The sequence below is a fragment of the Sparus aurata genome, chromosome 12 (assembly GCF_900880675.1).
Source record: "Sparus aurata chromosome 12, fSpaAur1.1, whole genome shotgun sequence".
NCBI lineage: Eukaryota > Metazoa > Chordata > Actinopteri > Spariformes > Sparidae > Sparus > Sparus aurata.
The window spans coordinates 13,908,344-14,052,522 of record NC_044198.1 but is presented as its reverse complement, the minus strand read 5'-3'; the positions used below and the strand labels follow the sequence as shown (position 1 = coordinate 14,052,522).

Below are 144,179 nucleotides of genomic sequence, written 5' to 3'. Positions count from 1 at the left end.
TTTGTTATATTTGTAGAAAAAGATCTTTACATCCCGACAGCAATCAATCAATCAAATGCTCTGACAAAATATTTGCAGGCTTCTAATGAAATGATTGGACAGCCCACGTGCCTGTCTGCCCACATGCCTGTCTGCCCACATGCCTGTCTGCCCACATGCCTGTCTGCCCACATGCCTGTCTGCCCACATGCCTGTCCGTCCACATGCCTGTCCGTCCACATGCCTGTCCACACGCGCTCATTTTGAATGACCACATGGAGTCTTCCGCAAGGCTCTTCCAGCTCAGCGTGGATATATTGCTAAAGCTCTTAGCGAGCTAGAGGCACAGGAATGCCAGAGAAATTTCACCGGGGATTTCTCAGTACTAACATGCTCGCTTGATAGCAGAGAACACTTATAATATAATTAGGTGTTTTCATACATGTGAGTGAGACATGAGGTAGCTGGATATAGTTGGTGCTGACTAAGAATTATTGAGCCACAGTGTGAGCAAAGCAGTTGTTAAGCAGCTAACCAGGTTAGCACAAAGCACACAGCGGTAGCAAATTGCAGTTACTGCTGGGTTGGATAGCCTTTTTGGACTGAGGCCTGTTAATGACAACTTTTATGCTTGTGTTTATATGATTATGGTATTAAACAGGGTTGTTTATTTAAACAGACTAATAAAGCTAAGAGCGCTTGTTGAACGAAGCACATTAGCCACTCACACACATCTTTTAGCTGGCTAGTGAGAGCTTCTGGGAAAACGGTGTGATCATTCAGTGCGTCTTGGTTGTAAATCTTTCATATTTAGCTTGCTCTTGTCGGCTTCCACAATATTACCAACCCCAGCTTTAACAGGTCTGGTGGTTTGCCCTACTCAAGCTCAAAAATGTGGTTATGAACAGCTTTGGAACATTTACTATTACACTCAATAGAGTAAATTGTTGAGAGTATTAACCATAGCATACTGGTAAAATTGTGTGAACCAGAACTACGTGTGGTTGATGGTGGGGTTGTATAATATCGTGTTAGTCTGTGATGTTCAACGATGTTTCATCTGAGGGGGACAGAAGGTCGATGTATATGAGCATACATACACACACGGACGTCTACTCAGAACCGCTGCGGCAGCCTCCCGTGAAGAGCAAAATCAACGCTCGTAACTGTCTGTCTCTGTGTGACCCACTTAATGACCTGTCTGCCTGCCTCCCTGTCTACCTGTCTGTCTTTATAATCATTCGTATTTGTGTCTGCCTGACTAACTTCTACCTCGACCTGTTTGTGCTCCTGTCACCTTGAGTGTCTTCTTGCCTCTCTCTGTCTTGCCTGCTCATTTGTGTTTTATCACACTGTCTGCTCGCCTCTTTCTCACTCCTCTGCCGCTGTCGCATCGGCCTAATCTTTCTGCTTCTTTATTTTTTGGCACAACTGTACGTTTTCCTGTCTCTCTGTTCCATAGGTTAGTGTGTGCATTGCTGTTCTGACTTCTGCTGGGCAGAATTGAAATTACTTTACTTTGAAGCCAGTTTTTCTCTTAAAATTATACACAATGAATGCCGGAAGGTTCAGACGGTCATATGGATGATTTCTGTAGTCATTTTTGCAGTTGAACAGGTTTATTTATTTCTGTAGAGTCTTGTGTTGTTGTTCTACAATAAAACATTTGTATCTGTCTGTGACTAATGTAACACATCACCACCTTGCCTGATAATGTACTGCTATTGTAAGCTCCAGGCTCTTTGTCAAGAGATAACCATGATAAATTACCTGACATAGAAGATAGTGTCTCAGCTATCCAGTTCTTGGGTTTTTAAAATTTCTTTTCCATTCCCAGCAGGCATTTGTCTGATTAATAAAAACCTTCAGATAGGACATCAGCTGATGAGTTCTTTTTATGTTTTTGTTCTATCACCTTGAGAAAATAAGTTAATAAGCAGGCACAGTGTGACTGCCTCGTTTTGTATTTATATAAGAACAGTAGAGAATTATCAGGATTATGAGCCACCAGCTGGATGATGATGGGTGGTGGGTATTTATAGTAATCATTTGGAGTTGGCCAGGATGGTGGTTGCAATTAGCAATCTAATTCTTTTAATAGTCATGAGCTGAGTTTATCAACAGAATGTCTGTTTTAGCTTTGGTGATTTAATTAATTGTTGTTTTTTTGAGTGTAAATAGTCAACCTTTCAACTCCCCCCTCCATCCTAGCCTTTTCCTGTGATATTACTGGTGGCACTGCTGTTGCAAAGACGGCATTAGCAGAAGCTACCAGCCTGGCTCCTGTCCCAGGGCAAAAACAACTGTAAAAAAATTAATTTGAAGAATTTGAAAATAATTTCCTTCTCTGTTTTTGATGCGCAATGGCAGCACACTCTCTTTGTGAATTAATCCATTATTGAAAAAAAAAAAAAAAAAGAATAGCATTGTGAAAGTGAGGTTTATAGGGAACCAATCTATACATGGGTGGTGTCGTTTTTGTACAGCCATTACACTTTGCAATTAATATTTAATACAGAATGAGTCAGAGCAAAAAAGTTGTTTATTGCCTGTTTAAGTAAAAAAACAAACCAAAAAAATTGCTTGGGTCTTGAAGATGAAGCATCTTTGATATTAAGCATTATTGTATTCCACCCATAGGTCGATTATTTCAGTCGGCGTTCTCCTCCCCTTCCGCAGTCAAAAACCCTGTTTATGTGGAAGCAACCTACAAGCTGAAAATAAAAAGTTACCTAAACCTGTTCACTACCGGTAAAAATGTACCTGTCCCTGTGCAGTGATTTAGCTATTTTAATACAGGTCTTGCCTCCCCACAAGCATATATTCCAACAAAACATGTTCCTCCTGACACAATTTTGTAGGGGCACCGTTGCTGCATCCTGGGCTTCCTGCAGTCCAGGACAATTGTCACTGGTTTAGAGAAATGGAAGCAAACCTGAGTGTTTTTTCCTTCTAAGGCAGAATGATAGTGGCTGCAGCAAGTCTCAAGTCTCTGGCTATGCAAGACTAATTCCACCCTAACAATAACAGCTTTGTTAGTCAAGAGCTATCATAATGTCAACCAGTTATTCATTAGTTTGATTTTGATGTGATAATTACTGTAATCATTAGCTTTACAGACAGTGTTGTCAGGCGTTTAGGCCCATTGTGTTGTTTCCTGGTGAGTGTCAGCAACTTCAGAGGCTGACAAGCTGTGACAAAGCACAAGTTAAAGAGCTAACAGGACTAAGTTGTGCTCAGTTTGGCAAGGGGGTGACAGAACATCACGCTTTTGCTTCTCCCGCCTTTCTCCCAGCTCCATTTTCTTGTAGTTGTTTTTTGTTCTCGCCATATCACATTTCTTTCTCTCCTCCACCTCTTCCTCCTCTCCTCTTTGATGAGCTCTGTCCCTCCTTTGAATCCCTTCTTCCTCCTTTTCTCCTATTCCTCTCCTTCTTCCAACCTCTTTCGTCGTACTGTCATCTATTTTTAGCTCCTCGTGTGGTGGGCAGAGGAGGTGCGTGAAAGCATGGGAGTGTGTCTGGATTGCGGGGGAGAAAGGTGCAGGCTGGTGTGTGTGTGGTGTGTGTGTGTGCGTGAGTGTGTGTGTGTGTGTGCGGCTGTGTGGGTATGTTTGGGTCTCCATCACGCCACACCAAATTTCCCTGCACGAGACAAACTCTGCAGTCTTCAGAAAGTCATTAGGAAGAAGATGTAAACCATGCAGCACTGAACCTGACAGCGATTACATCCCACTGATGTTTCTAATATTAGCGCAGCCTTCTGGGTAATTAAATGCAATCATCACATCATATGAATCTAAAAATAACTCGGTTGGTAATTATTCTAGCACAGACTGTTTGCAGGAGGGATTGAAGGGGGATTTGCTAGAGCTAACCTGCTAAAGAATATAAAATAAAATGTGTTAAACTGAGCCATAACCAGTCCTTGTAGAGCTTTGCAATGTTAAGCTGGCTGTTAATGATTGCCCTGAGGGATTTAAAAAAAAAATGTCTAGTGAGGTCATGCTACATGATAGAGCTGAGTGTGTCAAATCAACTTTAAGTGGAGGCATTGCATCTGCTGATACATGCAAAATCAGGTGCAGGTGCATATCTGTTCAGGGCTCTCAGGCCAGATAGACAGAAGGACACACACATGGACAAAGTTATTGTTCAAAAGCAAACATTCGGCAACAGGAAATGATTAAAAAAACAAGCTGAAAATTGTGATGTACTGTGCATACAGATAGTACTGGCACAAACATGAGAATTATAACAAATGAATTCTCTCTCTTGGTCTTTCAGTGACTCATGCACATATTAAGTTTTAAAGTTCAGCAGAAAACAAAAAAACAACACATTTATGTCTGAAAAGTCCCGAGAGGTAGCCCATTTGTGTAATTATACATTACATAAGTACCATTGTTATGTGAGGTTTACATTGTAAAACTAACAAGTACTGTGTTTGTGTTTAAGCATGTGTGCAGTACGTATGTTGTAAGAATGGTATTATTATTGTTAACATTGTTACTGTGACTCTGCTGCTATAATTAGAAGACTTAGGAAGAGGTTTCATGTAATGTTGTTGATTATGACACTTCCACATTACACAGCCTTTATCCACAAGTTTAGTAACAAATACCTCAAGGATCTAGTTATTTATTGGACAAGAATAGCACAGTTGGATCTAGCTGTTTCCTACGGCATCTATCAACTGTATGGGCCATATGTGATTCTTTCCAAGAATTGATGTGATTGATGTGTTGTGACCTCATAAAACCTGAACTAGATTATTTCCACTCTTCCTTTTTCTTAAAGTTCTCTGTGTTACGTTAGCTTTACAGACATTTCTAACTAAAAAATAAATTATTTCTCAGTTGAAGTGGCCTCAGAAAATGTTACTTTGAGCATCAATATTTTTTTCTTTCTTATCTGAACTTGCTGAACTTCTACCGTTGCATTGCACCTTTCAAGCTCTCCTTCACTTGCACTTTGTAACCTAGAAGGCAGACCCAGTTGCTAATTGCGTAATTACTTGCTGTCTCAGTGAATCAGCTGCTAATTACACACAGCTGTGAACGCAAATTAAATTATTTGCGCTTTGCTTTCATGTATTTAATTCTGTCTCTCAGTCTGGTAAGCTTTTATGCTGCTGTAGTTTGTTATTAGTAGATTGTAAGTCTAAAAAATGACTAAAAATAGATTTTTCGAATAAGGTTATATTCAGTGCCTGCTGAAGAAACCAGCCAGTGAGAATGCAGTTAAGGCTTCCTGAAGACAAGATGTATCACGTCCAAAAAGACTGTTGATAATCTTTGACCCAGTCTATCATTATTCAGCTCTGCCTCTGTGCTTTTGATGTATAGCACCAGAACATTGAGTGCATACTGAGTGCACAGTAGTTTCAACATGCTAGGATGCACAGAGCCATAGGGGGACCCATCGGCCTATACTGCTCAGATTAATAATAGGAAACAATGACTGCACCCAGGCATGCAGTCATTGTTTCACCACGAACAATAACTTCCCGGCACTGTAGAATGACAGCATTCAGATTCTTACAGCTTCATGTGAGAAGCTTCATAGATGTTAACATTCAGGTGTCAAATCTTACAAGAGCTGGCTTAACACACTGAATGTGACTAATGTTAACAGTGTAAAACAGTATTTTTGAATCTCTGGGTGATTATGAGAAAATTGGGGAGGGGTGAGAGGGCGGGGGAATGAGGCAGCCTCGTGCCCTTGCAGTTGATCATTGGTTGGAGCCACGGGGAAGGGGAGGGGCGTCAGTGCCACTGTTTCTGTAGAGAGAGGCAGAGTGTGAGAGAGAGAGAGAGAGAGAGAGAGAGAGAGACAGCAAAGAGGAATAAATGAACGCAGGGGGGGTTTCTCCCAGCATCGGTATGCCTGCCTACCTCATTTCCAGGCCAGACATCGTTGCTGCTACCTCTGGGTAGAAATTACAGCTGAGGTGTGTTCTGTAGGTGTGTGTGTGTGTTTAAGTATCAGTCACCCTGCGCACTGCCTTCATCCTCTCAGCTCACGGCAGTCTGCTGTGATCTTACCGCGAAGGACCAGACAGGAGCTGAGACAAGAGCAAGCGGACTTGGAAGAGTGCTGAAGGAGAGGTGAGAACCAAGAGGCAAAAAGAAAAGAAGGAAGAGGAGCAGGAGGAACAGCAATAAACAAGAAGGGTCTCCTTCCCTCGATTTTCTACGCAGCAAGTTACACAATAATTTGTGTAATGTAGTGACTCTGGACTTGAGACAGATCAGAGAGAAAGCTTCAGTCTGTGCTCTCTGCAGCTGCAGCAGATGTTGAAGACATCTCTGACTTTATAGGGAGCAGAGGCACTTCAAGCAAAGGTTGGATTGGAATTCCTTTAAACAAAGTCACATTTCTTTTCATTTTTTCCTTTTTTGTGCCTTCAGCTGGGAAGTTTGCTTTACTGGAACGAAAGGAAGAAGAAAAGGAATACACACATTTATTTCTTGTGTGTTAATCCGTTTTTACCTTGGTGGTTTTTATATCTTTCTGTAAAAACCACAGCTGCCTGAACCGAGGACGAACCAGGGGGGCTTCCTCACCATTCGCTGTCCTTTCCATCCCTCCTGTGTTTGAAATGACAGATGGTGGCAGTATCATCACAGAACCGCAGCATGGAGCTTTTTTGTTTGGACTGAAACCACCCAGCTACTTTCACAACCAGCCAGCTACCTGTCAAAATAGTGGGTTCTTTGGTTCATTGTACCCTTGAAGGGCCCCTCAGACACGTCTTCCTGCCCAAGATGATGAATTCCTCTCTGGATCCACTGAACCAGAGCTCTGCTGACCTGTCAAACTTATCCGCTCCCTTCTGCCTGCTTGAGATAGGCTATTCGCAGATTTTCACCACCTGCCTCCTTGAAGTCTCTATCATACTCCTTCTCACTATTCTCATTATTTCTGGCAACCTGGTGGTAATTTTTGTGTTTCACTGTGCCCCCTTGCTTAGTCAGCACTCCACCAGCGCTTTCATCCAGACGATGGCGTATGCTGATCTGCTGGTGGGGGTTAGCTGCCTGTTCCCCTCCCTGTCCCTCCTCCATAACCTACAGGGCCTCGATCCCAAACTCACCTGCCAGGTGTTCGGGTACATGGTGTCTGTTTTGAAATCAGTTTCAATGGTGTCGTTGGCGTGTGTTAGCGTTGACCGCTACATTGCCATCACACGACCTCTTACTTATGCGTCCCTGGTGACACCTTGTCGAGTGCGCTGCTGCATCGTTCTCATATGGTTGTACTCTGCTCTGGTATTCCTGCCATCTTTTCTCGGGTGGGGGAAACCCGGTTACCACGGCGATGTGGTGGAGTGGTGCGCAGTCGAATGGAGGACTCGTCCGGCTTTCACAACCTTTATTGTTGCGCTGCTCTACGCCCCGGCTGCTCTCACTGTCTGTTTCACCTATGCGAACATCTTCAAGATCTGCCGGCAGCATACCCGAGAGATCAGCGAGCGCCATGCGCGTTACAGACCCCAACAGCTGCAGGGCCCGGGGTCAACTGTGGGATCTGTGGTCAAGGACAGCAGTGCAGTAGAGCAAGGGCAGTTCCCCCACTTGTCCCAACCACAAAAATCCCAACCCCAGTATCAGCAGCCCACATCAACATACCCAGACAGGCGATATGCTATGGTACTGTTCCGCATCACAAGCGTGTTTTATATCCTCTGGCTGCCCTACATCCTCTACTTTCTGTTGGAGAGCGGTGGGGTCTACCACCACCCTGCAGCCTCATTCCTAACCACATGGCTGGCCATCAGCAACAGCTTCTGTAACTGTCTCATCTACAGCCTCTCCAACTCTGCCTTCAGGAAGGGCCTCAAACGCCTCTGCTCCTTCTGTTTACAGCGCAGTGGCAGTGGCTTCGGGGTTGGGAACACCAAAAAGGCTTTCGTTGGGTCTGTTGAAAAAGGATGCGCAGGGCCGGGCTATGGATATGGTCACAGGGACATAGGAATTGGCACAACATGTCATGTGTAAGGCACACTCAGAGGATGAAAGCTGTGCAAAATTGGCATTTGAACTTTTTTAAAGATGCCTGATGTGATTGCTGTAAAATGTCTCCTCCTTTTAAGCTGAAATGTCCTGGAAAGAGGCGTTAATTTGCCACTGCTGCTTCTGTCGCATTTGGAGGTTACACAGGCGTCCTCTCTGCACACACCACAGCTGGCAAAGACAGAGAAAGGGAGTCAAAAGCAAAGCGCTGAAGGATAACAAGGCCTAAATAGCCCTGCGAGGTGTTTTTAAAATGGCCGAGGGAACGCAGCATACTGTTATGTGCATGGACAGCGGTTCAGGGGACTAAAACCCTCTGGAGTGAGGTGAAATTTGACTGAAAAACATTTTAATCTATTCATGGGGAGTGAATTGTTAACTTATTTTGCCAAAATAATGTTCCAAGAAATGTGTTCTGTTTGTGAAATAATGTGACCTTTTCTCATCAGATTATTAGCACAGTGAGTTTAATGCAAAAAAAGAAGAAATTAATGCAAACTGAACAACAGCTGAACACTGAAGTGAACCATCAGTTCTTAGCTCTTTAGATATGTTATTACGTGCTTTTACCCCTTCAGTATTTGAATACTACAAGTGATGCAACAGTGTGTTTGTGTATTTGTTGTCTCTTTTGTGGTCGATTGCTTTAGCTTAGCCAGTCATAAAGAAATGGAAAGAACTGATGTAGGTCTGGAGCCACTACACACTATCATCTTATGGATGTTTGCATTGACTGAACCAATTATAGTTTGTCAGCGTCAAGATGTCAATTCAGAAAATTTGAAAAGATTATTTATTGTTGTTGTATAAGACAAAACACAATGTCTTTAACTAGATTGTGGGTTCACACATCAAGCCTGCTGTTTGTGTATTATATAAGATTCTGCCCAGCTTTGGTGTACGACTGTTAACCTGAGGAAGAGCAAAAGTAATTTTCAGTGAATTTGACCTTCATGAGTTTTTAAAATCTTTGTCTAATTGCACCTTTTGTTGTTTTGATGATAACTAAACTTGTTTCATAAACATGTCCAAGGCAAAGCGAGACCAAGAAAGGATGTATATTTACACTTATTGTACATTGATTGTTGGTACATGATTGGGCTGTTTTTTATAAAAGGCTTATTTAATCTAAGGTAATAACATTAAGCATTTAGATGGCCGACCCTTGAACTGTGATCCTTTCCTCTCGTCTTTGATTGGCTGGGTTGAATAGTCAAATGAGAGGTTGTAAGCGGGTGATTGAAAAAAGTTCCACATTACATTATTTCTGCAAATAATTTACCTCAGTTCAAACCTTGTGGGTATGCTGAACTGTGAGTGAATAATTGCCTGCATTCGGGGACTAGTGCATGCACACAAACACACACATAAACACACACCAACATAGGAGATTCACATATAAACAGAACAAACAAATAGCCCATTCACTCTGCCAGCAGGCTAACCTCTGCGTGGCACCATGAGGAAAGAACAACCCCTTGGATCCCTGGGAACAACATGCAATTGCACGTGTGTATTTGTGTATGTGTGCGTGTGTGTGAGTGTGTCTTTTTCCATCATCTTGTCCCCATGTGTTGTTTTGTGGTTTCTTTTCAGTCTAAACTCGATATTTAATTTGAACTACCCAAGACCAACAATAAGCCGTAAAATAATCCAGTTGTACATAAACTCAGTAGTTGTAAAAGATTATTGAACCATGAAAACTCACAGAAAATCTAGCTTTATAAACTTAAATCTAACCTACCAAAGAAAGTTCAACAGATATTCTTAGATTCTATTTTTTCTAAATATCTAATATATAAAGATTGAGTAAAATGCGAGTGGATGTGAGTCCACTGCACTGTGTTGGCTCAGTGATGCCTTATGTCCATGAATATGACTGTTTCTCAGTATATAGTGATATATTGTTGCCTTGACAAACAAATGAAAATGAACTGCTGGGGATGTATTATCCTCTTATGTTTAGGGAGGGCTCAATTTATGGACTGTTTTCAGAGGACACGGACACGGACATGGACTGGAAATTGTGCGCATGTGAAGAGATGAAATGTTGATAAGCCAGCCTCGATTTAGTAGAGAATAACCTGAATTTGTTATGTTAAGTAATTAAAAAATGTGACTGTTAATTCAGTCTTCTCCTCAAAAAGTTGCGGTGAACTTTGTTCCTCTCTTATGTAAAACTGAAAATATCTCAAACCTTGTGTTTTTGGGGTTTGTTTTTTTGCATGTATTTGTTTGTGTGTGTGTATGAATGTGAGTGCAGGTATGTTGGGATGCGACCATTGGCTGAACTGGACTGTTTACAGTGTTTTAGCACAGGTGCTAACGGAGTTAACACCCCCCATTGCTTTATTAGCTGCACATCACTTCCCTTGAGTATACTGTATTTTGTGAGTGTATGTGAGTATGATGTACAATGGTGGTAGATAGAGTCACATGTTGTCTTTAAATATTTTGGCTGTGAAGCATTGCCAAATATTGTAATCTTTCCTATCTGTATCTTCATTTGTTCAGAAATGGCGTATTGAATGTCTTATTGTCAAACTACAGAAATTTATTTTTGTAATAATTTCAAGTTTCTTGTCACATGTGAAGTGATAAATGATGCAGACTGCATGGTTACCCATTGAAATGATTTAAGCTGTGTCTTAATGATGATGCAGTTTGTTTTACTTGGAAGTCTCACCACTTAAAAGACGTTGTTTCCCACAGCAGTTAATGGTACAATTATTGAGAAATTGGTAAGATTTAGGGCAAAGTTTCTTGGGAAGTTTTTATGCCAAAACATGCTCATATTGACGTTCGCACACACACACACATTCCCCTCTTCCTGTGGGAAAACAGTTGGCTCCTATGCTCTCAAGGGACCGACTGGCTATGGCTGTGTGGATGTACACGTCCATGTTGGGTCAAACTAGAGAGAACAAGAAAGAGTATGGACACTAGGGATAGTTCAGGAGGCCATTTGTAGGTAAAATGCAGTCCTCTGTTGTGTAAGAGGAAATTAATTGTATATGGGGTGTACTACTAAGCAAGTATATACTACAAAAAAAACATTTATCATTAATCAATAAAAAAAAAGGAACTGGATGGCCATCTGCAGATAAAGTGATGTTCAGAAAAGAAAGTGTGAAAATATAAGCAATAGGTGCAAAGAAGGAAGATTAAAATAATTGCCATCTGCCATATCTCAGTTTTACATCTTTACAAGTTATCCAGAAACATTAGAGGATGTCTGCTGCTGCTTTTTCTTCCAATTGGCATGTTATGCAAACAGCTTTAAATGAATCCCCCCCTTTTTGTCTTATGAACTGACGGGGTCCTAATGAGTAGCTAATTAAGTTACATCTTGTATAAAGTATGTGACTCATTGTAAATCCAGATATCATTTTTACAGTTTTATTTACAAAGGCATAAAAAATCTAATGTTTGAATTAATTGGGGCCTTATATAAAACAATCTAGAAAAGCAACTGGCACAAGTAGTTATCTTGAACATGTCGTTCTTACACTTCAGAAAACAAAAACACTTTTACAACTACTGAATACTGGTTGAGTATTATATCTGTACAAGTAACGACTGTACAATACCTGAACAGGAAGTACAGCCTCACTGTTATATTGCACTTTAACACACACACTCACACACACACATATGCCCACGTAATGGTATTTTCTTATCTCTCTTTTAATATCTGTCTTGGATTTTCTTCTTTGTGTTTTTGTAAGACTCTCAATGAGCCACACCAGACCTCTTCTAATGGCTGACTTATGAACCAGCTGTTCGGAGGAACAGATTATTATCACATTAGGACGACACTGACCCGACCACTGTAACAACTTGGTCTGGAAACCTACCAAAAGACATTTGCGCACAATTGCTCACAGTAAACCATGATGCATTTTTAAATGTCAGATTGAGAAAATGAAGCCCTGACTGTTTTACCCTTTACCGTTCATGACAAACCATGTCATATTTCACGTGTCAGGCGTGTCGACTTTGTGATGAGGGTTTTTTTTTTATGCTGTACAGATTGCTTTTATAGATGGAGAATGATTGGATAATGCAAATGGTCAAACATGTTTAATTTGTTGTCTTTGTGACAAAAATAAGATATTTTTCATTACATGATGCTTTGTAGGTGACAAGCCTATATGGTATTGTATGATGTACATGTTGTATCTGTGCCAAGCAAATAAATGCAATGTTATCTCAGTGTATTCAAACTTCCTTGTATTAATTACTTTACAGGGACATATGTTAAGTGTGTGTGTTGTATGCTGCATGCTGCGTTACATTTAGTGAGGCAGAAGACTTGGCTCAATACTGCTGGCTGAACATCAAGAAGTGTAGTTGATAAGCAAAGTATAATAGCTTTACATTTACACAGAATTTTCCATCATTTGACCAAATTGCAAAGGCTTCAGTGTAGATGATTAACAGATAACAATAATTTGTTGCCGTATTAACATGCTGTAAATTGACTGTACTACAGCAGCACCATATTTGTGCAAGCCGTTGGTCTGCTGAATTTGCAATGCTGGCAAAGCAGCAGTGAGAAATGTCAGTGCACTCAATTGAAAAATAACACCACAAGAAAATGCAGCCATTGTAGTCTAAGCAGTGCATATGAAGTATGTGGTATTGTCATGTTGATTTACATTGAGTCTTTTTGTCTGTCTTCTCTGTTCCGATCAGACACATTTTTGATGCTCTGCTCGTCCTGAAGCTGAGTACCAGTGCACAAATGGCACAAAAAGTAGGGCATGAGACAGGCGATTAAGATTTAATGATAGTTGACGCTTAGGTAAGGGCTGCGGATAGCTTGAGCATTTGCTCTGTTAAACACAGATTGTTAAGAAGAGACTGATGGATTGAATATAACTATTGTTTACTCTCTTAAAAAAAAGGTATTAAAATAACAGCTGTGTGCGTCTGTTTTTGTAATGAAAGCATCTGTCAAGGCTCTACTAATTATTAACAAAGCAATAAAGTTGCTGTCACATACGCAGTTTCCTCTGGTGGAATAATCAACGTGTAGCTCAGCGATTTGTTTAGGTTGGGGAGGTTTTGTATCAAGCTTGATAAATAACACCTCATGGTCTCTTGGCATCTCAGCAGGGTCCTTTAGGAGCAGAGAAAGAATAACAGAATGACATGTCAGCTATTGTGTTGAGTCAGAGAAAATCAGGGACATAAACAATAGCGGGCTAGCTACTCAGCCTTCCCACGGGAGCCCTACTCCGGTACTTTATTCCTAGCTTTAGACACACAAATGCTTACACGCACACACATTGTAGCGCTGCCATTTTTGGCTTACCCCCATTGAGGAGTTTTTGCTGTATGTTGGTAAGAAGAAAATGCTTTGTCCCTCAACTTCCGTTCACTTTATAGATGTTATTTGATTTCCCTGCAGTACTACTCTGGCAGTTACTTGTCATTAGCAGTACTTTATGTGCTTTGACTTACCCGTGATATTCCTTAAGCAGAAACTGAGCACTCATACCATACTTGTACCAGTGACCTCATTTTCTGTTCATTGTAATTAGAACTAATGGTGGGAATCGCAGAGAAACTCACAATACGATACTATTACAAATCATTACTTTGCCATTTGAGACAATCATCTACAATACATCACAATCCATCATTCTGTGCAACATAAACAGGCTAAACGGTTCTTGGGATAAAAAGTTTAAAGATAGAAGTATACCTCATTCAAACCTTTTCAGTGTGCACAAACGACCCCTGCCCAGCGTGTGTTTATATAAATAAAGTAACCATTGTATGTGGCTTCCATGTTGTCTGTGCCTTGTCAGCTGCCTGATCGCTAACTGTGCATGTGCATCTCATCAGAGATCAGAAAGGAGCGAGACATCTCACATTTCGCATTTCCATCTTGTATCTTTGACCTTTTGGACAGAGCAGCACTGATTTCCCTGCTTTCAGTCTTTATGCTAAGCTAGCTCATTACTTTTCCTACATGAGGGTAGTATTGATCTCCTCTAACTCATGGCAAGAAAGCAATTAAGAGTAATTTTCCAAAATGCCTATTTCAGTGTTGAAGTATCACTGGTCATACAATAATGTAGAGATGCAGTATCATGAGCATTCATTTCCTCTTCTGTCTCTTTCTGTATGGCTCTCACACATTTCCGTCCAATGGCACGAGACACTGGATATGTTTTCTCTCCCCTCTCACGCTAGCCTGATTCCGAACTTCACTTTAACTGAACAGACAGACAGAAAGGAAGCTAATTGGCCATTAAGTCAGAGGTCTTTGTACATGCTCTCAACACTTCAGATAAGTATAGCTAAGTGGTGCTTGTATAAACATGGATCCTTATCATTCAGTGAGAGACTGTAGCCAGTGTAATGGGCCGTCCTTTCTGGATACAGCAGCTCTAAAAACCCCTGCGCTCTAAAAGTCACCAATACCAATGGCTTTTGGCTGAGAATTAACATAGTTTTCTGCCTGTGTGCAGCTTGTTAGTGTGCTTCTGGGTCAAGTTCAGTCCGGTTGAACTTAACAGGTGTGCTTTATGGAGAAGCCCTTTCATGTCTCTTTAAGAGTGAAGCCATATGTGAGCGACTTCCCCGACCGCCTGGTGCGTCACATTAATGAAATGTCAAAAATAGTCTTAAAATGCTAATCTCAAATTTCTCAAGCCCAGTGTGACATCTTAAAATGTCTTGTTTCATCTGTCCAAAAGTCCAAAAACCACTGGTACTTTAGTTTACGAACTTATATGATGAAGAGAGGCAATCGTTTCTCCAATTTTAGGAGCTGAACATTTCGGCTCCACTGAATTAGAAGTGTATGTAGTCTGTGTTTGAAGAACTCAAAGTGGACAGATTTGGGGACAGCTCCTACTCAGACCAAAATTACTCAAACAATCAGTATTACTCAAACTTCCCTAAGCACCTAGACGAGTTGGCTACGCACGCACGCACGCACGCACGCACGCACGCACGCACGCACGCACGCACGCACGCACGCACGCACGCACGCACGCACGCACGCACAGACATACTGTAACTATGTTTTACAGGGTGTGGTGGAAGTTTTGGAATTGACTTTAAAAAAAGCTGTCTGCTGTTGGTCTCTGATCACCATTAGCTCACTTTGTTGTAGTGTCCCTTTCTTCCTGCATTTCTTCTCATACTTACATTATTTTTGTTTCGCTCTCTTCCTCTGTGGGGGCTGGAACAGAAACCTTGGTAAAGGGAGAGAGGGAGGGACTTGGTGGGCACAGTAACAGAGAGACCTAGAAGGTATAATTAGCTACAAAGAGAACAAGAGAGGTTTAAAAAAGAAGTGGTGATTAAAATGAAGGGATTTCTGAGGTACAGTATATGGCTTTCATTTACATCACCTGTGAGCATTGGGTTGCAAGGGGTTTTTCTTGTAAGGATTTTAAGCCTCTGCCGGGATTTATCTTAAGTTTCAGTCCTGTAAAAGTGCCTTTGAGCACTGATGCTTTCTGACATCTCAATGAGTTATGAAAACATTATCCCACATGGATCAATGATGTGATTTGATCATTTAGCATGAATTTGTTAAGGTGTTATCGTTACCTACTGCTGAATAAATGCAAACCCTTTATGCTACTCCCGACTCCCTCATTATCAACTGCTTGAAGGCAGCTCCAGACTACAGGGAATGGCATAACTAATTTCTGACTACTGAGTTAAATGAATGCTCCCATTTCATATCATGTCACCCAAAATATGGTCCAAAACTCAGAGCTGCTTCACATCCTAATACTCTATGAAGATATCTTCAAATGTGTACTTGATTTGTCATGTAATGGCCAGGGTGTCTGAGAGTCACATTACTTATTCAGAGGTTGTTTGTTCCAAATACACTGATCATCAATAATGAAATGAAGGACGATTAATCTTGGCTAGTTTACACTCTTGATTACAGTAGCTACTGATCTGTGTGTGTTTGTGTGTGGTGTTCTGTCCTCACAGTCGAGGGATATCCCAGAGATGTATATGTACTGCATGCAGTTTGGGTTGTGGTCATGTGTCCATACTTGTATCAATGTATCCTGACCTCGAACAATCTTTTCTGATCTAGTTTTCTCACAGACTTTGTGTCTTGCCATGCTTTCAGCTCAGCACAGTGGAAAGCTATGTTGGTTTGTCTGTAGCATCCCATATCCAACAAATTAACTCTGGTTCTTGGACTGGGTCCATCCAAGAGTCTTAGTGTTGGTGCAATCTAGTAAACCAGGCCACATTTCCATCTGTTTTTAAGGATGTGTCATCATCATTTAGTGCTAAAACGCTAACTAAAATGGCGAACATAATAAACATTGTAACAGCTTAGCACCAGCATGTTAGCATTGTCATTGTGAGCATAAGGGATGCACGATATACTGGCCTGGTAATGGGAAATGTATATTATTGGCTATTTGCTGGTAATGAAAATATATTCAAATTACTTTCATTGACTCAACATGCACATCATCTACACACTCCAACGCAGTAGGTAGGGAGAAGATGGAGAAGGAGAAGAAGTAGAAGGAGTGCAGCTGTTGTGCTCATGACGTCAAACTGCTGCGCCGGAGTAGAGCCACACAGTGTTGATTTGAGAGCCAAACATGCCGTCACCGGCGTAGCGATTGTTACAGTTGTCAGAGGAAGACGACGTGATTGCAATTTGCAATAAATGTTGAGCAAGGATTCTGAGAGGAAGGAAAACATCTTTGAATGTTATCATAACCACTCCAGCTGTGGAGTATTAAATCGTCCGTCTTTGCTCACTTTATTTTAGCTTTTCTTACCCTCAAGTGTACCTAAACTAAACAACAACTGATATTTTCACATATTTTGATTTTTTAAAAAAGAGTATGAACTCTTTTTTAAAAAATCAAAATATGTGAAAATATCAGTTGTTGTTTTGGTATCAGCCATGAGAAGTGGGTAATTCTGATTTCAGTAATTGGTTTTGGCTGATAAAAATCATATCATGCATCCTTAGTGAAAATGTTACAGCAGCATGCTGATGTTAGCACTGAGCGTAAACCATCGCTGTGTCTAAAAACAGTCTCACAAGGCTGTAGACCTGGCTGTAGACTCTTTTTCATCTTGCCTGTGGCACCATTAAGTATCAGTTTTTACTGGGAAAAAAAGCATACACATGCACAGCTGAACATCACCCTCCGGTTATTATGCTGATCGCTCTGTTCCTCTTCAGAAACACATTTTCTTCCCAGTGCATACATTTTTATTCACACCTCCACACTTCTCCCGCTCTCTGTCCTAGTCATCCATCTATCCCACTCTCCAGATAAAAAGTCCTTAGAGTTGATTTACTCTGTTACAGCTCAGATTGTTGATGGTGAAATGTGTGATGATGAAAGCTAAACACCCTCTTATCAGCTTGCTGTCATAGATTACAAGCAACATCTCTGTGCTGCATGATGTATTTGGTAGGTTTTCCTTGAATGTTATTATTTACATATTATCAGAGTTGTGTAGTTCTTGTTTGGTTGATTAATCTAAGCTTTGGGAACATAGGGCTAGCTTGCCATGTTCAAAATTTATTGAAATTAGACTGAATGGGCAGAGACAGGGAGATGCGTACAGCTTGTACTGTAGAAGAGAACACTCTGTGCCACCACAAACTCGTCCTGCCTCATACTGTAAATCACAGCCGTGTGTAGTGCAGATACGGTCTGATAAACACTGACCACTACTGGGCCTCTGTGGAATTTCTGCCTAGTAGTGGTGTAATAAAACTTCTCGTGGATTCTTAAGTGACTCAGCCTTCCGCTCTGTGACAAACAGTCACCGCTGCATTTCACCTACCCTGAAATGTTTGTCTGTCTCATTCTCAGGAGTCCCCTCAGGACAGTGCCATCACCAGGGACATCAACAGGACATTCCCAGCTCATGACTACTTCAAAGACACTGGAGGAGATGGACAAGACTCCCTCTACAAGATCTGCAAGGTGGGACACACACACATGCAAGAGGATGTTTTGGAATACATGTTTAAAGTTGACGCTGGGCATTCTTGGGCCAGTCGGAGATAAAAAAAAAAAAAAATGTATCAAAAAAAGGATCAGCACGGTGAACAAAGCTTCAAAAACAGCTACAAAAACAAATCTGCAGTATGTACTCCACCCATCTAGGCTCCACTCTGTTCCACACTGTCTGCATTAATGATTAATTTAAGTGGAGACACTACAGGTGAAAGAATCTGTTTTTAGATTTTGGTGTATTTTTTTCAGACTAGTTGAGAGAAAAAAAAATACACAAAACAAAAATACACATTCGGGTGTTTAAATCAGCACATATTTAATTAGATGGCCTCATTTCCAGATTTAAACATAAAATAGAAAACAAAACTTGTAATTAGAGTGCAACTGTAACTAGATTTTGGGGACTGATGCCAATACTGATATTAGGGAGTAAAGACTTCTGATATCGATACATTGGCCAGTATAAACGCATTCTATGCAGTGGTCCCTCAAGCGTTGTTATCAAACACTTGTGATAAAGATACGTAATGGTGGCAGGGTATTTTACACTACTCTTCATATCCATCTGTATTGAAACTTGTTACAGTGAATGATGTGCGTCATTAACCTGCTTTGAAACCTTTTGAAAGGGAATTCTTCAGTGGAATTGGCATTACATTAAATTCAAGACAATCCAACCAAATGCAACTCAAGATACATCTGTAAAATATCTGAAAAAATAGGAAGGAATTTCTACAACCCAACCGCTACTTTTTTTGGGGGGTGGATTTATTGTAAACAATGTGACCCTGGTGTACATTTATAACCTCATGATTACTGAGGATAATACTGTGATTGGGAAAACTGTAATTGGAGATGTGTTCCCCTCCTCCTGTTATACTGGTGAGACATAAACATTTTGTTCATCGCCAGCACCCTTTGAAAATAACAGAAATCTGCATGTGAAGTGGAGTCACGTTTCCCCATAATACAGTGTAATTACTGTGTAAATGACTTGCTTTACAGTAGGTCTGATGACAAAGTTTGTAGAGCAGTGGTGGGAGTTGTCAGAGCTGATCATTAATTAACTGAGCAGCCGCTCTGTTTCTGGGTGGTTCGGCGAGTTCACTGCCTGTCTAGCAAAGCAACATAAGTTCTTTAATCGAACACAGGCACACACAAACCTGGCAACTTGTCACAAAATACGTATCGATCGCAAACTGCCACTGCTTTATTTCTCATGAGAAAGAACACGTGCGCACACAGCTGAGACATGCACACATCTCACCTATAGCTCCACAGTCCCACGTGAATAGCCTGGCTGCAGTTTGTACACACATATTTTTTAAAATTCCATTCATTATGTATAACTCAGGTGAGGGCATCCATCTCCTCTCAGACAAGCACCTCCTCAGGTGCATTTGAATAATTCAGTGGGCGCTCCCTTTGCCTCCATGTGTGGATTGATCCACACTTTGTCCGTTTGGACTCATTATTTGTGTTTGTAGCTCAGTAGGCCACATTTCCAAACTCTCTCCCTCGCTCCCTTTCCTCACATGCACTCCATTTTCTCAATATCTGCGTCGCTCTCCATTCCTTACTTCCTTTTCCTACCTTCTTGTCTCTGGTTCCTTCTCTTATCAGTGTCCTTTTGGGCATTTCACGATGCTAGTGTTAACAGCCCAAAGTGCAAAAGATTCAACAACTTTATACTTCTAAAAAAGGAATGAAAGTGACTAGGTATTACCCTCAAGAGCTCAAGTTCTCTGTAGTCAAGTCTGCTGTGGGCTCAAAATCTTAATATTTATACACATTTTATTGGACCGATATGATGGTGAATAGAAAGGTTGTTTTTTGGTGTTTTCCAACATCTTTGTCTTTGAATTCTCTTCCAGTGTAGTTTAATTTACATGGACCTCTCTCACACTATCTGTCAAATATAATATCAACATTCACAGACACCTAACTTGTCATGGGCTGGTTTGCCAACACCTCAGGCAAAAAAATATTTTGGTACTTTTTGTTCAAATAGCCCACAACTTTTATTTACGTCAGCCCCATCGTTCTTCTCTTCTTCCCTCGCTTCTCTTTCACGTTACATCATTTGTTTCTTTGTTGAAATCGTAAATATTTTTTAATGTGGCCTCCAATACATTGGTGTGAATCAGTCACGGGCTTCTTCTGCAAGGTGACAGCAACGTTTGCAACATTTACTACACAATAAATAATTTTATCATCATTTCTTTCTCCTCATTAATTTTTGAATTCGCTGTGAAACTCATTTACTAACTGCGTGCCCGTTTGCCTTTGTCCTCTCCTTCAGGCTTACTCTGTTTACGACGAGGAGATTGGTTACTGCCAGGGACAATCCTTCTTGGCTGCTGTGCTGCTGCTGCATGTGAGTATCACATATCAGCAGGGTCCAGCAAAAAATCCTTTGCCTTTCAAATAATTTCAAGAGCCGAGAGGGGCTGTTTTGTTTTTATTTGACATTGGTATCTTTTTGACATTCTGCAATGTCGGAGGATTGGCCCGGGCTTACCTCGAATGTCATGGAGCTTTGTCTGTGATATACCCAGTGTAGGATCTGATGTGCATGGTGAACTGTTACTGCCCTTAACAGATTGAGAAATATTTCATGATACTGACATTTTAGTTTTATAAATAATGTATGTTATGTTCGTGTTCATCTGACACCCCTAGGGTAGAGTGCTTTTCAGCATCCCCTCAGTTCAGGAACACAACAACAGTGACACCTAGTGGACAACCAGTGTCATCATAGAAGTTGTTGAGGGGAGATGTGTGCAAAAGTATAACACCATTTTAGAGACATATTTAACAAGTTCAGGTAGTTAATTAATCAACAGACATTTATATGGGAATGTTGTTAAGTAAATTATTATGTTTATTAGTCTCATATGAAAAATGTATCATTAAAATATGAACTGGCACAATTTTAATTTTCTTTTTCATCAGATGCCAGAGGAGCAAGCTTTCAGTGTTCTGGTCAAGATCATGTTTGATTACGGGCTCAGGGACCTTTTCAAGCAGAACTTTGAAGATCTGCACTGCAAGTTCTTCCAGCTTGAGAGACTCATGCAGGTACGTGCGCTGCATTTGAAAAACTAAAGGGCTTTACCGGCATTATCTTTGTCCTCCTCGCTAAGACTGGGAGAGGGAGTCGAGATGGCGTCCATGTAATACATGTGTTGAGGCGTCTTCAAGAAATTCAACTCCAAACTATGGACTTAATTTCAACTTGGATGACAACCTTTATGCATTTCTAAATGCTGCAAACCTGTAAAACTGTAAAACCAGCTCATTTGACCAGCTAACTTTTTAAGGCACAAGCATACACCATGGCTGGCAAAGAAGCCCAGCTTAAAAGGTAAACTCAACGCACATATTTACATCTGTTACATTTCACCATCCCATTCTTTGGAATGTATCGTCTGGTCTTAAATTGTTAAAAGCGATCAAAATGTTGAGAATTATTGGCTTTTCTGCATCATGGCACGATCTTCAGAGAGAGATTTTTGATGCATACCCCCACCCGTACTTTTTTTAACTGTGCACCATAGCAGTGGTCATCTGCTGGCATACAATTGTTGTATTTACTGACTATTAAATCTCGTTGTTCTCTCTATAAACTTTCTACCATATTTTCCTTCTGTGTCTGAAACAGGAGTATATACCAGACCTATACAACCACTTCCTGAATGTGGGTCTGGAGGCTCATATGTACGCTTCTCAGTGGTTCCTCACCCTCTTCACAGCCAAGTTCCCTCTTTACATGGTCTTCCATATCATCGATCTGCTACTGTGTGAGGTTGGTAATAAAAGACACACACTGGGTCAAACATCATTTTTAAGACAGGTTTTATTTTTGTTATTTATCTACACACAGTATCTCATACTGACAAAAATATTTTTAGACATGCAAACATTGACAAGTTATGAAACACAGAAAATCTCTAAGGGACCATTTGCTTGACATTCCAGACTGAGCTCACGAGTCCTGTTTATTTTGATAACTTATGTGATGTCTCTTGGTTGGCTGGCTGATATTTTGACTGTGCCAAATTCAAGCCCCCAGGAGTCTCAATAAAAATAAAGTTTGTAAAAAGCATGAAGTACACAGACTTGTTGAACAATGGACAGGCCTCCATGAGCTGTCTCCACTTGATGGGAAAAGAATTTCTTGTCGGAGATAAAAATAGTTTTTTTGGCCTGAATGTCCAGCTCTAGTGAAAACCATGCCCCGTACATCACCTGAATAATATCATTGCTATGGTGATGCATGGCAGCATGATGCTGTAATGATACATTACAGCTGCACGAACTAGGACACTGTTCCAAAATGTAGGAACTGATGGACAGACCCAAGTACAGAGAGAGAAACCTGCTTTTAATCACAGTCGGCCTCAGACGATGTATTTCTGTTTAAGTTTGTAGTTTTTCAAAAACTCCTCCGTGAAGTTTGACAAATAATCCACAGAGAATACTCGGTAGACACAGGAAATTCAGGGAGAGAAGGGGTGTTCAATTGTTTACACTCTGCAACCTCATTGCTAGATACCATTAAATCCTGACCTTTAAACCCAACGTTTATGTTAACTTCTTACAGTAACCTAGTTCCTCTGTACACCGTGAATCTGAAAATGTGTCTTTTTTTCTTCTTTTTTCTTTTTTTTTTAGGGCATCAGTGTGATCTTCAATGTAGCCTTGGCACTTTTGAAGGTAAGGTAGCCCAAACAAATATGAATACACAAACACACACACACACACACACACACACACCTCACACAAATGCTCACACATGCATACACACTGACAATCGTTGCTCTGAGAAGAAATAGGAGGGCACAGCAAGCGCCAAAATAAAATCAAACCATGGAAAGATTTAACACATGTGCACATGGTGCAGACACATGCTTAGAATAACCTCCACTGTTGCTGTGCTGAAAACGGTGCACATGCTGCTTTGTTGAGGTTGGACCAGGTTTCTCACATCCAGTTTATTTTTACAATTTGGAAAATTGTTACAATCAGTGAGGATTATGCTGCAAAAAAGTAAGTAAACATCTATTTTAGTAGCGTAAAAGTGTGGCCTCTGTGTTCCCGCCCTTCTTTTCCCCAGACATCAAAAGACGATCTGATCCAAACAGACTTCGAGGGTGCGCTCAAATTCTTCCGTGTTCCTGTTCCGAAGAGGTACCGTTCTGAGGAAAATGCAAAGAAACTGATGGAGCTGGCCTGTAGCATGAAGGTGAGTTTTGAGTGGAAAAAAAGAAACATTAGGGCTGCACAATTAATCAAACTATTAATGCAATATGGCCGAGAGCAAAATCCAAATCACAGAAGCTGCAATATTTTGGATTAAGGTGACAAAACAGCATTTTGATGAAGTGCAGTAGTGCTGCAGAGCCCTGGCCTACAAATCTTGTTCTCCAGATGTAAGAAAACATGTTTGTTGGTACAGATCCCAAGTAGTCCTTTTAGTGAAAATGGAACTTGTGGCGCAAAAAATTTCCACTGATGTAAATGTAATTAATTGATTGTATGGATAAAACCTGCACTACTACTTAAACACCACTAGGTGCCACTTTTGAACCTTAAATCGAGTTGAACAGAGACAGTGAACACAGGCGCCTCTCTCTCCGTCCATCTCTGTCTCTTTAACACACATACACACACACTTACACCTGTGTCCTGACCTGTTTTGAACAGCCTGGCCTAGTTTAGTTTGGAGGGGACAGACTTGGAAGGTAACTTTGGGCAGAGATATTTTTTATCACAAACTGTAGAGGAGCCAGCGTGGGGGGGGGGGAGATTAGAGCTTTTTGGTTCTTAGTTAGACAGGTGGGCAGCAGAGAGACACACAAAGAGCAGAGGATCACCAGCAGAGTAAAAATCTAGGCAACTGGAGGATGTCTTAGTGCTCATCTTAAAGGCACCAGTTCTGAATACCAATCAGGAGTTTCAAGGAGATTCAAATCCAATATAAAGGCAATTTTTTTGTGTGTCCTTATTTGGACATATTCTTTGTGTAATTATTAAACTCAGCCAAGGAATTATTTTTACCCGTTTAATAAAATACATCATGTAGTAACTAAGGAGTATTTTTGATTCACTGTGTTTAAGAAGTTCATCCAGCACATTATTTGGACAGAGACAATATTTCCAAGAACGCATTTGTCCTCAGTGTACCTGCAGCGTTTCAAGCTGGAAATTAAATCTGAGTCCAGGTAGGCTAATCTGAAGCTTGGATGTCTCTGTAGGAGGATTATCTGACCAGATTACTGGTGCCCTCATTGACTGATGATACTGCCCTCTGATTGGAGCATAAATCTGTCTGGGTTGCCAGGTACTCTAACTGTATTTGACATTTTAGCTCAGATTTGCCAGGTACAGTACCTCATATATCACACAGTGCTGTATCAAGTGTGATTAAACATTTTGATTATTGCATTTGAATTACCTACCAGGAGAAGTATCAATGTGCTTAAAATTAGAATTGAGAGTTAACGCAGGCCAGAGGTTAAGGTCATGTATCGTGGTCTTTTACCTTTTGAACTGTTCACTCAGTCCTCCCAGCACAAAACGCTTTAAAGCAGACTCAGGATTACAGTAAACCTATCTTAAGAAGGGGGAAGGTTGCTCTCGGTCAGTCTACCATTTATATACCAGCTCATTTAACTGCTTTGCTTTATACTTGTCGTCAAATGCCATTTTAATTTAAGAATATGTGACAAAGGCTGTCAAAAATGACAGTTAGCTAGCAAAATGTATTCAGGCGACAATCTCAGGGTCAAACTGGGGGTTATTTATTTTGTCCCGGTGTGTAGTTGTTACACCTACTTTCTCTTGTCTGCCAAACTTTTGAATCCTCAAGCTAATATATGCAAATTGCCCAGAGAATTTCCTTGAAAAACATGAATGCAAGCTTATGTTTGTTTACCTGTGTGTTTTAGTTAACATCTCTGCACACTCTCTATCTAGTACACGTGAGCATGTATGTGTACGTATGTTTGTGCAGTTACAGTTTTTCCTGCAGCTGCTGTTGTGCTGAACTTATGTAAGACTTTCTAGCATTTTCAGAAACAGAGCAGCAGCAATAGAGAGAGCTTGTGATAGATTTTGTGGTTTAAAGCAGGTGGTCTCACAAGAAACCTCTTTCAGCTGCTAGTGTGCTGATCGTGCTGCACAGGTGATTTGCCAATTCATAATTGATCCAGGACTTGTAAGATGAGAAATATTTCATGTAGCTGTACTTTGAGAGAGCCGTGGTTGCTGTGTGTTCCTAATTGCCTCGCTAAGTAGAAGCTTCTGGAGACCCAGCTGTCGGTCGAGGCTGTGAGAAAAAGCAGGGAAGACGAAGAATGAGAAAAGGTGATCGATGAGGAGACTCCTGCCTCTGAATCACCTCTTGTACTTATTCTTCCTGTTGTCTGTCCCCCATTCACAGAGCAGAATGTGCGATCAAACACACCCCGAGATCACACACACACCCACACTCACACAACATATGGGCCAAGCTGTCCCAGTTCTGCCATCATCATTAGGTGATGAGTGCTGGGAGAATTTGGATCATCTCATATACCGTCGTACAACGCTAAAGCTGCGACTGCATCACCTGTGGGCATACTCGCGGAGACAACGACGCATTGATGCTGCAGCCATCCACATAATGGACAAGCAAGTCTTGTACGCAGTGTTGGCTTTCTTTTTTTAACGCTGAAAAGCAGGCACATAGTGTTCATTGTATGGTAGCTTTCTCTTTTAAAAAGCCCAATGTAAGGCAGCAGCAGGGCACTGAAAGGCCTGTTGATGAGATTGCCTAAATGCAGTGTGTGTGCAAACTGCAACTGTTGGCAATAATGTGACTGCAAGTGTGTGTGTGTGTGTGTGTGTGTGTGTGTGTGTGTGTGTGTTTGTTTAAATGGGGCAGTGTTTGGGGTGATCAGAGGTGTACCGCCAAGCCTGAACTCTGTATACTGACCTTCATCAACAAGGCGATAAAGAGTGTGAACTTCCAAAATTTAGCCTTCAGTTTCAGATGTTTATTCAGGATGACAGAAACATGACACAAAATCTAAAAAACTCTGTAATCGATTATAGAACGTTATGCACATCAGCCATTAATAGAGCAGAAACAATTAATCTATTAACTGTTAATTGATAAACAATTAGATTAATCAGCAACTATTTGATAATTGATTATTATCAAGTTATTTATTTTTTTAAATGATCTGATTCCAGCTCAGTAATCTAAATATCTTTGGTTTTTGGACCAAACAAGACATCTAAGAATGTCATTGTGAGCTTTGTGAAACACTGACACAACACTTTTCTACAGAAAATAACTGACAAATTGCTAATCGTTAGTTGCACCTACCGGTAAAGTACATATCAAATTGCTGTAATCTTTGCTTCTGTGTATTGTAGTAGTTAAACATTTTGGATTATTGTGTAAACCTAAGAACCTTTTAAAACTCAACAAACAGCGGGACAACACACGTCACTTTGTACTGTGTGGACGAGGATATCCTGACAAACCAGCTTGTCAGACAGTAGCAAACCAGGCCTGTAATCTCTGCGTATGTTCCATTACATCTTAACAAAGAACTGGACTGGACTGAAGAACGCCACGGTCCAGCAAAGATTAAAAAAAACTTGTGTCCTTGTTTACAAAAGATTAGAAAGACTCTTCTCTGGCAGCCACCTTTAGCACACGAGCCAAAGACTAATGTGCTGATTTATATTGATATCTTTCATCATGTGTATCGCCGCAACTCTTCATATGTGTGTTACAGTGGAGGAGTTATAAACATTTGTGTTTTTTCTGCTCTCGCTGCTCAACAGATCAGCCAGAAAAAGTTGAAGAAATTTGAGAAGGAGTACCACACCATAAGGGAGCAGCAGGAGCAGCAGGAGGCCCCCATCGAGAGATACGAGGTAGACATGGGCACTGAATATTCAATACAAAAAGAAAAATGACATCCTGTTTCTTGTTGCAGTATGACAGCTTTAAAATGCTGCACTAATGCAGCGTGTTGACAGAAAGATAAAGGCAACAACTATTTGTGGTCTATTTTAGTATCCCAACTATTACATTTGATCTCATTACTCTTCAGCTGTTTGATGTAGATAATAGATCGTGTTACTGCTACATTACTTCTACATGGTGTTAAAACCGACACCAGATTCTGACAAATTTTCCGCTGAAGAGAATAAATCTTCCTTTTTTTTTTTTTTTTACTGTGTAGACCTTGACAGTCCTTGTTCGAGAAAGAAAAACTACATGGCGGCAAAAAAGCCATTAATTGTACCCGCCATAAGTCATCTCAAGGGTAACGGGTCGGTTGGATGCAGTACAAGATCATCAATTACCGTGACTGAACTTCTGCTTTGTTTGCTCTTAAAAACTGCTCCTAAAAAGGCAATACCATTATTTATATGTCAGAAGAGGTATCTTGGGACAGTTCTGTTATCATTAAAGGTGCACTATGTAGTTTTGCAGAGGAAATTCTAATCAGAGGAGAAAGATCTTCATTGCTTTTTATGCCTAAAGAAACTAATTAACAAACTCTCTTTGTTTCCATGACCGAATAAACTAGTCAGTAATACATCATAATAAACTAGACAACATGAGTTCATACTGTTTCGCTGAGTAGACTGAAAGGTGCCAGGGTGCAACAACTATGAACTATTATCCTCTGAGAATGGCTTGTTTTTTCACTTTTGGAAAAAATAAATATTTCTGAGCTTGTATTCAACTACAACTTGATAAAATTGACGACAGTTAATTGTTGTTACAGTCAAGTTATAATCGTTTAATGAATCATTTTAAGATTTGAAAGCACATGTCAGATTATTGCTACTGCGATTCTCTATCAAGGTATTAAAATCTTTTTCAACGATTCCGCTTTTTAACATAATCCTAGTTTTGAAATTGAAAAGCATTACATTTGATATGCCTGAGAAAAGATGAGCAGGGATATTTCAACAAAAAGCAGCTACTTGGAAATGAGAATGTGTGTTGGTAAGACAAAGAAAGAAACAACTTAAAAACTTTTCTTAGAAGAAAAGCTTAAGATTTTGTATCTCTCTGTATACATTTCATTAAAGTCCCTTCAACTCTTCTGCTTATCAAGTCTGGAATAATATTTGACATGTATATCTGTTTTAAATACAGCTGTCCTTTGCTGTCAATGATAAACAAACAGGTTATGCCCCGTTAAACATTAAGTTCTCAGCTGACTGGACTTATGTATATTGTTGCATTACTCTAGAAACTACCAGCCAGGAGAAGATTCTTACACATTTACTCACAACTCTTCCTGGTCAACCCCTTCTCCCTGCCCTCTTCGTTTTCCTTCCTCTTTTATGTTCCCACATTTCTCTCTGTTCATATGCTCTTCTGTTTTTCTCGGTCTCTAATCTGTCTCCCTATGTGTATATTTGTTGTCTCTCTCACTCTCTTTCTCCTTTTGTCCTTCCCTCTTTGAATCACTCTCTCTGTCTCTCCAGCGGGAGAATCGCCGTCTGCAAGAGGCTAACATGCGCTTGGAGCAGGAGAACGACGACCTGGCACATGAACTAGTCAGCAGCAAGATAGCCCTGCGCAAAGACCTCGACAATGTGAGCCAAACAGAGCTTATGCTGTATATTTGTGTATGTAAAGGTCTTCTGTTCTCTGAGGACACTTGCAAATGTGTTAAAAGTACGTGTTAATATGTGGCAACAGTTGTGCAAGAACTGAAACACCATGAGAGAGAGTGAAAGTGTGAGTGTGTTTGCGCAACTTACCTTGAAAAGAGAGACGGTGGAGGTAAAACTGAGAATAAAGTAGGGCAAGCTTCACTTTCAATGACCTTCGTGTGTGTGTTTGTGCGTGTGTCAGGCTGAGGAGAAGGCAGACGCCCTGAATAAAGAGCTGCTGCTGACCAAACAGAAGCTGGTGGACTCCGAGGACGAGAAGAGACGACTGGAGGAAGAGTCGGCACAGGTTAGAGCCAAAGAAGGGACACTTTTCAGCCTGATGCATATAGTTAAGACATCAGTCCAGCCTTTTCTTTAAATCTCTTCTGCCACACTGGGTTAAAGATAGTGTAAAAAAGGTCAGCACCACTGCAACACAAATCCTCTGGTGAAGGCATTATCAGAATTATTGAGAAGAAGAGGCTGCTTAAATCTCCTGTGTGGGGGGTCAAGGAGGAGAGGAGCCGTCAGTATTCAATATTAATGTGACAGACTGTGACTGAGCAGTTTCTTATCGACTGAGCCAAGAGTCTGCAGGTTTTTATTCAAGCCAAACAGCAGTCGATTTTACTGATAAGGTCTCTTTCTGTGGATGGTGTGTTCATTTCATCCACCTGTTGTTGTTTTTTTTTAAAACAGCAGGTGGAATAAAACCCTGTGGACCAGCGGCATGTTGATTTATCTTTGTTTATCAAACTGTTCTTTAAAAACAAAGCGTGTCATTTATGTTTTTATCTGAGGTAACAGTTCTGGTCATACAGCAACTTCACCCAGAGGTAGAGAACCTGGATTTATACTAATATACTATTTTACTAAACATCTTGTGTGTAGGATTTAGTGGCATCTAGCCACGATGCCCACTACAAAATGCAAAACATAATCATGAAAATTATATTCAGTTTCTTCCAAGAGATCCTCCGTGCCGTACCTACGCCTCAATAATGTAACAACGCGCACTGTGATTGATCGCCATTGACTGCTTGCATTTTCTTCCACGACTTTATGATGCTGGTGGAGGGAACATAAAGGAAGCTAAAGGAAGACAGTCAGTAGTCTTCCTTTTCTGTAACAAACATCTAGCAAAGCCCTCATATTACAAATATTAGCTTCTTTTACCCCAAGTGATTGGTTGGTCATAATCTCCTATTCAGTAGTAAGACTTTCTGAAAATTCATTATATATTACTGGTTGTGACTTCAGCTCTGCCACCATCGGCCAGTATCACAGAGAAAATAAAAAAGTACAATTTTAGCCCAGTATGTTATGTACTAATATAAACAAATAACAAATATTAACAAAACCGACGATGTACAGCGGGAGTCCTGTTAACCCCTTTCATTGACTTTAACACCAGCAGACGAGGAGGCCAAAAAATCAGTCAGGGGGAATCAAATGTAAACAAAACAGCCGTTATTGGATTCATTTAGACCAGTGAAGCATCAAGCCATTCGCCTTTGGACATACAGCAAATGTCAAGCTGAAGCATTTATTTGTCTCTCTGCCCAATTTTCCTTCACAGCTTTATCTTTTTACTTGTCCATGCCATTTTCTCCCTTTCTGTTTGGCTAAAAAAAACAAAGAAACAGTTTAACATATTTGTCTCCATTCATGCAACACAAAAAAAAATATACTCCAAACATTTTCAGGGCTTCCTCCATCATCTGCATCATTCCTATAAAGACACATACCCTCCACAGTCAGAGGACAGACGACTTGATCTTCGATGATTCGCTTTGTGAAGAATCTCTCTGACGTGGAGGACAGACCTGCTTGTCCTCTGTTCCCATGTGTGTTCAGTGCTGTCCTCCAAATGTCTCCTGTCGTCTTTAATGTGTAGGTGTACCTGTGAGTGATTTATGTGCTTGTGTGGAGGTGGTGTGTCGGGTTGTGTGAGACTTTGCCCTGAGCTTCGAGCCTGCCAATACTTACTCTGTCTTCTTTATATGTCATGGCATTCACACGGTCTCAGGGGCCTCTGACTGTGCGTCTGTCCTTGGTCTCTGCCCTGTAACGGCTCTAACAGTAATCTGTGGATGTGTGTGTATTTCCACAGCTGAAGGAGATGTGCAGACGAGAGCTTGATAAGTCTGAATCAGAGATCAAGAAGAACGGCTCCATTATTGGAGAATATAAGCAGGTATGTAAAAACGTCTTGTATCTAATAACATGTTGATTCCCACCAGTTTGCTTGTGCAGAACTATTGGATCATGAATCATTTTACTGTAAGTATGCCTCTTTCCTCCCAAATTTTTTAGGAAGTGAAACTGTGAACCGTGACAGATCCACCCCAGTTTACACTTTTTTATTTTAGACCAAACATTATAACCCCTTCTACTGTGTTACCTCCCCCTCCCGCTGGCTCTAGACTCTTTAAAATCTAAGAAAAAAAAACAGATAAAATAAAAAATATATAATCCTGCATATGACAATAACCAAGCTAACCTCATGTAATAAGCTGTCTCTCTTAGTTTTACACATGGACTCTTGAATGTTTCAAGCTGCAGAGGTCTGTAATAGAGCTAAAAGGTCTGAAATATAGCAAGATGCCAGGCCATTAAGAGCCTTAAAGGTAATCAATAAAATCTTTAAATCGATCTTAAACCTACTGGGAACCGGTGCAAGGAGACAAAAATAGGTGTTGACCAGTAGAGCAGTTCTGTACAGCTGCTGTTGTTTTTCTAGCAGCAGGAACTTGAGTGGGCACCAATTATTTCAAGATTTTTAGAGTTTATTCTAATCCTTGGTTTAGATTAAATTTTATGAGGTGCTTTAAAATGTAAAGTACTTGAACAGAAAGCAGCTCATTGATCTGGAAGGAGCACAGAAGAAGAAGGCATCTTTAAGTGGCGAAGCTGCTCTTGGTAATTACAGAAGCAAGTGCACACAGAAAAAGAAAAGAATAGAGTAGTTCTAGTAGCTTGTAATCAACGATCAGATACATAGTGTTAGTGTAACATTCATGTTTGGATGTGGCCAGATACATGTTAAAAATATTAAGATTTAGTCCTGGGAAATCTACCAATATGTTATCATTATCAGGATATAGACTATATATTATTTTATTTTGGATATCGTCATATCAAGATATGGCAAGATATGGAGTGTAGTCTTTTTCCTGCCTTTAATGGATGTGTTGAATGTTGAATGTGACTCAGCATTTATGAAGCGCTTTTTAAAAGATTTCAAAATGTAGGAATATAAGAAATCAGATATTTTGCTGATATGATATAGCTGATACATTTCACATTGCCCAGACCTAATGTATTGACATTTTAAGGGTTGCTTGAAAGGAACAACTCTATAATAATCCCCTGCCAAAGCTGCCAGCAGTTGGCGATCTCTGCACAGCAGCGAGTCTCAGCCTGAAGCTGTGTTACTTCATTAGTCCATAGTGTGATAAAGCACAAAATAAATGAAGAAGAGAACAGTTTTTGACAAATCCGCAATTTGAATCTCTTGTTCTGATCCTTTCATATGTTAAGTAGGCCAAGTATTCATTATCATTAAGCCGCCCCCTCATACTCAAGTGTCTGCTCAAGACTTATTGTGAATTTCAGTTTTTTTTTGTAGTTTAATTTTGTGTTCTGTTACTTCTGGGATAGTTTTGTCTGTTTTGGTTCAGTCCATGCATCTCATCCTGAACTGATCCTGAGTCTTCAAGCACTTCGTCTCCAATTATCTCTCCTTATTTGGCTTGTCTTTTCAGATCTGAGCTTTGATCAAGCCATTACCGTGGCAAGACTATCCATAAATATTTAAAAATAATATAAGAGCAATCTGTTTTCATTCACTCATCTACTTCATGAAGCAGAAATGTCTAATTTTACGAACTGTCCCTAAGCTGAACCCACAGCCTTTGATTGTTGAGTCTCTGAGCATATTTTGAGTTCCTGCCTCTCTAAATTCCCCTTACGGTGATTTTCATCCCTTCAGATCTCATCCTGTCACTTAATGCTTAAATATAAACCAAACCCAGATCAAGTACTGTTATCATCAGCACAGAGACATTATGCAACAATCCTGTCGCTCCCTGTGAGGGCAGACAGAAATAGCAGGATGACTAATTTAGAAACAGACCTTAACTTCACCTGAGTCTAAAAATATTTGCAGCCAATTGGAATTGACAGCAGATCTGAAAACCGATGACAGGAGCTGTCGAAGAGGAGAAGGGGATATGATGCTGGCGTGTATGTACTGTGGGCAAAAAGCAGCCTACAGATTTCCAGCATGCAGCAGAGCTAAGTGTGAAAATGGGGCTTCGACAAAAATAGTTCTTTTTGTGACAGCATGGAAGGGGGTGATGGATGGAGAGAGGCAGAAAATGAACACAAGTCTGTGGCGGAGAGAGGGAGGACAGCAGCATTCAATCCATTTGGGATTGACAAGTTGAGGAATGCCCCAAAATAGCCGTCGTTGTTTTCCAACCCAGATAACTCAAGTTATTCTTCAAATTGCAATTTTGCAATTTCAGAGGCTACAAATGACGAGTCTCTTTTTGTGGGATTATAGCCAAAAGAGCTTTGTGTGCTAATTGCCCCTTCTAGCCCATGAGGACGGAGAAGCGCCTGTTAATGGTGAAACTAAAAGCAGCGTCGAGTGGCGTATTGTAATCCCTGTTGTAGGAGCCGAGCCAGTGGAGTTGCACTCAAGGCTAGCGGGGTACTTGCCAGGTACAGCGACACGTGCCAGTGCTCGTGTCTCTGATGTCCTGTTAGCATCATATTTATTTTTATTTCAAACCTTTTCCCACTAGACATAAAAATGTTCAGAACATTTCATGATTGAGCTTCGCATCCAAATTCTCTACTTTTAGTCTTCAGGTTTATGCAAAAAGTGTGATAAAGCAATTACAATTGCATGCGCTTACAGTATGCTGATGATAAGCATACTGTATACCAGCTTTATTGACGACGAAAACAAAAATGGCCCCTTGCAGTGAAGTTACAGTGGGACAAGATGAATTATTGAATAAAAAACATTCAAAATAGATAAGACTGAGATGTTTGTGGCAAAAAATAGAATATATAAACAGTACAACAAAAAAATGGGAAAGAAGCGAGCACAAAAGCGAGTAAAAAAAGAAGAACTTCTCTGTTCATCCCAAATTTAAATAGGCTAAAACAAATCCTCGACAGAGCTTGAAATCCCAGCAGGTCACGCCGTCCTCTTCGCCATGTCCCTCTTGGTCCTTCTACTAATGATAGAAATCATTAAAAAAAAGCCTACTTTCCATGTGGGCGACAGAACTGACTGAAGACAGCGTGGTCTTTACAGCTCAAGTTAAAGATGTAGATCATACCATTGAGTAGCACTACTTAGAGAAAAGGAAGCAGGGGGGGAGTGAAAGAGCAAACGGGGGCAGCTGCAAGATCAAGAGGGATAAGTGATCAGTAGTGATGAAGACGAGGCAGAGAGATGGGTACAGTAATGGCAGCCGAGAGCAAATGAAGGAGAATATGACAGGAGAGAAAGATTAAAGACATGTAGGAGGAGGAAGATGGATATCTGCTCGGCTAAAGATACACAGATAGATGTATAGATTGATCTCTAAGAGGAGGAGGAGGAGGAGGAGGAGATATACAGTATATGCCACGGGGAATCGGTGAGATATGCAGGGAGCAGATAGAGAGAGATGGATAGTCTGTCTACAGAGACGTGGTTAGGATGACTCATGTCACATCGATCTCTCTGTTTGACGGCAAGCTAGAGCACAAGTGTGTGGGAGTGTGTGTGTGTGTGTGTGTTTGTGTGCCTCTCAGCTTGTTTGTAGCTGAGGGTTATGGGTACAGAAGGAGGGAGGAAAAAAGAGATCTGGTGTATTGTAGGGATGCACATGCATTTTTTTTTTTTCGTGTGTGTACATCCGGTGAGCCCTGATGGAAAAGCGGGACCTCATGACACCACTAATGGACTTACAGTAAGTAAGAGGATGAAGTCTCAGTCACAAAGACTGATTAACCAAGAGCTACAGACAGGGAGAAACAAGGTTGTGTGCAGTGGAGAGGAGAGGAGAGTTGAAAATAAAATCAATACACTTTAGTATTTGTTTCTAATTGCACTGATGGGAGTTTGGTTTATATGTCTTACTTTGTGACACACTTGTGTTAACTTGTCCATAATATTCTCCTGGCTTTGCTGTAACAACAAAATACAAGAAGCTTTTTGGGGTGGAAGGAAGTGAAGGGCGACTGCGTTTTTCATTCCTTAAAGCATTAAGCTGTTCATTACAGTTGTTTGGTTTCTGTCCGAAATGTATTGCAAACTTCGAACCGAATTTCAGGACAATGTGCAAAGGATTAATAGAAGTTGGTTTATACATGATGGTAATTCTCCAGTCGGATGCAGTTATGCCTTTGCAGAAGAAGAAGAAGGGCAACATCATGACAGTTTATAAAAGAGTGCCAGTCAAACCTCAACCAGTAGAAAACATGATGGAAATACAGCGTTTCTGTTTGTTTGACGTATTAACTTGATGAATGTTACAGTGACGATGTGCTCATCACTCCACACACATCTGAAATTTCACACTTAGTCCACACGTACATATGGACAAGCCTTTTGGCACCATTTTAGAAATAATGTCCATCCACACAACACACACACATACACAACATGTACCATTGCCATTCACATACTTTGGGCATGCTCCTGCTGTTGTAAAGAGGAAGCACATGGTGTGCTCTGATTGGTTGTTTAGTTACAGAAAACACGATGAATGGGACAGGGAAACATGGCGGCTTTCATTGTGAAGGTGTTTCAGTTTTACAGGATTTTTCTTTTGCTTGTTTTAAGTTTTTAAAATGTTTAAATTGAAACATAGGTGGATGGAAAGCCACCAGTAGAACGACTGATGTATTCACGTTGTAAACGTGAATACTTTTCCATGTATTTTCAGATCATAACCTTAGCAGAACCAGTGTTATTTATGTGAAGTGTCATTATTCATATTCATATTCATGTGATACTGCAAGTTCATTTAAACTATCTTAAAATGTATAAACAGGCTGCTTCATCTGTACCATTCTGTTTTTGCTAACAGTGTGCAGCTTTCTAGATTAAGTATCACAAAGCACTGTTGACTGAGTGTCCAGCTGAATGGCTCAGTAGAAAGTCAGTGGACTTTAGCAGCCTTTATGAACGACTGTCTCTGTCTCTTATAGATCTGCTCCCAGCTGAGTGAACGACTGGAGAAACAACAGACTGCCAACCGAGGAGAACTGGAGAAAATCCGGGTGAGCACATGCGCACACGCACACACACACACCTCTGAACACGACTGTGTGCACTCAAACGCTTCCTGTAGATTAACAGCCAGCACTATTAGTGGAGTGTCACCGCAGAGCTGTTAGAAACAGGAGTATGAATGTACATGTGTGTGTGTCTTTAAAGATTCTGGATGGCAGCCAGGAATAGTTGCATTATTATGTCTATCACATGTGCAGGTCGACTGTTTATACCCAGGTGATTGTTAGGAGGCATGGTCTGTACACTGTTACAATATTAGATCGGTAAATCCGGTTCTCCAAACAGTTTTGCTCTCTCGCCCTTGTCTGAATGACGTTGCCGTCTTATTGTCATGGATGGCAGTGAAATCAAAGCTTTTCGGGGAAGAATGAGGAGTACGGCCAACGAGCCAGGGCCAAGAATCTCACTTCCAGCACTTGCACACTTGGCTCGTGAACTGTTTGTTCAGACTGTAGCTGGGAGAAAGGCCATGTTGGCGGTAAGCTCAGTTAGGACTGCCCAAGGACTCACAACAGGACGGACTACAGAAGTCCTGTAAAGGATGCTGCTGAGTGTGTGTTTGTGTTTGTGCGTGCTCTTTTTTTCTATCATATTACTAATAATGAAGCAGCAAATGCAAAACAACAGTCAGCAATCGCAATTATAACTGATGAGGGTGAACAATGATGTGCAGTGAGTAATGTATAACTGTAAGTTACAACACTGTTAATTAGAAATGTTTAAATAATATACTGACATAGTTATTCACTGAAACTCTATTTAAAGTGACGACGGAAACAATTTCAGCTCCGGCACACTGCTGCCTCATTATTGCTCTCAGCCACTTCTTCAGCGATGAGCCAGGAAACGTTACGTTTAATTAGTACTCAGCTTTTAACCCAGTCGACAGTTTAATCCAAAGGAAATGTACTGTTGTCATGAAATATTAATTTTGTGGGAATATCTCGACCAAAGCGCAACACCTCGACTATGAAACCGGGGGGCCGTGGACAACGCTGTTAGTTACTGCACAAATCTATCTACCGTGGGCTCACTGTGCCCAGACAGCATTGCCATTAAAGAAGTAGCCATGAGGCATCTTAGGGAGAGAGTTAAGCGAGAGCTATCATTTCTGTCTCTGTGATGCCTTATCTTGTCCTGTATAACATCCTACTCCCTCAAAAGACACTTAAGAGAGGAGCTTGGATCTAATAACAGTGAAAAACAATGAAGAAGTTAAAGTACCTGAATGTGGTGTTGTTGAGCGGCACAGTCACTATGAGCTCCATTTGCACTGAATTTTTCTTTTGCTGCTCACACAAATGCTTTGTGCCCATAATAGCTCGTCACACACAAGGGCACCAAAAAGAGCTCTTTGAATAAAGGGTTGGGTAGAGTTCAGCCCTGACTGAAGAGGGGAGGCATAGTTGGCTTGAATGGCTGCTACACTAATGAGCTGCCATGCTTCAGTAACCACACAGAACACACTGTCTCCTCTCAAACTGTAAAAATATCTCTGCTGCAAAAAAAGACAGACAGCAGCTCATCACGGCATGACAACGCTGTATTTACATTTGGTTGGAGATTGTGTCCGTTCACCAACAGTGAAATCTTCGATTGAGCCGTTTTATTTTTAGACTTTCTTTGTTAGATTGTCAAAAGGTTTTTCCACACTGACAGTAGTCTTTAGAAAGGCGCAAAAACAGCATCGACCAAAGGAAATCAAGGTATTTGCACATTTATCTTCTTCTTGTATGGCAGGTCTTTGATGGACACTTTGATTTCTTTTCATGGACTTTATAAGTTGAAAGGGTCTTTTATTTTATTTCATCACTTGCACATTTTATTTCTAAAAAAAAAACAATAACAGAGTTTGGGCCCTTGTATTACTTATTTGTGCTCCTGATTTAACAATTCATACTCAATATTTCTTCTCTTATTTCCGCTGTTCCACTATATGTAAAAGTGCCCATTCTTAATTTGGTGAAGCCGGTATTGTTACACTTTTGCTGTGTGCTGGCCACAGGTATTTGATTAAAAAAAATACAAATGTACAGATTATTAATAGGTAAGAGTTACGAATCTACTGTAACGCAACCCAGACGCAGATTTTGTCGAGCAAAGTCGGCGAGGCTGAAGTCAACGTATGAGAGGTCCAGTGATTTAGGAGAGGTCTGTTTGTTCACCTCCCAGAATCGGTGGCGCTTGTCTCGAAGTTGGAATGTGGAAAAGAATCTGGACATTCAGATGTTGTCGTGTGCTGAGGCAGCAGTTAACATACACAGCTACTGTTTACTTTTCATTAAGGAGTGGCTTTGCAAGAGACAGAGCGTGAAAGCAGTTGTCTCCCGCCCCCAAAAAACAAATTAAGTTATTCAAGGTTGGTGTTCTCGGTGACGCCTCCCCGGGATCTGTACAATTCTTTCTCACTAAACTCAATAGTTCCTCCTGAACAAGACTCAACTTAAAATTATACTACACAAACAAGTGATTGGTATGAAGTTATCATTATCTTGTTTTCTTTTCTGACATTTCCTCCTTTTTCTTTCCTTCATTAGTCCAAGGTGGAAGGCTGTGAGAAGTGCAGTAGTCTTTTCAACAAAGAGGGTCGCGTGCGGGCCGCAGTGACCTCAGCCCCTGCTGGGGGCGCTGAGGAGACAGACGAGGAGAAGGAGGGTTTGAAGAACCAGCTGAGAGAGATGGAGCTGGAGCTAGCACAGACCAAACTGCAGCTGGTGGAGGCTGAGTGCAAAATCCAGGTACACTAACACGGTTTGAACCCACATCAAACTACAAAATGGGAGAGTTTAAGAATCACATACACGCTTGTGCTTTCTTTGGTGTGCTGACACATTCAGTACGACTTTGACAGCCTTGAGGAACTAACAAAGACAGACTCAGTGGGAGGATACAGCTGCCTTCATAAGGGGTCAGAAAGTCTGCGATGTGAATTGAGGCTCAATAATTTCTAGCCAGTACAGTCATTTAGGTGGGGGGTGTTCTGTCTGCCTGCTTTCTTATACAGTGTTCAACTCAGGTCATATTTTCACACTCATGATTTTACCAACCTTTGAGCACCACAAGAAAAGAAGTGCTAGGACTGCAGAGGCGCCACAAATCACAGCAGAAGGTTTGCAAATAAAAAGACGTGCTTAAAGAAATTGGAAGCATTAGCGGTGGCATCAAATTCACTAACTGATTGATGACATTGCTGTGATCAACAGGATCTGAAGCAGCATTAAAGTCTCTTGGAATTATGGGTGAGATTAAGAAATAAAGTTCAGTCTTGGTTTTCTAGAAAGAGGCTAAAATATGGTGAGTTCAAAGAAAATAGACCAGAAGACAGGGAACCATTTGTTTTTATCTACTATAAAATTGTTCACTGACAACGACAAGGGGCTCTGTGAAGAGCTTATTTACGATGATGTCCAAAAGAAAAGAAGGACTTCATATGATTTATATTGTTTCTCAGAGTGGGAAGAGAATTGGGTTCAAAACTGTTGGCAAGTTGGCAGAAACAGACACTAGACATTTCTAAAGAAGTACACAGTGGCCTGTACTCTTCTTTTTTTTATTGATTGTCAGACTTGTTTTGGTCTGTGTGATAGTTACAATAGCAGTTCTTCCCTCTTCAATCAGGACCTGGAGCACCACCTGGGTCTGGCCCTCAACGAGGTGCAGGCCGCCAAGAAGACCTGGTTCAACCGAACACTCAGCTCCATCAAGACCGTCACTGGAACCCAGGGGAAGGAGACCACCTAACCTGACAACCCAATTATCCAGTTTTACCCAGACCATGTGTGGCGCTCACGCTGAAACCTCTGGACGCCTAACTTTAACCCGCTGGGCCATAACTTGAACACTGAACGTTCAATCCCAGGATGACCATTACTAAAGACTGTGTTTTCTTGTTCCTCTTATCAAAAATGTCCTTGTGTTTCCCTCCTGATCTAATCATCACCCCCCCATCCGTTTCTTCCCCGCTCCGACCCAAATGACTACAGCCAACTGTGCTGATGAGAAGGGGTTGAAAAACACACGATGAAGTACAACGGTACCACTTTCCCGAGAGAAACAATGTGCTTCCAACGGTCACAGAAAGAAAAGGGTAAAAAAAGAAAAAAAGCTTCATTTATTTCTGTCTTTGTACTGCTGATATTAAAGACCCGCAGAAGGAAGGTAGGACACCTGAACTGTAACTGTCCTGACGGGATAGAGAAGAAAAACACTCCGTCCTTCCTTACTGTTCTGCGTGCTCCCCTCTAAACTGCTGGCACAAACCAACCAGTCCCTATAAAATGTTTGTTTTAGGTACGAGAGCTAATAGACGCCTTTTCAAAACTGAGCTTTTTCTAATTTACGTTGAACAATACCTTTCTTTTTCTATGTATGTACATGAATGTGCTTATGTAAAGAGGATGTATGTATGTGTGTTTGAGTGTGCATGTTTTTTGTTTTGTGCCGACTGTGAGGTGTACGTGTTCATCTCTGTGTGTGTGTGTGTGTGTGTGTGAGTGACTGAACAATGTTTTTGAATGCATAAATAATGACTGAAATAACGTTAAATTGTGTGTATAAAGAAGGAAAGACGAGAGAGAGCGTGTCGGAGCCCAAGGGAAAGAAAAAGCACTAAGGTTATGAGTGTGTGCATGCATGTAAGGGAAGTTATTTCCTGTTTTGTCTCGTTCCTTTAATGTTCAAATTTGTATATGAATGATGCTAAAGAAAAGTTTGCTGACAAAACCTTGCTCTGAAGGTCGATAACGACGAAACTAGTGGATATAAATATACAATTTACCGTCAGAACAGAAGCGTTAAAAGCTGTGGTGATAAAAAGCCACAGCTGTACTTTCCTCACATCAACTTTCAGACATGAAACTTGCTCGAGGTTTGCTTGGTTTGGATATTCTGCACAAAGATAAAAAAAAAAAATAAAGCTCCAAACCACGCAGACCTCCGCATGTGATACACAGTGTCTGTATGAATGTTAGAACACTGTTTAGCCCAAGAGTGGTGCGATGCTCGTTACAAACAAAAACATCACTCAGTTGAAGTCAAAATGGAAAACACGCACGCACACAGAATGTTGTAATTCCTGCTGCACCTGAACGCACCTTTAAAACCTGCCTCCGTCTTCTCTGTGATCTTCGACCTTGACTGGCAGGGTCATGTCTGCAGGCCGTGTTGTGTTAACCTTTCACAGTTTAGTCAGACATTTGTCTGATGTATTTTTACCACTATACACACAAACACTGAATCACAGAATCGCACTGTTAATTTCATACAGAGACGGGTACAGAACAAACACTCAGGGGCCACTTTATTCGGGACACCTGCTTGTTAAAGCATCAGTGTTCTCCAAACATACGGACAAGGTCAAGAGGTTTGGTTTCTCTTTGGCTAGCGATGCACCATATCATATTGTTCTCTATTTAATATGATTTAAAAATACATATCCTGTCCGTGACGCACAGCAACAACAAGCATGGCTGAAAGTAACATCGCTACTGGCGCCAAAGTCGAGGAGTTGGTTCTAAAGGGGAGCGAATTATGTCAAAAAGAAGGCAAGACACTGAACCTAACTTGCCTCAAGCAGTAGCCACCAACAGTATAAAGAGTAAAAAGAGAGTTCAGCAGCCATCTGTCATGTCATCAAGGATATCCTGATCACAAAAATACCCCAAAATATCACTGCCTTATTTTAGGCCTGATATCGACCAGCCCTATTTCTGACAAAAAGTATAAAAGGCGTATCATTCTTGATCGGGAAGATGGCATGTTTATTGGTGTTAGCGGAGGATGGTTGTCTCTATATAGGATGGTAATGATAGCAGGAGCCAATGATCAAAACTGTCAAGGAACGCCACAAATACAGATTCGTTAAGCACAGAGTACCAGTGTGTGCATAGTTGCAACAGCAGGCAATTGGTAGATGATTGGAAAAGGCTTCATAATGCACCAAATGAAGGTTACTGCTGTCCCGTGCGGTCAGAACTGACGTAACAAACGTGTTGAATCAAATGTAGAATCTGGTGTTGTAATGGCGTTTTGCTTATCCACGATGTTAGAAGCATTGTTACTGTCCGGGTGCATCTCTTCGTGGCCGTGTGACAAAGCTCTTCATCCAAAGATGGATCCAGTAAGATGACAGAAACGTGTGTTTATTCCGGCTGCCTGCACTCGGCTCAGTGGAGCACATTTGGGATGAAATGGAACGAGATAACCACAGCACGAGCATCTCGCAGCTCCTCCAAAAAATCTCCAGGAATTGATCGACTTTATAACGAACCGGCGAGGAGCAAAATCCCTGAAAAAACATTTTCAGTTCATGCCTCGGAGAAAATCAATGTGTTCAGGAGGAAAAAAGCAGATGTTAAATAATGGTGGCCACTGAGTGTATATACACATACACACTGTTGTGAATGTAGGGCCAGAAAGGTCACACGCATGAAGACACTTGTTGACTGTAACTCTGCACCTTAAGTGTGGATCAGTATCACAGGACTTCTGAGTGATGTCATCAGAGGTCAAAGCAGGGGTCAAACCAAGCGCTCTAAATGAGTCCGGAGGGGATGGAGGGGGTTAAAAAGTGCTGCCGTGGGTGTGTGTGTGTATGTGTGTGTTTTCATATTTCGCTGACTACAAATGTCAAAATATTCAAATTTCTATTTGTGCTTTACTAATCACATTAGACTGAAGCAGAAGTTGTTTTTCTTTTGCCAGCCTAAAACGAACATTTACTGTAAAATTGCGTCTAACTTGAAGGTTGAATCTGATTGGCTGGAGTCCACACTTGTGATGTCAGAGGAAAAGTCCAGAAGAGGTTGAAAGAAAGGTCGGGGGGAAAAAAAAGGCCGTTCCTCTAAAGGCACTGGGTTGTACATAACAAACATTAAAAAAATGAATATTGAGTTTTTGTTTATGATTTTCTACTCTGTAACTATAACTAATGTTGCCTACTTGTACCTACCTACCTGCTGCCGTGCTACAGTTTAATCCACGACGATGTTTTATGTTTTTAATGTTTATTTTTGCTCCAAGCTTCTCAGTCAGACTGCTGTTTGGTTCATTAAATGCCAAAACGTAGCTTTATCATCCAACGAGAGAAAAACATTATCAACGTGTGGAAATTGTAATAGTGTAGGATGCATTGTGTATACTTCATGAATTTCAATATAAAGATATCGACACAAAAGCTGGTCGGCCTCGTTCTTTTTTATAAAGGAAAGGGCCTGGTTGGTACATTTGTTGGGAGATGAAAGCACATCGCAACATTAAAGGTGTAGAAGGGGGGGTTGTGCACAAAAACCTGATGAATCTAATGCACCTTATTCTCACTAACCTTCAGACGACGAAGCAGGACTGTTAAGCCAAACCTTCAAAACTGCTGGTAGTAGTGTTGTTGATGATGAAATGAACATGAAACTGAGACAAAAAAGTTAAAGTACTCAGTGCACATAGTGTGAACCAGACTGATCACAGACTGATGATGTCTGCAGGAGCTCAAACAGTTATTGATCAACAGATAATTCATTAGAAACTAATTGATAGTAAGAAATGTGTTTTAAATACAGTCTAGTGTATATCTGTCTTGTCTAATATGAGGATTTGCTGTTCATTGTATATCATCATAAACTGAATTTTTGGATATTGACAGTGCTTGTCAGACAAACAAAGCGTTTAAAGACGTAGTATGTTGAGCTGATATTGGCATTTTTCCCAGTTTGTGAACATGCCACTGCTCTGTTCAACTACTCACTGATTAAAACAACTGTCAGTATGAGGTGATGGTAGTAGCAGCAGTGTTGGGAAAGTTCACTTTCTACATGAACTAGTTCAAAGTTCAGTTCACAAACTTTAAAATGAACTAGTTCAGTTCATAGTTCATAATTCAAAATTTTGAACTAAGTTCACAGTTCCAAAAATGAACTAGTTCATAGTTCTTTTTTTTTCAATATGTTGATGCAAGCTATTATTTTTCTAAATGATTGCCACAGCCCATATAGAACCACAGACAGCTATTATTTTATCGGTTTTAACACTGAAACTGCAGCTCTCCCACAATATTCTGCAAAACCAGGTTGTCCAGCTGCGGCTGGGAGATGAAGACAGCGGAGCCGCTACTGTACACCGTTAACATGATTTGGGTGGTAGAGGATCTGTTTGGCTCGGCGTTGCCATGTCTTTTGATTTTTTATTCACTTGCACAGACCTTGAAAGGCTCGCCGAGTGCTTTAGTTCAATGTGCCGTTTCAGGTTTGTGGTACAGGATAGAATACAAATTAAAAATTAAATAATACATAAATAAGTAAATAATAATAAAAAAAAAGAAGAAGAAAGGGAAAAATAGAATAATAGATAAATAGATATTTCAGACAGTGGCTTCAGGGAAAAACTTTTCATCATGACTCAGTAAGGTATTACTTTTTTTGTTATTTAACAAAATCAGAGATTAAAGCAAAGAGCTCAGTTCCAGGAGAAAAACGAGCACATTTAGGTAGTGATTTTGCAAATTTTTGTTTGTGAATAAAACATTTTGCATAAGATAACAAAGTTCATCATGTGTTCAAGAGCATTATCTTCTGGGTTAACATAGCAAATAACATGTTTACGGGTAAGAGAATGGACAGAGTTAGCAGCATCAAAACAACATCACTCCAAAACTTTTTAGATATATCACAATAAAAAAACAGATGGGAAGCCTTCATTTGTTTTTGCCTCCATGCTTAGCACATTGATGACGCATGCGGCGGTGCGACTCTGTGGTGGCTGGTGTTATGGGTTTTTGCCAGTGTTCTGTCCGTTCAGGACGAATTCATCTGTGTTTGTTTGGTAATGCTTTACTGCATGTTTGGTATGCAGCTGTTTCTGTCTGAACTAGTTAAGTTTCGTTTTGATCGAAAGTAAAGGGAGTTGCACAAACCTCTCGTCCAGCGTCCTTTTTATAAACAACAGCCAGATTGGGTGTTTTTCTGCTGCACGGCCTGTTCACGGGGTGTTTTAGCCGGTTTTCGCCTGGAAGGCTCGATGGAAATCTGGCACTGTCTTGAACGAAGTTAAACTGTGAGAACGCGCCGTTCACAAACACCAGAATGAACGCGTTCACAATAACGTTCATCAGGCAGAATACAGTACGTTCAGTTCACGTTCGCCCAAAATATGAACGAGTGCATGAACGATCGTTCATTGAACGCGTTCAGGCACAACACTGAGTAGCAGCCCTACCTGAGCTGTGTATTCTTTCCAATTGTTCCCATATAAGTCAGCCCTACAAAATAGGCCTGTCCCAAATACTGTTTTTGAAGCTTCGGCGAGAATATTTTAAAGCTTTGACTCACACACTATACTCTCCTCAAGACTATTTACCTATATACTTTGCTTTAAGTATAATTACGATTCTGACAGACAAGGATGGGACAGGAGACACCAGCCTCTGTCTATTCCATCCCCGCCTCCAGAGTCTCTAAAGGGAACTTGACGGGGATGCGAGCTGTAGGGAGGGTCGAACTCGGTTCTCTGACAGCCTCAAGTTGGCAGGTAAGCATCTGGATGTTTTTCCGCTCACTCTGTGCACACTTATCATGTTCTCGTCTTTTATGTACGCAGGCTTTGAAGTTAAACACCAGTGGTTTGCCTCTTTTTTCGGTGCAGCCGGCGCAACGTCTCATTCCTCTTTCAAACGGGAATAAAAACCCTCCACATTTAAATACCGACTTGTCCAATGACCAACCAGGGCAAATTATTTGGGCTTCAAGGCATTCTGGTCAGCCCCATACCAAAACAATAGATCCCCAACAAAATACATTCCTTTTCATTTGAAGAATGGAATTTGGCAGAATACTGAACCTGAATCCAAAATGTAAAGGATTTCGATCTCAGCCAGGAATAATTTGACAAGCACCCGGTGCAAGTTTTAAAATACTCTGTGCTGTGGACATATTTCGGTTGACTGATTCTAATTATTTCATTTCAAAGTGAGCATTTATATCATCTTTTTCATTTTACTCGTCATAACATGTCTGTGTTATGAAATGTTTCTGAATCCTTGATCTTTGATTATTCCCGATTACGTAAAACCTTTTCAATGATGTTCTGAGAGTTTTGGACCCAGCTGTATTTATTCAGTCAGTATCTCCCGAATTAACATATTACAAAGCCTCGTTGTCATAAACAGGACAATTTTAACCTCAAGTAGCTGCTGGAAATCAAAACCAACCATCTGAAGCGTTTCGACCTTGCTTTCCCACATCAACACCTTCCCTCGATCATTTTAACAAGCGTGGAAGCACTTTTGAGGCCCCTCTGCACCCCTCTCAAGATGCCACCTGAAACCCGGAGTTATTTATTGGTGTTTTGCATCGATATCTGTCTCCTGAGTTTCAAAGCTATCTTCTATAAAAAAAAATCTATAAAGCCAAATGTGCTGCTTCCTCTCCGTTTTCTCGCTAACATTTCGTATCGCGGCTGAAAAAGGAGGACGAGATGAAAGGCACTCACGCTGTTACTATAATGAGACTTCTCTAACTCACCTCTCGGGAACACTTCTCTGGACATCTGAGAGAGTTTTTTGAAAACGAATACAAACCTGTTTTCTTTCGAGCTAATTATGTCTTGTTAAAACCACCTCTATCTGTCAGCCACTTGAACGAGCCGTTTCCCCCGAGCTGGATGGAAATCTCTCCCTTAGCTTTTACTTCCAGTGTTTTGGCTCCAGTTCTATCTCTCTCCTCCTCCTCCTCCTCCCTCCGAGAACATCCGTCATAACATATGGCTGCATTGTTATCGGTGTCAGGGATGAGCTATTTTCTGCCGCGGCCTCGGTGTAAGAAATGTACAGCGTGCAGTGATTGCGCTGGAGGTCTCACATTTATCATCTGGGGTGTTTATAACTTAGTGCGGGGCCAATAAAATTATCACCTTTAGTGACGAAGGCCGCAGAGATCTTGGCTCTGCGGCTGCAGATTGCGAAGCAGCAGGCGTGATGAGTTGGAAACCCTGCTACCTGCAGCGGCTTGGAGGTAACAAGCGTCAGCATTATGCAATCAGCCTGACACCTTCCCCTCCCTCCCGTTTCTGTCCTACGTTACAGAGCTATAAATACCACCAGCGAGGCAGCAACAGCGTAAAACGCGAAGGTGGAATGTGGATGGGACGGGGCGTCTTCGGTTGCTGCTCGGCTCAGTCGGTAGTGATTTGTGGGTCCGGGGATGATACTCTGTGAACGTCCGTGAGTGTTAAAGCGGCAGTGCGGAGCTATTTGGACCTCAGACATTCCCAGTAACCTCCTGAACTCCCCGTCACCTGATCTCCTCGCTGCACACACACACTGAACTCAATTTAGGTTGGCCACAAGCAACTTTGACAGGTTTAACATCAGATGTGTCTTTTAGGTCTAAAAACAATACACATGCCCTTACGTACATTGAGACAGTTTCAATGAGATGGGGCTTTTGTAAAAATGACCTCTAAAGCCAAATAAAAGGGTACAACAGTCTGAGTACGAGAGCATTGCTTTAAAAAATGGACACAAAAAACTATGAATTAAGACGTACTGTTTGTTTTTAGACATTTAATTGCCAACCTGACCTTTGTTGTAGATGAAGTTCAGTTGTGTCCCAAATGTTTCCAACATTTTTCTAAATGCAGAGGAATCTGTGTTTTTCACTCAAACGGATGTTGCCTTTCATTTTGTCGCCCGTCTCTATAACTCCCGGCAGAGAGGCAGACCGTGAGGAAGGAAGTCGGTAAATGGGACTGAATGTAATGTGAATAAAATCTAAAACAACTCACTGTCTGGGAACATTTGTGCATGAGTCACGTAGGCAGAGTTTCATTAGCGATGGTGGCCGCTTCACAATAAAGACAACAACTCTCATGATCCCACGTTGCTCGTGTCTTGTGTTTTAATTTAGATTACAACCCTGCAGCTAGAAATTACAGGCGTGTGCTGTACGGACTGTCAGCGGATTCACATTTCACACTGAACACGAGATAAGCCAAAATTGCCAAAGCTGTTGTTGCCGTTCCAGTGTCACAGCGTGTGGCACAAAGCAATTTGGAGACTTTTTTTGTAACTTGTAAAAGAGCATGTTATCTCTTTCAACCAAATCTTCAAGCTTGGAAATGTTCAAAATTGGAGATTTGAGGCTTTTTCTTATGACAGGGAACGCATCAGTGGTCCCATTGATGGGAACATTTATCTTTCGAAAATAATTTTGGGGGGCATTTTTGCCTTCACGGCAGACAGGAAACATGACAAGGGACAATATGACATGCAACAAAGGTCCCTGGCTTGAATTATGTGTGATGTGCTGCAACAATCTGGGATTATTCTTCCCTATCACTATGTTTATTTTGAATAATAGTAGGGCAATAATTGTCCAAAGCGACATACAGTAATTCATACACTGATGGCAGTGGCTAAGGTGCCGACCACCACATCAGGAGCAGTTTTGGGGTTCAGTATCTTGCCCAAGGACACTTCGACATGCAGACCAGGGGAATCAAACCAGCGACCTCTCAATAACAAGACACTGGCTCTACCACTGAGCTACAGCTGCCCAGCTGCAGATTTTTTAGTTCACTATCATAGAATCTGTCAATAATTGTTTGATTATAATCGATCAAAACCAGCAATCATTCACATTTAAGAGCTGGAACCAGAAACTGTTTGCCATTTATACTAATATTAATAATATAATCATAAATAATACCTTTATGATTATTTCACCTAAAAAAAAAAAAAAATCAATTAATTAACTTTTAGCTTTATTTGACAGAAACCACCATTATATTTCTGTGTACAGCAGATCGGACTATAACGTTATACGTTTCTACCTGCAATTCACCACATTAATGCTAACTGGGTTGGTTTTACTACTACACTTACTGTGTTTACTTGTGTCAGAGAAAAGGATTTAGATGTTTGTTTCATGTACATACACTGACCACAGTGTATTTCCCTTTTGCTTACAATGACATTTACATTTGCTCACCTCTGGAAGAAGAATGCGAACGGGCACATATTCCAACTGCCTTAAAGGTGAAATCCCGAGTGGTGTATCTTGTTAGTCTCGTCACCGTTATCTCATTCGTTCAGGGGAGGAGTGTGAACAAAGTAGAGCTGCCACCTGTTCAGAAAAGATACTCGTCTGAGTGAAGAATTTCACACCTCTCTGCCGCGTCCAATTACGCTGATATAATTTCCCTCATAAGGGAGAATTAAGCCTGGAGGTATTCTGAGGGAGGGAAACAGATCATTTTCTTAATCCATGACATCTGATTACCGTTGTCAGGGTCTTGAACTGACATGAGGAGTATTGAGAAAAATAACAAGAACTTCCTCTGTGAAGGTCTTGAGTTTTGATCACTTTTGGCAGGTAAATCCACCAAAACTCACCTGTTTAACAATAGATTTTTTAATACATGTGCTTACAGGATATCAATATTGAAAGCGCTCATAGTCAAATGAATTTGTACATAGTAAAAGCTTGAAAAACCGAGAAATACAAATATTTGTTGTTTTTCCCCCATTTTTTAAATAATGGACCACTTATTCTAGCACTCATAATAAACTCCACTCTTTTCATGCACACGTCAGTTTCCTGTGCCAATTATTCCACCTCACTGCCTCGGTGTAATATCAGTTTACTTGCACTGAACTTAATTTAAATCAGTGCCTGTTGTTCTCCATCTGTTTAAGGTCACGAGCGTGTCAAAAGCAGAGTGCAAAGAAGTGTCACAGCAGTCAGAGTTTGTTCTGATAAAAATCAATTATACAGACTTCAAAAAGTGCAGCTCGCCTGGAAAAAAAAAAATTATAATTAGCATGAGTTTTTAATTTGTTGTGAAGAAGATAGGGCTTTTGGCAACTATGTCAAACTGAGTGTGAGGGAGCAAACCAAGGTCTGCTCTGACTTAAGAATATAATCTCCCTGAAGCTGAATTTCTTGATTAATTAGAACCAAATAAATTGGTTTTTCGAGTCATTACAACTGGGGTTGTTACAAGGTGCCCTGTGGAGTCTTCCTGGAAATAAACCAAAAATATATTTATACTCTGTTTATTATTTTAAATAAAAAATTGGGGACACAGCGCTACCAGTGGTAAAAAAAAATGTTTTAAATATCCAGACTGTGTCTTTAATGAACTATTCTGCTATCAACGCAATCTGCTATGTTCAAAAGGTCTTTAGTTCTGTTAATTAACTAATCTTGAAGTCTGGCTGCAGATTTTCCACCCTAAATGTCTCAGATCAAGCAGTTCGTAGTGTGAAATGTTATTTGAGTGAATGAAAAGGGTGGACTTCCTTTTGAGACTCTCTCTGGGGTCCCCCAGGGATCCATATTAGGCCCTCTCTTGAGTCTGTGTAGAAGAAACAAAGTCATGCGCCACGGTTGACTCAACATATGTCACCAACACCAACACCAACACCAACACGGCCGTCAACTCGGCTGAGAAAAGGTACTAAAAAAGATCAGAAGTCACACTAACTCTCTGACCAACGGCACTCCCGTGGAAAGAGAGTCTGTCAGTTTTGAGAGCTGCAAACATACAGGAGCAGCGCTACTATTTTTCACAGGTTATGGTGACCGTTCTTATATTTCATTCGTTTTATGACTTGACTTGGAATATAATCTTTTACACTGACAAACACCACATGTGTGACTCATGACACAAATCAAACGGAATAAGAAAAAAGTATTTGACGAAATAAGGTCCCACAAGGGAAACCGAAAGGGACTTTGTCTCTCTGTGACGTGCATATGACTTTACCCCGTCCTGATGTTGATACACATGCAGATGAAGCAGTTCTGCATGAATTTAGACAAAGTTTACTTTCATGAAAAAGTTTGACTATTTGCCCTGGATTGGTTTTGCTTATGACAGTGTAACGGACCTTTTTTCACAGCAGACATGTTGACTTGTTGTGGTAGGAAAAGCACAGGGGTCACAGTGACTGAGTGACAGTGAGTCAGCGCACACAGTACCAGAACCCTGAGGCCCGCTAAACCAATTCAGCCATCATTCATTGTATTGTTTACACCTGTGCTTCTCCTACTGTGACATGTCAAAATGTTTTCGGTGGGAAAAAGCCCTGTTGTTCTACAGTCATTCAAATATTATAGCCTGAGTGGTGGAGTGAATACTCCAGCAAAAATAAAGTGTTACAACAGGTTTAACATTTAAATTGAAAGACTTACAGCCTGAAAGTAAAATTTAGGGCTAAATCAATGAAACTTACTTGACAAGTATGTCGAAAGTCTGTATTCTTGGATGTTTTGATGGATTTGCATACATTTCTTGGGCATATTTTTTGATATTATATATTTTTTTCAGATTTATTATTATTATTATTTTTTTACATTATATTGTTTATGAATTCCATATGCACACTAAAGTCTGTATCTCAGGTTTCTATCTGCTGACTGTTACATGGGACAAACGGGTGCACATGAGCTAAACCTTACAGGAGGATTGTTAGCTTACTTTTAGAGCATAAATAAAGAAATACAATAAACCATACCTACCTTGAAAACAGCTGATAACGTTTCTGTCCCACATAATTATCACGACTACTTTCACAAGACAAAGAAGTAAAAGTGAAACCTGTTTTTAAACATCAGACACTCACCTCCTCTGGGCCTGAGAGGCATGTAGCGTAATGGCTCCCTCGGCTGTTTGTAGCATAAATACAGCTAGCTTGATCCGCAGCAATTAGCGACATCGCGGATTTCACGTCGAGAAAAGTACCAAAATGTCGACACAAATGAGCAGAATCAGGTCGTGTGATAACTCACTTCTCTGCTATCCGTCTTCACGTTTAGTTTAACTCCAAACAGTCACATATTTGCCGAAAAGTCTGTCATACTTTTCGGTAAATATGTGACTGTTTGGAGTGATGAGTCTTTTGCTTATCACTGGCGCAGTTAGCTTGCTAGCTAGCCAACTAAAATAATCTAGCTAGTTTATCTGTTTTTCGTGCGTTTCTTGGATCATTAATAGTTACAGTACGATAGAGATGAAGTTACTGTCGAGGTATGTGTGCTCAAACAGCTGTAGACTTGTATTGACACTGGTTTCGTTTGCTAATAGGTCTCCTTAAATCTTCACCAGCTTGTTGTTTCCTATAAACAGACGCTGAGGTCCAGTGTCAGGAGGGAAGGATTAGGTCCTGTCAACTTAATCTGATTTGTGGGCAGCACATCACAGCATCTGAAACATAACCCTGGTCATTCTGAGGAGTTGTATGCAGTCCAAGGTCATTAATTGTCCTACAGTGTCTGAATCTGGGCCGGGCCTGCAGATGGCTCTGGTATACTGTGTCTTATTTGTTTTCCAGATTAGTGTGTACATAACTGTGCGATCAGGGAATGTGATGCGACAGCGAGAAGAAGTTTTATCATCAAACTGTGATCTGATATCCCCGCTCCTCTTGTTTGTTTCTCATCGTAGGCACATTTCTGGACAGAGTGAACGATTATCCTCCCTGCACCTCTTCTAAACGCTCCATTTAGAGAAGTATTTTTTACTCCAGACGGTTTGTTTTATTGTTCAGGATTCGCCACGTCGCTGTGAGTCGGCATGTAAACAGCTTTGCGTTCCCATTTTTTTGACACATCTGTCTTCGTGGCCCCCATTTTTGTCAAAGCTTTTTGAGAAACTGTAGTGTAAAAAAATAAGAATAAATGGATGTGTGAACAAAAAGTGGACTGTACTCCCACATTTGACACAATCCACTGATATCTGTTAAGCAGGGTTTAATTTGTCAGGATAACTGTCTGGCTAGAGAGTTTAATCCTCATCCTCTCCGTCTCTCACACAAAAGCAATTTTTTTTTCCCGCCAGTTGTTCTTTTTTTCCACACTCGCTGCTCTGCTCAGATGATTGGCAGCTGTGGCTGTGTGCTGATGGCGTTGACTGCCGGAGATGTCACCGGATACTCGGACCCGGCCGTCAGCGGTGACGCTGTAAATATGACTGACAGCTTGTGCTCGCTGAGCCGCTGTGTGATGAAACCGGTCTTAGACAAACTTGCCAATTATTGCCTATAAAGTCGACTATGTGATTATAGTAAGACATGATGACACCGGTGTTACTGTAGGGGCCAGGATGTGGCCGTAATGATGTGACTTTTCAAAAGGTGGAACCAAATCAACAATGGAAAATGAGTAAATAATCACAGAGGGGATTGGATTTATCACGGCTGATTTATTTGACAAAGTCTTCAAGAGGACAGCGCAGTTATAAAAGCTGCTGAAAGTGATGCGATCGCACCAGGGGCCTCACCTGCACAAAGGTGTGGGCAAAAAGTAAGTGAATATGACTTTCTTACTGCTAAAAGTGGTAAATTTCTGAAACACGTCACCCCAAACACTACTTTGTGCTGTGAGTAGGAGGTTCTGTTGAAAAAGAATAGCTCGGAGCAGCTCACAGATACACAGGCCTCCAAAAATGTTGTACTTTGCCTTTAAACGACACACCCTTAAAGTGAAACTCTGGCCAAAAGTTTCGTGTTGTGTCGAACATTCTTAGTGTTTTTAAAATAGCGATTTTGATGCTAGCTTAAAAGTGCCCCTGCACTCCATTGAAATTTAGCTTGCCCAAAAACAAAACTACAGTAAATTTAAAGTATTCAAAGTAAAGTGCCTCTTTCGTCGTTAATATGCTTTTACACGAAGGTTTGACTCATATTCAGTCGCAAATAAAGCCTCGGTTGCTTTTTGGCGAGAGTTTCACTTTAATGTTTGTTTTCATGTTGCATGAAAGATTTTCATCTACACTTTCACACGTTTCTTCCAGCGTACATTCGACTTGAGAGTGAGTCACTCAGTCAGGTCATCAGTTTCCATTTTTTTACCCTGACACCATCAAAAGGAAAAAGGATACTCACATGTAGAGATTCAGCACTTTCTCCAATTTATTTTCAGTTCGTCAAGCATAGATTATGTCAAAAAACAGTGACAACCACAGATCATCACTGCCGTGAAAGTTGCTACTAGTCAAAACAATCAATACAGCGAGTTCAGATGACCTCCTCATTCGTTGTCGTCGGCCTCTGCTCACCCTGACACCCGTTGTCGTTACGCGTCACACAATTTCACTTTGATAATTTCAAGGATCAGACAGATGCTGTGGACAGATATCACGTTGTAGTTTCTTGGGCGGCATCTTTATAACCGTTTCTTTTTAATCCCCTTTATGTCAAAAATAAAATTAAAATAAAAAAAAAAATCATATTTACAGGAAAAAGTAAACACTCAGCACTCAGAAGACGCTACTTTTGTCAAAACATTATCAAAAAAAAAAAAAGATTGAGGGGGAAAGAAATATGGATCCTAACAGGGTGGATGCGCCCAAAGCAACTCTCACACACAAGTAGCTCAAAAGATATATAGATATGTATATATATGTATGTATCCATATATATTCTGTATATATGCTTCTCTACAAAAAAGCAAGTTTACTCTCTCTATGAGTAAATACATTCTAATCTACAATCACTATAACGACAGTGTACATTCCCAACCAAAATGCTTTGATCATTTATCAGGAGGATATTGGACTTAAACAATCAGTGGACCGTGATCAGGAAGTATGCAACGACATGCTCAATGGGACTGCAATATTGTGTGTGTGTGTGTGTGTGTGTGTGTGTGTGTGTGTGTGATAGCTTCCAACCCCCTTCCGGTTTGTGTGCTTGCCAGACAAAACACACAAACACACACATTTCCCCCATGACACTCATGCGCACACACCCAGAGAAGACGATCCGTTCCGCAGTAGGTCTGGTTAGCTTTTTCCTCGCGCGTCAAAACGCGATCCCGGATCTATTTCTGCCGCTCTGCAGACTTCAGAGATGGACTCGTCTTCTCTCTCCGCACCTCCTCTCCCTCTGCCTCCCAGACAAATTTAGCACTCCCTCCCAGACTCAACCCCCCCAAAAAACTTTAAGCGCTAATGCAACAACGAGCAACACAGTTTCCCTCCAGAGGGTGCATGAAACACTCAGGAGAGCTCTTCCTTCTTTTTTACCTGACATTTCATAACTGTCTAGACGGCGAAAATCAGATCACACCCTCCCGAATGCTTTCTCACTTCTGAGACTGTCGGGATGATCGGGCTTTGCTCAACAAAGGCTTCAAAGTCTTTGGCGTCTGGATAAATTCCCATCTTACGGAAACAAACCAGAACCCGTTTATGAAAAATCATCTCTGCATCGCTCGTTTTTTTACTTTTTGACCTTTGACCTGGCAGGAGGATGAAGTGGTGCCTTAGGGGAGCCAGGCTCGGAAAAAAAAAAACCTGACGTTACCTGGCATCGAAAGCGCCCACAACCCTTTAGCTACTGAACATATTGCAGCATCTAAAACAGACGAAGCTCCCGCTTTTGGTGCCAAATTTTTTTTTTTTCCCGGTGACAGCACCCCTCCCTCTTCTCCCCTGACGGCGAAGCTCGAGTCATTCGCGGGTAGCTGCTGCTCCTCCAAACAGGAGAACTTCAAAGTAAAACCCATTATGTACAGTGCTACAGACGGGCCCATTATGAAGCACCAAGATAACAGACGTGGGAGGTGGGGTGTGTGTGTTTTCTCAGCTATAAATGGCTCAAATCCTAAAGTACAAACAAGGCCTACAACCACTTGTGTGACTCTCACTACATACAGTACAGTCTTAATGTGTAATATACAAACCACTGAGCGAAGGATGCCATGCTGTCTCAATGTGCTCAACTGTGAACGCTGAAATATTTACATCTATGATGACATGTGCGCTTGCTTGTGTGTGTGCGTGCGTATGTGTTGATCTACTTGCATACGCGTGTGTGTGTGTGTGTCAGGTGGCCCTGAGAACGACGTGTGGGTGTATTGCTCGTGTGCGTTTTTGTGCTTCTTTAGATTTACAGGTGTAGTTGCCCACTGAGAGGCAGTGTTCGGGGGAGGGTTAGGGTGTGTGCGTTTCCCCCCCCTTCAGAGACATTTCTGGGGAACACCGGAGCAGGAAGAACATCCATCAAAAAACTCTGTGGGCCCATGAGTCCGGCACAAACAACTGTTACTCTCTAGAAAAAAATCATCCGTGCGGACGCCGGCCTGTCCGAGCCTTCAGACTGGGCTGCGATGAATGTGTTTCCTCAGGAGAAAAAAACTTGTCACCGTTATGTTTTCCACAACGGGGACATTCTTATCGGAGTATGGCTGGTTTTATCTTCCTGGTTGTGTCTCCCTTCCATTTCCACGTGTACTAAATAAAGCTTTATTTTATATCGTGCAGCATTAGTTTCATGTTCCTCTTTGATTCTCATTCTCATCATCATCATCATGAAATATACACTTTTAAAGAACAAGACTATGGGATACATTTTTTTCTTCTTCCTTTGATAATCCCTTTTAGACAAATGGTTTAGATAATAAGAGTATATGTTTTTTCATCTAATCTTATCGATACATTCACAAACAGATGATCAAAAGCTCTAGACACTGACAAGAAACACACGCGTGGAAAAAAACCTCCGCCTACTCAGGAGACTGCGCAGTGTTGGACTGCCACCCTGCCTCTGACCACCTTCATCCAGACCAGCGGACCAAGAGGACGGGGCCAGCAGTCAGGGTGACTCCTCCTGCGTGTCTGCTCAGTCTGAGGGGAAATGAAAAGGTTGCTCACTGAGGTATGACTGTCTGCCTTATTAATGTGGACCATCTGGACAGAGAGGACAAGGGCAGCGAGAGAGAGAGAGAGAGCCAGAAAGAGAGAGAGAGGGCAGAGGGGAAATTAGGAGAAATTCTTAGCTGATAGAGGAGGTCTGTTTCCGCACAGTCAAGCCCCAAGTTATTCACCTCCCTGTGAATTCCACATGAGGATGAAAAAGTCAGCGCGAAGCGAGGGAAACTTTTTAGAGACGAGACGAAATCCACCACCAGGTCTAGACACGTACTCTAAAGATCTATGGTTAATAAACATGGATGGATCTAGTTTCTGCGGGACATATTAGCGTGTTAACGCTGCTGCATGTTGAAGTAAGACGATCCGGGCGCGAATTTGTACTGTAAATTCCTGACGGTTATGGTTCTCATGTGTAAACAAAGATTAGCAGGTGAAATGTGTGTAGAGTGGCATTTGCTTCAGGTTCTTAAAAATAAAAAAAAGCCAGTAAAACCTCTAATTTATGAAGGTTTTATGACTGTTTAACACAAACGTTATAGACATTTCCCTTGGGCATTGCAGATAACATATGGCTGGGCTGTTCAATTCAACTGGGCCAGATTTTAAAGGAGACATATTGTGCATTTTCAGGTTGCTCATTTCACTTTGGGTCACCACTTCAACAGGTTTGCAACTTTAGTGCTCAAAACACAGATCAAATTTCTCAAACTGTCCAGTTCCCCCTCTATCTGAGACCCAGGACCTGTCTCTTTAAGACCCCACCCCCCCTCCTGAATACCCAGCCTCCTCTGATTGGTCAGTTCACACACGCCTGACCCCATTTGAAAGTACGCAAATGTGGGAAAAGAGGAGCTTCTGTTGGTGCGGACTATGACCTTTTCAAGCTTCAAGATCTTTTACACGCACAATAGTTTATATAAAACACTGAAGGAAAGGAAAAAACTAAAAAGCATAATAGGTCTCCTTAAAATAAAAAAATTAGCTAGACATTTCCATCAGCCTATTTAAAAGCTTTTTTAGAGAATCTTTTCAAAAATTTTAAACAAAAGCAAATTAATGTAGAAGAAATTGGTGGTTGCTTCCAGCCCCGATATGACCAGCGGGCTGCTGGTTGAATAGACCTGCCATATGTAGGTGAACTATAACCAGTCGTTGAACTTCAGGAGCCAACTGTTTAAACTTTATTATGTGTGTGTGAGTGTGTGTTAGCTGCACAGCTTCAAGCTTCAAAACATAAAGCGCAACTAGATTATATCCCCAAAACCTCCTTCAGTTTACCTCCGATCTCACCATCACAGCTTGGTGGCATTAAAAATTTGTCAATCGCCACCGTCGGCTCGGCGCTGTCACAAAATCTCACTCTAATTTGACTTATTGTCTTGAAAAATGGGCTCCGTGGCCTCGGTCTGTTGCCTCTTTGTCAGACGTCGCTTTTGTCGAATCAAAGCCGGAACAAACACACAACATCAAACCACATGGATGAAGGGCGGGCGTGAGGAGAATCAAAGCCTTTTGATGAACAGTCTGTTTGATTCGGCCCCGCTGACTGACACCTCGTATCTATTAAAGGATGAAGATAGAAAATAAAAAACTGATCAAGAGCTTTTGAGTGCATGTAACCGAGACGCTGTGTATGCCGTGACAGCTGTCTCAGTGTGTACGTTGTTGTCACGTGTGTTTGGCTCCAACAAGGGTTTAATGGAATATCTCTGCTCTCAGTCTACTAACTACCTGCAGTGAGCTATAACACTACCACTACACAGACAACTACTACGAAGAAATTTACAGCTATTTGCAGGGTACTAATGATGACCAACAACACAAAATTCCCTCTTCTAATCTCTCCTGGGCAGGACAACTATCTGACCTGTGACTTCTGGCTTTAAATCTTTCAAAAAGACCCGAGCACCTTCACCAAACACAAAGTCAACAGGAGATCTTATTCTCCCAAAAGCTAATCTGGCCTCCTGAAATGGTTCAATTAAAAGCACATCAAGTCTTCCGAAGAAGTTCTGCAGTTCTTTGCTTGACTGACAGGCGTCTGCGTGGCTGAAGCCAAGAATAAACCTATTCATCTTTGTCAACCCAACCCCTCGACTTAGTTCATCCGCGATACTGAATACCGATCTGATTCCCGCGCTGTCCTTTTTCAAAAATTTGAACACATTAAGCCAGCTGCATGAAACTCATTGTACTCATTTTGATGTACTGTAACTTGACACCAGCGATTGCTGTGGTTGATTATGATAATGAGGCTTCTGGCATCAGGGCTGAAACTTCCTCAATCCACCTCAGCTCCCCCCATGTCTTCTCTCTCTGACCAATGGCCCAACCCCCAATCCATGCCATTGCCTGTTCCTAAAACCCTGCTGTCAACACACATATAAATCCAATTCAAGCTCCCACTTCTGAAGACTTTTGCGGGGTAATAACTATAATTAGTTGGCCAGTAGTTCGTGCTCCGTCTGTCCCGTTGTGTAACAAAGCCGCCTCTGCCAACAGCAGCATCATGTCCATACAGCGGAGAGTCACCGCAGGAACGTAGGGGGAGGGAGGGAGGGAGGGGTGTGTGTGAATGCGTGTTTTAGTAATGGGTGTGAGAAAAAAAAAAGCTGTGCTTTTGGTCCCCCGAGGGAGCGGGACAGAGCCGATGATTGTTCAGCGTTGATGGGTGCTTCGATCGTGGAGGGAGGAGAGTGTACACATACTACACACATACAGTACTGTATTTGTAACAACAGTATTCCCTGCCAGCAGTGAGACTATAGAAAATGTGCTTTCTGACAGGAAAAGAGTGTGATTAGGTGATGAGTGTGTTCAGTAGAGAGCACCTCTGGTCCGGGGGCCACGTAAACAAACCTCGGGCAGCAGAGAGCGTGCTCAGAAAGGCTCAGAGAGACATCAAAGATAGAAGGAAAGGTTGAAGAAAAGGAAGGAAGGAAGCATCGTTATTCTAACAGCACAGGTTAATAGGAATACCAAAGATAATATTGCATCTCCTAGAACTAGCTTCAATTGCTCAGTGTATATAAAATTGGAAGAAAGCTATACTGTGATATTACAGTTACATCTCACTTTATAATCCTAAAATAATTTATACCAACAATAGTTATATTTATAGAATATTTACATAAATACATCATCATATAGTAATATTATTGTCAACACGTCGTTATAGAAACATACACCATACATATATGTGTTTATAGTCATGTTATAGCCACACGTACGCACACATACAATGAATATACAATCAGAATGAGCTATTGCAATGCTGTGTCGGGCCAAACTCCAATCGGACATTCACATCTTCTCAAGTAAAGTAAGCTTGAAGAGAGGAGCTCAGGTGTATTGCTATAAGAAAGACCAAACGTTCGAGCCATACTCGCGCAGTCGCAGCCGAACGTTTCTCGTAAAATCCGAGTATTGCTTTGTGTAAAGTTACTCCCCTCTGAAGTGATAAATCTGGGCCGAGAGAGGAGGAGAAAACAGAGAGAGGAGCTTTGAGCCTCTGGGTCAGTAGGCGAGACGACGTCTTCCAAACCAAAAACAGTTTTGGATCTGTGAGTCCGTCACCTGTGTAGAAAGATGGCCCGCTCAGAAGGACGGAAAAAAAACAGGTGTCCCGCTTATGCACGACAGGTAAGAGTGAGGATCCAAAACAACCTGCTGCCTCTAGAAGTCAGAGAAGAGATCCTGGGGACCCAGGTGAATGATAAAAGGAGCGATGGTCCGTGGCTGGTAGAAGGGATTGTCAATGAAAAGACCACCTGCAGCAAGACGGAGAGACAAAGAGAGCAGCAGTGATTACTATAAACACAATGTGAGGCTTCAATACATTCTTTACTTCTTTGACAACAACATGACAAAGATGTAATGCCTGTGAAGGACACTTCCACAGGACACAACCATGTGAAGGGCAATTCTATAGCACAAAGAAATCCATTGTTTGTTTTTTATGACAAGTTGACTTCAAGTCCCCTTGAAGGTTGTCAACATCCTCTCCAGCAGCTCTTGGAAATGTTCCAGTAAAAAGATTATCGCACGGGTGGCATTAATAGCAGGTACATAACAAACTTGCCTGTGTAAGAGTGGCCGGAGGAGTGAATTAAAGGAGTAACATTTCGTTAAATACACTTTGTTGGTTTCTCATCAAGAGGTCATTGAGAAGAATGTAGTTTTTGCTGTATTTTTTTCCAACCTGGAAAAGGGATCCCTTATCTGATGCTCCTCCTGATGTTTTCTACCATTTCTTTTCAGGGATTAAAGGGGGTCTAAGGCCTTAAGGGGTTGGTATACATGAATAAAATACTCCTTAACTTGGGGCAGCATCTCACTCCAAACTCCTAGGGAACAATCAACCTATTATTGTTGTTCATTGAGAATAATATAGAGCATGAGATCAGCAGGACTGATGCATCGTTGGCAGTATTGCGAGCATCGTACTGGATTGTTGTGGTGAAGAGGGAGCTGATCCAGAAGGCAAATATCTTGTTATACCAGTCCATCTACGTTCCAACCCACAATCTGACCCCATGAGCTGCAGGTAATGACAAAAAGAATGAGACTGCAGTTTCAGCAACGGAGAAAGGAGCTCAGCATTGGTGTTCTCATGAGGTCGCGCCAAGCACATTGTGTACATGACTTTCCCTGCCAAGCTCTGGCTTTGGAACACCTCCGGATGCCCCAGGAGGGGAGGACATTTTGGACTACCGTGTTTGGCGCCAACCCGCCCCCAGGGCAGACGATGGATGAATAAATAAAATGAGACAAGATTGTTACCATCCTTGTATCTTCAATTAATTGGAACCATGAGCGGGTTAGCTTAGTTGGACATAAAGACAAAAGCTGGAGGAAAACAGCCTGACTCTGCCTGAAGGTAAGAAAATCAGCGTATCAGCACATCGTTGCTCCGCAAGGTGTTCCCCATGTTCCAGGTTTTATGCTAAGCTACACTAATCGGCTACTGTCTGTAAGCTTAGTGTTTAGTGTACAGACATGTGAGTGTTAAGAATCTTTGCCTCTAACTCTTGGCAAGAGAGCCAAGAAGTTTATTTCTCTAAATGCTGAACCAAACTTTCAATACTTTACAGCTATTCTGGCCATGAAGATTCAGTAGGGGCGGAACGAAAAGCCTGATAACAAATCGTACATCAAAGATTGTTGTTGTACATTAAATACTGAGAATGAGATCAGTCGACAGTGTACACTTTCTGCAGCTCTGAACAAAGAATTCAACCTTGAACAGAAAAGAAACAACAGAAAATAGACACAGAATGCAACATGTGAAAAATAAAAAAGAATCTTCAACCGTGTGAGACTGAAGTAGAGCTTTGGTGATGTCAGACAAATATCAGTGGAAAGGTTTTACAAAACCTCAATAGAGCTAAACCAACCATTGGACTAGATATTGGGTCCTCTCATCCAATGGCTGCGTCTCACAGCTGTAACCATGGAGACATCATCGGTGGGTTATCTCTCGCTGGTTAGATGACCAAGATGTGTTGAAGTGACCGTATAACTGGCACAGCATTAACCAGCATGTTGATGGAACAAACTATAGTATATTTTCTTTTCTGTACCCTTCTTTTTTTTTTTTAATCCGAGTTCCCCTTAGACTTTTATCCATTTATTTTTTATTTGTACCTGTGATCCTCACAGCAAATCTTTAAATCTAGCTGGAAGGATAGTTTTGAGCCCAAGGTTTAACGGCTCTGTTGGTGATCCTTGTTTGAAAGCTGAGCAAAGATGTGAGAAGAAAACGAAACAACCCATAAATACAGCACATGTATGTAGTAAAATAATCGAACAATCGAAACATTAAACAAATTGACAGTGAGGTTGGGATTCGATCCATATTGTTTTGACTGCTGTGCACCACAGGAGATGTTTGCATTGGACATGTTAAACAGTGACACTAACCTCTGCCAAGGAAAGAAAATACAGGGATTTAGATGAAGTCTATGTAAAAGTAAAATGTTTTGTCTTTTGGGCCATTTGAATGTACTGAGCTCTGGGAGTGCTGCTGCCAAGAGGCTGCGCTTGGCCTATGTTCATCTTCATATATACTTCAGGCGATACCTCTGATAGCTTTGGGAAACCTGCCAATTATTAATCCAATTCAGGTAATGAGATCGTGCAGCTGAATGCAAGATGCGGGATCTGAAAAGAGCTTTCTAAATTCACCCTTAGTCTCCTTGCCTTTCTCTCTGAATTTCTATAAGCTGAGGGTCAAAAGGATGAAACGAGATGCACAGAAGTACAAGGAGAGATTGAAATTCAACCTGTGTGCGTGCATGAGGGTGGAATATTTAAGGTAAATGTACGTTTAGGGCACAGTATCATATGCAGGTTGAATGCCGAATGAGTGGGCAGATCTTTCCACATGTTAAGTGACATAAGTGGAAACCAAATCAAAACAAACCAAAGTGGGGATTACTTCATCAGCTGATATACCAGATAAACACCAGGCAGTGTTCAGCTTTCATATGAGATAAACTTTATTCATTTTTTCAACATTGTTATTTATTTATTCCTATACATCCTTCACACAGCTCACATTATTTTCTTTTTTTATACAGAGAATGTGTGCTGTGTGTGTCATGTTGCAAAGGCTATTGTCTTCCTACAAAGACTAAACACAATAAAAACAAAAGGCTGATATAGACTCAAGAGAATGAGGTCACAATTCACAGTACAAATCCTTCAAGTTTTTGTTAATCTCTTAAGAACTTAAACCTGCAGTATTGTTTTCATAAAAGTTTCTGAAACAGTAATAAAACAAAACAAAAAGCAAAAAAGCGCTTTAATAAATCTTCAGCTTGAGTCCTTAATCCTTTCCCGGTCACTGATATTGTAGAAAAAAATCGACTGAGTTTCCCTTCTAGAAAAAAGCGTATTGTAATTGTACGGTTTGGAAAAATCTTTTGGTATCTATGAAAAGGTGTTTGGTATGTATGGAAAAGCGTCTGGTATGTGTGTCTCTTGTGCTAAAAGAAGTGGTAGTGGGGGACGGGGTAGGCGGGCACTTTCATGACAGGCAACAGAAGCATTCTCTTGGGCAAACCTAGAGGGGAGACATGAGAAGAGCACAGCTCTGCATGAGTCCAGGGCAACAAATAACCATGTTGTTCTCTGCTCACTACACTGCACACTACGCTACATCTACGGCCAAACACCCCTCGCACTGCACAAACAAGGCTCCCAAAGGGGGGAGTGTAAGTGTGTGAGAACAAGCAAGAATGTGACACTCTCATCGGTGGTTAGAGGAACCGAGAAGGAGACAGACTCAGAGTTAAAGAGAAGAAAACAAATGATCGGAGGTATCGATTGACTTCGGTTTATCAGAACTGGGGTCTTACGTCTCAATCTTTCCTTTACAAACATTGTACTCGTCAAGCTGAGATGTGGGAAAATGGTGACTGCTACGGAAACGTCTGAAGTATGAGCGGTCAAGCACAGCAGCAAAGCTTAAAACTGAAATGTTTGCCTGTGCTTTTTCTTTCACGAGTTGGCTAATCATTTGTTTCGCATTGTCACCACATTAGCAGATCTCAGCAGCTAAATTGAGTACACTGTTGTTATTATGGATATGAATGACAGCAAAACATAAAAATTTAGGACCCGAGTTGTAATGAACTGGAATAATCCTTCAAAAGAAATGGTCGAGCAGGAGAGATAGTTGTTTTTATTGTCCTGTGATGTGAAAGGAATGGGTCTCAAAGGGCTTTGTTCGCTCTGTTCTATGATAATATGTTCTGTGTTCTACGGTACAATGACCTAGGGATGTAATGGGTAGTGTTCTATGATACAATGTTCTGTTTTCTTATGATCTACTGTTCTTTTTAACAAGATATAATTATGTTATATGTTCTATGATATACAGTGCCTATAAATAGTATTCACCCCTTAATTGTTTTCCCATTTTATTGCTTTTATTAATGAAATGGTCAACATACAAAAATAAACAAAACAAAAAATGTTGCTCTATAATGTCAAAGTGAAAACAGATTTCTAAAAAGTATTGTCAAATATATACTTTATATTATATATTTACTTTTTATTATATAATGTTCTATGTTCTATGATAAAATGACTGTTCTATGGTATAATGTTCTATGTTCTATGTCATAATGTCCTATGTTCTATGACATAATGTCCTATGTTCTATGACATAATGTCCTATGTTCTATGATAAAATGACTGTCTTGATCTAATGTTTTATGTTTTGCAGTATGAAAACCTATATAATGTTCTGTGTCCTATGATGTTGTATTCTGTTCTCCACAGAATGTTCTAGCAAGCCCAGCAGCACTCTTGAGACTGTTCTAAGTGTTTGCCAATGAAGAAAGCCCGAAAGCAGTGTTGACTGCCAGAGCACAGTGAAAAAGCAGGAAACAGGATGAAAGCTTTGCATCCCAAAGATAAAGGAGTCATCAGTGTTTTCATGTGCCTTTTTTCTCTCCTCTGATTGAAATGTGAGCCACAATGGGGTCTAACAAAGACTTTTCTCCCTTTCATTCTGGCAATAAATGGCAGTAAAAGAGTATTTCATATTTTAAATACTGTCAGTGTAAAAACGTTCTTGCAGCCCAGAATCTGTATCTCATTGTTATTCTTCTCCTCATCTGCAGATCAACTGCACCTTGACTCACCTTAACACCAGGTGAATCTAATATTCTGTAGAGATTCTAGTTTTCATTTCTGTCTTTTCTTTTTCAACTAACCTGAACTGAACCTGACTTCCTACCTACTTGTGGGAGGTTACAGCTCAGGGCCAGCTGACCTCGCCAAGTTCGCCCACCGGGATACGTGACATGTAATGATGACTAACGGGGCAGAGATGAACACTCTCTCAAATATTCTGAATGTTATGGCCATGGAAAAACCTCAAAAATAAGAAGTATAAAATAATAAAAAAGTAATTGAGTATTTCTGTTAGCGCCCTGGTCGCAATCATATGTGAAAAACGTGTGGATGCCAGGAACTGAAACTAAACACCTCAAATAAATGCAGCGTTTCCTGCTCCACCATAACTAGAAAAACTAAGGCTTACTTTATATTCAGGGCTGGTGGGGTCTCAGGGGGGTACTGAACGTCTGCCTGGGGCCCCCTGACCAGTTTCTCTTCTCACATAAGACCCATTCAAGCCCCTAGCTGTAGGATGAACAGAAAAGCCTCCCAATGCTACATGCGTGCACACACTACACAAGGCTGAGTCTGTTGAGGTAAATATGACTGTGTTTGACACATGGACGTATAGCTACCCATGTTTTTTAAGGTCAGGGGCTAGTATAGATTACTATCATTCCTGAGAGAGCCCAGTGCGGACAGCAGTGGTAACATGACAGGAACAGCGCTGCAGTGGCAAAGCCTCCCCGCCATCCTGTCTTAAATAACGGAGGGTAAATTGAGGAGCTCACACTATGAGTCCTACTAATCTAACTAAACATATAAGAAAACGAAGACAGCAGAGGCAGCGTGTGTGGGGTTAATATAGATCCAGGAGAGCTTGTGAGGTTAGATAGACGGCTGTTCTAGGAATGTAAGTGCAGGTGTGTGTATTATCACAGTTATGAGACTGAAATCAGCTCTTTAGTGACAGAGTGGTGATCCAACCATACAAGCTGAGGGAGTGACAACAAGCAGATTAACAAACAAGTGTTGAGGGGACAATTAGCCAAAGTACAGACAGATTTGCTTGGAGCACGGGACAAAGAGGTTTAAGCTTATTTAATTATGACTGGAAATTCAGTGCCAAACCCTAAAAATGGGATTAGAAAAGGGATCAAGTTCTAAATAACTTTCACAAAACTGAAGCAAAAAGAAGTGAAGAAGAGCTGGATGTTAGCAGTTATGGCATGTTTGGTTAGGGAGGAGAGAAGCCAAAGGAAGGTTATAGGCAAGGGAAAGAGAGGAGCACGTACCGTATGCAGGAGCAGCTGCTGCAGCTGGGCTGTAGCCATACGGTGTCCCGAAGCCTGTTGGGGAAGAGGTTTCAGGGTCAAAATCAATTGCAGGCTTGTTTAATTCCCACTTGCATTTTCAACCTCTTTAGTAAGTTAAGATTAGTGTTTTTTGGCCATGCAGCACTTTAATAGACAGCTGTGCATTCAGTGAAAGAGACCCGAGAAGAAGCTACACTCCTTACTTACAGGATCAACCTGAACCTGAATGCGCGAAACTAAAAGTTAATTCACAGAATTTTGATTTTCTGCATGATTTACTGTAAATGCTGTCCATCACTGAACTCTCAGAACACAGTACACCAATGTTACTACTGTCCCCTGTACAGCTTGTTGCTATAGGGTGTTTCTGAAAGTATTTCTGAATATTTCCAATACAGTTGAAGGGTGGAAATACTGTTTAGAACACAAATTCTAAAAGACTAAACTGACCCACACCTGCCCTAAAGATGTACCTGGTGTGACGTATCCAGGTGCAGCTGCACTGACGAAGGCTCCTCTGGCGAGTGCTGCTCTTCCTCGTCCTCTGGCTACCTGAGCTGCTACTGCTGAGGCTGCTGCTGCCGCGGCCAGGGCTCCTTTAGTCTGAACACAGCACATATTACATGTTTAGTGTGTCTCAAACATTCAAGCTGCAGAGGTACACACAGTATTCCTGTGTCTGGGTAAAAATGCTGCACAGAAATGAGGCATTAAAGCACACATACAATCCAAGACGAAATCTTAATGCATAATGGGCCAAATCTATTCGCTCGACTCATTGACGAAATAAGTAGAAGAGGGATGACCTGACAGGTGTGAAGTATTGAGCTGATTAGACACTTGTTAAATGCGGTGTTATTGATTACTGACACGTGAACAAAGTGGACAAATTGCTACATGGCAGAACAGAGCTGATACTGATCAGAAAAGATGCTTAAGTCTGCACTGACAGTTTGGCTGTCAAGGAAAACAGATTACTACTGTGTGATGTATGTGGTTTCATTATGTGTGTGTGGGTGCATGCATGCTGCCCAGACTGCCGTCTGTGTCTGGTATGTACTGTATACATGTCTCCGTACCTGAGGCAATATCTTTTTCTTCTTGTTTGCAGCTGCATTGGGACCAGAGAAGAGTTTTTCCAGAGCTGCCAAAGCAGCGCTGGCCTTTGCTACTTTTTTGTTGGGGCCTGCCCCACGAAACTTCTGCCCATCGACCTCCACCTGATGTGCGTGCACACACACACACACACACACACACACAAATACACTTATCAGTCATCAGTAACTCAGCCAGCGAGTCTGGCTGAACAGGACAGCTTGTTTAGCGATGCCCTGCTGTCAAGCAGGCCTGCTAATCAATCAGCAGAGCGATGGAGCAGCCAGGCATGTCGGAAAACAACACATCCCACAGAGAACAGACCTGCTGCAGGAACCAGGTTGAGTGATTGACTTTACCGGTGGTCAGCCGGTTTCTGTGTTTGTGTGTGTGGCTTAGTCTCAGTTTTCAAATAAATAAAATATATATCTATCTATATCTCTATCTCTATCTATCTATAGATATAGATATATAGATATAGAAATCATATATTATACATATATTATATTATATTGCATATATACTAAAAGGGACAGCTTGAAAGATGACAGGAGGCAAAGTGTGGCAGGTTGGGCTCTCACCTCCATAACAAAGCGTTTGTCATGGCTGCCTCCACTTTCAGAGATGAGTTCGTATTTGAGGCCTCGTCTTTTTTCGTTTAGCTCCATGACGGGGTTCTTCCCACTCGCCGTCAATATGGGACCCTGAGTTCGCACCTGGGTAGTGAAAAGATCAATAATCATTCATTTATTTAAAAACATCTTTGTAGCTTTATTCGTAAGTGCACAGTGGACAGTTTGGATACATTTTAGGTCCTTGAACCACAGTAAATGTCAAATTCTTAACCACTTCAAATTAAAAAAATGTACACCTATGACTTCACACAACATGTTTCCTCACCTCCAGTGTGTTGGAACTGTCCGAGGAGTGTGTTGGGTTATTGCTAGTGTGTGATGATGTCTCGCTCTTCCCCTCGCCGTCCGACTTTTCGTCGGAACTCATGGGGTCCAGGTCTGAGTCGAAACCTGTCGGGTAGCCCATTGCCTGGAGAACCTAAATAGGGAAGATGATGATACAGTTAAGAGCAGACAAATGGCAAATAAGAGACACTAAAGATAGTGAGTGACAGTGATAGTGACAGTGAGACCAAAAGTAGGGTTACACTCAAAAGCAAGAAGGTATAAATAGGGTTTCTGCAGGTTTGAACAAGTAGAGACTTTTTAAGACCAATTTGAAAATTAAAGACCTACACGAAGTTCGAAAAGTAAGGAAAAGTGCGGTCCGAGAATTACGTTCAAATATAACAAACTTTTTACATCCAAATCTGTTGCCAAAATGTTTAGCAACGGTGTTCAAAGTCCAAAGCAACACTGCTTTTAACGTCGTAGTTGAGCCGAAGATGGTTCCTCCAAACGTTCCTGGTTACTTCAGAAAGAAAGACAACAGAACTAGCTGAATATTACCAACACATTTCCCCAGAACAAAACAAAAAAAAGGTGACGACGGAAGCGATAAATTAACATACACATTTAAGACCTAACTAAATGTAATTTAAGACCTATATGCAAAATATGGATATATATTTAAGAAAATTGAGATTGTTAAATTTTAGACTTTTTAAGACTTTTTAAGACGGTGCAGAAACCCTGATAAATCTGAAATTCTGAACTTTAAGTTGCAGACTACAAGTACGGTAGAAGATCCAGAGGTGTCCTTGTAAAATCTAGCCAGATTTTAAATGACAATGTCCTCAGTTAACCGGGTAACATCTTACATAATTTCTTTTCTATTTTCTTTTCAACAAGCTCACTAAATCTGATGAGATAGATTTTACAATATGAAAACAGTTTCACACTGATACCTTAATGTTCCTCTGTGTGTGTTTCGAAATGATCAGCATCATCAACCACAAAGGCACAGTCTGCTACCCAGGGAATTATGAATAGAAAACAACCAAAAAAGCTTTTGTGGCAGTCTAAATAACTACAGTTCAACAAAGTATAAGTCCAGAAGCAGCAATACTGCAGCCTACTGTAGCAATACTGCAGCCTAAAGCACGTCCTAACATAATAAAGTTGAGCCATACTCACACAATGGTTACAATAAAAACATTACGTACATAAAGAGCCACATGAGCCTACTACATGTCAGCGCAGAGAGCAGCAAAGTGATTCATTCATTCATTAATCAATAATGTAGGCAGAAAAGAAAAAGAAAATGACAATTTTTTGACCCAAATGGATGACTGTTTACATTGAGAGAAACTGAGGGGGAGAAACACAGGGAGGGAGGGGGAGATCAGAAGGTGAGTACAGGAGAGAGAGAAAGAAAGTGAGTGAGGAGGAGAATGCAAAAGGGGGAGCGAGATGGGCAGAAAGAGCCTTTTATGGGAATGGAGCGTATCGCGGATTATCCCGGCTCTGTGCTCTGGAGAGCCTCTTTGTTCACAACCACTTTGGGATTACATGGATTTGCCCACCTCCATCCTTCCTAACACACGAACACACGCACACACGCACAGACAAAACATTTGTATAGATACACACAGGTTTGGCTGCGGCTGGAGCTCCGAAAGTTCTTCAGGTAGCCAAAAAAGAAATAATCATGTCTCTTTTACATAATTGTGTGTCTTTTATCATTTTGCTGTCCTGTATACATCCCAATAATGTAAACAACATAATAAGACCCACCTACTAAACTTCATTTTCTGTCTTACCTTGACGGCGACGTGGAGCTTAGCGGTCTTCTTGGAGGATCCCGATGCTTCGTAAACGGTTCCGTCCAGATCCACAGACATGGTGAAGACCGGAGCGTGAACCGGGCCCGACTGGGACAGCAGGCGATACTGCAGCCCCGGCCGGATCTGGTTCAACCGCATCAGGGCATTCATTGGCTGGTTGGAGTCTATGGCTTTACTGTCTAGGACTAATGCAGAAAAATGGGGAGAGATATAGTTAAAGGAGAATTAGAGCATATTAGGATATATTTAATAAATGTTGGTAGGGGATGTAGCAGTTATCCAGTAGGAATAGGACAGACTGGGCCATTTTGGAGATACCGTAGGTAATAAATCATGTTTTCTTAAGGTTCTTCGCTCCCTTGCTGGTTGTTTTCATGATGAATAAAGGTGCTTCTCTATTTTCTCTCTCTTTCAATCACTTTGCTCTGGTTTGCCGATATCTAAAAATGCCTCTCTGTCTCCATTAGTGGTGGTTCATCTTCTACTTGTATGAAGAAAGAGCTGGGGATGGTTGGGTGGCCTACTAAAATGTGAACAATCAATACTATTGATTTGCCTCCACAGGATGGAAGAAAGATGGAAGGGAGAAAAGCAGACAGGGAAAAAAAGCAAAGAAAACGGAGACAATGGGAAGAGAAGCTTGGCTGAGGCATTGGGCAGCTTCATTTTCAGTGCTTTGGAAAGGAAACTTTAAAAAATGTATTTATTCTCATCCTTGCATTTCCTTTCTTTCTGTTTTTAAAATGGATTGGGGTGAATAAGCAGTAAATATCTTGACGCCATCGCCTTTCTTTCCTCCTTTCTTCTTGTACCTTTCCTCAGATTCCTCTTCATTTTCTTGATGAGGTCCTTGTCATCCATCGTTCCATCCTCGTACGGCCTCTTCAAACCTAATCCTGGAAAACAGTAAGAGGGGGAGACACAGAAGGTGAGGAGGGATGCTAATCAATCACCAACTACAAGAGATGTTTATGTGAACACACACCAAAACCACCTGTGTGGGACGGAGAGAAAGGGGAAGGTAGAAAACAAGCAATATATGAGGACAAGCATAAAGATGGATAAACTAGCAGACAAAATAAACAGGGCAGACAGGCAGAGCAACAAACAGTCAAACAACGAGGAAGACATATAAGCTCCTTTCCTACATGCGCTGTAATCTGTAAATGCTCTGGCAATTATCCATGTCAGACTCATGAGGAACCATAAAGGCTCAAGTCGGTTTTCCTTGAAAGTCGCTTTGAAGATCTGCCAACTTTCTCTTGTGTGAACAAAAACAGAAACATCTCAGTATAAAGCATTTGCAAGTTAACAAGACTTAACTGAAGCTGACACTGAAAAAAAATACAACAAAAAAAGGGAGGAAAAATATCAAAAAACATCATATCTCATCGTTTTTGTGATGTTTAACAAGTCAGCAGTATTGACAGTCCTGTCAGTGCTGGTGTGTAGAAAAACCAAAGGTCACGTCATGTGTGACTCTGATAACTGGAGTCAGTAACGCTGACAGACCCAAAAAGACAAGTCTTCACACAGTGTGTTAAATAGATACATACAGAGAGAGCATAAACAGACAGCCAAAGACAGACAGATATGTTGAAGTAGACAGCGCAGACAGGCAGTCATACAGGTATACACACCTTCTTTATCAGACCAGGGGTATTTTTGTGATGGTTTGTTTGAGGGAAGAGGCTCCATCTCCAACACCTTGTAGATTTGTCCGAATGCCATGAGTCTGAGAGCGTGCTGTAAAACACACACACACGCACACACACACACACACACACACACACACGGGAAAAGAAAGAAGTTAAGAAGATATATTCAAACTGTACTGAGTATGGACATTGACAGTAGCGCTGAGACATTAAAAGGTTCTTTTGCAGTTTTGTACATCCAAGTTCGATTTTTCATTTCCCCTAATGCCCCTTGATCGCATCTGTATGAGAACTTCCCTGCCTCCTAAATACCCATTTCTCTAAAAGCCAAGTAAATCTGACTGTAGCTGCTACATGAACATACATGAAGTTGTTCTCCTAGATATGGCAAGTGCACAGTTCATAGCTGATTAGGTCACAGAAGAGACCAAAAACAAAATCTTTTTTGGTCAGAAATGTTGTAGCTGGGGTTTAGAAGTTGTGGCTGTCCTTTATGTTCCTCACAATTCCCTAACTCTTTTGGCATAATAGCTCTATTCAATTTTATCAAATCATGTTGTTTTCATAAACCATTTGATTTGTATCAATTCATCGATTATGCGGAAGATGAATAAAAACACGAAGAGAAATAGAAGAAGATAACTTTATCAATACCTTCTGAGAAATTCTTTTTTTCTTCTTCTTTGGTTCAACCAAATTACTTGTGGTCAAAATCATATTGTTGTGCTTTAAATGCATAGACTAGGTTATTCTTTGTTTCTTTGTCACATAGTTGGTAAAGATTGCAGCCTTTGATAACATTTTGTACAGTTTGTGTAGTTTGGACTGTGTAGCTTCTTTACCTCTTCAGCTGCTAAGAGATGGGCTTGGTTTGTAGATAATGCAAGACTGCAGTTGAAAATTTCGCTTTAAACCCCACACTCTCAATTTGCAACACAGACTTTCTGTTCTAGAGCTCAAGCAAAGAAACTTTAAAAGTTTAAATTAAATTGTAAACGTTATCCTGAAGCATTTTATTCTCTAGCTGACTCACTTGAGATTGGATCAATTAAAGTTATATTACAGACCAATGCAAAGAAAGCAATGCACTTTGATTAGTTAAGTGAATGCCCAAGCGTTTTCTACTTATATCAAAGATAGATTTCTACAGACATGCAGTCTCATATTCTGTTTTTACTAATGCAGCTTGTCTGGTTGAAGAACTGAGACAGACAAGATGTTAAGCGAGAATATTCAGGCTGATGTTAAGATATTTATCTTCACAAATATTAGGTCAGACCATCTACAAACATAGAAGCGCATAGGCAAACTTCTATACATGCATGAACAGAAACTGGTGCATTAATATTGGCAAGATCTGTGCATTAATGGACGTCTACGCATATCTGTACAAACTTGAGTTATCTTGCAACAGACAGCATCAACTTTGCACATACTACAATGATCAGTGTGTCTGTGTGTTCATTTATCACTCTTACTGTACACATCTTCAACCTACACAAACAATCAGAAAGGTATCCAGAATGGCACACAGTGGCTCTGCTAATACAAATCCATTAGTGAGGTAGAGTGTCTCAGATATTCATGAGGCTCGGCGTAGCTCATTGACAGAACAGTTCCCTCTCTCCTATCTGCTCTTGTATCTCCTCCAATACAATTATCCCCATTGACATTCCAGCCTCGTTCAGGCTGTCTTCAAAGGAAATGGACGGCAGGATTCACTAAGCCATGCGGCTCAGAGGCTGCCCTGCTCAGTCGAGTGTGTGTGTGAAGAAGGACAAGGCGCACACACGCACGCAAAAACTGTCCTCAGGGTGTCAGAGATGGATTTATGGCCTTCAATGGCAATAGTTTCCCACACCAATCATTAAAATTCAGCGCCATGCAGCTCTTCCTGCATGTGCATGCTCACACAAGTGTGTGTGAATGCAGATTGTGTGCCGGTCGGGGCGGTGATGGGGGCTTTCTGTCTGGTAATAGGTGTGTTGCTTACTGATCCCCACACACTGACAGCTCAGGGCGAGTACAGCTGGGTGATAACAACAGTGTCTTTAGGCTGACGTGTGTGTGTGTGTGTGTGTGTGTGTGTGTACCTGTGCGCTGTAGGTAATGGCCTCAGCCTGCTGGTCGCTCATGTTGGCTAGTGTGTTTGTTGGCTCTTTCTCACATGGGTCGTGTAAACCTGGACCACCTGGGGGAAGTGACAAAGGATGACACACACACAAACACACAGACAGTTATTGTCACTTTATGTACTGACACTGCAGCTCAGCAACATTTAATTAGGCCTCACTGTCTGGAAATAACAGACAATGGAAATTCTGACTATTAAAATGGATGACTGCAGCAACAGGAAGATTGAACTGGTTAAAGTCATTGTGAGCCCTTTTAACCAGTCCAATGTAAAAGCCTTGAACTGTGATTTATCTTAAATTCGAATACTGTGGATGACTAAAGATTCTGTGGCATACATTTTACCCTGAAATTAAAGTTTGCTATTAGTCATTCATCAGTCTGGCTTCTTAAACTATTTTACCATTCTGCTTAAACTGAACTTGCACTTTTGAATAACTGAATTCTCTCCAAGGACACGCAAAATGTTGTAAAGAATCTCTTCAGCTGCTCCTAATTAAGATGCTTTCGTAATAATGGCTTGCTTCAGACAGCTGTGCTGTGCTGGGTCACTGAGCCATCACTGGCTCACCCTCTCATAGAGGAGTGGCTCAAAAGTGTGCCTCGCTGTATCTGCTCATCTACAAAAATTTAGCATGTTCCTCAGATCTGCTCACCAGCAATGGCAAGAAATTGAATGTCAAAATCTTCCCACTGTGTTTATTCATGCATGCACCATGGCTTCGTACCTGGTAGCAGAATGCCTGAGGCCAGACACTCCATGACTCGGCGCAGCGCCTCTCCAGCCCCGAGAGGTCTGTTGCAGGTGGCAATTGCCTTCTCGCAGATAAGCTCTAAGGGCTGCAAGAAAGGATACAAACACAGATATGAACATAGCCAAACATGCACTTTTGTAACAGGGCTGCATTAAATGGTTAAAAAAAATCATACTGACATTATTTATCTAAGACACTAAGATTGTGATATAATTCATGACAAGCAAGAATGATGATTTTTGCAGCATCATTTTCATTTGTACTGAAAAGAACTATCAAAATCATGATGATGTAACACCTGCTGTGGTCTGTAACAACGCATAAACATGTTATGTTACATCTGAACAGTACTTATAGGACATATTGCTATTCTGATAATATTTCACTTCAGCCCTGCTGTAAAGACAAGATGATTAAATCCATCAACACATATGGTATAGGAGGTATGTAGGCATCATTCTCACTAAACATGATGAATGTAAAAGGTTTACCAGCACAGAGACTTTGTTTTATAATGTAAACCAGAAAAATCGCAATAGAAATATAAATATCCCATTACAGCATGGGAATGGAGGGCATTTTGTACTCAAGGTGGTGGTGGAACACTTTCTTTTTATTTCTTGCATTAGCTCTCAAAAACAGGTAATTACAGCCAAAGACTCACCCATCCCTTGAGAGGTTCCCAGACAGGGTGTCTATTGCACATGTCTCTAAGTATCCTGAGAACGATAACGCAGGACTTGAGCCCGTTCACTCGAGCCTGGGAGAGACAGATGGATGGATAGGATGGAGAGAGGAGGGAAAGACGGAGGGGGTTGCGAGATTAAAACAGAGAGAGGGTGGGAAGGGAACAAATTGAGCACAGGAGGAGTGATATTTGTGTAAACACATACAGATAACAGCCTGCTTTACACCACAAAGCCACATAATGAAGTGATTGTATTGTGTCTTAAACTCCCCATGAGCTCCCCATTTAGTTTACTGAACATGTTTTACTTAAAATGTAGTCTGTCTTAAAAAAAATAGCATTCTGAATTTTTTATTTTTTTTTGTCAGTAAGGTAAGTGAGTTGGGAGATAGATGGGGAAGAGTATGGGGGGGATCAAAAGGGAAGCATTGACATACTGTACAGAGCAGGCAGGTTCACATAATAGCCAAAAAGAAAAACAAGTATCAACCATTGCTTTTGTAGCCTTACGATACTTCCTATATTCATCTTTTTTCCAGTTCATATATAAGTGTGGAGTGCACCACTGTACAGTATATAGCATAAAAATACTTGACTTTTTGACAATCCGATTTCTAATACTTCGCATTTTTGCTCATGATGTTTTTAGGCAACATCCTGCAAACTGAACTGGAGATGAGAAAGAATAAAAACATATGTTGATCAGCTGTATGAATTAACGGATCATTTCTAATAATTCTAACAAAAAGTAATGTCAGTAAAAATGCTAATTAGTCCACACTGCTATCTGATCTTGATCGGTCTAAACTGTGGGCATAATAAGCACCACAGCTTCATCTGACAGTGAGTGATTTCCCTCTGGATGTATCGTCAGGCTACAATAAGCATCGGGCAGGAAGACAGGAAGTGAGTGGGTGCCGACCTGGAACCACTTGGCGTGTCGTAGCGCTGCCAGGGCCAACAGACATCTGTGTCTATCCAGCACCTCCCCCTCCTCCTCCTCCTCCTCCTCCTCCTCCTCCTCAGCCTCCACTCTGTGCGCAGCAGCACCCAACACTGCCACAAAACAATAACAACCCAATATAGAGAACGTGAAACACACACACATCATGGTCTGAGTGTGTGTGTTTGAATTTATTTTTTTTGCGCGTGTGAATGTATGCAGTCACACGTGAAAATCTGCGTGTGAATGCAGACATTCACACACACATGCATGGATACTTTGGTACATACAAGGTGCTTTTCATGCCATAAAGTTGTTTCTCTCCCTGTAGAAACTCTCTACGTGTCACAGAACTGCGATGAATGCTCGTAAAAACGTCCTCACTCTTTAAACGGTGTGTCATTTTCAACACTGTGATCAGTCTAACATGTGTTAACTGCATCACATGTTGACATCCTTATCATGTGGTAACACAGGATGAACTGTCCCCTTGTATGTTGAAAATTGCACACACTATTTAACAGTGATTTAGTAGTTTACATCCATCCAGTCACTGCTAAAAAAAAAAAACAGTGAAAGGGAGAGCAACCGGGGCCACACAGGAAGATACAACTTTGTGGAATGGAGAGCCCCCCCACAGACATACACCAAACAAATACCGAAGGAGTGTTTGATTTAATGATAGGGCATTGTTGGGACACATTTCACTGTGCCCAGCAAGGTAAATCAATCTCTCCTTCATGTATTTGAAGAGGATTTCATTTATTTTGATCCAGTCTGCACCAGGCAGGAGTCAAAATAGGTGTTTATTTTTCATCTGGATTACTTAAGGTGCACTTGATTACACAGAGTCGTGGAGAAATGGTGCAGAGAAAAGCAATTCAACACCCTGTCTGGGCAAACATAGAATCAAGCGCTCCTAAAGTAGAACTAAAAAGAAAAGAAAAAATTCTAAGATAGTTTGACCCAGTCTCAGACAAACACAACACAGGGGGGATCAAGGCAGGGTTTAGTCAGAGCATTGTGGTTGGTAAAAGAGGAGCATTCTTACGCTTTTTATATGTGAGCGTTTGATTCATGCTGCCTGACACACCAGGCTGGTTGAGTTACTACACTCTCACCCATTCTGTTACTTAAGAATCAGCACGAAGCCAATGATATGCAAGGCGAGTTGAATCAAACGCAGCTGTGTATGAATGAGTGCAGTTACGTGGGGTTTTCAAAGAGGGTTTATTGTGTGTGGGACCTGCTGGAAGTGATATAAGGTGCACCTAAGAGTCCTTTGGGTCTCCATGAAACACAACTAGGTAAATATTTTCCTCATCACTCTCCCGTGAAAAGAAAAGCCTTCCCTCAAGAGGTATTTTGCTGAAATGTCAGATGTGTCTAATGTGTGGTAGCACCACAAGGAGCATCTATCTCTCATTATCCCTGAACCCATCTGGCTGTTATCCTGATGCATGCAGTGATGTGTGTTTGTGTTTCTATGTGATATATAATGGTGTATTTCAAGGTCTGTCAGAGTTATCCCAGCTGCATGTGGGACCGCTCCGCGGCTGGTGGATCATTATAGTCTTTCTTCCTCCCACCATTCTCTCAAACGCTCTGCTGGCCTCTCCCTCACTATCGTTGTCTGTGTTGTCTGATTTTAAGAATTCTGTCTGCTATACTGTCTCCTCTAATTTACTGTCACAGCACCCGTTCTCCCTTTCTGACCACACAGAGCACTGAGCTCTATCTAAGCTTAAAGGACCATACATGCAATATATACACACATACAATTCATATTTAATAAAGCAGCCACTGAAACATTCTGCACACATGGGACTTATAAAGCAGAAGTGGACGATTTTACACTTATTCAATGTTTTGTGTCACGCTGAGATTTTGTAGATCTAATAAATTGCTAATGAAGTCCTAACTAGGCAGGAGTAGCTATAAAGATATATCTGTATATCTATTGAAGATTCTCATTTCACAGCAGTATTATACGATATAAGCTTATATGCCTCGCCCTAGGACTACAAAAGCCAATGAGTTACTGTGTAGACAAGTTACCCACTCTCTCTTCTTTCTCCTCTCTCCTGAGCCACTCACACACCATCATCCAGATGATTGATCCCATGTAACTCTCGAGCAGGGATATTTTGAGGTCACAAAATTGAATTTTTTTGCCCGCCACGTGAATATTTCCTTAGAAAAATGTGGTCAAAGTTCAAAGTTAATACCAAATTCACTGAAATGGAATGCCAAACACAAGTAAGACTATACGATGTGGACCCATTGTGTTTTCCAGCTTATAGGCGCAGTTACAGGTCATCTGCAGGCGTATTTTGTGTGTCCAAATTCTATAGATTAATGCCAGAAGCACTTACAGTTAAACAAATCAGCTTGAAAACTTTTAAAAGAGTCCAAATCCAAGGTTATACTCCATATGGTTAGAGTTTTAATTTACTTTGCACGAAACTGGGATAGGCATTTTAGGATAATTTGACATACATTTCCAAGGATAAGAACAGGTAAATTTGAACATCATATATATGTTATTCGTTGCATGATTCAAACGGAATCAGTAAATAATTTGTCTCTCACCATTAATTAGATATATTTTTTCCAAAATAAGTCCCATGGTTGTCCAAGAGAGCTGGAGGAGGGGCTGACTTTGAACATCACCAAATGTTGATGCATGTGTTGTTGTGTAAAAGCATTCGACTCTGCCTTTTAATATGCAACCCTACAGACAGGCTTACATCCCTCAACCCCCACTGCTGCCTGATAAAATCTGAGCAATTAGACATCCAATGTGACAAGTATATCCCTATCCTTGTGCGTGTGCATGGCTTTTCCTCCATGTGGTCGCATGCCTGTGTGCTCTTCTTGGAAAATACTAGTGGTCTTCTCCGTCTTGCTGTGGCACACGGCGTGATGTACGGCTAACCTTCGTGCTATCTCTCATTTCTCTCTAAGGCCTGAGTGCCTGGTTGGACGGGAGCCACAGGATGGATGGGCAGCTTCCTACGGATCGGTTATTGATTTCACTGGCCTGCTGGCCTTGCTCTCCCGTTCCCACCTCCCACAACCAATTATAACCAGTCTCTGCTACCCATGAAAATGGGGGGATGGGGAAGGAAGATTGCTATTAGACTTAACCAGTTTAGTTCAATGATTCGTTCTAAATGTTTCAACTTGTATGTGTCCTGTACCTGTCGTGTCTTGTGTCAGCGTCAGTTAATGAGTTAAAAGGGAAAAAGGGAGAAACTACAATTTATCGCTGTGTTCCTACCTTGTCCATTCTTCATCTCCTGCTCCTCCTCTTCCTCTTCCTCCTCCACCACCTCCTCCTTCTCCTCCCTCTCCTCCTCTCCTTCCTCCCCATTCTCCAACTCCTCCTCTTCCTCCTCCTCCTCTTCATCATCATCTTCCCTCATGGCCGGCGAGGTGAGGGTAATCTTAAGAGTGAGTTTGGGCTCTGTTGTAGTTTGTACCAAAATGGCCACCTCGGGCAAGGAGCTTGTGACCTCATATTTCTCTTCTGTCAGCTTCTGTCATGTGTCAAACAGACATAAGTGGGTGGTCAGAGGCCAAGGTCACAACACTCAGTGCAGATGAAAAACGAAGAAGAAGCAAAATGTATTTGCAACATCACCAGGTAAGACAGGAAAAACAATGTTTAAAATCATATTACTTTTTGAGACCCTAATAAGTGAAATTTACCAACACCATATCATCTATATATTGATCACATGCATGGAAAAAAGACAAATACAAAATAAAGAATATACTAATTTAATTACAGTAGGCCTAATCAACACAGATGGTATTATTTTATCAAATAAAAATAATATAAAACTGTGACATTACAACAAAGGGATGATTGTGAAAGAAAATCATGAAACATAATGTTAGGATGTGAATTGTTTCCCAGCAGCACATTTGTGAAATTGTCTTTCTGTATGTACACTGTGATTCTTCATTCTGGAGGAATCAATTACTGCTGAGCTCTGTGGTCAGCACTACGAGGGACTGATAATGAATTCATGTCAGCACACACAGTGGTGACATTACTCATTCGACACTGCTACAACAAGAATATCTTGCGACAACAACCTGCAGACACTTCAGCAAATGACATTTTACCCCCATAGGCAGAAGTAGAAACAGGTACACAGACTCATGAAAGCATTTAAAGTCATGACAGACTATACATATTTAATCAACAGAAGAAGTGTACTAAAACACAACATGTATAGTGTGTAACTGTTACTGCTATACATGCTTTTGCTATATTTGCTAGTGGACTCTCTTTGTAGAATATGTTGCTGGGCAATAATACGTTAAATTAAGAGTAGAGCAAGGGTTGGGGTTAGGTATAATATCTGGCAGTTACAGGTAGGATTATAAGTTTCCGAAAAATTAATGCAATGTCCTCCTAAGTGACATAAACAAGTGTGTGTTTGCAGGTGAGTCCAATTCTGCCTATGTGAATGGCGAGACGCAGAGGGCCTATCTACATCCCATTTGGCTCTGATGAGAAAATCAGAATCTCTGGTCACTGGGCCGAGACATGAGATTACTTCCCTGCCCACACACACACGTTCTTGTCGTTCTCTCTCTCACACCACTTAACTGCTAAAAGAGAACAAGCAGAGAGGAGGCACAGGGGCAGAATTTTATTCATTGAGTAATCTCTGCACCAGCCAGACAGGTTGGCAGGGTTTCACCGCGTTTGTAGTTAAAGCTAAATACTTTTAACAAATCTTTATTGAATGCAAAAATGTACCTGACTGCCACAATATATATGGAAACACATTATTTAAGGCTTTTACAAGGAGGGCTGAAAAGGTAGATTGTTTTCCCTAGATCAGATATTCCTCAGTTATACAAGCAAACAAGCCCAAGAGTTGAAGTCACAGCATTTTTCTGTGCACTGTTCTGTTCTGTTTTGTTTCCTGTGTGTATGAACATCAGGAGCTTAATTTCTGCCACCATGACTTGTTAATTAGGAAACATGACACAGAGGTAGTGACGAGAGCATTAATCACACGTCTCATACATACTAAAACACCTCTCGACTTCTCAATTGACATTCGCATCGCTGTCTATGCCAACACTTGCAGCGCTTTTCCCTACATTTACACACTACATATATACTTATATACACACACGTAGCAGTGAGAGCTGGCAAATTTAGGCAGGAACACTCATAAAGCGTGGAGGCTTATCCACATAGCTTGAATTCTGACACTGGGAAGACTGTGCAATAAAAATAGAACCTTCTGAATTGAATTTGGCAGACTATGAAGGTTTGATCTCAATCTAGAGTGTAATTGTGTGTGTATGTGTGAGACAAAACCAAAGAAAGAGACCAAGAAGCAGTGTAATGTGACTGTGAGCCTTTGTGTGCGTGTCTCTTACCTCAATCTGTGTGGGTAAATTGTGACAGACAGTGTCCAGCAGTGTCTGTGTGGGTTTGTCTCTACACATCAGCACGAGCTCCAGGTCCATGTCGCCTTTGATCAGGAGGCCTTTGGCCACAAGACCGATCCTCATCACTCCACACAGCACGCCGCCACTGCTGGACTCTCTGTTTCAGAGAAAAAGGAAACGATTTGTAACGTTCACATCTTATGTGACGTAACTGTGAGGGCAAACACTTCAATTTACAGCTAAAAAATGTTAATGGTACAACATCTCTTTTATTAATAAAAATCTATGTTTGGCTCTCAGAGAGTTCTTGATGCATATTGATAACTCTACTTCCAGTCTTGTGTCAAATAAATCACTCTTGACCCAAAAGGTCCAGTTCATTTTGTCAGTGTCATACAGTTTTTTAATACGTATCAGTATTCTATGTATTCTGCATCAGATTAACAGATTAAGTTACAAGGTGCCCATTAAGATAGCAAAATAAGATCAGACAAGGCAATTCAGAACCTTAATGAGAAGTAGTGAACCCTTAATAAAAAGATTCATGGCGATAGCCGAGTGTGGAGACCGTGCTCGGAGACTGTCAAGTGGTTTTAAGTCAATTTCCTCCAAATCTAACTCTCTGCAAGAAAGCGAGTAAGCGTATTTACTGAAAAACGGTAATCTACTCCCAGTGGTGGAATGTAACTAAGTGCATTCAGCAGAGCACTTGAGCGCTTGAGTACAAAATTGAGGTATTTCTTACATGCTACTTTCGACCTCTACTCAACTACATCTCAGAGGAAAAGATTGTACCTTTAATTCACTACATGTATCTGACAGCTTTAGTTACTTTTACAAATGTAGTTCTACAAATATTATTATTTTTGCACAAAAACAACAAAATCATTTGTTGCAGCTCTACAATACATCACTATAACCCTACCTGTAGCCGTCACTTGACTCTTCATTTTCGTCGCTGGCCTCTTCACCAGGATCGTCCTCCTCTGTGCTGTCTGCTGGTTGGCTGTCAGCAGCCTGGCTGTGGGCGTCGCTGTTGCTCTTATCCAGCCAGTCAGAGACGTGTTTGAGGGCGCACTCGACGGTGGACACCAGTGTCTGAACGGCCTCCAGCTCCTGAGAGGAGGGGTAGATGGTGGAGTGTTTCGCCATGACATGGCGGTCATCGTTACTGAAGGAACGGAAGGACCTCTGTAAGAGAAAGAAGGGCAAGAAATAACCGAGAGCTAAAAAACACAATACAATCTTTGTATACGGCAAGGGAACAACTGGAGAGAGATTTTCAACAACAGATTGAGCTTTAATCCATCAAATCAAGCTTTTCACACCACCACAATAAAATAAAAACAGCACTCACACACACACACACGTTTGCACAAACTGGACATTTGTCTTTTTTATGGGAAAGAAATCGATTCTTAACTCAATGATAGCTTCCATTTAATGTCACTGACCCTGACACACATGCACATACAGTACACACATACAGCGATCATCCTCTCCACCTGTCCTAATTCAATCAGATACTCCAGCCTCGGAAATTTATGTCAGCTCTTGTGTCCTTCTTAGTCTCTGGGAAATCAGATGGGAGCCATCAGACATGGGCAGCACAGAGGAGAGAATAGAGGACAGCAGAGGAGGGCTACGGGAACAATACACAACCTTTAAAAGGAGACAGGACAATAAATAGTTGTAGGAGTGGAGGCTGAACCAAAAGATAAATGGAAAAGTAGAGGGATGAAGGAGAGGAGCAGGTGTAACGGAGGCTTTTGTGATCCGTGCTCTTACATTAATACCACCCAGATGTGTCCCTGGGCTTGTGCCCGCTCATATGAAAAGACCTTATACATTGCATGTCAGCGGTTTATATATTTATTTGGGTGCCACAGCATTTCAGTGGGTGGTTGTGAAATGGAAAATATGACCATTAGGTTTTAAGTAATATAATTTTAATGCAAAGCTGACACATCGGGTAACTTGTGTGGCAATGCATGGAACAGATGATAGGATAACCCGCAGCATAAACATACTAAACATGCATTAAAATCTATTATCAAAGCAGCAACACTCATACTGTAAACACTCTGGGGCAACTATATAATGAACAACAGACATACCCGTACAACAGCCTAATTAATATACTATAATGCTTGTCACAGCACAATATTTCATAATAATTCCTCAGTGTTTATCTGGCTGGCAGCAACACCACTTCTGCCGCACTGCTAATTTGAAGTCTCTTTTCTATCTGGCATTACTTTCGTGTTATACTGAGGCTTTGATGTCTTCAGTTTTCTTTTTAGCAGGCTCTTAACTGTAGTTCAGCTTTGCTCTGTCTAGCCTTTTATCTCTTTGACTTTCTCACTTTGTCTCTCTCTTACTCCCTCCACTCCAGCTTTACTTTTTGGGAAATATATAATATCTGACAAAACAATTAGGTATTGTTTACAGCAACACTTGGTAGCCTGACTCTGAAGATGGGGTTCACTTTTAATCATTAGAGGTTATCACAGCCTCCTGAGCCTGAGGTTCAACACGAGGAGGCTGCTCTCAACAAGCTGCTTATCTCCAAGACCCACATTTCCCTTTGTTCACTGCACACAACTACTCAAAGAGAACCACACACCGGGCATGCTAACTGACACACACACACACACACACACACACACACACACACACACACACACACACACACACACACACACACACACACACACACACACACACACAGAGAGGAGAGATGACCTTTTCTGAGTAGCATGGATAGCGTAGCTTGGGTGCTGCGCCCAACCTTCTTGAAATCCAAGGACCAACAGCACATTTGCACACACACACAGATGCAAAAACACACGTACTCACACAATTCATCCCATTCCTAATTGAACTGGTGACATTCTTTTTCACCAGTGACTGAGACAAAGCCATTAACAGAATGGAGGACAAGCACTGCACAATAACTGCAGCCTTGCAGCCTGTGTAGCTCACGGTGTGGCATGAACATTTGGCAGGGGTACGCACTCTGTTCCCACTGGGGCTGTGATTCTGCATCACGTTGGCAAGACAGACCGGAGTGACATGGAGAGAATTTAGATACCCTGAAAGAATACACAAGTAGATGGAAGTAAAATATCCAATCTGGTTTCCAAACATCATTATGCCTTATTTTGATCAGCATGATATTCATGGCTTTGTTTGACATTTTCAGGCAATCAATTATTTTCCTTGGACAGTTGGATAAATTGATGGAGCATTTTTCTAAATGAAAAATTAATTGTCAAATTAATAAGTAGAAAAGAACCCATTGAAAAATCACAGCACGGTGTCATTATCAAGCTTTAAATTATTTTAACTTCTGTTTTAAATTTTTTATTCTGGTTTGTGCAAAAAGTACTGCACAAGAAAAGGTGATGACTAGGTGTATCAGTGTGTGTGTTCACCTACGTGCACGTCTACAAAACTGTGCGCATCTTTCTACTTGTGTGCCTTCTCAGAACAGTGTTTAACAGACCAACACTCGCAGATTTTATGAGCCGTTGCTAATGGGAGCTTCTGCAGCTATAAACCACATTACGATGAGTGTCTATGTTGCTGTGTGTGTGTGTGTATGTGTGTGTTTGGGGGCCGGGGGGGGGGGGGGGGGGGGGGGGGTACTACTCGACCATGTGGGAGTTGTTGCCCAGCCGCTCTGATCACCGTGTAAATCAGGGCAGTTAAGGAGGACTCACTGACAGGAATCGACCTCCCAGGCCAGCGTGTGCCCAGATAATGTTGCAGACATTTAGACAAGATGATCTGATATGTGAGCTGCTGTAGCCAAGACAGGAACTGATGCATTTCATGGGTTACACACAAATCTGAGAGAGAGGTTGAGTGAAAATTTTATGACAAGTCTAAAAACTAGATGTTCAACCCTGCTTTTCATAATGTTCTCAAGTCTAATGATAAAAAAAAAAATGCTGCCGTCATGCTGTAAGTGCTCCGTGCTGGAAATGCTCATGTTGCTCCTATGACTTCTTCACAGTCGGGTTATACACACATATTGTACAAAGGCCAGCACTCAGTCTGTTAGGGACAACTCCTTGGTTGTCCTTGAATCCACTCTAACCATCACATAACCTCGAGGTCAATTGCACAATGTGTCCTTCTGTCCAAGTATACTTGTGTGACTGTATCAGTGAGGGCAAAATAAATCATAAATGATGGTTAGGTCACAAAGGATCCTGATGCCTAAGACAACCCCAGTGTCACTGACACAAAATTACACTGTGTCCAATTTCAGCATATTGACCTTAAGCTGATCCTTGGCACTGAAAATGAAGTTCAGGTGTCTTGCGGGGCCAAAGTAAATGCTGTTATGTCTACACATTGAATATGTAATGCTCAAATTAAGTTTTGATATCATAGACAGAGAGCTGTTGTAAATTAAACATGGCACCAACTCTACAACAAAATGTGCTGGGTCTATAAGTAAACAAGCCAACAGCATAACCATAATACCTGAACCACTTTGTTTGAACAGAAAGTGAAAATCAGTGATCATCACACTGCTCAGGTTCCCAAAATAAAATAACTTGGAGACTGTAATAATGTCAGACCACCAGAATTGTTACCTAGAGCCCCTTTAATCATAGTAGGGATGTTCCTTAAGATTAATTTGACTGAAATTGCAATGAAAGTTAACTAAAAGAAAAGAAAAAAAAACAACTCTTTAGAGCCAAACATTTGGCCTTATTGGAAATTGTGCAAATAATATAGAGACAATTGAAACTGTTAATTACATTTGCTGATAGCAAAATCGTAATTTGAATGCCCTGTGAAATGTATGGCTTCATGCCTTGCATTATATCACTGCACGCTATGCACACCAAAGGAATTATTTCACCACAGCTCAGTCTTCTGTAACTCTGTGAAGAGCTAAATATAAATAATAAAGATTTGGTAAAATCTTATGAAGGAAGCAAAAATCTGTTCTCTGTGATTCTTCCAGCACTACCAAGGAATCAGAAACACCTCATGCAAATATGCAACCGTTAAATCCCAGCTGTCTGCACACAAGCCGCCACCACCACACACCATGCATTGTGTGCCTGTGTGTGCTATACCATCATATGCAAGTGTTGCATAGTGCTTTTAGACCACACACTTACCAATTACACTCCATTTCATGCTCCAGTGAGGCCCACCGGCTGGCAGGCCCATGTTACATAACCACATTACACAGCATTTACAACTCGCTGTGTACTCCACTAATGTGCACACACACCGACACAAGAAAGCCTCATACGTAAGAAAATACAACAACTGTGGTAATACACACTGGACACATAGAAATCATGAGTGACATAAGCACATAAAACCCTTTCGATCAATTACAGTGTCACACACATACATACACACAAATACACAGCCATTACTTTCATCACTTCCATCCATCACCCCCAGTCTGTCCTTAATGCCCTGAAGTAAAACCATTTTAGTTCAAGGTGCTGTGGTTAGACACGCATGTTCTCAGGAGCGGCTGCTTCACTTTAGAAGCAGAAGCAGAGTCCAATGCCTTTCCTCTCCATCGCTGCCTGTGTCTCTCAGTCTCTTCCTGTGTCTCTGTGGCCATCTGCTATAAATTACATGACCCAATGCCAAGAAGGCTCACCGGAACAATATCAGCTGTGATTGGAGAGATACTCTATACCTGCTCTTTGTTACAGATGTTCTCCTTTTCTATTGCCATTTAGAGCACCTTTTAGAGATATTGTTCTGTGTGTGTGGATGCAGAGGCAGTGGGCCTGAGGAGGTGTTTGTGTGCTCTTATTTTCAATAAGTCATATGCCCTAAAGTGCCTGTGAGAGCACACACTACCAGGTGTTGTAAAAAAGAGAATAAGAGATGAGGGAGAGAAGAGGAGAATGTAAACAAACAGGGAGCGATCGACAGAAGGAGGTGCAGGGAGAAAAGGGCAAACTGGATTTTAATATTTTTGAGCAGGAGCAGCAGAAACAAAGGTTTTGTTTGCAATAAAGCAGACAGCACAGGCCAAAACACCCTCAAAGTAAAAGTAAACCAAAACCTAGAAAAACAAATCACCGCCCATAAATATCAGGCAAAACAGTTTCACAAGCGGTGTCGCACCTCTTTAGTCCAACACAAAACCAAGAGAAGTCGAAGGAGAAAAGAAAATTCTCAAACCTGTCAAAGAGTGAAGGGACAAGCAACACACACACACACACACACACACACACACACACACACACACACACACACAAATAGAAAATCTCAGTGCTGTCTCTGTAACATCCAGCAGCCTCGGGGAGATTGCATTAAAAATTCATTCTGTGATTTATCTGCACTCTGTTTGGCAGGACGGGCCGCCACACTCTGCTATCCTCTTTTATTGTGAGCTCTCTCTCTCTCTCTTTCGCTCGCTTGCTGTCTTTCAAATTACCACATACGTGCAGTCAAAGACACTTACACACAGACACACGCTCATGCACACGATAGCAGGATACACATACATCAAAGTAATGCATGGCAGCATTGTGTTGCAGCTCAACAATAGTGTTGAGTCAGAACTCTAAACTGTCCCAATAAATATAAGATAAATTAAGTACAAAAATATGATACAGGGCATGTCAACAGAGTCTGCTAAGGTGTAGTGATGCACTGATTGCAATTTTCTTGTCTAATTACGAAGTCGATTCAAATTTTCTACAAACTATAATAAACAACAATTTGTTACCTTTCTTAATGGAAAATTTCATTGTATTTTCACTTTGAAATGATTCCTGACAGTTCAGGATAAGTTTTGGTTCCAGGAGGACACGTATAATGTGGAGTAGGTAGGACCCTAGTCTTCCCACACAGTGTATTTGCCTCCTTGTGATTGGCGGATTAGTGTGGTTATCATGGATTTGGGGACTGAAGACTGAAAAAGTCTTATTTATAATTTATTTATAATTTATTTATTTTATTTATTTATAATTGTTTTATTTACATTTATTTTTTTTTATAAATTGTACAGATTGTGTACCTGTTTGGCTTGATATTTCATATTCATTCTTTGTTCCCAGGTGGGTAATTTGCAGAAGGTGCAATCCTTTTTTTGTAATGTTGTATGAAGAAAACAAAACCAAGGCCAAATGGCCTTTACTATTTAAGTTTGTATTCACAGTTTTACATGTTATACATGTTTTACAGTAAGTTGATTTAACCAATTGTTGTTTAATTATTGGCACTGGCACTTAATAAATGGGCTTAGTTTTAGAGCCAAATGTTGGAGTTGGAATGAATACCTCTGTTTTTTTGAGAAATGCTTGATCATTTTACAGCCACATCATTTTCGTTATGCATTATTTGTTTTGGTTGTTTAAAAACGCAAAAAAAAAAAAAAATATCCGATTACTTGATTAATCGATCGATAAAGTGCTAGATTAATCGATTACAAAAAGAATCGATAGCTGCAGCCCTATTGCCAATTTCAGCGTGTTGGATGCTAGCTTGGAGGTTTTTTCATGCAGTGTTGAGGAATTGTAAAACAGTACACACAGATAGCAAAAGGAAGAAGGGAATAGGCGTCCAGTGACAGGTATTAAACCAACTGTCTACATCTGGTTGGACTAAATTTCAACTAAACTCCCAGCCTGACTTGTTTCAGCGATGCGTTCATCTAAAGTCTGCTGTCACGAAACAAGCCTCCTTAAACTACACTTCCCTTTGCACTAAAGAAAGAGATTTTTTTGTCCGTGCCCTTTGCTCCCTTTAATGTGTCTGCATTGTTTAAAAGGTTTCTGGCCTGCCTATAAAATATTATGACCGGGCCTGCTAAAAGCAGATGAGCTGACATTATGCTGTTTCTGGGCATACCGTTATGATATTGAGTATGGCCGTGTCTATATGATTGAAATACCAGAACTATATCAAAAATAAGAATAAAATGATGTCTTACGGAAGAGCAGGAACATTGTTTGAATAAAACCTGCTTTTCCCGTTTCCACCAAAGCTTTTAGAACTGTACCGATTTCATTTTGTTTCTAAGCAATTTCGTCATGTCTTCTCCTAATTGTACATCAAAAAAATGCTGTAAAAGATGGGAGCTTTTCAAAGAAGCAGTTAAAACTTTACGCTTGGCAACTTCTGTAGCATCTCCCCTGGAAATCGAGCAGTGAACTCATGATGACACTTATAAGGAGCAAGCTATAACACATGCTGGGCAGCTACAAAATCATCAACCAGAAATGTGTGTGTGTGTGTGTGTGTGTGTGGGTGTGTAGTAGCCAAAAAAATTGGGGATTGACGAGGCAAACAAACACAGTGGGCATGCGTATTCATTAAAAGCAGAGAGCTCTAAGGAAAGTCAATAAAGAAGCTGTTTTGTGTATTGTGCGGTTTACGCGGTGGTAACCTCGCCAAGGTCACCCGCAGTATTTGCTGCATCATCATAACTCAAGACTAATCACACACACACGCACACACACACTCACACACACACACACGCACGCACACACACACACACACACACACACACTAGTCTCATTACCCTTGGTTATTTATGAGCTCGACCATGTGCCCTCTTCTGCAGAGTCCAACCTCAGCACCTTCACCACCATCTTGTTTTCTCTCAATCATTCATCTTCCTCCTCCCTGCCCCCTTCCCCCCTTCCCCCCTTCCCATCCTCTCTCCTCCCCCTCTTTTCTCCACTCTCTTCATTTTTGCACCCATTTTTCCTCCTTCCTCCTCTTGTTCTGCTTTTTAAATAATTCATCTTCTTCTCTGCTCCCCCCCTCGAGGGAAAAGCTCCCACTGTCACAAGCCAAGACCATTAATCAATCCCTCGTCTCTCTCGCTCTCCACCTCTACCTCTCTCAGCTCTTAACCTCCCTCCTTTCCCCACGTTATCCTGCTCTACTCTTTTTGCTTTCCACAGGCTTTGCGCTTTTCATCCCTTGTGTTTCTGTCCATCATTTATGTTTTTTTACAGTCTTATCTGCCCCCACTTGTCATTCTCTCCCTCCGCTGCTCGCTTTGATCACTCTAGCCGCCCTCTCCTCCTCCTGAACAGCACAGTAGTCCGTTTTGTACATCTTCTTCCTCTCTTGACACACCTCTTCCACATGAACACAGGAAGGATGTATCACATCAATGCCACACATAATTACTACTTCAAACTATGGGAATGTAAGCATATGGCAGAGATGCTTTTTACAAGTAATTAACCAAATGCAGAGCGAATATTAATTAAACCACGGTTCTTTTTTCTCTCTCATCCTCTTAATCACCACTCTTCTTCTTTTCACAACCTCCTCTGATGTCCCTCTGCTTCCGTTTCTTTCCTTTACCTTCTTAACCTCCTTTGTCTCTTTCATTCTCCTCTTTCTCCAATGTCTCCTCTTTCTCCAATGTATAGTTCCTCCCTGTTTCCCCCCCCAAAAACACAAAGCTACAGACTCCTGTCTACGCTAGGTCTTATCGGGTACCTCTCTTTGAAACACACACTCTGTTGTCATGTCTAGAGCCAGTTATCAGATTGAACTCTTACACCCCCTCCAGTCTGGAGAGTATATCCTTACTCCCGCACAAACACACAACTCCTACAGACAGAAAGTGCTGCATTACCATGCCTGCAGGAGGAGTGGTCGCGCGTTTCCTTCCTTCTGTCGCCCGCTTCTGGAGCTGCTGGGCGGCGTGATGGGGTGCAGAAGCAAGGTTACCGGTCAGGATGTTGCTGTTGTGCTGTTTCCGCTCCACATGTGCTCCTCTGTCACTCTGGCCACCACTCTACGAGAGGTTGTATTTCTAGGAGATGAAGAGGAGACAGAGAGAGAGAGGAAAATGTTGATTAACACCTACAAGGGGGAAGTGTCAGGGGCAAATCTTTGCAATAAAAAAATACAAAGGAAGGAAAAAAGCCAGCAGCATGATCACCATCTAACAAGCTGCAGTCCATGTCTGATCAACATCCGACAAAATAGCTGATCAACCCGTGTGGAGATCGACATGCGGACACACAAGCACACACACAGGCCTTCATTCATTTTTCATGAGCTGGCAGGGGTCTGAGGGAGTGGGATGCAATACAAACATGTGCTTGTTTTCATACACTGGGTAACACACTTACTGTAAGCTAGACTAATCACCCTCCTCCATTCACACACACACACACATACATAGACACACACACAAACCTTAGCAATCATGGAAGCAATGGTGACATTTCCAACCACTTTATCGACAAAGCAGTGACGAAAGAAGCATCAAAAATGCCTGAAATAATAACTTCTGCTTTACTCTAAAATACCGTCTTTTACCAAAAAGCACTTCTGATTCGCCCCATGACAAACAGCAGAGAAAGGGGATTGACAAAACTCATAGCTGGTCTTAAAATTACAGTGTTTAGTGCTTCTAAGCTTATCTCTTCTTTGTTTTTTTTCCTTCTACTGAACAAAATCCAGACGTGACAGTAAAATAACACTGGAAATGAAAGACTACACAGAAAAAGGGGAAAAAAAAGTCTTTACCAGTCAACCATTTTACTTTTGTGGTTTTCTGTGCATCTAAAAAAAGTCAAATAATTTTAGCTGACCTCAAAAAAGTTACTTGTACTTCGTCATTTAGCTCATCTCCAGGCTCCATAAAGTAAACATGTATACATGTGGCGCTGCAATTAAAACACAGGCTGGTTTTATCAGTGTGGAGGGAGCCAAGGTGAACAGATACACAACGTTCCTATTCACAACATCAAATGTCAACAGCCTCACCACTGACAGTACACAGACGCATCTGGTCACACTCAAACCAGAGCAATGACATTTATAGAGCTGTGTGTGTCTGCATGTGTTCACACCAGAGTGTATAAGATGATTTCTCAAAGGTCTTCCACATTCAGGGGTCAGATGTTCAAGCAGGTGCGGGAGAAAATGAATTTGCAGTTTGAATTTATTGAACGTGATGGGGACCAGATATATGATCAGCCAATATTATAGGCCGATTTTGGCCTATCCCGATATGTGCCAAGATGATTTTTATCTTTTCAGAGATTAAAATGCAGAAAATATGAATAATTTAGAATTATTAAATTCCCAGTGAAATTTTCCGTTTTAGAATAGAAGAATTTTTAGAATAGGAAAAAATTTTGGAAAAAATGGCTGATATTTGGACCCAAATCATCTGTAAGGCTGCAGAGAATCAGAGAGATGGTTTCATACCTTGAAGTCAAATCAAATAAAAATGTTTTCCAAAAAACATTAAAGATAAATACATTTAATTGTGATGTCAAGACAAAAAAAACCCCCACTGGTTTATCTAAACATAGCAGATTAATAATCAACATTAAATAATAACAAATCATTAATTTGTATTATTGATCAAATCTGCCAATTATTTTCTCAATTAAGTAACTAGTTGTTTTTTCTATAACACGGCAGAAAATAAAAAAAATTCCATCAGTCCAATGTGATTTCTTCAAAATTTTACTTTGCCTACACAACAGTACAAACCCTCAAAATATTTAGCAAACGACAACAACAAACAGCTGATCCTTACTTTCTAGAAGCAAGAACAAGCTAACATCTCCGCTATGAGAAATTATTCAAATGATTAAACGGTAATCAAAATATAGGATTGGAATACAACGCTATGGTGCCAGAGCCTCATTACTGCATTTGCATCTGCAAAAAAAACAAAAAACATAATTCGACAAATTAGACTGAGCAGGGTCTACAGTGATATAGACATCAATGTAGTCCACTACAGACATCAGCCTGTATCTTTCTGCTACCTGATAAACAAACAGTGTCTCTAATGTGTAGAGTATCTCATCACTTTGGGACTACATACGTCCAGGCTTCTCTCTGGATGCTGTCAGTGGGGACAGAAAAGATAAAAACACATGTGACTGTTGGTCTCTACTGGAGTAGACCTGTTGGGGGATTGACTGCTGGTAATGGTGCAGCCTCTCAGTGAAAGCTCTAATCAATTGTATTTATATAGCCCAAAATCACATTGCCTCAGTGGGCTTTACAAACTGTACAGTGAATAACATCCTCTGTCCTTAGACCCTCGATTCAAGTGAGGAAAAGCTGGCCATATAGAGAAAAAAAAACCTTTTAACTGGGGGAAATAAAAGATGGAAAAAAAAACCTCATGAAGAGCCACAGAGGATAGATATCTCTCCCAGGACGGACAGACATGCAATAGATGTCGTATGTACAGAACAGAACAACAGGATCACAATTTACAAATTGCACCGACAGAATATCTGGATCAGCTCAGCTGGGATCCGGAGAGAGTTGGACAGATGCACGGTAGAGAGAGAGAGAGAGAGAAGACAGAAAAAATAGATAGAATGGGAAATGAGGATGAACAGGAGCAGACAGGACAAGGAGAGTGGGCAGAGGAGGCAAAGACTGAAACTATAGGGAGCATACAAAGTGGTGCAAGGGGACAGAGGGGTGTCGGATAAACAGCAAGCGCAGATATTGAGCTGGACCCTCGGGCAAACAGACTTCACCAGAGGCTGCTCCTCATTTTCTCTCGAGCTCTCCTGCTCTAAGCCTCTGGCAGCTGGCGTGCCACACTGACGATTACCTCTTCAACACACCTGGCAGCGACAGCGTCTGTGCCTATGCTCTTGTGTTTTGCCAGTTATCTTACAGCCAATGCTCCTTGCCTGGCGCGCGGGAGGGGGCTCTCCTCCAACATAGCTCGGCCACTTAGGATTGTATGCACATGATTATAGTGCGTGCACACAAACACAGGCAGAGACACCAACACCCTGCCAAGAAGCATAATAACAACGTGCCAGCCCCTATTCCATTCTCATTACCAGAGCAATTCAGTGATAAACAACAACACCAATTCCCTGCCTTTGTTTCCCTCTCATGGCACTTTCCTTCTCATTTTTCTTTAATTAGAATCAAGTGTACACGAATGAAACACACCCCACATCATGGCTTAAAAAAATATAATAAAAATCGAAGTTTAGATATAGCCTTGGATATTCATAACAACAATAAGTGTTGCCTGCAGTGTGCCCACCCTCCTCTGTCTCCCACTGGGCCGGAGGGCGGCTAAGGGGACCATGTTTTCACACATGGCTGCATGTTGCCTGTACACACCGTATCTGCCTGTTCGTTCATAAATCCTCTTGTGGCTTTCCCTTCCTTAGGCTCACACTGACCAATTATTAAATTTCTCCCTGCATCTGCCCTCCGTTTCTTTTTGTCCATTCTCTATTTTTCTTAGTCTCTCTTATTAACACCATGCTGCTGGGTCATTAACGTGTGATTGTGTATGTTCCCCGGGACAAAAACAGGAAGAAGAAATCCTACCTTATTAACACTGGCGGTGGCTCGTGGCTTTAGCATGTGCACACATGCGTGCAGATTTGCTCATGGGAGACACAAACACCATCACCTCAATTTAGTTATTGAATATTTTTATCCTAAAAGTTCATGCATAAGGGAAACACACACACACACACACACACCTGTGCTGTGTCCATACTGCGCCAAGAGTTGGTGATTACATCCCATTTCCCCTACAGAGATGAAAAGAATCAGGCAGTGGATAAGAAACGAGGGATAGGAGCTGATTGAAAGATGAAGGAGAGATAGCAGAGCTGGGGAATTTGCTGAGATGGCTCTGAGCAGCAATTTACACCTCTCCCGTCTGATAACCATCAAATAAGATGAGCAGCGCAAGAGACGGAATGAAGGGAGACAGAGGATTGACAAAAGCCAGAGAGAGTGTGCTAATTAGTGTTGGAGAAGCTTATTTTCTCCGCATATTCCCTTTTAGGGTTTTGATTATCTGCTTAATGTTGTTATCAGATTATCAGCCTTTTGAGTCATTCTGCTTTCGAAGTCCGTAAAATGTTGTGGGCTCATGTCACAGCGCCAGCAGGATACTAAGACGCACTGCTTTGAATGTATTATTTCACCAGTGAAAGACACTTCCAATTGATGGCTGGTTACATGCCAGAATAGCTGGAGGAGAAATCTAACAACCACAACAAAAATGAGCTGCCATTTTATCGATTCTGAACACTAAAGGACTTCAACATTTTACTGTCACAAAATTAAAATGTGTTTTAAAGTTAGGGAATTTTAGACCCGAAACGAGGGATCTGCTATAAAATCCATCTGTAGTGTGATTATGACAGAAAGCCTTGGGTCCTGTCCCAGGAAAAAGCTTCCTGCCACAGTTTCAGAAACAAGATATCATCTCATACACAAAGTCCAGACAGAGCATTGATTTACTTTATACAAACTTCCAGTCTGTTATACTTCACTTTTATTGTTGCCATCTACTCAAACATGTGCATGCATGTCCAATCGAAAAAGGTTAAAACTCAACAGCAATGATTCCAGAAATCATGACCAGGTTACTAATAATCAACAGACCTTGTTCGAAACGGTTTCATTTAGGAACTATTATCTTTCAACCAAACTACGCCCACCAACTGTATCACTTTGCAGGAGGAAACATGCATCCGTACTATGGAGGGATGCTTGTGTTCATCAAAGCATGGGAATCTAAACATGAATTGGCTCCTCTGCTGAGCCTTAATGTTAGCTCTCTTTGTTAGCTTTCTAAGCTTGCCTCTTGTCCATGACTAGATGCACGCTTCTTTCTGCGCAGTGCGGATACAGAGAGAAAATAATACAAAACAATCTAGATAAACAAATAGCAGTAATTTAGGTATTTTTTCATTCTGGGGTAAACTTTCTCTTCAAAATGGCTGGCGATTAATCTTATCCTGATCATTAAATCAGTTAATCAACTAATGGTTTCAGCCCCCAAATTATTTGACACTTAAGAGGTGCAAATCTGTAACAACTGACCACCTGGCAATTCCATACTTACATACAACTAGAGAGCAGCATATTGCTAGAGTTACTGCTGAAAAATGTAGCTTCCCTTTGCTGGTTAGTAGTTGAATTAACTGTTCAGCTAGCAGTCCGAACTTGGATTTCAGCCTGCTGGTGTTTACACTACTAGCACAACAGCTTTAGACCCAAATTGCTGAGATCTAGCTGGTTAGCTTCAGTATAAAGAACAATACATATGTTGATGTCAGAGCTGTTATTAACATTCTATTCATAGTTTTAGCTAATTTTCAAATGTTAAATTGTGGAAAAGTCTTACACATTGCACATTTAAATAATAATAATGTAAAACACTGTCTTCTAATTATTAGCAATTCGTAGATGATCATAAAGTGCTGTTCTATGAAGAGATGAAAAATCTCATGTAGTGTAAAAAAAGCAGATGCTGAGGGACCCTTCATGAGATAAAGGGCATAAGTAGGTATCATGTACTTGCAGCTCTGCACGTTGGTTCTAGCTCCTGCTCTGCTGTCACATGTCATATTGTGCTTTTTATTAACCAACGGCTGTACAGACGTCTCTTTACACTCCGGTGAAGCAGAGCCAATATGAAGCTCATCTTTGCACAGGAATGAGCAGGTGTAAATGTAGGTGATGGCTGTGTGTTATTTTAGCACATGGATTGTTGATTTTTCTCTCTCATAACTATTCCTGGGTAGGGTATTTTCAGTCTCATGAATGCTTTGCCCACTAAATATGCTATTTCTGACCAATCTTGTTTAAACATTCATTGCACACCTGAAAGGCTGTTTGAGAGTGTGAGCAGCCTCTCTGTTACTTTACTGCTGACCCGCATGTGGCTGGCTCCAGGGTTAGTGGTGCCATAATGTTTGCATCTGGGATAACATCTGCAAAAGTGTGTGGTAATGAGCTGGACAAACACACACGCACTCACGCGCGCACACAGCAGCACACAAATAATGGAGGTCTTAAGACCAGGTGGCTCAAAATAAATAGAATGGATGCAGAATCACGCTCCCGTCCTTCTTCCTCTAACCACCTCTGTTGTGGGGAAGCATGCATTGTGTAAACAGGTGCCAGCTGACTGACTGTTTGCTTGGCTACGTTTCCACGACAGTAAGACAGCAGGATGGAAAGAGACAGAGAAAAGCCGTCAGAAATATAGGCAGAGTTAGAGGAAGAAAGAGAGAGTGTAAGGACAGTCAGAAATAGAGATGGAAGACAGAAGTATATTTTTCATTGCAATGCAGACACCACAGGGAAGCTCCCACATGTTCAAAGGAGACAGTGGAGAAGAGGGAAGTTACAGTTCTCCTTGAAGGTTCAAAATTTGAAAGAAAATTTTGATTCTCCACAAACTCATGAATTTTCTTTCCATGTCTGTTTCTATGTCCCACTTCTATATCTCCACTCCAACCTCACAACATCTTATTCCCTCATCTGTCCATTTCCAATTTCCGCTCCTTCTTTTGATTTTTTTTGTGCTGCCAACAGAGCCGTTTCAGTGCATCCAGAATAGCAGACTTTAATGGACTTGCCTGCAAAGAGGCTGTCCAAAATAGAAGTAGAAATAATTTGAGTGCAACTTGGACTGGATAGAGCAGGTTTTTCTGGTATTCTTTTATTGCCATAGAATAATTGTGGGCAAGATGGCTCACAGTATTGCTGACAGACTTTTAAAAACTCATAAAAGTTGCTACCATTTGGATATGGAGAGCAGCAAAGACTACCTGTTGTGTTTGTGTGATAACATAGCTCAACAGTTAAAAAAAACAAAACAAAAGCCCTGAAAATGTGGGAAATTCCCAATAATGTATCAGGTATTACAGTTACAGCATTACAATACTGTACATTAAGGGGCAGCAGATAATCAGATCTGATATTCAGTATTTATCAGTGTTTTTTGTAAATCAAATTAAAAATGTGCTTCTTTGGCTCTGATACAGCAGAGTACAACATGTGGTGCAGTGAAAGTACCTCAAAGTTGTAATGAAATACAATACTTAAGTAAATGTACTTAGTTGGCTCCATCACTCAATGCAACTCATTGACAATGTTATAACAAGCAGTGCACTGATAGAAGCTTAGCTTGTGAGGGCATTTCCATCTCATTACACACGTTCCTTCCCTTTCTGGAAACAAACATTGATTTCTTTCTCAGATAAGACAGTCATCAGTTTTACATTTAAATGCCTCTCTGGAATTAAGGAAGTATTTCCTTTGCAGATAAGAACATGTGATGATTAGTAAGAAAACAGAAAGTAATGGTAACCAGGGTGTAATAATGAGTAGAATTGGAGGTGCTGAACTGGTCGTGTTGTAACGACAAAATAGGAAGAGAGAAACTTCAAAGGGGAACATCTTCCTTGTGGCTTCAACGCCAGAGGCAAAGGTTGGAAACTCTGATCCTCCTGTTCTTGTGCCATTTGGTGAGTATGTGGAGACCATTTATCTAGATCTGAAGTAGATGTGGAGTGTTGTTCTGATGGTACTACAGTAGAGGCTGCAGCCAGCATGCCCTGCAGCTGAAGGAAAAGCCTATATTTCACAGAGTTGAGAGACATGCCCAGATAAGCCGCTTGCTGCCTGGGTGTAAAGTTGCCTTTGCTGTAGTTCATTGGGCAGCTTTACTGGCTCACGTAGCAGAAGAGACTGTGCCTGCTCTCGACAAGCAGAAATAATCAGCCAGTCATTAAAATATGGGGAAGACTGCCTGGCCAGCAGTGGTTACAGGGCCACTACCAAACACCTCATAAATATTAGAGGAGCTTGATAGATCTTGAGATCTTACACTGATACCACTAGCCACAAATTCAAAGTGTGTGTATCCATGTACACACAGTTGAAACTAACCAGTCCCTGCTGGCAAAGATGTAAAAAACACATCTTAAATAGCATCAGGAAGTCGAAAACTGGTTTAGCCCTGTTAAGTCGAGCATGCAGTTAACCGGTCTATCCTTTTTGTAAATGGGGAAGTGCACATTTCTTGGAAGATATGTTGGAAAAAAAGGTATTTTGCCATCTGATTAATGAGATTTGAGAATCCAATGCTCATGTTATAAATATTTCAAAATAAGGGGTACAAGGGTTATGACTCTACCAGCAAGAGCAATCAACAAAAAAATAAAGCTAACTTATCAGTAAGACTGCAAGAAAAATTCTTATGTTTACATCTGCACAGATACTAAGCACACAAAAAAGCTCCAAGAAAATAATAAAGAAATTAGAATACTATAAAAGATATCAGAGTCATCCACTTGCACCCAACCTAGTAGAGACATGACCAGGAGGAAGTGACATGCTGGCGATTTTTTCTGCATTATGTCTCATTAATTCAGGACTATGCAGCAGGCTCGACACAAGCTGAAAGGATATTAGAACAAAGGACACCAGGGAAATGGTGTTAGGTATGTACCACATGTGCTTAATGGGGAGAAGATGTGTAGCTGCTTTCCTAATATCCCGTTATTTCTTAGTTGCAATCTCTCTCAAACCGGTAAAGAGGTGTATACACTGTATGGAATGTATACTCTTTTGTAGCTTATTTTGCTTTTCTCTTTCTCCATGTCTCTGCTCCCCTTTCCTTTTCTCCAATTTATTTTACTTAGTAATAGGGATCAATCCAAATTTAAAGACTGCATATTTTGAAGAATAACTTATAAATATAGATTAATAGATATTTTTCACAAATGAGTGAACATGATTCTCCTAACACATACACATACCTCTACTGATTTCCCCACAAATCTCAACTTATGCACCTGCCATGTTCCAGTTTATCTCAGCTCTCTTATTTTTATCAACTCCTTCTCAGTCTTTCGGTCTTTCCGGTTTTACATTTGATTTTTTCTAACATTGTATAATTCTTTGGAGTCCAAAAAAACAAAAGACAAAAATAGCGCACTAAACTTTCTCTGAAAATTGCTTTCTCACCATTTACAACAGGTCTGTCATTCCCCTTTTTATTGTTCACATTGCCATTGCTGTATTTCATATATCAGTTTGCAAAAAAAGTGAAAAGCTCCTTTTATTCTAAGGACCATTTTTAATCTTCTGTATTACCAACATCAAAATCAGCTATGAAAGTATTTCTACGTCAATCTTTTCTTTATAAATGACCTTCATTTAAAAATAAATGTGGTGATGACTAAACGCTGCTGGTCCGCTTCAACTCTCTGCCACAATAACAGGGTTCAACAATTCAAAGTCTATTACAGTTAATTACGTCTTTGCTGCTTTTGAGAGCCTGCAATCAAGAAGTGCGTCAGCAATGCCCTGAATAAGTACAACAACCAAACACGCCATATATACCCTGTATAAAGTAGCCTGATGCAGCTGACATATACAAGTGCCTTGGAAACAAGCTAGGAAAAATTAGGATATGTTGCCATGCTCTGGTTTATTGATTGAAATTGGTATTTGAATCCATATTATAAGTAGGACAAGGTGAGGTCAATTTTTCCTTAACCCATCATTGATTTCTGTGATAACTGAAAAGCTCAATTTATCTTTAATTTATTTAGTCCGTCTCCACCATATGTACAACCTATTCGCCACAAAATAAATGCTGGCAATGATGTTCTGCTAACCGCAGATGTGTTGAGACTTCACATTTCTTTAGGTTGCAGCTTTTGGTTTCTATTGGTTCAGTTTAGGATTTATGACACTGTGGTCGTTGTCTGGTTAAGTTTAGGCACAAAAATCACTTGGTCTTTTCCTAAACTAAACAATGTTTTGGGTCCAGCGGTTTTAGGCTTACTGATGTTGAAATGCAATTCTGAACAGTGGTCTATGGCTTGGCAGCTATTTCGCCTTGTTGTAACGCAACTGCCATTGATATGAAAGTCTCAATATTATGTGAATGTTATATGACACGCATTGTAGAAAAAAAAGGTACAAATAAAATGTAGAAATTTAAAAGTATCCGTGGTTGGCAGAAATGTCAAACTGCCAACATCTGATTCTGTGAAGCTTTCATTAAATATAACTGTGAACTGTAGGTTACTGAAGAGAGGCACTCTGTTAACCGGCATATGTTTTCAACAAGTACACTGTAGTTCTTTCTTGACTGGGCCCAGGTGCAGGCCAGGGGAGGTCAGAGCACTGAGTATTGATGAGATGGCAGAAAGCAGAGAAAACGCTGATGTTGCCTCTGTGAGGGAAGTAGATAACATTGACAGGGGAGTGGTAACTCCAATCGATCGATTATCAAAATGGAGAAAGGATGTGTGTGTGCGCAGTTCCTGCTGGTGATGGGTCAGGATGGAGAGACGTGAGGTCACAGACTAACAAGGATAGATGCACATGTCTGTCTGTCTGTCTGTCTGTCTGTGCTTATCATCTTGATATTAGCTTAGCATTATTCACCTAAGGTACACCTCATCTCCGTGGGGTTACCTTACCTTTAACTGAAAACTTCACTCTAACACACACACACACACACACACACACACACACACACACACACACACACACACACACACACACACACACACACACACACACACACACACACACACACACACAATTGAGTAGTGTCCTGCGTCAGTGTGGGGAATAAATAGACTATCACTATGCCAGAACTGAAGCATGCTGCAACTGTGTGTGTTTGTGTGTGTGTGTGTGTGTGCACTGGTAGGCCCCTGCCGTGCTGATTTCAGCGGGAACAGATGGTCCTGCCAGGGCTCTGCCGCGGCTCCACAGTCCGTAGTCTGTGAGAAGACTTGTGAATGTGCGTGCGGCGTGTGACAGTGTGTGTGTGTGTGTGTGCGTGTCATGCTGACTTCCTACTCTGTTTTTCCTCCATTTATCTACTGCACACACTTCCTGCTCCCCTTTTTACATACGACCGTACGTACACACAGACACACTGACACCGATTGTTGCAGTGTAAGTGATATCCTAGTGGTCTTTGGCCTACTTGTCTGCTCCATTGACACTTTGCAGCTTAATCCTGCTTGAAAGGCTCTTCACTGCTAAGCTCATGTTTGCACACACACAAAGCTGTCACACCCCCTCCCTTTTGCGTGTGTTTGTCCAAGCAGGTTTGCGCATATGCAGCTGGTTATAAATACACATGACTAGCTGTTACATTAAAGTTTAAAAGTAACAGTCCAGCAGATCAGTGTCTGACAAAAACTCTACCAAATCTGACATGTATACTGTATGTTGAACTGTGAGTGCATGAGGACAGCATGAGGACAGCTAGGGTTGTCCAGATGTGGACTAATTCCCTAATGGGCTTCTACTCCACAAAATGCATTGGCAGGCAAAGCTGGCAAACAAACACCCACGTTCATGATGAAGTCCTACTTGGTATCATGGTGGTGTGTCCATTCTCTGTTTATCTCTCTCTCTCTGTCCATTTTCATTAATAAAAGCAGTGGTTTGATGGGTGATGGCAGATGAACAGATTAGTGAGATGTATAAGCCAAATCACACTGAAGGATCAGGTATTTTTAAGAAATTAATCACACAGGACTTATATTTCTGGGCATTAATATACATAGAACAAATTCAGTGGCTTGAGAGAGTGTGTCCTGTCAGTCTGTCTGTTCCTGTTCTTTCTTTTCTAATTTTTGCTCTCTTTAGCTGTTGCCTTACCTGTCTGCTCTCTCTTCAAACAGCAGAGAAAATCTCTTGAACGCAGTTTGCTCTCTCCTTCAGATGAAATGACTGACTTTCCAGCTATCAATTTAGGGCAAAATTCATCAGGAACATTTTTTTTTCTGTACTACCAGCAATAGAATAAAAGAACATACAGCGCTGTTGATGGTGCCATTTAAATGACACATAAACAAAGTAAATACGTTTGTGATCTCATTCCTGCTGATCGCAGTATTCATAAAATGTGTGCTACATTAGGGCCGCTTTAGTTTCTCTACAAACTCGCCTACTTCTTCATCAGCACTGCCTTAGCAGGAGCCGATCAGTGACTCCATTCATTCCAGGTCAATTTGGGCAGTGTGCTCGATATGGCTGTTTCATTACACACTTCCTTCCTGTCTGTCCGACTCAGGGGAGAGGATGGAGGAGGGGCGGAGAGGGAGAAAGGAAGGAACAGGAGGAGAGAGGGGGAGAGGAAGGGGTGGGATTGATGAGGCAAAAAAAACGTATGGGAGGTTAGAAACAAGGGAGTAAGAGAGGGAGAGGGTAGGAATGAACAGATTGAGGGAGGTAGAAAAGGTTTACAGCGTGAGGTGAATATGATGTGTTTGTGTGTGCGGGGGGGTGAAGGATGTGATCAGGAAGAAAGACATCAGGATGACATAAAGTATCCAGAGATGGGGGAAAAGGGTAGACTGACAGGATGTGAATGATTTAGAGAAGAATAATGGAGCTATAGGGTAGGACACACAAGGCCAAAGAAAAGTATTAGGGAGAAAAAAAAACATCGGAATAGTGAAGAACAAGAGCTGCAAGGGAAGAATAGCACAAGAAAGTAGGACAAAGGTGGATGCATGGAGAAAGTTGGAGACAGGAACGAAGGAAGGAAGGAGGGGGTGGCAGGGGATGAAAGAACATGGGTGTGAAGGGAAAAATAGGGCAAGAATAGAAAGAAGTGATGATGAGAAGTCAAGACAGAACACAAGAAGAGCTTGAGAACAAACTGTTTTATATTAATGCTAATATAAACTTTACCTAGCCACAGGAACAAGACCTTTCATACATAATTAACATATAATTAACATGAACTCACAAATTTGAATTTCCTGCACATTTAGAATTCACATTAAGATTTACAAATTAAGGGCTGAGTCTAATTATTTCAGACCTTAAAGGTCCCGTATTATGCTGATTTTCAGATTAATTTATTAAGGGTACAAACTATTACAAAATATCCTTGCTTTAATGTTCATATACCCTGCTGTAGTGCCGATCTCTTTAAGGCTCCCTCCTGAAAAGCCCTGTATGATCTGATTGGTCAGCTCTCACAGGCCTGAGCAGGCATCGCCCACCATGTTTTCGAATCTGCTGGTTTTTTGCAACCAAGGCCATTCTGGGGGCATGGCGACTGTATAGATGTGACATCACAACCTTATGAAGGTGAGGTATGCCTCTCCTTATCTTCCATCTTATACGGTAGGTTTTTTCTACCTCAGCCTCCTTAACATGGGTGGTCGCTAACAGGCAAAAAAGCAAAGAAAACAAAAGAAAGCAAGAAAAACAATAGAAAGCAAGGGAAAAAAAGAAGCCAGGGAAATAGAAAGATCCTAAACTCTGTCCCCAGGTTTAGAGTTAATCAGCTTAATAAGGACACATATTTCACATCAGTGCTTGATTGAAGTCAAACCAAAACAACATGGTGACTAGCTAGAGTGTGGCAAGCTATTCTGTGTATGTGTGTGTGTGTGTGTGTGTGTGTGTGCGTGTGTGTGCGCGCGCACGCTTGTGTTTGTATGTGAGGCACTAGATTGCAACAAGGCAGGAGACAAAGGAGGGAAAAGAGAGCGAGAAACAGATTCAGCCTCAACTTTTCCCCTTGGGATCGGTCTCCATGGCTACGGGAGCATTTTCAGCTGAAGGTGGGACAACATATGGAAGAGTGAGAGAGATGCACATAGAGGAAGAGAGAGATATAACACGGCCGCACTTGGATACTATCATAAGGTGTGCTGATGTAGCTATATAGATGTTGATAGCATTCTATTGTACTAAAAGTAAAACAAAAAGAGGACAATTATTGTTATGTATGCTAAATCGTTAAGATGCATGAATAAAACCACATCCACCATATATAGCAGAGCAGCTAAGTAACCACAAGATACTTGATCTCCAACAGAAAGCACGTAAGGTGGCAGGAAAAAGGAGCTACCCAATAGACACTCTATGAAGTCTAATGGAAAACAGAGACCAACGAGAACAAACGGCATCGAGAGACTATAACATCTCATCTTACAATCAGACAATCAGACCCTATCTATATTTCAAAAGCAACGGAAAACTGCGACAATGGGCTGTCATGATCCAAGATTAGTGGAGGGCACCTTTAATGAGGAGGAGGGCACAGGGGGATCGTGTTTCCATGCTGGCAGGCTAGCTACGGTATCACCAGAAAGCAATTTGTCAGAATTCGGTAATAAACCTTGAGGAAGAGTAATTGAAAGAATGCACTAATCCAATTCACATGGATGTCTCCAGATGGAAGTGAATATAACTGAAACTGAAAATTATTGTTTGTCTTTTAAAGGGACACTGTGCCCGGCTGACAAGCAGTCAAAAGCCTTATTAAAAAAAATAAAAAATCTATCAACTAATAACTAAGTTAATCCCTTTTCCATCTTTCCGAACCAGTGATCTTACGGGTGTTCTTGTGCCATGAGTTGACTTTTGCTTGTATCAGCAGTTTGTTGATAATTTACTATGTGTCTCTGCAAACAGTATGCAAGCAGAAATTGGGCTCAACACAGGATACAACTGTCTCAATTTTTGTCTGCAATAGGTTTGTCAATATTTGCATAAAGTACAGCCAATGTTACTTCTGATGAATTATTTATGGGCACCCAAGGAAAAAGACTTGTAAGGGGCTGGTTCTGCTTAACAGTGTTGCCATGGACCTATCAAATGTGTGTGTGTGTGTGTTGGGGGGTTGAGTGACTGTCAGTGAGACAGCGTGTGAGCAAAAGAGAGCAAGAGAGAGAGAGACAGAAAGAGAGTGATGCGCTCTGCTGCGCTCACCAGCAAAGTCACTGCTTTCTCAAGGACACTGCGGCGGCTAAGGGGCAAGAAAGACAGAAGGCGTGACATTGTAGAAGAATAAGAAGAGGAAGAAGAGGAAGAAGAAGAAGAAGAAGAAGAAGAAGAAGAGGAAGAAGAAGAAGAAGAAAGTAGGAAATAAAGATGTTAAGTGATGGAAGGCAGAGTGGGACATGAACAGAGAGAAAAGTCGAGGAGGCACAACAAGGTATGCAGTATGTGAAGCAGCCATGTATTTTAAAGCTGGAAATGGCGGTGCAACTCAGTCTTGCTTACAAGTGGCCAACAAAACAAAAAACTTTTCCCTTCAGCTCAAAATGTATTTTCCCCCTAGACCACCATCATTAATGAGATGTCTGTATAACTGTTGACAGGACACCTAGAACTTCAAACAAGCTTAATTATGACTTTTTATAATGATTCTTTATTCATGGAGGTTTTCTAAATGTTAAACTATCGTCAAGCCCCAAAAAGTGATTAAAAAAACTTTGACCTTTTCACATAAAACCAGTGGGAAGCACAGCTGCACCTATTCAGTTAGCTGCATATTAAGGAAGTAAACCCAAAAGCTAGACATTTTTGCTACACCAGGTGAGCAGTTCATATTGGACTGAATAGAAGCCATGTTTGCAATCTTTATCTAGTTCTTAGTGTCGGTGGTTATGATGATTGCAGCTAAAAAGGACACAAATGCAGTCATCAGGCAGGCAAATGGTAAGACAAAAAGCACACTTCAATAGAAAAGCTGATATCAAAGAACAGGCAGGCGGCAAAAACTAAGAAAAGAGGCAGAAGGAAAAACCAAGAACCAAGGAATTACAAAACATTCAAAAGCTGAACCAAGTACAAACCGGATTAGAGCGCAAGGAACACAGGCAACAATGCAGATGAAACGTGGGAAACAATCACAGAGCAAACACAGACGAACTGACAACAGAAAGAGGGGAATAACAGGAGGCTAATCAGGGACAGGTGAAACTAATCAGGACAATCGTAAGGAAGGGAAACAGACAAAGACAGGAACTTACACAACAAGACTCACTGGGGGAAGAAATTAAAAGGACAAAATTACTATAAATCCCAACATCACGACAGAAGTAACCAGAAAACATTGTTTAGCTTAGCTTGTTTAGCCCTGAAAACAAAATACACTAGAAGTACTATCCCCATGAGTGTCGTGATCAATTAATGTACATGTTTTTAGTTTAATCCATCAATTGTTTAAAGGTTGCAACTAACAATTATTTTCATCATCAATGGATGTGTAGAGCATTTTACTCTTTAAATCTAAGATTAACAGATTCATAATAAAATGAGTTAGTTGTTTGTCCTTAAATTATCAGAAAGTGGTAAACAATGTTTCCAAAAGCCCAATTTGACTTCATTAAATGTTAAAGACATTCAGTCTACTGCTATAGAAGAGTAAAGAAACCATCTTAATGCAGTTGTTGTCAATTAATCTTTGCATTTTTCTGTGATTCATAAACCAATTATTTCAGTAAATTATTATTTTAGTTATTACACTAACAAAATTACCTTCCCACTAACAGGTCATCCTTAGACAGTACAGAGAATCCCCTGTGTAGCAGCGGACATGGTATAGTAAAGTGATGCACACTGTGCAGCAGAGCAGTGGAGTGTTTTTCTGCTTGGTTCAGTCTCACCAGCGATCCACTAAAACCCTCTACAGCAATCAATTATTTACACATAAACACACACACACAGACCCCAAAACACTCCCACTGAGATGATAGTGGGGAAGGCCGCTGGCTGAATTGCATAAAAGCTACTTTACATATATAAGTAGGCAGTTTACCAAAGCGGTAAGTGAACTCTGCAACCGCTCGGACCACAGCCCCTGACCAACGGTGTTTAAGGCCCCCACATACCGCCCAGACGTCCAACTGCCTTATCCGACCACTCTCCGACCACTCCGTTGCCTCTTGTCTGACCCGTTCGGCAGAAAAGTTGCATTGAACACACCGCTTCGACGTGCTGCCAATCCACAGTAGCGTGTACGTTCTGCGCTTGCGCGAGATGCAGTAAGCGGGTGGCGCTTGTATTGTGAGTTGTAAATGAGAAGCTTATGCACGCAACTCTCTTTACTTTCGATCAAAACGAAACTCAACTATTTCCGATAAAAAACAGCTGCATACTAAACATGCAGCAAAGCATTACCAAACTAACACAAATTCATTTGTCCTGAATGGACATAACAACTAGTCTGGTGCCACTACTGCAAAACATGAAAATGGGGAATGACGGAACGGAGTGCATAGAAAAACAAAGCACACACATTCCGACCCTCCCACACACCGCGCTGATTCGCTAGCACACCGCCAATCAGAACGGCCATTCAGCTGGCACACAACCAATCAGAGGATCCAATGGCTCAGACGTCTGACGGCCCTCCTCCTCAGACTTCGCATGCTCAGTCGGATCCGACAACGTCCGCGCGGCTCCGAAAGCTTCCGACAGAGCTGAACACACCAAACATATTTGTTCCCGACCTCGTCCGAGTCTCTCCAAACGCTTCAGACGTCCAACGGTTGGGCTGGTGTGTTCCTGCCTTTAAACATGTCTAAAACCTCAAAGGAACTTCAATGAATATTATTACTGAAGACGAAACTGCAAAATTATTGCAGGGCTTTTGTTTGGTCAGATACACCGATGGGTAGAGCATACAGGTGAGCAGGTACACACCAATAAGCCACAACTTTAAAACCACTGACAGGTAGAGTAAATAACATAGATTACTGTAATTAATTACAATTCAGTGTTTTGCTGGGCAACCACTGGGATACCACTTAACATAAATCAACCACCCAAACACCTGGACTCCCCCAATGGAAGTGGCCCCTTCCAGCAGGACAATGTTATCTGCCACACTGAAAGAACTGTTCGGAAATGGGATGAGGAACGTTACAGATAGAGGTGGGAAAATTTTTTCTCTTTGATGCATCGCGATTCTCTCTAGAATGATTATGTCTTGATGCAGATAAGCTATTAATCGGAATTTTAAAATTGAAATTAGTTCGCCCGCTGCAACATTCAGTTTGCCCGCTGCAACATTCAGTTCGCCTGCTGCAGAGCGCTACAGAAAGCGCCTGCTAATTCTCTGCTGTACACGCATGCGCACCGAACACACATGTGCAAGTGTTTATGTTTGAGCGGCGACAAAATGGCTGCAATGGCACCGACTTCTTTGAAAGCTACTGTATGGCAGCATTTTGAGTTCCATGAAGTCGAGGGGAGAATTGACAAGACCTACACAGTTTGTAAGGTGTGTGGAACTCAACTTAATAACTTTAGCTACACAACTAATTTGAGAAACCACCTTGCGCGATACCACCCAGAGTTGGGAGAGAAGCAGCGACCTGTTGCAGATGCCAGCCAGAGAACGATCGAGCAGACAGTGGCACTGCTTCAACCAAACTCTGAGAGAGCGAAGCCGATTACCAAATCCATCAAAAGTTTTACTGCACTGGATTTAAAACCGTATTCAGTTGTGGAGAACATGGGTTTGCAGACGATGGTGTTCACTCTAGAGCCAAGATACAAAATACCATCTTGGTCTTACTTCACTGACACAGCCATACTTACGCTCTACAGTGAAACTAAAACAGAAGTATTGGACACTTTGATGAAAGTGGTTAGGTAAGTAGCCATGTTTTAGTATGAGAGCTGATACATATGTCCATAATGTGTTGAAATGAAAGCTTTTTTTAATTTTATATAGGCTACAGTATACTGTTTTTCTCTAAGGAAAAAGCTTATTGTCTGTAACAGGAAGATTCTGTGTTCATAGAAAGTCATATCTATTTGTGACAAAGAAAAGCCTTTTCTTTAATAAAATATTAGAGAAGATAATCAATCCGTAGATTTTTTTAAATGATCATCATAAAAGTAGGAAGTGATTAGCAAACTGAGTAGCAAACTCAGATTTAATTATTACTATTATATTTTTAAATCATGCTTCGAAATGTACATGATAATCGGTTTAGAATCGAATTGTTGACCTCAGAATTGGAATCGAATCAAATCGTGAGGTGCCAAGACATTCCCACCCCTAGTGACAAACAGCTCAAGACTTCAGAATGGTCTCAAAATCCCCAAGATCCCTCGGATGTGTCACAACATGTTCGAGGCCCGTCCTCATAAACCACAGGACTCACACTATCTGTTGCCAATGCCCTGGTGCCAGACACCACAAGACAAAGCCAAGTCTGACCCACAGGGAGACCTCCATGGATTAGAAAAGTTACGATTTTTTTTCACAATTAACCAAGGAGGCGCGTAGTCTATAAAATCATCAGTCCAAAATCAAGACTCTTCATTTAGTTATCATATCAAATCCTTACATTTGAGAAGCTGGAACCAGCAAATGTTTGATATTTGAAAAGACTGAAATGATTAATTATTGATGATGATTTTTCAACTAATCATCGCAGCTCTCGTAGACATGTACTTGCATCACACATGTCTGAAAATTGATCTAAACATTTATCTCCTGTCCAAGTTGTTGGACAAAAAGGAGTCTGATGTTTTTCTTGGGAAAACTGGGCACAAAATAGCAACAGTTTGAAGTGAAAACCAATGGCCTCTCACTCTAATAGAAAATCCATAACAAACACACATACATGTGCTCATGCAGACAAATACACTCTGTCTTGGGCTCAGCAGGGTTGCAAGCCAACCTCTTCTGAATGATAGGGACACTGCACACAATAAGCCATGAATCCTGCAGCAGCCCTCTACGCACCGAGCGCAGACAGAGTTTAAGATACTACAGAGATATTCAGATAGGGAGATAAGAATGGATTCACTCACCTCCCTCAGTCCTCCCTATCTTTTTATCTGCCCTTTTCTTTTTCAGTGTCAGCCACGGTATCTGTCTGGAGTCTCGGCGTCAGAGCTGGCAGGGTTCACCACCTGAGAAGACAAAGGTTCAAAGGTCAGCTAACATCGGCACAAAAGCACTTAAAGGATCATGTTCAGCTCGACTGAAGTCACACACTTTCCGGCTAACATCAAAAGGGAGGAGTGACAACGTACGCACAAATAAAGATATGCGCTCACATAAACGCAGTGTATACACACACACACACAAACACACACAAACACACACACACACACACACACACACACACACACACACACACACACACACACACACACACACACACACACACACACACACACACAGCCCTGCTATCTATAAAAAGACAAGAGAGAGAGAAAGAGGGAAAGACACAGTGGTTGAAAGGGGGAAAACCTCCATTAGGCAAGCGCATCTCTAATTTCAGAGTGATAAGAGTAATTATTTGGCATCAAAGTATGACTGATTCATTTATGTGCACAGCAGATCCTCATTGTTGTATTGCTTTCTCCTCCCCTTCCTCATCATCATCATCCTTGGAAAAAGCAGTGGGGAGCAGGGGACACACGCGGCCTGAAGATGGAAAACATGTTGGAAAGGACGCAAGGATAAAGGAGAAGAGTAAAAGTTGAAATAGTAAGAAGGAAGGGATGCTGAAGTGAACTGAAGACTCTTTCAAGAAGTGTAGAAACACTTGAAAATGGGGAGGAAGCGAGTCCTCCCTTCCCATTTGCACATGTGTCGCTCCATAATGAGCGCACGCAATGTCAGTTCCATTTCCACATTTACCTTGCATGCAAACAGATTACAGAGACTGAAACATACAACACTGTGTATGTGAGATTTCCAGAGAAAGTTTATTCCTTGAAGGCATGCTTGACTTCGATGAAAGCTGCCTATTAGCTGGTCTGCTGAACCCTTACAACATTAAGGACCACTGAAAGCTTAAATCCAAACCAAACCACACACTGATAAGCATATAACTAACTTGTATAAACTGATTTTTCAACAGAGAAGTTGAAATTCAAATGTAGCTTTTAACTTTTTAGTTGGTCCTCAATCAGAACCTCCTTTTCCAGACATTGTCATAATGATTGGAGACTTGACTGTGAAACAAAGCTACAGTAAGTGTTGGGTTTGTGAATCCACTGCCAAAATAGTGTAGGAGTCTGCACACTAGATAGAATAGTCAGTAGTAGTAATAAAAGCAACAGACTTCCATCCAAAGCACACTTCTCCCCATAGACATGCAATAGAAGATATGGATACGGAGAGTACATTTTACTGATAGAGAACTAAGAAAACTTTTCGAGCTCCATGTAGAGCATCGAGATGTGCTTACAGCTATATTAACCTACACCCACACAGACAAACAAAAACTTTTAGCATGAAAATCAATCACCATTGCGATCTTTAATGAATGCGATGGTAGACTGCGGACAGTCTAAGACATGAGGAAGTAATGGAAAGATCTTTTATCGAGAGTGAAAAAAGATTATTTCCCCAATTTTACAGGATTGAACAGCATCGATAGTTCAAAGCTGTCAGTGCCAACGGTTGAAGTGCATGCCTCAGACAACTTTTCTGAAAGTATGTGTGTGCTTCTATTAACTTCTTGAACACAACGTCATTACAAGACTGCTCTCATGGCTTGAAAACATGGGTTAGGACATGGGTTAGGACATGGGGGAGCAGCATCACAACAAAAAAAAAAAAAAAAAAAGAAACCTAAAGCACAGTTCTGTCATTTATCTCATTTCACTTTCTTATCATTAGTATGCTTAGGTTGTGTTTTTTACGTAGAACACTGTGTCCTCTTTCTTTTATTTGCTGAAGCATCCTCGTACCACCATCCTTGTACATCTCACTGATGAACCAGATGAATCTTGTTGGGTTTGATTTATTGTAAATCAATAAGAGTGCTGGACTACCAGGAAGTATACGTTTGCTTTACTTTTGTAAAACAGCAATAATCCAAACAGACCATTTACAATACAGTGAATCACAGAGCATAAAATACTACCCTCTGAGACACTACCTGATACTCACGTCCCTCCCTGTGCGGGAAAATCTGACAGTCTCCTGCAAACTGGATGAGACACAGTCACAGAAAATCAAAGTAGAACAACTGTACAGTATTTGCTTTGTGTGGTTTGAAACGGTCACACCTTGAATAATAGAGCATAACTGACAAGGGTGTTGGTTTGTGTAATGAATGTAATGTTGTAGTGCTGCAAGAAAAACCGGTTTCCAGTTTCATTGTGATTGCAGGTCTATTCACAACTCTGACATATGCATGTGCACACACACAAACACATCAGACTTACAAGTACACTGGTGAAGATAGCCTGTACAGAAAACAACCTCATCATGACAAAAAAAATCAAATTACTTAAATACTTGCGTTACACTTGTTAACTTTGTATTCATTTTTATGTATTTGAGTAATATCTTGACTATGACACTCTCAATTTTGTTGAGCCATTTTTTTGTTTGTTTAGAAAACACTGGACAGCTGGCAAACAAAATGTGACAGGAGAGGTTAAGCATAAAAAATTGAGGTTGGTGAGAGTTGTAGAAGTTGTTGACGTCTGTCTTATTCTTGTTGAAAGCCAATGTGTTACACAATAAACAAGAATACATGATTCAGCATATTATGTCTCGGACAGTGACTCAAAGCTATGACTGGTGCAGGATACAAATCTGATTCCTTGAAAAGCTGAGCAAGAAGTTAAGCAGGACGTACAGCCTGCGTTTTCCTTGAGTGCAGACCAAAAAGACCATACACAGCAAAAGCTGCAAAACACAAGCGCATCAAAAAGAGCAGACGGACAGTCGGTGCAAAATCAATTGCTCAGGCATATGATTGATCATCATTTAAAGATGTAAGTCGGTAATCTGTTCTAGTTTTTAGTTCAATACCAACAAATATTTAAAAATGTGCACAAAAATCAATATACATCATGAGAATCACAAACAAAAACTATAAAACCACTTTAAACTGAGAGATGTTATTATTATATATCTTGGTACACTATGGTCTCTATGTGGCTATTTTCAAAGAAAGGAAGGCAGAGGTAAAGATTAGGTTTGTAAATTATTTTTACACCGCTTACCGGTGTGGTGAGTCAGTTTAAAGATGGAAAATATGAAAACATCATATCACACATAATCACATAACTATATTTCTTCCCTCTATGGCTGAGTACATCTACAGGGGTTAATGGAGATGTACTGTCAGATAATGGTCTCCAGTGACTGACAAGTGTTCTCAGTGGAGTCTCATGAGAGAGAAAAATAAACCTTTGGTCGACAGCATTATTTAATTTGCCAATCCTTCACATCTCATTTGGAAACCATTACTGATAGTGAGAAAATAAGAAGCTAGGTGTCAAACTGAGAAAGCGATGGTGCAGCGAAGCATAAACAAAGACATCATTTCATGCTACAGTAGGTGGTAGGAGAACCTGACTCAGTGCAGAAAACACAACCTGCGAGAAATTTTGCTTGTAAGTGACAGATTGCTGGAGTCACTGATTGTCGTTTTTATTCCAACAAGACATCTAATTAAAAACACACCAAAACTAAACAACTCTACAAAAAAATGCTGTTTGCTTATCTGTGTCTCTGCATCTGTTCATCTACCAAGGACAAGGTTGCGCTTTCCAGCCCACACGCTGCATGAGATCCCGCTGCTTGATGACAAAGGGCAGAGCGCTCTCTATCTATCTCCTTGACTAAAGCTGTATGAGTCAATCTCAACAGGAAGCTTTTCCTTTCCACTTAATCAACTCTGAACACAAAACAGAGCTGTGTGTTTAAAGCAAACACAAACTTTGAAATTATTTTCAAATCTTCTAGAGAAAGAATTTGCCAGGTTGTATTCACACTTTATGCTAATTTGGTCAGGCACAAGAAAAATACTGATTGACAAGTAACTGCTGATAGGGCAGGTTTGGCGATTCTCATCCTGCATCATCAGGACCCACTCATGGAAATCATTCTCCGCCAACTTTACACAAGTTTATGCAACCGTGATGTGTGGATTTTTGCTCTTTTGGGTCACAATGAGCTCACAAAGCAACAACCCAATATTAGCATTATTAGTAGTAATAGATTGCAAATCAGCCTTGTGTTGGGAGGGAGAGACAGGACAAAGGGAGAGACAGGACAAAAAAGAGGCGTCTTGTAGCCTAATGATTCAGGGCTGTCACACACTTCTTCATGCACTAAATGAGCTGACAATGTAGTAGGTAGTTGGATACAAGGACAGCAGGTTTAATATCTTTTGACCTTTTAATCAGGAAATATACCCACACTGACATGCATATTATGTGCATTACAATTATGAGATTACTTCCCAAACAGATTTCACAATTAGCAGATGGATTGATTGGTAGTTTAGCTTTTGAAATAATGCCTCAAAACAAAAATCCTGTGGTTGGTTGGTTGTGTTTACATTAGATTGACATCAAGGTTTACATATCAGAAGTAATACCTTATCAATGCTGAATAATCTGAATCTATAAAGTTACTAGTAAAAAATATTTCTATTTAAAAAAATCTAATAAATGCAGTAGAGCAAAAGTTTGAAGTAGCAAAGAATGGAAACCAAGATGTTCATTTTCAATGTATGTACACTGGTTGCAAACACTTCTTGTTTCCCTTAGTTCTTACTCCTGCCCGAAAATGTATGGCTGATACTGTAATATCGAAATATCACCACCGCTGTCAGCTTTAAAGATAAACATTTACGATATACATTTTCCTAATACATAACAAAAACAAGTAATTTGTTTTGAACTGTGATCCAGTCTTTAGTATCATGGAATCAGGGAATGCTGCGTATTTAGATTTTTTTTCTTTCTCATTTTATTAATACTGCAGTCACAGAAACTGTGGGCTGAGAAGCACATTTAGCTAATCCCCCTGTGAAACACTTTCATAAAAATATAATAGACCATTCCATTTAATTTTAAATTTGTTTCGCTATTCGATTTGTGAAATAAAATCTAAATAACAATTCCTTTTTAATATTCATACACTCTAATAGTAATTACGATGTGAGAGAGTATCCCTAAAGTCATTCTCAATTTAAAAATATGACATGTAATCCTAATCCAGATAATCTCCATTGTGAATCATTTTGATTACAGTGATGCTTTTGCATACACGCTTCCTGATTTGTATGCATTTAAAAAAAAAAACAAAGAACAATTTTCTGAATTCATTCAGAGAGCAGTGGGCGTATATATATATATATAGTGTGTGTGTGTGTGTGTGTGTGTGTGTGTGTGTGTGTGTGTGTGTGTGTGTGTGTGTTTAAATTAAGAGTGCATCTTCGAGCCAGAGGTGCAGGTTACCAGATGATTACAAAAAAAACATACACGGGAGTACAACCGCAAAGATTGCAACACATAGAGAACTGCTAACCTAAGAGGAACAAATCCCCCTCTACAAATGCACACCTGTGTACATGCACACACAATAATACACACATACACACAATAGAGGAAGTCCGGAAATTGGTTATGTTTCTATATGTCCTGTCTATATAAGGCATGCTGGCCTATAGATCTCCACTGACTTAGCCTTGGCTTTGGAAATTTCAATCAGGAAACAACTAGAGGGTGAAGGGCGAGATGGGTTTGTGGCTGCGGTGGATGGTGGTTGTCAGATGAAGAAAATATGAACACGTGGATGAGTGAAACAGCTGGAAACACCAGTCAAACAAGAGATGCAGATACAAGCCTAATGCACAGTGACAGAACATGAGGGTTATGAGAAGCAACATGGGAGGGAAGTGTAAAGGCAAGTGAAGCGAGAGTGAGAGGTGACAGGGAGTTTCCAGGTCCAACCTGTTGTTCCCCATACTTGTGGGTCAGAAAGAGTTGCACTGTCTCCTTCCACTTAACAATAAAAGCAATTTAAGCTCATAGAGATGCAGCTGTAGCAGAGCAATTTACTGCTGACTGCTTGTCTCTATTCCCAGGAGCGAGTGAAATCAAATAGAGCTCTCTTGTAAGAGAAATGATCAAGTGACCAGATGAATCACACATTTTCAGTTTGAGAATAAACCACGTCTCTATTCTAGGCTTAAAATGATTTGGCTATACTACAGGTTTGATGCAGGAAACATTTCAGAGTATTTCTATGAAAACTGAAAGGATACACTTAGCTTTTATGTTGAGGTTTGAAACAGAACCTCAAAATCCTCTTAAGGCACAAAGCCCAATTAGAAAAAGAACTATTTTAATTTTGAGATGAAGGCAGTGTAATGCTTTTTCAGCAGTGTATCTTTCCAGTATTGATCAAAGGGTTCTTCCCTACTTTGTTCTGGGAAAAAAAAGTTAAAAAAACCCAACAAAACGATAAACGGCAACTATACTAAGCAAAAATGTTGTGCAATAAATCTGCCTTGCTCACATTTTCCTTAAGGTACATAGACAGCCATCTAAATTATTTTAGAGTTTAGTTTACAAGTAAGCAAAGCTGCAGGCTTTAATAATAGCTGAACGCAAACACTTTTTTTAACCACACACTCATTCACGCATAGATTTATGCACAAAGTCCGCACACATACACACTCAGAGTGAGCTCCAGCGATTGCAACCAATCTGACATCTACAAAGACAGCTCTGTTTCAAACATGACCAAAGAGCCCCTCTATGTTATCCATACAGCTGCAGCAATTGGTGCTGGTTTGTGGGGCACACTTGTGTGTCGAGGCGTGGGTCCCTAAAATCACACTACTCACAAATTACTCGACATCCACTACTTAACTGGGGCCGAAATGTTTAACACTAACCCATTCTGCCGTGGAACACACATATGCGCACGCACAGACGCATGCATACACACAGGACTCTACAGACAGTGCAAAGTGCCTTTGACACTAACACTGCGTAGGAGGTTTAACTTAGACATCCTGTAGGGAACCACCAATAAGGGCCGACACACCAAGGGAAGAACATGAAAAACAGCTCTTAAAGATATTCTGATGTGTTCAGTTTCATGTCATGATGTTACCTGAATAACTAAGTTCTGGCTGACAAAGGCATATTGCAAAGCAGGGCTGTGTGATGCAGAACAATACTGTATCATTATTTTTCCAAGCTGTAATTATATCTGACAGGTTGTTTTATATCCGTCAAAATTAAAATGAGAAGACTTTCATGTGCTAAAGAATACGTGGAATCCTCTATTCAACTATAGTGTTTTATCTGAAGCTGAAACAGATGATCGATTAGTGGATTAATTAAAATCAACTCAGCCAAGGAGGTTTTGTTTTCACCTGTGACTGACAACAGGATTACACAAAAAACTACCGAATTTCCATGAAACCTGGATGGAGGATGGGTCTTAGCCCAGAATTAAACCACATTCACTTTTGGTGTGGATCAGCATAAAGGACAAATGAAAAAAAATAGTCACATTTAGGTGGCTGATACCTCTAGTACACAATCTGATGCAGATAAAGAGGACTGGGCATCAAAGTTAGCTTGAGACGACTAATTTGAGCATCTTCTTGGTCGATCAGCCTGAACACTTACATGGAAGATAAAGGCATAAATCCATCTGATTGATAAATAATAAGACAGGACAGAGTGTAATAAAATTCCTCTAAAGGCAAAATACGAACATATGCCTGTCATTCAGTGAACCGCTGGACTTATATGGCCTATTTTATGCTAGAGTTACCCTGCGGCCACTTTTTGTATCTCCCCTGTGAAGAGTTTCATTTCATTCAATTAGGCATGCAACCAATGGATGCAATTCAGTCTTTTTTTCCAGGTTTATAGACCATGGCGCAGTAAGTAGATGCTGTGCTCAGCCCAGATCTATCACATCAGCCTGACAACTGACAGGGTGCTCAAACAGAACATGAAAAAGGCAGACAGTCAGACAGTAAGGGGAATAAGCAAAGGATGTCTTGACTCCTTGTGCTCCTCTCACCCACTCTTGTATCAACACACACACACACACACACACACACACACGAGCACACAAGCTCCAAATGAGAAAGAGTGACTAAGTCTCGCCCTAGGCTTCATACAGTAGCTCTTAACAAATCCAATCCTTGCCCAATCGCTTCCCTTCTCTCTAGGTTGCCATAGCTACAGCCTGCCTCCTTGTCAGTACTTTGGGAAGGGTGAGACTTTAACACTGTGGCTGTGTGTGCAGAGTTATAACCCCACCAGATGGGGTCTTAACACTTCCTATCAGTCAACCTTACATTCACACTCCTATCGGACTTCTGAGACAGGAAGGTGTGAGATACCGGAGAGGTGAGATGGCTGAGAGAAGGGAGTTCTGTCAGAAAATGACTGTAGTGTGGTCGATGTGATTGCTTGCGACCCCACATGAGTCTTCCATTCAGCACTGACACTATGTCTAAAGAGCCAGAGCTTGGCTTCTATTGTGGGGGCAGAGTATGGACTGTGCTCCCTTTTTGTCCACATATTAAAAAGGCATTCTTCAGTATCAGCTCTAATAGAACTGTTTGATGAGGAATGGATACATTAGGATACTGCCGAAACAAAGAGTCAATTGACCAATTAGATAAATTGAAAACATTGGACGAAAGACAGGATTTTACTACGAGAAATATAAACCTCACAAATGTACAGCATTTATAGACAGTGGCTTTACTCAATATTTAGACTGAAATCAGACATTATCTGATTGAAGTATAAGTGAAGAACACTACTAATTTAAAGAGAAATTTTACACCAGCTTCCAGCACTTTTTTGAGGTTGGCTGGTACAAAAACGTTTTTGTTACAAAAACGTATTGAGGATTTAAACCTAGACTTATAGGTACTAGCTTACTTAAAGTAACAATCTCACAAATCTCAGTTTATTTCAGTTTAAGACTGTTGGTCAGACAGAAAAAGCAATTTGAAATCTTCACACTGGGACTGTGTTGGCCGTTTTCTTTCTTTTCTCAATCCTTATGGACAATGATAATAACAAAAATTGTTAGTTCTAGCGCTACTCCTAATAATATGTAACATTTATTCTCTTTTTGAAAGGGATCTTATCAAGCGCAGAACTGTGAAACTGTGTGATCAATCCGAAAACTACTTAGCCGCTACTTCTTGGAGTGTGTGTTTGCCATGCATTGATGATTCTCTTTATGGTAAAACAATATGATAATCTGCCGAGATGATGATGCAAGGATTTTAGAATATGTATTTAGATCCACTTAAATAAAGACACAGTGTGTCTGTATGTGTGTGTGTGTGTGTGACGTGTGTGTGTGTGTGTTTAAGATGCATGTGCATCTCAATGCACTACACCAGATGTCACCATGCATGCACACCACAAAGGTGTATGCATGTGTATGCGCTTGTTTGCTATCAGGTAGATGACAAGAATGATACAATCACTTGAGGATCAACATATCACTAAAACTCCAACCATCTGCCCGCCAGCAGACAAATATAAACACAGTCTTTTCTTACTCTGCTATTTCTTTATCCCCCTGCATTGCTCCACTTTTCTCTCTGTTCTCGCTCTCTGCAGTCCTGCCATCCATCATCATTAGGAGGCGAATATATGACCTGTCTACACCTGCAACCACTCTCTGAAGAGGAGAGGAGAGGAGAGGAGAGGAGAGGAGAGGAGAGGAGAGAAGAGGAGGTTTTTGAGATTGAAGAAAGAGTCAATAAAAGGAAACAGATGCAGATACAAGAAAAGAAGCTGTGTCTCTGCTCTCTGAGTTAAAATAAGTGATAATTATCAATTCTGCAGCATAAAGGATTAAACTTCCTTGTGATACATCAGAGGCAATATCTTAATATGTTGATTTTGACAGAGAACTACAGATGGGCTCTGTTTTTCTCACTTTTTACATTTTACAGTTTTCATCACTTTCTCTATTGCTGTGTTTTTATTATCTGCGTAATGTAGGCTATGCATGGCACTGACACTTTGGCTGTGTCTGAAATCACTCCTTATTCACTATAGGTATAGTGCTTTACATTGACTCATGTGTAAAGTGTGAACTTTATGCAGTAATACCATGAAAAATTCCCAAACGACATGAAAAAATTAGCATCCTTTCAGCTGACAATCCCAGAATACAATGCATCATAGAATTTCAAAAATTTTAGAACTATAAAGCTATTGAACTGGTAAGGTTCAGTTGCGTAGCTGAGGGACTACAGAATAAAATTAAAATAATTGTAAAATAAATTAAATTAAATTGTGCTGAGTGCTGAGGATGACTTGAGGAGTCTCACAGCCTGAGGAAAGAAGCTGCTCTGTAGTCTGGTTGGATGGCAACAGATACTTCTGTATTACATGACGGCAGCAGCAAGTTTAGTTTAGAGGCAAGCAAACAGCATTGGTGCTCATTCTGCTTTTGTCCACAGGGGCTGCCAGAATCGGGTATATGATTAAAAGTTGTTTATCTTGAAATAACAGTTTAAAACATTATAATAGTATCAACCCATCAAGCCAGCCATCTTGTACCATACAAATCAGTGAGTTGATGAACATTTACATCCCAAAAGGAAGATAGAGGATCAAAGCCAGTGGAGACAAATATAGAAAAGGGGGAGTAGAAGCATGGGATGGTACAAAAGGAAAGGATGGGAACAGCAAAGATGGGGGAGGAGAACAGCAGGAGGAAGCATACAGATGAGGGGAGGACGAGCAGAGGACAGAGTATTGTCTCCTGTTAATATGTAAAAATAACTCTGCTGCTGCCTGGTGGAGGAACAAACTGGGTCAGAGAATTCCCACAGTGAGAGAAACAGGGAGAGGAGAGAGCGAGAGGGAAGAGGTATCGCATCATTTCAGTCTGTGGTATCAGTGCGAAGCAGAAGTCAGCCTCTCGCTCCACCTTAGGCCGTTAAGGCTCTCTGTGCACATCAATTTCACGTATTTGTTCATCCATCTATCCATCCAACCATCCCTCTAATAGTTTGTCCCACCCTCCCACATCTTTTCATCTCCCCCAGTCCTCTGTCTGTAGCTCCTTTGTTTGCACGCTCATCCTCTTCTTCCTCTGCTAATAAACACAGCCTCGACCTCATCACATACTCTTGCTGGCATTTCTCACATTCTGCTCCTGAGTTCCTCTCTTGTAATTAACTCTGATCTCTCAGTCGCTTTCGTTGTCTCCTTTTTCTCTCACTGTAAATACACATTGCTAGCACATCCCACTAAACTGGTGAATGGAAATTGGTGTGTAATGCAATGCCAGTTAATACATTAATAATGCAGCATTTAATTACCAAGCAGTTAAGCAATGTGACACATCTTGAACCACGGATAAAAATGGTGAAGCCGACTGACAGCCTTGTAAGAATAAGACGAGTGTATTAACTCAAGTTATTATATGGCAGTCTATATTATCAGTTGCACAAAATAAGCTCTAAATTGCTTACCATTTAATAATTACTAGTTAATGTGATATTGCACCCCTTAAAACATTATCTAGCAATATAATGGGGCTGTAAAATCATGGTTTAATTTTATTTTAATTTGGTTCATTTACAAATTAAATTACAGCCCTATTGTTACTCATCATTTTGATCATGGTTTTTGGTCACACACTGCTGTTCCCGTTTCATGTCAGCCATTCTTTTATCTTGTTCTCTGCTCTTTCCTTTCGGACTTTTTCTTAATTCTCATTATTTATGCATTATCTCCATTCACATTGTCTTTAGTTTTTCAGCACTTTGTCTATTTTTGGTCTAGACTTAATCCCATTCCATCCAAAAAATCCATGCTATTTATATCTCAGCAGCCTCATCATCAAGATATAATAATGGCAGTAAACGTTTCTGAAAATGACCGAAATTTCTGCTGTGTATGTGTCGACTAGAACCATTTATTTGTCATGGGAAGGTGTGCCATCTCTTGCCATGTTTGTGGCAACAAAACCAGGCTTTTTTCCGGCGACCGTGGGACATTTCCAGCCGTGTTCGTGGCGACCAAAACAAATATTTAAAGCCAAACCATGACGTGATTTCTAACCATTACCAAGTTGCTTTTGTGCCTAAACCTAACCAGAGCATTAGCTCAGTGTTGTGACAAGAGAAACATTGAAAATGGAAAAGTTACAACATAAAGAAATGTAAGGCTTTAACTTGTCTCAGGTTTGACAGAACATTAACTCAATTTTACTCGCCGACTGAGTTGATCTCAGCCAGTGCACCTGTCTATCATCAGTTTAGCCAAATGCGGGCATCTTTACACTTTTCCTAAAACTTTTCTTCTTTGCTACATTCTACCTACTCAGCTGCTGCTTCTCTCCAATGCCAATGCATCTACTGTGGGTTAAAGATCCGAGGATTGTGAATTATTTGTTTACATAACTGGAAAGAAACAACCATTTTAAATGCTATTCGATATTCCAGCTATTTTCAGATAGACTTTAAATTACAAAGACACCGTGAAGCCTTCCCTCCCACAGTTTTTAATCTATGAAATGTAATCCCATGCACCAAATACCTCACAGCCTGCAATGTTTCTGGGTTTTTACTGTTGCCTCAGTCAACAGCACAGCTATAAGGTTGGCCCATAAACCATGCAATGTGCGTTGGTCAGCAATTCTGAGCAGTAATTAAAATCTTTATTGATGAAAAATGCTGTAAGGATACTAACTGTTTTGCACACTATTTATCCGGCTACTGTTGATACTGAACGTATCAACAGTAGCCGTGTGTGTTATCAAGAGCCATACATCTAGAAGACAAATTAATACAGGACAACCTGTGTATTTGCTCTTTAAATCAAATAGTTACAACATGTCAATTCCTTTGGCAAATGTTAGGAGTATGCAAATAATTTCTCAGTGAAGGTGTACTCTAGAATATTTGAGCTAACCTCCACCTCTTTGTTCCTTTTACTTCTGTTAATTCATAATCTTTCTTGTTTACTACATGTAGATTAACCGATCTCCACTATGAATCCAGACATGCAGGTGTCTGGATAAAAATAAATTTACCTAAAATGAGTCCAGAGCTTATAATGATTAAGGACTCAAGGCCTCAATGGATTAACCTGCAGGGCTGGTCCGAAATGGGCAGGGCTGATTCTTGGCTGGCTGACTACAAGTACCAGAAATAGCCTGAGCTGACTCCAGCATATGTAATGCACTGCAGCAGTCCTCCAGACATCCAAGTTTTTGCATTTAAGCCCCCTACTGTATCGGTGTTTACACATAAGAACAGCTTTAAGGTTAAATACCTCCCATATATCTTAAAGATGCAGTCGCACACTGCAGTCTTATAACGCCAGGGTCCAAAGAGTAACTTGAGTGAAGCCTTATAAATATAAAACATGATATTATCCTTGTCATGTGGGGGCCTTGAGTTGAAGAAACATTGCACTACAGTGTTGCTACAGTAGATCTTTGACAGCAAAAACTGCTTAGGGTCACTGAGAGACAGCACTATAAGGCCTGTTTTGTGCATATGAGTGTCTGATGGCAATTCTCAGTGAGCTACATAGCTATTTAGAAAATAAGTTGTTCATTTTGATTCATACACTTATTTGGAAAGCACTTCACAGATCTTAAAAACTTGATGGATAGTGACACTCTCCAACCTAATGATAGCGAAAGTGTGTAAAAAAACTAGGACAGCATCACACCTGCATTTGTGATGAATGAGATATGTGCACATTGAAATAACATCATGAAAAAGACTAAATTGTGTGTGAGCTAGTGCAAAAGGCTGCTTTTCTACCTGGAAGTTATTGTAAACTAACAATATGATTCATCCTCTGAACACTTCTATCATGCAATTTTGCAATTAAATATATTACTATGAAAACATGTCCATGACAATTCTGTGCAACTCTATTGCAATCACAGCTCTAGAACACAACCTTCATCCCACCAGTACAGAACACAGGGTTCTTTGAGTATCTATTACCTTTCATTTCAACAACTACTAGTTGATTAAACCAACAACAATCAAGCAAACTTCTTCTGCCTGTTTCTGACAAAAAACATTCCTGTGTATTGTTTAGAATCCACTAACTCAGAAGCTCAAAGTCCATAATCATTAAAACAATAAAGCCATTTAATGACTGACCAAGACATCGGCAAATCTTAAGTCTTCCCTTTTTACTGAGACTTTGCTCTTACAGATCATCTTGCTTACATAATTAAACACACCTTCCTGAAGTCCTGTGTTGTTAACAGTACCTGAAACGAGTTACCAAATAGACATAGATTAGATTAAAGCCGAAACATAATCGACAGATAAAGTCTGAAGTCTGACTAGAACTACGCACAGCGAGGAAATGCAATTCTGTCCTCCGTGATAACAGCTCTATTCAGCAGTGTTGAAGTGAACACATGGTTTGAAATGAGGTGCACATTGCACAGGAGGCAGTATTGTTACCCTTCCGAGAAACGGAAACAGGAACTTCCATGAATTTATGGTAACCGTGACATTTATATGTGTTGCGCAGAACATATTGAACTACATTTTTGTTTTAGAAATTCAATATACATACAGTGGCTGCATCTATGTGTTGTTCCTGGCTAAATTTATCAAATTAACAATAACAAGTTATTAACCTGCTGGCTGCTTGTGTAACTGCAACCTTCAGAAGAAAATAAGTTCCTTCCCCAGAGTCCTCTGACCAGCTGTAGTTAATTTGTGCAATAATTATGTTCATCAATTGAATTTACTGTTGCCTGGCTATAAAAAGGGAAAATAAAAATAACCAAACCGTAACATGAGTCTAACATGGCTATCTGGACGTACAGAAGCTAGTGCAGCAGCAAGCACACAGGCACAAAATCATCTGGTAGACCTGGCAAAGTACCACTTACATGATGCCAACACAGAATTGCCAAAAACACCAAAAAACACACAGCGCAGCTGGCAAAAGGTAGTGCCACTCATTAAATAGAGAACAAGCAAAAGGTCACTAATCAGTGTTGTAGACATCAAATTTCAATGAATAATGCAGAAGGATGAGAATAACTGATATAACTATGTCATCTCTCCAACTTAATCAACATTCTAAAACAAAGTTAATAAAAAAAAACACATCTCACAACATCATCAGGCCCCTTACTCTTTGACCATATGCCAAAGAGTAAGGCAGTGATGGCAGTTTCATCATTTCTGACTCCATCAATACTGAACCATAAAAGTGAAATCTGCCGCATAAAGAGGCAGACCCCATCACCCTGTGCTCTGTACCCCTGTTCCAATACAGGAGACTGCTTTCCCTTTACTTCCCTCTCTTATCACTGCAAAATTGTCCAGGTTTCTTAACCTAACGCTGATTTAGATTAGATCAAGGTCCTGGTCCAGGAAAAGAGGTGTAGGTAAAATATTGACTATCCTCGCTAAGGTAAGATAAACACAGCATGCACCTGCTAAGTCAGTGTGCCCGAGCTGATCTCTTTTTCATGCACCTTTAATTTCATTTAGGAAAACTCGCCTCTGGAGTATGTTGTTTGGGTCAGTCCATTGCAGTCAGCAGTAACACGCCTTGCTTTTTGGCATCCCGAAACTGGTCTCAAAGGAGATGTTTCCCTCGGTCTGAAGGGCACACAGCTCTGCCGGTGAAGGGAAGGTGCTCAGACAATCCATTTCCACACAGTGTGATATTTTGCCTTTTCTCCTGACGTGGCCTGAAAGTTGTTGTCTGCATCTCTCTTTGCGGTCTGCAACTTCTCGTCTTCATTAATTGACATTAAGTTTTGCAGGTAGCGGTGCATATCAGCATAAATAAATCCAGGAATGGATTCCCAATTAACTACAGCCTCCATCTGCTTCGCTCAATAATTGTTATATTTATGCAAACCAACTCCGAGTTTGAGTCTGAGTTTGTGGCCCTTCAGTAAATGCAGTTAAAGGTGTGCTTTGTAGTTTTGGAAAGAAATTCCAACTCGGAAAAGCAATATTTCCAATATTTATCAGATAATAATAGAAACTGTAATATTTGAAAAAAATAAGTCCGCACCTGGATAAACAAGTAGTTCTCAGAGGGAAATAGGAATGCTGTATGAAGCAAGAAAGGTGGCTCCATAGCAAATTAGAATGAAATGCCCATTATTCATTTATATAACCCAAAGACACATCATCCAAAATATCAATAGGCCAATACACAAAAAAAAAATGCTCAGCCCATCTGTACCGTTACTTGCAATATCTCCAAATTTAAACAAAGAAACGAAAAAAAAAATTAATCAGAAATGGCATATTTTTTACTTCAATTGTCAATTGAAAAACCAACAAAGTTCCTAACAAAAGCCACGAGACTTATAAATAAGTCATGATATCAACATGCATTCAGTAGTCCTAAGCAGAATTAAAAACTGCTCTTCTGCCCATTCTGAACCATTTGGAGAATAAGCCTGACGCTACAGAAGCAACTCCAGGAGTACACACTACAAAAAACAAACAAACAAACACAAAAACGCTTCCCACAAATTGAACATGCGGATCAATATGACAGGACAGCCAACCAGTCCATCAAACAGCACCTATTATAACACCTAAATAATACAAGATTTGACAAGCACACACGCAGTTCAAACACAATCACTACCAACTTTCTGAATATAACTGAACATTTCAGCACCATGGAGAGCAAACAATCCCTAACTAAATCCAATATTCAGCAAAGTTCTCCGGAGTTTGGCAGCTCAGATCGAAGCTAAACAACACATGATGTGTGTTCAACGACAACAGCTGCAGGCAACAAGTCTCAGCACCCATTAAATGCAAGTTTTGATCGAATAGTGCATGGTTTGATCGAATAGTCCATATTATGAGTTACAAAACACATTACAACTCAGAGTACATCAATACATCACTGTTGAGAAAAAAGCCGCTCTCCCACAGGATACAAATACTCAGAGGATCATTTTCTCTGCTTAGAAATGTCTTTTTGTAAACTCAACCCAGTATGTTATCTGACTTCTGGGAGAGAAGCAGCGTCAATAGGTTGTTATGGAATACAAGACATACTACTCTTTGATTAAAGGGTATGAGTCACTATCATGGTCTTTGTATTGTTATCTTTTCCACTTGCTGCTCATTGAAACTGCAGCCCCAAATCATATCACCCCTCCTCTACCGGCAGCTGTTTAAGATTTCATTTTAAATTTACTGAATATAAGCCCCCAGCGACATATCAGACCCCTTTTCATCACTAATGAGATGAGGCACAGCTTGGTCCTCTCAGCAGAGCCCGACTGCTTGTTCCACACAGTGAGCTGCTGCTCCAACAGAGGTGAATGAGCCTTTACTATCAGAGCTCTCAGGCTTTTGCAACTTCCTGCAAGAGAAACTCCTGCTAGATCATGACATGATTTTAGCAAGATGTGACTGGGTCTGCTGAGGTTGGGAACAGAAGGGGGTGTTACTGGGACGCTGGCAGACAATGTTCAACCTCCTTGAGGTGTCGTCGTGTCTCTTACTCAGTGAGTCATTTGTGAAGGAAGGTGCCCACTTGGTAAACACAATGTCATGCCCACACTCACTCAGCCTGGAAGCTATACTGCAAGTGGATAGTGCCACTGCCAGGCTGATGGCATCATAGAGCCTGATGCCGTTTGCTATATCATTACTTTGGTGACATATCTATGTCAGCTAACTCTCTAAATGGTACTCTTGATCAGTTACATCTGTCAGTCAAGTCAGTGTCCAATCACAGGTGCACCCTTCCTGCCTGGTTTCAACAGTTTCGGGCTGGCAAGAGAGGCTGTTTGGAGAAAGCTGTGTGGGAGCTGTCGGACTATAGCTCTAACGAGCTGACGATGAAAAGCTAGTGAGTTGGACCAGCATAACATTTCCAATATAAAAGGTGCATCCCACAGCGGCCTGGGTAAGGTTCACAGAACAAAGTTGGTGTGGAGTGTAGTTAATGCTTTACAGTGTTCTAAAAACACTATACAAAGCTCTTTTTGCCTTAATAATATCTTTATTAAATATTTGTTATTCGTCCAGCTCACTCTCTCCCCACCTACACATAAAACCCACAGCTGAGTGCAAAATATTTCAACATCCACTGGTGCATTGTTGTTACATGGAAATGTGGCAAGCCACTAACTTCCATTAGGTTTAAATGAGTGGGCTAAATACATAAACAACAGCATGTTTTGACAACAACCTGAAATACATTTCACAAGATATATTATGCAACTTTTATGTTTTTAGATATCTAAAAGTGACTTCACCTCTGCAATAGATTTTGTTTTTGCAAGGTAACATTTCATCTGGTAGCCTGTTGCTATACAGTTATTTCCGGTAGCGAGTCGGAGATTGGGAAGGACACAAGAAAGTCATGTGAATAAAAGTTTCAAAAAGATTCAACGTGTAAGAATTGGCCGACTGTTGAATTCATACTGCAAACAAACATGAGGCTGCATATCACCACAGTAACTGCTTATTGCTGCAAATTGTTTATTGCTGTTAGCTCAGTTAGCCTTGCAGCAAAGGCTAGCTGGTTAGCATGCTTGAGTGTTTTAACCAAAATCCTTAAAATACTGCACCTTTACCTCGTCCAAGAACATTTCAGGCTGAGTCACGACAGATTTTCATCAAAAAAGGTGGTTGTTCTTCTTAACGTTTCACTGTTCCATATTACACTTACAATATCATTGTCACACATTTAGCAAATCCCATGTATACTCGCAAAAACATTGTGTATATGATGCAGTTCATGTCTTATATTGAAAAATGACATGATACATGAACTGAAGACAGATACATGATTTTAACTAACATCAAACAGAGGACATTGCCTGATTAAATCTGTTTTGGTTGCTCTGCACAATGATCTCAATGCAATAAACCAGCAGCGATGAAAAACATTTGATGCAGCTAGAACCAACAGGAAGTGAGGCAGCTTATTAATTCAAGAAGAAACGTATAGATGCACACAAGCAAAGACACAAGCATTTTTGCACACATCTCGGTCTCATGCCCTTGGTTTTCCTTTCAAAGAAAGACACACACGCACAAAAGCAGCTGGCTGAGTGGTGGCTACGCAAGTCAGCCAGACTGATGTGTGTGCTGAAGTGAGACGATGATGTGCCTCCAAAAGATCTCAGGAGAAAAACGATGAAGCTTCTCTGCGAGTGCTGTGTATGCTTACAGGCATGTACGTATGTGTGAGTGTGTGCTGCTCTGTTGCATCCACTGCTTTTTATCCCCATCCTCTTAGCAGGCACAACAAATGCGGATGGATCCACCTCAGTAGCATTCAGGCATAGGACACAAGTTTGTCCACCTACTGTACATTAATATCTTTGATTCTACATCCTGCGCATCAGTGAGGTTACATGCACATTCCAGTCTTGCTAGCACAACATTTATCAGTTATACTGTATACGCTGTACGATACTGTTTTTTAACCACATTAAAGGATAAAAACTGTCACAACTCAGTATTCAAAGACAAAGGCAAAGACATTTAAATAGTTCCAATATGATTATGTCAGTAGCATGCAAACTATTTGTGATCCTCTTTCACTAATGGCCGCTAGTGTGTGTGTGTGCGCACAGGGGAGAGACACTAGAATCCCATAAACCCTACTTTATTAGATAAACTTCCTAATCAGATAAATACATCTCACATGCCCCACGCACACACACATATACAGGGACCCACCTAGCATCACACTGATAATCTCCATTACCAATTACGGGTGATACGCCACAGCTTAACATGAAAGCAGCAATTAATCTGCTAACACCGGTCAGTGGGTCATCATAGGAGAGAAAATATGGCCCGCAGGCACACATACTGTATGCACACACGCAAGGCAAGAGTATCATTGAGGTAATTGCTGTCATTGCTGAAGTGCAGTGTATTTTTGCTCATTCAGAGATGCAATTAAGGTGTAGTGAATTCTGTTCATGCAAAATCTGAAACTCTCCCCCCCCCCCCAAAAAAAAAATTGGTCTTTTTCCTCAGTTTCCTGTCGAAGCAGCACAAATACATACTTTCAATTGGTCTAATGGAGACACACTTGCAGTCATTTCTTTAGAGTGTAACCCTGAAAGATCTCACTGCAGGTTTTACTCAGGTAAGGCTCAGTGGGTGACAAGGCCTGCTGTATTTCATCACTTCTCTACCTCACAGTCGCACACAAAATGTATGATTTGGTTGTTACTCAAAAGAAGAAATTCTGACCAGCTATTTTTATGCTACCTTTTGATAATGTTCAACTCTACAAACAAAGATTCACATGTAAATGGACTTTTTTCACATCTGAACTAAATTTATATAATGTGAAACTAAAATGTGATCTAGACATTGTCATGTAAGTGGCAAGTGGCAAGATTTCAGTCTTGCATGTGAAGTCAAATTTGATATATTTTGCTCCGTGTGTAGGATTTTCACATGTTCTTTTGCAGCTGGCAATTTGACATGTGAAAAGAAGAAACATCTTATGTTAACTACATTTTGCACAATTGACTTTTTTTCACATATGAATAAATAATTCCATATAAGAAATGTGCAATTCTTACTTGTGAATGACTTACAGTCATACATCATTGACTTCTTTAAACACGTGGATTAGAATGTCTACATCGTAAAAGAAAATGTCACACAAAATGAAGAGGACATTTTCACAAGTGATTGGCCATTGTCACATATGAATGCCAATGGCTTCAACATTCATATGCGATGGGCCTTTTTTACAGTTGAATTTCACCAAACGGAACCTTATTAGAGGCCTGTCATACTTTTTCCTGTTATTTTATTATATGAATGGATATGCAGTGCTAAGGGTGGCTTCCACATATCCACACTGTGGAAACAAGTGCTTTTTTGGATTGAAAATAAATTAATCCATGCAGTGTTTAGCGCAGATTAAGGCAGATTGAGCTGGATCATGTTTTTCAAGGCACTAACAAATACCACAAACAGACATTAAAAAAAGGAAAACAAGAGTTGGCAGTAATTTTCATGTTTGTTAACAAAGAGGGTAGCCATCAACCCTTCATCTGCTCTGTCTTATGTATTAATATGAAAGATGACGGTGACAGATGAAGCTCATGAACGCCGCACATCACACTGTCATGGACAAACAGCCTTTTGCTTTTCATACAAACTGTTATGAATGCAATTTGCTATGACTAAGTTAAAGTTGCAGATCGGTTTTCTTACTCTTAAAAGATAAATTATGTTGTATTAAATCACCAGCATACACAGGTGAACATAAAAAAATACAATTTACTAAGCAAATGGAGGGGTATGCCTGCTCGATGGTACCTTATCAATGTCTTGGCTCAATCAAATTTGTTAAACCATCCACGGGTTCAAACTGGCAACCTTCCAGCAACAGTTTAAACATGGTCTGATTGGTTTGAATAAATAACCTGATCTTCCAGGAAGTCTGAATGAGGGCAAGCTATGGTTTCCCTGATCTAAGCTCTTCTGGACACAGTAAGTAGAGCTGGGACATTAGAAGACACAGATAGGGGAGGGTTATGCGTGAGTATATATATATACGTGTGTGTGTGTGTTTGTGTGTGTGTGTGTGTGTGTGTGTGTGTGTGTGTGTGTGTGTGTGTGTGTGTGTGTGTGTGTGTGTGTGTGAGGGAGGGAGAGAGAGAGGGAGAGAGAAAGAGAGAGTTTGGTTGGGGTTGGTGTAAATGGGTTATCAACATGTGTATGCTGTGTGTGTGGCTGTCAGAGTGTGTGTGTGTGTGTTCGTGTGTACGAGTCAGAACAGAGAGGTGACACTCGGTGAGCCACAGTAGTTGAGTGAAAGAGCAGATGGGCCTCCCATATAACTGTCAAACTGTCAGAGAAGACACTCTTCACCTAATCCATTACTCTTCCAGTAGTCGCTAAAGCCAAAGAATGCAGTAACCTGTTATAATGATCTAAAAATGATCTCAGCCAGGTTATTACACCAACATTGAGAATGTAGTAACACTCTTGACATGTAAACAGCTTAGTCTATTTATTTTTTTATATGTAATTGTGCACACCATAACAAAGAGAGCCTCAGAGAGAGAAAGGACGCAAAGTTTCACTTTTAAAAAAAGGACAAGCTTGTAGCAGCAGAAAAAAAAACATTCTGTGCAATAGAGGAAGTGGCACACCATACGAAACAGAGATTGTTTTGAAGCCCTAATCCATAATCAGCTACTGCACCGTTCACACGTCAGAGTTCATGTACACAAAAATGATGAATTGGACATTCAGTGCACTCAGTGGATTAACCAAAGTGAAAAACTCAAATACCAACATCATGCCTCTATTTTCGTACACACATCTAACAAGACGTCATTTTAGTTATCTCGGGTAGGCTTAACTTGGCTTGTTAAGTAAGTTGATTTATCAACCATGCCTTAGAACATCTTAGAACATTTTAACAACCGTTTCACGTCAAAATAACAGCTTCAAAGTCGTTTTGATGGTACACTGAATGGTGCCTGTTTCATTCCCACTCTGTACTGAACACCTGTTCCTGGTCTGTGTAACTTGGGTTGGTTGGTATGATCACTATAAGAAGGAGCTAGTACTATTTCTCAGTACGAAGGGGTAAGGAGACCGAGGAGGACATTAATGGAGGATGCTACGAAGAAAAAAAACGGAGTGACTGAACAAGAGACAAGAGTGAATTTCAAACTTGCTTTGGATGTCATTTTTACTGGTTCTGAGGCCCTATTTGTACAGTGGTGTAAAAGTGAATTGCACTCTGAAACTGTAGGGGCAACCAAGTCACGAAAAATGAAACAATTTTAATCCAGCTGTTCACGTCATCTCAGTATTCTCAGTAATCAGGTTATGGGTGAGCATGTAACTACGTTTCTTCTGTATTGGCTGATGATGTGAGCAGCTGGGATTTAGCGCAAAAATATGAGACAGAGTAAAATCACAAACTGAATGGGAACCAAGAGGCGTGGTCTGAGAAGTGGAGCTGTCAGAACAACCTCACTTTTTAATCCCAAATACACCTTATCCTCTTTCCCTCTGTGTATCAACACCCACTGCATCCACACTCTGTCTTGTTCCACATTCGCAGCCTATCCTTACCGTATCAATAATGTTAAACATGCAGTGTTAACTTGTTAAAATGACTAAGATTAGCGTTACTGTTGTGGTAACGCAAACTCCACACTAACAAGCCTACCAATACAATACCAAGGGGAAATTCTTCACTTTTCTCACCCACGTCCATCACAACTACCTCTTTCCTGGTAAATCCATCATCAACATCAGCAAGTGAAATTGAAAAGAGTCGACTTCTGAAAGCTCATCATGATCCAATGTTGCTTAATCAGTGATACTCAAATAGTTGTGCAACATGTGGTTAAGTATGTTGGTCATACACACCAGCAGGTTAACGTTATGATATTCTATGTGCATGTACTTTTACTGAGAAAGTGAGTAAATTAACTATTTTCTACTATATATGGGAGTACTCTCTGAGCTTCATCTGCATGAATCCACATCAAGTGGTTTACAATGCCATCTGGAGCCTTTTCCCTGGTAATAAAAATGTCAATATTTGATTAACAATCCTTTACACAAAGCAAAGATGACAAACACACTGTTCCGCATGTCATTTGTTCTTCAATGGTCTCACTAATTAAAGGAAATGATGAACTCAATCTTTGAGAAAACAATAAGATATTGATTGTACAACTTTGTATTAACTCTGCCTCTACATTAATTTCTCAATTGACCTTTTACTTTTAGCTAAATTAGTTTTGAAGATTTTTATGTGTTTTTTTAAGTATGTGTATGTGCGCAGCAGCTGCAATAATTATGGCTCAATTCAATCAATCAAATTTCAGTTAAGCGCTTCTGAGATGCTAGTTACGTAATCTTGAATCCAAATAAGAGATTTCATTACCAGTCATTTCTCCAAAGGAATGCATCATAGCACTCTTGTCAAGCATAAAAAGGAAATGAAACTATTGTACGGGCAATGTATGAGTATTTTAAGTTAGTTAGAGTATCAAAGACATAGTAAAAAAGAGTAAATCAGCAGGATACCTGTATAACAAGCTACACTGACTACTACATATATTACAACTTGTTTTCAAAGGGGTTTTCACACCTGCACACATAATTCAATGAGAGTATAAAATGAGAATGCAAACAATACATGCCATTCCACAGGAGGAACTCGCTATTATTTCTGTCAGTTCCCTAATGTATCTTGTGGAGAACGTGGCCTTTGTTTCATTGTCAAGCAGCCACACGAGGCCAAAGGTCAAGTTAACAGTGACTTGGGAACCCAAACCATCAACAGTTCTTTTCAGGTTCACCGTTTGTGTGGAGTGGTGCAAGCTGTGGTGCAGGAAACCTTACATGGCCATGTCTCACACTCTGTGCCTCAGTCTGTCTCACTGTCTCTCTTTGTTTCTCTCACACACACACCGTCTCTCTCCCTCTCTCTCTCTCTCTCCCTCTCTCTCATCTCTTGTCTCTGTCACTCTGAGCTATTCCTGGATTCCACACTGAGGTGAAAGGAAACAGGAACGGCTGCACTGGCTGCTGGTAGCAGCGTTTTGTTTCTCCACTCTTCCTCTTGTAACACAGACTCTGTCAGTATTCCTGTTTGTGGTTTTGTTCCTTAACAGGTTGGGAGGATGTTTCCTCAAACATGTTTTTGTGTGGCGAAAGCCATTCCTCTTCCTGCAGATGGAATGTGGGGGGTGTGTCTGTGTCTGTGTTTGCATGCGTGTGTGTATATTTGCATGTGTGTTTGGCAAACAGCTCAGCTAAAAATGAGATATGGTCATCTGGATGGATCTGAGTAAGCAGTGTGCAGATGGGTCCTTTATCATAGCCATGTGGAGGAATATTCAAAACAGTAGCACGCTCCCAGCTATCTGCCCTTTGTTCAGGCTCTTCTGCACCACAGCACCACTGGGACTCTCCCCAACTCCCTGTTGTGCTTACTGGAACCTTGGCAGCCAGATGTCCATATCGTCCAATTAGAAAAGCTTTTACTAAAGCTACAGCCAATTGGATTAGTGCTACATTTCCTTGCCAGACGAGACTCTAAATGTGCTGCTGTATGCTAGAATCTGAGAACGAGTGTGCAGACTCCTGTTTCGCTGACAGGCACCGGGCACCAGAATACACACACGCTGCAGAGAGAGACCGGAGAAAGAGACATCCCATGCAAGTGTGTGTCCTCTGCGTTACCCGGTGTGTGTGACTTAGATTCTAAACTGTTTAAACCAAGAACACAACATAAGACAAACCAGAACCTGTGCAGCGGAGGCATCGTGATGATGTTCCCGGGTGTACATAAAACAGACACTTACACATGGATGAGCTTGCTGAAAAACTAGCTGGAGACAGAGAGAGATGACCGCAGACGGACAACTGGGAAGAGGAAAAACTTAAGACTGAAGAAGAACAGAGATCAGGCAGTTTAATTATTATTTTTTTCTAAATAGAACTGCTCCTCTTCCTGAGGCTTCTTCCCGTTTGAACATTTTGGGAGGATGATTTTCGTTTGCAGAATTTAGGAACTAAAGATGGAGCGAGTGTAAGCCCTCCGAGGCGAATTTTTGATTTAAGACAATGTAAATAAAACTGACTGGACTTGACTGGAAAACAAACTACTTGCTATTTGTTTAGAATCCTTGAGTGTGGAATAAATCAGAAAAAAATTACCAAACAAAACTGTTATTTTCCAGTTTAGGGCCCGTATTGAATTCTTACTCCACTGTGTCCGTGTTCGCGTGTGTGTTTGTCTTTGCCCTACGTGCTCAGTGTCATGTATGTGCACATATGTGTTGCCAGTTGTCTATGTGTCCTTAATCTGGGACATAGTAAGAGCCATTAGTGGAAAATAAATCCATTAAAGCTATCCAAATCCATTGTTATTGCTTCAATCAGCTGTTTGATGGAAGGAAAAATCAAACACCACAAGCTAAACACAGAAAGGTAAAATTTTGCACTGGTGCGCCTATCCTTTTTATTTACGTGCACTCAATAATCTTTTTTTAAATCCGACTTGCTAAATATCAGGCTGTTTGGTGCAATTAATGAAAATGTTAAGTCACACTTGACAGATTTTTGGGTGCATGTGCAACCAAAATAGTCTCACCTTGGAGCACTGATGTTAGTTGGCCGATATAAGTGTTTGATAACAACTAATGAGTGATCTTTGCAACAAAAATTGCATTCAAAGGCTGATTTATGGATATCGAATGCTGAACGTCTTCCTCTCTGTCTGCCTTAACGAAGATAAAAGGAAATCCATGCAAAATGATGAACAAAATTGGAATCAACAAAGAAACAAAGAAATTAGGAGTGGGGGAAAATTAAGTAAAAACTGTACGAGAAAAAATAGTGCACCAGAAAAAAATAAATCACAAAACAAAGACAAAGAACAGGTGTCAACAGAAAGATTTTCCAAAAGAAATGAGAAAAACAATAGAAACACCAAGGGAAAACTCAAAGAAATACAGAAAGAGACAAAGACAGATTGTGTGTCGTGATCATATAATACTAGCTCCCTCTCCCTCCTTCTCATCCTCCTATCTGGGCAATTCTGATAGAGAGTTCACTGCCAAGTCCATGCTTATGAGAAAGAGTCTGAGAAAGTGCTCATGGGGGCCTGGAGCATACACTCAACCACACAGGTACACACACATACTTTCTCAACCTTGGTTGAAAGGCCGATGCTGCTGGATATTTGTCCATTACAGTCCATTGCAGAAAAGAGACATAAATACACGCAAAAGTAAAAAAGCATGAATGAAGAATCACTGATCATCTACCAAAAGCAAGGACATTATAACTCCATCTCATCCTCTCAAGAAGTCCACTTAAGTAGCACAAGAGGAACAATAGATGGGCGTAACAAGCAACGACTAAAGAAGTATGTTTCGACTCAATAAATCAACTCTATCTAGGCCAGTGAAGCAAGGGCTGGGCATAAAAAACCCCATATTTTCTATCTAAGCAGGCCAGGTGTGGCATTCGAGTGTGCTTGCAGGGACAACTCCTGCGTATGAAACCAGGCGGAGCAGGGTGGAGCAAACAAAAATAACCCAAAGGCAACAGGCCATTAGTCAAGCCTAGAGACCACCGGGCACAAAGGACTGATAATGAACTAGTGAAACCAGCACACTGCAATGAGAGATAGCAGCAGGGAGCAAATGCAGCTCAATTAGTCAGTCAACACAGAAATACAAATGAGACAGAGAAATGCTGCCAACATTGCCGTTACAGCACTATTTGGAAAGTTTTGCATTGTACCGCAAGGACAGGTGTGAGGACCTTTGCACACTGATACGCCCGCTGTGGTCTTTCTAGTTGTTCCCAGGCAGTGAACTGAGGTGTAGGTTTACGATCACTTCAACAGGACCAGGTATGCCAACGAGCTGGTTCAGCAGGAAGAGAGAGAGCAGCTCACAGCATTTCCCTCTTTCATTGTTGTTCACTTGATCACACGCAGAGAAACAAACAGAACAAAACAGAGAAGCTACTGGGCTACTGTGTGAGGAAATCACCTCTGTGATGCAACACTATGCTTCAATGACTTCGGCTGCTTTTGGTTCTCTAAAACAGTTCCTCGTGAAGGTTGAGACAAAGGGGAAGAGACAGAAATACTGAAACCACAATAATCGTTACTTAATACTAAACAAACGACGGCCACAGCTCAATTTGCATGTCCTCTAATACCGAACACGAGCCGGAGACAACATTTAAGCTGAATAAAAGACGTGAATGGGTTCACATGCGATCCATATCTCGCGGCACAGTGCGGAAGTAGGTTATCAGACACCTGCTGTAAAAGATGAGCGACAGACAAACCGCCACCGCCGGTCTCCTCATCCGAGTCTATTGTTCACGGGGTAATTCAGGCCAACACGGAAAACACCTTCAAAGCATGAGGAAAGTTATATCCATAAGGTGTAAAGTTCCTTTTTTTGTCCTTGGGGAAAAAAAGAAAGAGGCGATAACGAGACAATAAAAAGAAAGAGAGGAGATAAAGTACTTGAAACAACGACTCTATCGAGCAAAGAGCTAGCAAGAGATTTAAAAAACACACAAATTAGCCACAACTCCTGCTGCCTGTTCACTTCTCTCTCATGACAGCGCTGAGCGTTGTTAAAAGCCTTCGCATAATACACGAGAAAAAGAAAAAAACAAACAAACACACCGCTATACAGGAAAATATCAACTGACTTACGGGGCTCGTAAAGAAGCTGCTGAGAGTCTCCGCCACTGACACCAAAACATAGAAATCCAAAAGGGGCGAAAAATCCGAGCTACGAATGAGTAGAGAGCCGAGTGGAGCTGTCACCGTCCTGCCGCAGCGAGCAGAAGTCACAGACTGCCAGTGCCTTGACAACCGGGCAGCGAGGGAGCGAGAGCGCGAGCCCGGAGCCGCCTGCTGGTTTCTCTTCTCTCGCACGAGACGAGAGGAACGGGAGGGAGAGGGAGCAGCTACAGATGAATGGTGGAGGGAGTGCGCATGCGCGCACTGGGTCGATTCATTCCGGTGGAGTAGGGCTGTAAAAAAGACAGAAACGTAGCAGTGTGCCGCATTTCTTTCTCTTTCCTCCTTTCTTTATCTTATTTTTCTATCTATCTATTATTTATTTATTCATCAAGAGGCTGGAGTTAAACGTGAAAGTGTCTAAAGTCAACCTAATACCACGTTATAGACTAAAAGCCAGTAGTATTTAATTTAGGACGACAGCTATTGATTATATTTTCATCACGCATAAACCTGGAAGTATTTTTGATCGACTTAATAGATCGAATCGATCTGTTATATGTCAGAAACATGTCCCCAAGTTCCCAGAATCCATCGCGATGCCTTGTAGATAGCTTTTTTGTCCGATTAAAAGTCCAAAGCTCAAAGATATCCGTTTTGCAGTGATTACTGACAGAATTACTCGGAAAATTAACTAATTCTCTCGTCCTTTTCACTTGATAGGCTACATCAACAACAGTAATGACTTGAAGGCTTGAGGAATGAAAATCAAGTGGTTACCACAACAATTTCCTTGGTTGGTCAACAGCTCTTAATTTGTCTTCTTCACCGAAACAACAAAAATAATAATAGTTATAATAATAATAATATCATAATAAAAAGGCGTTCTGTATCTTTGTAATTTTTATTTCTTTATTATTATTATTATTATTATTATTATTATTATTATTATTAATAAAGAAACACAAATTACAAAGATACAGAACGCCTTTTTACTGTTTCCTGGACGGGACCAAAACGTGGAGTAGGTTTGATCTGAGTAAGAAATGGCGAGAAAGCACGGTTAGAAATAGCCTCGGAGTGTATCTTGACTGTGACTCCCTCCACATCCAAAGAGAAGCATTACTCTCCCCCAGACAGTCTTATAAATAATTCAGCAATAAAAGCTTGCGTCTGCTTGCTTCCCTGCTCGCATGCAGCACCAAAGGACGCCTCTCACGCTCCCCTCTCCCCGCACGGCGTCAATGTATGCGGGCGTTACCAATTAAAACAAATCTCCAAGCAGAATAAAGTTCAATCAACATTCTGGCTTCGCAAAACGGCTGTGGCCGGTCAGCCCGGGATTACAAGGCTTCTGCCAACTATCAATAGCCTCGCGTGCCCGCGAGAGACTGGGGGGAGAAAGCGAGAGAGAGGGAAGGTGGGATGGATGGAGGGAGGGAGAGGTGGGAGGCGCGGGGCGGTGGAGTTTCAATGCGCAGACGGTGCAGAGCACCCGGCCGAGCCGATGATGCTGTTTGTCCTGTCCGCGGATCGGAGGGGAGCAGACAATCAGCCGCAAGCGACGGCAAATTGAATCCAAAACATCCCGTCCCGGAGCCCCGCGTGCCATCCCGACGGTGCCGGTGAGAGGGGACGAAGGTGGAAAAAGTCTAGAGCCAGGAGAAGAAAGAAAGAAAAAAAAAAAAGCAATTTACCTGCACAGCGCTCCCGTTCAGCCCGCCGTTATTACTTCCGACTCAGTGTGGCTCTCAGCTCACTCCGAGCTGCTTGCTGCCGCTGAACGGGAATTTAGACAACGGGATTTGTTCACGTGGTCACGCTCGCTGCTCCTAATTGGCGAACCGCCTCGAGCCGCTGCTCGCTCGCACCTGTACGGTGGACGGTCCGACCGTGCAGGCAGGAGGGAGAGGAGAGGAGAGGAGAGGAGGAGGAAAGGAGAGGAGAGGACAGTGGTGCAGCAGGCTATATTCTTGCATGATACTCACCGCTCCCACTTCGGTGTGTGTGAATGTGAGTGTCAGAGAGAGAGGGAACCACTATTTCCACCAATAACACAAGTCATAACAGCCAATCTACGTGTGTTAGTTAGTAATTATGAGAATTGTATCCTGTAGCCTACATGATTCTGAAACAGTTGGACTGAAGGACAGCTGTCAGATTAGTGATTGCTTTATATGTGCAATAATATTATCAACACATCGATGACAACACTATAAGAAAACAGGCAATAACTCACAGTGTACTAACAGTCAGTGAAATGAGACTGTCCTGTACTTGAAGATCACTTAACTGAGAGTTATTATGTTACACCACTACTTATGTGAGGTAAAACTGATCTTTTGAGTAAAACTACAGGAATTTTCTAAAAAAAAGAAAAAGCCCTTTACACCTTATATGTAATTGTTAAATCTTATAAATAGCAATTAGTATGGTGTATAGTATATAGTATAGTGTACCTTTGTGCAGGTCTCAGATTATAAAATGACGTAACGTCCAAGTAACGTGCCATTCGTCTCTTGTCAGAGCACTTACTCTCAATGAGATTTTCTTAAAATCAAAGCCTGGCTAGCGTACTAACTTGAAGTTTAATTTTCTACTTCTCTCCTGTCACAATACTGTGCTTATGCTATTGTTAGATTAAGGCATAAAAAACATTTGATTAGGGTTGGAAAACATCATGCTTCAGCTAAAAAAAACATGTTTTGGTTGCAACCAACAAAGCTGGAAATTTCCTGAGGTCTGTTTAAAAACACCCGGTCTCGTTGTCAGATTTATGGCTGGATATGCCGTAAACAGAAACGCTGCTGGAAATTGTCCCGATGTCTCCTTAGTAATATCCTGTCATGTCACTTTTACAAATGTTGAAACACCACAGCCCCTTGTCAAAGCTAATTAGTGGTTTCACACTTGTGGATGTTGAATCGCAGATGCAAACTTTGGTCACAGGCATGGGAAGCCTTTTTGCATGTAACTCCACCACCATCATCTCCACCTCGTGATGAACAAGTGTAATGTGATTGGATAAGACACATTTTGCACAGATGTCAATATGGCACATAGCCTATGACACCTGTGTATGGACATACTGTATCTGTGGTTTGCAGAAACATTAACTACAAACATGAATTCCTGACAACTGTGCTGGAGACAAAGAAAATTGCACAGTCTAACATTCATTACACTATACTGACATAGCCACAGACAGTCACAACCTTTATCTTTTCTACGCCTTGTGTCTTCAACTTCAGCTCTCCCATAGGAAGGCTGCAAAGTTGTGAATTGAGTCCACCACTTGCTCCAATACACAAGATATAAAGGATGAAGTTTCCAGGGTGATAATAAGAGTGTTGTAAAAGGTTCCATTTGCCATTATGCAGTACATGGTTGTACAAGAGAAAAGCTATTTTTTATGGTGGGGTGCTGAGGATGAGTTCAGGAGTCTTACAGCATGAGGGGAACAAGCTGCTCTGTTGTCTGATGGTACGGCAATGGATACTTCTGTATCTCTTGCCAGGGGCAGCAGAGTGAACAGACTGTGGCTGGGGGTGGGGTGGGGGTATTACAATAACAAGAACAGCAGTCATATACCTATATAGACTGGATTTACAGTAATCTGGGCTTCTCTGTACACAAACACACAAACACGTATTTGGGAAGAGGTTTTATCAGCATTTCTGTGGTCGAGGTTCGTAAACGAGGCAGCGGCAAACCTCAGAATCCATCCGATATACCTCGTTCCCACTTTAGCACATGCCCACAAGCGCAACATACACAGTTATTCATCTACCTACCGAGGCCACGGCATAGTAGCAGTCAATGGTGCAGGAGTATTTTTAGATTTCATGTGGGTTGCAGATGCTGCTCCACTGAACCAGGCCACGGCAAATAGAACGATGTTTTCACTGAAACATTCGATGCCAACGACTTTCTCCGAGTTCCCCCCCCGTGAGCGCTTATGCTTGTTGCTAAAAATGAGAGCAGGGATTGTGATGGTCACGTCACCACCTGCATTGTCGCTCACCTAGCTGAAACTCTTCTGTTCTTTTCTCTTCTCTTCTCTTCTCTTCTCTTCTCTTCTCTTCTCTTCTCTCAGATTTCAGTTCTTCTTCACTGGTCCTGGCAGATCAGGCTGAGACACTCAACTGGCCTGCAGGCTGTTGGCAGTGATGTGGCCCTATGTTTTCCCCCTACTCGGGTTTTGGCCCAAATTGAAAGCATGTTGGCTTTTTTAGGGCAACGTAGGGCATTTATAATTGAGTACGAGGAATCTGACACAGTTGCAGCACCAACTGTCGAAAATGTACAGTGAATCATCTATCTATCTATCTATCTATCTATCTGTCTATCTATCTATCTATCTGTCTGTCTGTCTGTCTGTCTGTCTGTCTGTCTGTCTGTCTGTCTATCTATCTATCTAGCTTGGCATTGGTTGGTATCAATAGTCGTCGTAACCACGGAATGAAGTGACTCCTCTCTCCGGTCTGGAGGGGATCCCTTGTTTTTTGGAGTCAGGGGGTGGAGAGTTATTATCTAGGAGAACAAAAGCTGAGGAGAAGAGAACAGAGCCGTCTCCCCCCTCCTCCTGTTTCCT

At 41.0% G+C, this 144,179-nt stretch overlaps 3 protein-coding genes across 9 annotated transcripts in view; 2 read left to right on the top strand and 1 right to left on the bottom strand.

Moving 5' to 3' along the window:
- rabgap1 (RAB GTPase activating protein 1) overlaps positions 1–43,157 on the top strand; it is a 75,225-nt gene extending 32,068 nt beyond the window's left edge. For all 4 annotated transcript variants that reach the window (XM_030434799.1, XM_030434798.1, XM_030434797.1 and 1 more), the window contains 13 exons: positions 17,848–17,961; positions 20,297–20,371; positions 20,950–21,075; positions 21,659–21,802; positions 22,672–22,713; positions 23,114–23,242; positions 26,839–26,931; positions 28,507–28,617; positions 28,880–28,984; positions 30,791–30,874; positions 35,899–35,970; positions 38,521–38,721; positions 39,602–43,157. In XM_030434799.1, the coding sequence (XP_030290659.1) occupies positions 17,848–17,961; positions 20,297–20,371; positions 20,950–21,075; positions 21,659–21,802; positions 22,672–22,713; positions 23,114–23,242; positions 26,839–26,931; positions 28,507–28,617; positions 28,880–28,984; positions 30,791–30,874; positions 35,899–35,970; positions 38,521–38,721; positions 39,602–39,724 (1,419 nt within the window). In that variant the 3' untranslated portion in view covers positions 39,725–43,157. The remainder of the gene's footprint in view (positions 1–17,847; positions 17,962–20,296; positions 20,372–20,949; positions 21,076–21,658; positions 21,803–22,671; positions 22,714–23,113; positions 23,243–26,838; positions 26,932–28,506; positions 28,618–28,879; positions 28,985–30,790; positions 30,875–35,898; positions 35,971–38,520; positions 38,722–39,601) is intronic.
- LOC115592239 (probable G-protein coupled receptor 21) lies at positions 5,752–12,216 on the top strand. The gene has a single exon (XM_030434800.1). The coding sequence runs from the start codon at positions 6,749–6,751 to the stop codon at positions 7,979–7,981; it is 1,233 nt and encodes a 410-aa protein (XP_030290660.1). The 5' UTR covers positions 5,752–6,748; the 3' UTR covers positions 7,982–12,216.
- Positions 43,158–53,858: 10,701 nt separating the features above from the next.
- Positions 53,859–141,533, bottom strand: strbp (spermatid perinuclear RNA binding protein). 4 transcript variants are annotated; one of them, XM_030434750.1, is made up of 20 exons: positions 141,283–141,533; positions 139,556–139,878; positions 111,380–111,481; positions 91,620–91,799; positions 82,938–83,203; positions 82,001–82,169; positions 79,869–80,127; positions 76,565–76,698; positions 75,619–75,714; positions 74,928–75,039; positions 74,160–74,257; positions 72,049–72,154; positions 71,221–71,304; positions 70,385–70,593; positions 68,569–68,721; positions 68,250–68,384; positions 67,653–67,793; positions 67,047–67,176; positions 66,553–66,606; positions 53,859–60,396 (listed from the first exon to the last, which is right to left on the bottom strand). In XM_030434750.1, exons 4-20 carry the CDS (start codon positions 91,620–91,622, stop codon positions 60,302–60,304), a joined length of 2,244 nt encoding a protein of 747 aa, XP_030290610.1. In that variant the 5' UTR covers positions 91,623–91,799; positions 111,380–111,481; positions 139,556–139,878; positions 141,283–141,533; the 3' UTR covers positions 53,859–60,301. The 4 variants fall into 4 exon arrangements, with proteins under 4 accessions (XP_030290610.1, XP_030290611.1, XP_030290612.1 ...); XM_030434753.1 differs by lacking the exon at positions 53,859–60,396 and adding an exon at positions 63,103–63,692; XM_030434751.1 differs by lacking the exon at positions 139,556–139,878.
- Positions 141,534–144,179: the final 2,646 nt, after the last annotated feature.

Bases quoted from the DNA above. Each gene is read 5' to 3' on its own strand.
- LOC115592239 (XM_030434800.1), top strand. From the start codon at position 6,749: ATGATGAATTCCTCTCTGGATCCACTGAACCAGAGCTCTGCTGACCTG.
- strbp (XM_030434750.1), bottom strand. The intron at 75,040-75,618 runs GTGAGTCTTTGG...CCTTTCTTGCAG, and splicing joins GGGAACCTCTCAAGGGATGG to CCCTTAGAGCTTATCTGCGA. The intron at 68,722-70,384 runs GTAAGACAGAAA...TTCCCTATTTAG, and splicing joins AGCTCCACGTCGCCGTCAAG to GTTCTCCAGGCAATGGGCTA.